This window comes from Chlorocebus sabaeus, chromosome 17, assembly GCF_047675955.1.
Source record: "Chlorocebus sabaeus isolate Y175 chromosome 17, mChlSab1.0.hap1, whole genome shotgun sequence".
Lineage (NCBI taxonomy): Eukaryota > Metazoa > Chordata > Mammalia > Primates > Cercopithecidae > Chlorocebus > Chlorocebus sabaeus.
This window is the reverse complement of record NC_132920.1, coordinates 26648496-26792674: the sequence shown is the minus strand read 5'-3', so window position 1 is coordinate 26792674 and position 144179 is coordinate 26648496. Positions and strand designations below refer to the sequence as shown.

The 144179-nt window shown below is 40.5% G+C and overlaps 15 non-coding genes across 15 annotated transcripts; 6 read left to right on the top strand and 9 right to left on the bottom strand.

Moving 5' to 3' along the window:
- Positions 1-9560: 9560 nt before the first annotated feature.
- On the bottom strand, positions 9561-9654 carry TRNAI-UAU (transfer RNA isoleucine (anticodon UAU)). The gene is made up of 2 exons: positions 9617-9654; positions 9561-9596 (listed from the first exon to the last, which is right to left on the bottom strand). It is a non-coding gene; the product is annotated as a tRNA-Ile (tRNA).
- Positions 9655-38844: 29190 nt separating this feature from the next.
- On the top strand, positions 38845-38917 carry TRNAM-CAU (transfer RNA methionine (anticodon CAU)). Its single transcript has one exon. It is a non-coding gene; the product is annotated as a tRNA-Met (tRNA).
- Positions 38918-41882: 2965 nt separating this feature from the next.
- On the top strand, positions 41883-41955 carry TRNAA-AGC (transfer RNA alanine (anticodon AGC)). Its single transcript has one exon. It is a non-coding gene; the product is annotated as a tRNA-Ala (tRNA).
- Positions 41956-50848: 8893 nt separating this feature from the next.
- Positions 50849-50922, bottom strand: TRNAI-AAU (transfer RNA isoleucine (anticodon AAU)). The gene has a single exon. It is a non-coding gene; the product is annotated as a tRNA-Ile (tRNA).
- A 6661-nt stretch (positions 50923-57583) lies between these two features.
- On the top strand, positions 57584-57656 carry TRNAA-AGC (transfer RNA alanine (anticodon AGC)). The gene has a single exon. It is a non-coding gene; the product is annotated as a tRNA-Ala (tRNA).
- Positions 57657-60063: 2407 nt separating this feature from the next.
- Positions 60064-60136, top strand: TRNAA-AGC (transfer RNA alanine (anticodon AGC)). The gene has a single exon. It is a non-coding gene; the product is annotated as a tRNA-Ala (tRNA).
- A 4423-nt stretch (positions 60137-64559) lies between these two features.
- On the bottom strand, positions 64560-64632 carry TRNAT-CGU (transfer RNA threonine (anticodon CGU)). The gene has a single exon. It is a non-coding gene; the product is annotated as a tRNA-Met (tRNA).
- Positions 64633-69199: 4567 nt separating this feature from the next.
- On the top strand, positions 69200-69272 carry TRNAT-CGU (transfer RNA threonine (anticodon CGU)). Its single transcript has one exon. It is a non-coding gene; the product is annotated as a tRNA-Met (tRNA).
- A 4423-nt stretch (positions 69273-73695) lies between these two features.
- Positions 73696-73768, bottom strand: TRNAA-AGC (transfer RNA alanine (anticodon AGC)). The gene has a single exon. It is a non-coding gene; the product is annotated as a tRNA-Ala (tRNA).
- A 9141-nt stretch (positions 73769-82909) lies between these two features.
- Positions 82910-82983, top strand: TRNAI-AAU (transfer RNA isoleucine (anticodon AAU)). The gene has a single exon. It is a non-coding gene; the product is annotated as a tRNA-Ile (tRNA).
- Positions 82984-91875: 8892 nt separating this feature from the next.
- TRNAA-AGC (transfer RNA alanine (anticodon AGC)) lies at positions 91876-91948 on the bottom strand. Its single transcript has one exon. It is a non-coding gene; the product is annotated as a tRNA-Ala (tRNA).
- A 2982-nt stretch (positions 91949-94930) lies between these two features.
- TRNAM-CAU (transfer RNA methionine (anticodon CAU)) lies at positions 94931-95003 on the bottom strand. Its single transcript has one exon. It is a non-coding gene; the product is annotated as a tRNA-Met (tRNA).
- Positions 95004-111487: 16484 nt separating this feature from the next.
- On the bottom strand, positions 111488-111560 carry TRNAA-AGC (transfer RNA alanine (anticodon AGC)). The gene has a single exon. It is a non-coding gene; the product is annotated as a tRNA-Ala (tRNA).
- A 9701-nt stretch (positions 111561-121261) lies between these two features.
- TRNAA-AGC (transfer RNA alanine (anticodon AGC)) lies at positions 121262-121334 on the bottom strand. Its single transcript has one exon. It is a non-coding gene; the product is annotated as a tRNA-Ala (tRNA).
- Positions 121335-130674: 9340 nt separating this feature from the next.
- On the bottom strand, positions 130675-130747 carry TRNAA-AGC (transfer RNA alanine (anticodon AGC)). The gene has a single exon. It is a non-coding gene; the product is annotated as a tRNA-Ala (tRNA).
- Between the last annotated feature and the right edge of the window lie 13432 nt (positions 130748-144179).

Below are 144179 nucleotides of genomic sequence, written 5' to 3'. Positions count from 1 at the left end.
GAGATGGAAAACACAGCAGCAATCTGAAGTGTGAGAATAAGAGAGTATTGATAAGACGAAAGCATGTAGTCACATCTCAATGCCTGTGGAGAATTCTCCAGAATTGTGAGAAAATAATTTCTGTTGTTTAAGTCACCCAGACTGTGGTACTTTGTTATGGCAACCCTAGTAAACTAATACACTGGCCTTAATAGGATTTCATGATTTTTTTAATTTTAAGTTTTGTTTTTATTTTTTGTATGGTCTACAATACCTTAAGCAAAGAAAATCCTTTTTGAAGCATGAAACTTCAACCCAGGTATTAGAGAATTCCCACAGATATAGTGCAATGGTAGATGCTCACATTCAAAAATTCAAAATACACAAGGAAATAGAGAAGCTGGAGTAAAAGTGAGGAGAAAGAGTGTCAATAGGAAATCCACAAATATTCATATAGTTATACATTTAGAATACAAAATATTTATATTAAATAAGGAAAAGCTGGCCAGGCACGTTGGCTCATGCCTGTAATCCCAGCACTTCGGGAGGCCAAGGCAGGCAGATCACCTGAGGTCAGGAGTTAGAAACCTGCCTGGTCAACACAGTGAAGGCCCATCTCTACTAAAACACAAGAAAATGAGCTGGGTGAGGTGGCAGGCACTTGTGATCCCAGCTACTCGGGAGGCTGAGGCAGAAGAATCGCTTGAGCCCAGGAGGCAGAGATTGCAGTGAGCTGAGATAGCACCACTGCACTCCAGCCTGGGTGACAGAGTGAGACCCCATCTCAAAAAAAAAAAAAGGAAAAGCCACAGAGACCTAATTTAAAAAAAAAACAAACAAAAAAACTACAGGCTAATATTCTTCATGAAGATAAGTGCAGTAACCATCAACTGAACATTAACAAAATCCAGAAATATATAAAAAGTGTTATACACCATGATTAAGTGGAATTTATTCCAGGAATGTAAGGTTGGTTTAATATCTGAAAATCAATTAATATAAAGCACCATATTAATAGAAAGCTAAAAAAAATCACTGATTATCGTAATAGATACAAAGCACTTGACAAAATCCAATCCCTATTCCTTGTAAAAAATCTCATTAAACTTGGAATATAAGGAAATTCTATAGCCTAATAAAGGGCTTCTATGAAAAACCTGAAGTTAATGTCATACTTAATAATAAGAAACTGAATGCTTTCTCCCTAAGATTGAGAACAAATCAAGTATGTCTGCTCTTGCCACTTTTGTTTCCTATTGTACTATATATTCTAGCTTGTACAATCAGGAGAGAAAAAGAAATGAAAGCATACATACTTGAGAGAAAGAAACAAAATCATCTATATTCACAGATGACATGATCATATATGCTAAAAATTTCAGGAAATACACACATACACACACACACTCACACAGGCACACACACACATACATTGAACAAATAAAAGAGTTTTAGCAAAGTTGAAGGATACAAGATCAATATCTAAAAATTAACTGTATTTCTACATTCTATCAATGAACAACCTGAAAATGAAATTAAGAAAACAATTCTATTCACAATAGCATTCAAAAGAATATAATTCTTAAGAACAAACATAACAAAATATGTATAAAGCCCTTTGCTGAAAACTATAAAACATTGCTGAGAGAAATTATAAAAGATCTAAATAAATGAAGAGATAGTCCATGTTCATGGAACATGAACACAGATTAAAAGACTCAGTATGACCCATATTGTTAAGGTGGCAATTCTCCTTAAATTACCCTATAGATTCAATGCAATTCTTATAGAAATCCTGCAAAAACTGGCAAGTATATCTTAAAATTTACTTAAAATTACGAAGGATCTAGAAGAGTAGACGCAACTTGAAAAAAGAAGAACAAAAGCTAAGAACTTATACTTCCAGGTTTTAAAATGGAAGATCATATGCTGAGGGAATCAAGACAGTATAGCCCTGTCATAAAGGTAGATAAATGGAACAGAACTGACAGTCTAGAAGTAAACTCTTACCTTTGTGTTCCATTCATTTTCAACCAAGTTGCCAAGGCAGTTGGGGGGAAAAAAAAAACAGTTGTTTTGTTTTGTTTTGTTTTAACAAATACTGCTGGGATAATTGGATATTCACATGCAACAACAACAACAACAATAACAAAGATAAATTTAGACCCTTAACTCACACCACATAAAACATTAACTCAAAATGGATAGAAGACCTAACTATAAGAGTTAAAACTATGAAACATTTAGAAGAAAGAATAGGAGAAAATCATCATGATTTTAAATTAGGCAAAAAGGTCTAAGATACATACTAAAATCACAATTCACAAAAAAACAAAAATGGATAAATTGGACTTCATCAAAATTAAAATCATTTGCACTTTTAAAAGCACCATTATGAAAATGAAAAGACATGCCACAGACTAAGGGAAAACATTTAAAAATCATATATCTGATAAAGAACTTGCATCCTGAATATATAGAGCTCATAACTCAATAAGAAAAAAACTTAATTTAAAACTGAGTAAAATATTCTAATAGACAGCTCACCAAAGAAGACATATGAATGAGTATTAAGCACATGAAAAAAAAATCTCAACATCATTAGTCATTAGGACAATGCAGTTGACAACCACAATGAGTACCACTTCGTACCCACCTGCATAGCTATTTTTTAAAAAACACAAAACAGACAATAACAAAGTTGGTGAGAATGTGGAAAAGCTGGAACCCTCATCTAGTGCTTGTGGAAATGTAAAACGGAACAGCCTATTTGGAAAGCAGTTCCTTTAAGATAATCATAAATTTATCATATGATTCTGCAATTCTATTCCCAGGTATTCAAGAGAAATGAAAACACGTCACACAAAAATTTGTATACAAATGTTCATAGCAGTATTATTCATATTAGCCAAAATATGGATGGATGCAATCCAAATGTCCATCAACAGGTGAATGGATAGGTAAAAGGGGTATATCCATACAATGAAATACTGCTTAGCAATAAAGAGTAACAAATTACTGATACCTGCTACAACACTGACGAACTTCAAAAACATTATGTTAAGTGAAAGAGTCCAGATGCAAAGGACCACGTATTACTTATTTCATTTACACAAAATTTCCAGAAAATGCAAATTTGTAGAGACAGAAAGTAGATTAGAGATTGCCTGGGGTTGGAGGTAAAATTGACTGTAAATGGGCATGAGGGAGAGATTGGAAATCTCTCTTTTGGGGAGATGTAAGTGTTCTAAACTGATTCATAATGATAATTGCACAACTCTGTAAGTTTACTAAAAGTCATTAAATTGTACAGTTAAAATTAGTGAATTTTATGATATGTAAATTATACCTCAATGAAGCTGTTAACAAAATAAGGAGTAGTCAGTAAAGGCCTGTCTAAAGAGGTGACAGTTGAGCTATGAATCAAATGATTAAAAAATTCTGACATGTTAGCATCACCTTTGTAATAGGATAAGGCTTGAAGGCACAGGGAATACCAACAGTAAAGGGCCTGAGGCAGGAATGAGCGGGGGGGGGGGGGAGGGGGGGGAGGTTAGAAAAACAGAAAGAAGGAATGTATGGTGGTGACAAACTGAGGGAGAAAAGAATGGCAGAAGATAACCTCAGACTGGGCATGGTGTCTCATGCCTGTAATTCCAGTACTTTGAGAGGCTGAGGCAGGAGGATCACTGGAGGCCATGAGTTCAAGACCAGCCTAGGTAACATAGCAATACTCCATCTCTCTGTGGCACAGCGCTGTAGTCCTAGCCATTAGGGAGTCTGAGACTGGAAGATCATGGGAGCCCAGGAGGTGGAGGTTATAGTGAACTATGATTGTGCCCCAGAACTCTAGCCTGGGTGGCAGAGTGAGACCTTGCCTCTGGAAAAACAAAAAACAAAAAACACCAAAAACCTCAGTGAAGAAATTAGGAAAGACAGAATTTAGTGAACAATTGAATGTAAAGGAACTTAGACCTGTGGAAGGTCTAAGTTTCCATCTTCAGTGGTAGGACTGTGGTAATTTACTGAGGAAGTGAATAGTGGAGAAGAGCAGGTTTCAGGGAGAATATTATAGATAAAGTTTAGACATATTAATTTTGAAATACCTGTATTTGATGGTTCATCTTACATTTCAACTTGGCTGGGATATGGTACCCAGACATTTGGTCAAATGCTAGTCTAGATGTTGCTGTGAAGACATGTTTTAGATGAAACTAACATTTGAATTAGTATACTTTAAGTAAAGCAGATTACCTTATATAACACGGGCAGGCTTCATCTAATCAGTTGAAGGCCTTACGAGAAAGAGACTGGAGTTTCCCAAGGAAGAGGGAATTCTGCTTCCAGGATGCCTTCATACTCAAGCTGCAACATGAATGCTTTCCTGAGTCTTCAGTCTGCTGGCCTACCCTGCAGATTTTGTACTTGCCAGATACCACAGTCATGTGAGCCACTATCTTGAATGCCAATTTATCTATTTATCTACCTATCTCTTTATAAGCAAATATAAAATCTCCAGTTGGTTCTGTTTCTCTGGAGAACCCTTAGTGATACCATGTGGAATGCGGAAGTGGAGATACCAAGAAGTAAGTCAGAAATAAGAATTTGGAGCACAGGAAGATGGCTCTTCTGAATATTGGTATAAAATGTAACTTAAACAATGAAGATTATGTAATATAGACTCACGATTCTTCATCTTGTGCAGTGGTTTACATACATAAAAGAAATACACAAAATTTTAGCAAGTTACATATCTCTAAAATTCATCAGTATAGATTTAATTTAGCTTAATATTAAAAAGCAGACCAATGACTGAATCTTGGGGGAAAACTCATATTTACGAAGGAAAGGGGAGAGCTGAAAGAACTGGAGAGTTGGAGATACCAAGGAGTAAAACCTTGCCTACAAAAGATTAGTCAACCATCAAATATTGTTGAGTACAAGTTAGAAAAAAAGTCTAAAACTGTCTTGGTGAGGATGTCATCTCAGTAGCCTTAACAAAGCAGTTTGGTAAAATAGTAGGTGGATGCCAGATTGCGGTGGGTTGAAGACTGGAAGGAAAGGAAAGGTATTCATCTAGGTTTCTCTTTCTGGAAGTACATGTTGAGGGGAAGGAGTAAAAAAGAGCAGTCTCTTGAGAGTAGTCATGTAGATCTTTGGATCATGCAGAGTGTGAGTGTATATGTCCATTTAAAGATGACAGACTGTGTGTTTATACATATTTTAAAGGTTAAGTCATCATGGGGAGTTGGCATTTGGAGGTGCAGATGAAGAGTTTAGTCTTTAAAGAACAGAGAGACATCTCTAAAAAAATCAGGCAAGCAATAAAGCGTAACTGATGCTGATGAATTATAAATGTATGTAAAGAAGAGGGAAATGATGTAAATCAGAGGAGAGTCTAGATTCTTTGTGAAGCAAAAGGTAAGATTATCTGCTAAGAATGAAGCATTATCATGGAGGCTATTAAGGAGAAAGGGGAAATTATGCAAAAACAGTCCTGGATGGATGAGGAAATTATTAGGTCTAAGGTTACCCATAGGCTTTGAGGTTACAGACCACAGTTTTGCAAAGGACATGAAATTTGCTTGCTTCCCTTTTATTCCTCAGAAAGGGTAGGGTAAATATTGATGAGAAAATAAAGTGATATTGGTGTGTTGGAAACTTGATCCCCAGTGGGGCAGTATTGGAAAGTGGGATCTTCAAAAAGTGTTTAAATTATGAGGGTTCTACCCTCATGAGTGGATTAATGCCATTATCTTGGGACTGAGTTTCTTATAAAATGAAGAGTTCTGCCCCTTCTTGTCCTCTCCCCTGCCCCCCACCCCCACCCACTCTTTGACCTTCTGCCATAAGGTGAGGCAACAAGAAGTCTCTTGCCAGATGCTAGTCCCTTGATTTTGAACTTCCCTGCTTCCAAGACCATGAGCCAATAAATTTCTGTTCATTATAAACTTCCCAGTCTTAGGTATTTTGCTATAGCAGCACAAAATGAACTAAAACAGATGCTTTTCATATTCTCTGTTCTATTCCTAATGACTTTGTGATCATGCCTGAATAACTGAATTGTGAACTCCTATTAAGATGTAATAGTTTAACAAAAACAGGGTGAAAGAATCAACAATTACTCCATAACAAACTATCTTCAAAGCTCAAGGTCACATAACAATAAGCATTTATTTCATACAGGCTTACTGGAGAAGTCAGCTGGTCTAGGCTGGGCTCAGCTGGATGGATCTTCTTCAATCTGTAGGCAGCAGAGGCAGCCAGAAAATTTTTCTCTTTGTCTCTCATCCTCTTCTTCAGACCAGTGTGTGATCTGGGGTTTGTTCTTCTTGTGACAATAGCAGAGGTACAAGAAGGCAAGTGGAAATAGGCAAAGCCTTTTAAGGCCTAGGCTGGGAATAAGCACACCATCACTTCTACCCCATTCCATTGGCCAAGGAAGTTGAGTGGCCAAGTCTAAGTCAAGGGACTTTGTTTTTCAGTTATCTATTGCTGTATAACAAACCATCTCAAATGCAGTGGCTTAAAACACTACACTCAAATGTAGTAACTTGAAGCAACCATGATTATCTATTTGCTTATGATTTTACAATTTTGACAGAGAATGACAGAGATAGCTTATCTCTGCACTATGTGGCGTCTGCTAGAGTTGTAAGGTATGAAATGGCTTTTTCACTCACAGGTTTGATGTCTTAGAATAGTTGGAATAGTTGAGGGTTGGCAAGGAATATCTCTCCATGTCTTTCCATGTGGTTAGCTTGAGCCTCTGCACACCATCACAGTCTCTAGGCATTTGAACTTCTTACATGGGAGCTGGCTTCTCCTTAAGGGTAAAAATGTTTTCTTAATGCCTGGGCTGAGAAATCACAAAATGTTATTTTTGCTGCATTCCATTGCTCAAATTAGTTACAAACCCAAACCAAATTCAAGGTGAAGGGAAATAGGCTCTACTTGTAGCTGGGGAGGTGCCAAGGTCACATTGCAGAAGGGACTGAGGGATACTATTTCAGTCATTTTCAGGAATCCAATCTACCACAAGTGAAGACAAACACTCCACCCACAAAAAGGTTGTGGATATACAGAAGCAGCAATGATTTAATCAACTGCGCTCTATAATACAAATGTGTATATTAAAATGATTTTAAATGATTCTAGGGTCAGTCCCTTGCCCTGGTATCACAGTCTGGGGGATTGTCATTTAACATAATAAACAAAATCACACTGCTGAAGTGCCCGCTAAAAGTACTTCAGTTTTCTTTATTTTTGATAAACACCAGAGGCTGTCATAATTAGCATAATGGAATATTGGATACTGGGTTTCTTTGATGAAATTTGTCCTTGTTAATTAGTTAATTAATATATTAGAAACAAAGATCCTATGGGGTGAAGGGAACAAATGTTAGAAATATAGTCTCCCTGGGTAAATTAATGGTTCCCAAAATAAATTAAATATTTAAGAGATACCATTCAAAGGGAATAAAAATTAAATGAGCTCTGTAGCCTTTAACTTGAGGGATGGTGCCCTAGGTTGGAGCTGTCAGTATTCCTGTGTCCTGCTGTGTCCAGAGGTTTTCTTCTTAGAGATGTTTGGCTGAATCCTGATTCTGAAATATTGTTGCATTTGCCTCAAGCAAAGCTTTTATGAAAGGTAGTTTTGGAGTTAGTAAAACAACAATGACAACAACAAAAACAAATGACAAAACCATGGGAACTTCTTTGAGCTTAGAGAACAGGTTTTATGACTGTTTTTTGCTTGCTTTCTAATAAGTGACTATATATGTACAAAATTTTGTTGAAGATCTGCTATCACTATAACTTGTTGGTATCTTATAGCTGACTATCCTTTACTTTATACTATAAAGTAAACTGCCGACAGACATCTACCAAAAGCAACAAAAGTTGTCTATCACAAAATTGGCTTAAGCCAGTTCACAAAAATTCTTTATGGCAAAAGTCAACATTTTTTAAACACTCTCTGCAGATACTCAATAATACCCTCAATTGATCAGGAACAGAGATAAAATAATTGAATTAAGGTGCTAAATCTATTCAGAAAAAAATAAGGCAAAAAAAGATATTAGTACTCTTTCAAAATAATACTAGAGCATTGTCTAACAAGCCCACTGAAAGGGCAAGTAATCCTCTGAGTTAATGCAACTTTTGGAGGTCACTATTTACTATTGATTAGAAAATAGATTACAAGGTTAAATGTCATTATGTAGAAGATTAAGTTTTGAATGATTTTTACCCAGTAAAGATGCAACTAGTTTCTGTCTTTTAGAAAAAAAAAAAATCCCAAAGGCCATAGTTTTCACTGCCCCATAGGACATTAGCTAGTTTTTTACTCAAACTTGCAATCTCATGTGAGCATTATTTTTCCCCCACTGACTATACATTTACCAGCCTTTTCTATTGTTATTGCAATCAGTTTACCATACTCCTCCTTTCCTCATTAGTGACTTAAATAAATATTTGATGATTAGTTACTATATATATATTTGAAGATTATGCTTTGATAGCTTTTAAGGTACTCCAGTGGCTTACCAAGCGCTACAAAGTGAGAAAGTGTTCACTTTATGATCATCTGGTGCGTTCCTGAATGGGATCTCCCTAACCTTTCTCAAGAGATACTCTGTGAGTGGACAATGTCCAGATACATGGAAGACCCATTTAGGAATACAGACCTCAAGAGAGAGTTATCTGTGCTTAGCTTAATTCCACTCACCTCTGTGACATGTCCCAAGTGGGACACATGTGCTTTCAGGTTTGTGGCAATCTTTATAGCTAGGAAAACAACTCCAAATTACTCAATTCCCTCTCTTGGTGAAGAGTTGGGAAGTATACGATAAAAGCTATATCCAGGCAAACCGCAGGTGTCATAGGGAGGGGAAGCATATTTTAAAGTCAAAATCCCTATCTACGTCCTACCCAACTCACAACAATATGCTTATCCTTGTAATGGTGTTCTAAAGATTTCAGGCTTCTGGGTCTATTATCACTCATCCTTTTTCAAGTCCAGGTAGTTGAATGCCTGAGGACACCAGGTGCTGTTTCTCAGTTGATAAAAGCTGCTAGATCGTCCATGACTGTTGATTTTATCAGGGTAAAATCAAGTGGGGGAAAATACTGGAGGGGACACTGTCGTCAGAAATCAGTCCTCCCCCTCCCCTCAATCAGAGCTTTAATCAGACAGGAAACTTTTACTATTTCCCACTTTTGAGTTTCCTTAAATGGAGTTCAATGCTTATCACCTGATGGGAGTTTCTTACCAGTAAGTATGTGCCAGGGGCTTCCCGAGGAACGATGATCGATGATCCTAACAGCAAAGTGGAAAGAAGGATGTAAAGAGATGATGTTCTTTACTTGAGATCGACATGCAGGACAAAGTGGAGACAGAAGGTAGATAACTCACTGCGCCGCAACGGATTTTTTGGTAATTGGCATTGCTTCGTTCTAAAAGGGCTAAGGAAACCAATAACAATAAACTGTGTACACAATTCCAAACACGTTAAAGACGGTGGAGTAGGATTACAGGGGGAAAGGCACTTCAAGTGATGCTATCTTGGGTTGGAAAACAATGCTCCAGGTGAGGCTCGAACTCACAACCTCGGCATCACTCGCACACATACTGCCATATAAGTACCGCGCGCTAACCGATTGCGCCACTGGAGCACACAGCCCCTACTTCCGGTCACTGGTTACACGGCCTACACAGGAACATCCGGCGTGTTTGCTCTGGTCGTCACAGCACAAGTTCCTCGGCCGCGCGCCCTGAGTCCCGGGGCCGCTTCTCCCTCAGACGCGTGCGAAGGCGTACTGGGTTCAGCTGCGGACTCCACGGGAGCCACCGATCCTGAAAGCGCAGAGCATGCTTTGTTTGCGGAAACGAAAGCGAATACTTCTTTCCAAGGAAACCTGGGAAAGGGCGGACGCTCCCATTGCCTCAGGCGTTCCCTGGAGGACCTTCAGTGGCCGCCGTGTGGGCGGGCTAGCGTCCCGCTACTGCGCTGGTTCCGGGGCCCTTCCCTTTGCCTCTCCCAGGGTCCTTCTCCCAGCGTCGGAGGAAGGCCCGCCGTCTGCGCGTGGAGTGCGGGTGGTGGGAATCCCTGGGAGGATTACGAAATCCTTCAAGTGGGATTTACCAAAGCCGTTCTTTCCGCTCGCTTCCGTTCCCGCTTAGCAAACGTGTTGGAAACGGGTTGCTACTGAAAGGAAGTGGTGCTGGGCTGCATTTTCTGCGGCTAGTCAGCGAGAAACAGCCCTGGAATGGGCCTCTATTTCTTCCTTGGAGCATCCCTCCCTGGGACCTGGGAGTTGAAAACTCTCTAGGCTAAAGCAACTGAAGCAGGCCTGGTACTGGGGCTCAACGCTGGGTTAAACTAGTTTTTTCAGAAAGTGTCTTACTAGGCTAAAGACCTTGTGCTTCAGAGTGTTTTAAGGGGAGAGGATGGGGAAAAGGGCTGTCTCTAGAAGGTAAATATGTATTGGAGATGGGGAGTGTGTGTTTACACGGAGTGTCGGGCGTCTTTCTTATGGGTGGACGTTGTGGATGAGAATGAGAGATTAAGGCAGAATTAGCTGGTCTTTTAATCCCAAACAGTGTTCTAAAAATAAAAACTCTATCTTCAAGGTGAACAACATGATGTTTTGATACATGTACACGGTGAAATGATTTCTACAGTCAAGCTAATTAACATAATACATATCTTCACAGTTACTATTTTGTGTAAGTGGTGAGAGCACATGAAATGTACTCTTCACAAGTTTCCAATGCACAATGCAGTATTAACTATAGTTACGCTATGCATTACGCCTCTAGACTTATTCATCCTACAGAATTGCAACTTCGTATCCTTTGACCAACATTTCAACCATTTCCACAGGTCTCCACCCCTGTTAACCACTGTTCTACTCTGCTTCTATGTATTTGACTTTTTTATAATCCACATATGAAATCATGCAGTATTTTTCTTTCTGTGTCTGGCTTGTTTCGCTTAGCATAATGACATCCAGGTTCATCCATGTTGCAAACAGCAGGATCTTCTTTATTAAGGATAAATAATATCCTATTGTGTGTATAAACCATATGTGCTTTATCCATTCGTTGGTGGACACATACTTAGGTTGATTCCATATCTTAGTTATTGTGAATAATGTTTCAATGAACATGGGCATGCAGTTATTGCTTGGAGATCCTGATTTCATTTCCTTTGGGGATGTGAACCGTGAAAATTTGAGACAGGCCTCAGTTAATTTAGAAAGTTAATTTTGCCAAGGTTGAGGACACACCCCCGTGACACAGCCTTAGGAAGTTCTGACTACATGTGCCCAAGGTGGTCGGGGCACAGCTTAGTTTTATACGTTTTAGGGAGACATGAGACATCAATCAATATATGTAAGAAGTACATTGGTTTCTTCCAGAAAGGCGGGGATGAAGCAGGGAGGGGGCTGCCAGGTAGCAGGTAGGGGAGAGACAAATGGTTGCATTCTTTTAAGTTTATGATAAACCTTTCCAAAGGAGGCAATCAGAGTATGCATCTATCTCAGTGAGCGGAGGGATGACTTTGAATAGAATGGGAGGCAAATTTACCCTGAGCACTTTCCAGCTTGAATTTTCCTTTTGTGATTTTGGGGGCACAAGGTATTTTACTTTCACAGTATATACCCAGAAAAGGTACTGCTGGATCATGTGGTAGTTCTATTTGTAATTTTCTGAGGAACAGCTATACTGCTGTTTTCCGTAAAGGCTGTACTAATTTACATTCCCACCCACAATGTAAAAGGGTTCCCTTTTCTCTGCATTGCCAACACTTGCTATTTTTTTATATTTTTAAATTGGTGATTCTAACAGGTGAGAGATGATGTCTCATTGTGGGTTTAATTTGCATTTCTGTGATGATTAGAGATGTTGAGCATTTTTTCTATTGGCCATTTTTATGTCATCCTTGGGAAAATATCTGTTCAGGTTCTTTACCTATTTTTTAATCAGATTTGGTTTTCTTGCTATTGAGCTGTCCAATATGTTTTGGACATACCTTATATGTTTTGGATATTAACTCCTTATCGGATACATCGTTTACAAATATTTTCTGCCAACCAATAGTTGCCTTTTCGTTTTGCCCATTGTTTTCTTCTCTGTGCAGATATTTTGTTTGATGTAGTCTCATTTGTTTACTTTCGCTTTTGTTTCCTGAGCTTTTGGTGTCCTGTCCAAGAAATCATTACAAAGGCCAGTGTCAAGGAGGTTTCCCTTATATTTTCTTCTAGGATTTTTACAATTTCAGGTCTTCTGTTTGTGTCTTTAACCTATTTTGAGTTGAATTTTATGTAAGGTGCAAGATAAGGGTGTAATCTTATTATTTTGTGTATGGGTTCCCAATTTTCCCAACACCATTTATTGAAGAGGCTGTCCTTTGCCCAGTGTGTATTTTTGTCGCCCTTGTCAAAAATCAGTTGACTGTAAATGTGTAGATTTATTTCTGAGCTCTCTATATTGTTCCATCGGTCTATGTGTCTGTTTTCATGTCAGTGCCCTGCTGTTTTGATTGTATAGCTTCGTATAGTATATTCTGAAGTCAGGTAGTGTGATGCCTCCAACTTTGTTTTTCTTTCCCAAGATTGCTTTGGATATTTAAGATCCTTTGTGGTTTTATGCACATTTCAGAATGTTTTTATTTCTGTGGAAAATATTGGAATTTTGATATTGTGTTGAATCTGTATATTGCTTTGAGTATTATGGACATTTTAACAATATTAATTATTTTGATCCAGAAATCTTTTCATTTACTTTGTCTTTTTCAGTTTCGTTCATCAACATTTTATAGTTTTCAGTGTACAAATCTTTTACCTCCTTGGTTAAATTTATTCCTAAGTATTTAAATTTTTGTACCAATCGTAGTAGATATTTTTTAAAATTTCTTTTTAGGTAGATTGTTTGTGTAAAGAAACACAACTGACTTTTGTATGTTAATTTTATATCCTACAGCTTTGTTTAATTATTAATTTTAATAGATTTTTGGGCGGAGTTTTTATCAGTTTCTACATATAGACTCATGCCATGTGCAAACAGTTTTGCTTCTTCTTTTCCAAGTTGGATGCCTTTTATTTCTTTTTCTTGTCTAATTGCTTTTGCTAGAACTTCCAGTGCTATGTTGAATAGAAATGGAGATGGTGGTAATCTATGCCTTGCACCAGATCTTAGAGGAAAAGTTTTGAGTTTTTCCCTATTGATTATTATGTTAATTGTGGGATATTAATAAATGGCCCTCTTGTGTTGAGGTAATTTTCTTCTGTACCTATTTTGTTGAGAGTTTTTATCTTGAGTGGATGTTGAACTTTGTCAAATAATTTTTCTGCATCTATGATGATATGATTTTTATCTTTCACTCTGTTAATGTGATATTTTGCATTGATTGATTTGGGTATTTTAAGCCACCCTTGTATCCCAGGGATAAACCCCACCTGATCACAGTATATAGTCTTTTTGATATGTTGTTGAATTCAGTTTTCTATTATTTTATTGAGGATTTTTGCATCTATGTTCACCCAGAGATATTGGCCTGTAGTTTAGTTTTCTTGTGGAGGCTTTGTCTGGCTTTAATATCAGAGTGATGCTAGCCTCATAAAATGAGTTTGGAAATATTACCTCTACTTCTATTTTTGGAAGGGTTTAAGAAGGATTGGTATTAATTTTTCTTTAAATATATGTCACAATTCAGCTGTGAAGCCATCTGGTCTTGGACTTCTCTTTTTCTGGGAGGTGCTATATGGTTTGTATGTAGTTTGTCCCCAAAAAACTCACACTCAAAGTTAATTGCCAATGTGATAGTGCTAAGAGGTAGGACTTTTAAAAGGCCTTTGGATCATGGAGGGATTAATGCAGTCATGAAGGGTTTAATGCAGTCTCAGTTATCATGAGAGCAGGTTATTGTAAAGTGAGGCTGCCTCTTGTGTTTCATCTCTTTGTATACACTCATTTCCCCTTTGTTCTGCTTTCCACCATTAGCGGAAGCAGCACAAGGCCCTCACCAGATGGGATGCTTGATTTTGGACTTCCCAGTCCACCAAACTGAGCTAAATAAACTTCTTTTTTTTTTTTTTTTTTTTTTTTTTGTCTTAAAATAAGTTACTCATCCTCAATTATTCTGTTACAGCAACACAAAACAGACTATGACAGGAGGTTTTAAAATTATTATTACTTCTGTCTCCGTATTTGTTATTAAAATGTTTAGGCTTTGTATTCTTGATCCAGTCTTGGTAAGCTATTTATTCTAGGAATTCATCCATTCTCTCTAGGTTATTTAATTTGTTGACATATAATTGTTCATAATAATACCTTATGATCTTTTCTGTTTCTGAGGCATCTGTTGTAATGCCCTTTTTCATTTTTTATTTTATTTATGAGTTTCTCTTTTTTTCCTTATCTAGCTAAGGGTTTGTCAATTTTGTTTATATTTTTAAAAACTCTTGGTTTTGTTTATTATTTTTCTATTGTTTTCTAGTCTCTGATTTATTTCTGTACTGATCTTTATTATTTTCTTTCTTCTGCTAACTTTGGGTTTAGTTTGTTCTTCTTTCTAGTCCCTTGAAATCTAGTTTATTTATTTGAGAGCTTTCTTGTTTTGTAATGTGGCATTTGTCACTATAAACTTCCCTCTTAGTATTGCTTTTGCTATATCTGATAAGTTTTGATAAGTTGTATTTTCATTTTTGTTTGTCTGGAGCTTTTTAAAAATTTTGTTTTGATCTCCTACTGAACCCAGTGGTTGTTCAAGATTATGTTATTTAGTTTCTACATGTTCGTGAATTTTCCTGTTTTCTTGCTGTTAATGATTTCTGGCTTCATTCCATTGTGGTTGGAAAAGGCACTTCATATGATTTCTATCTTTTCTAATTTGTTAAGACTTGTTTTGTGACTTAAAATATGATCTATCCTGGAGAATGTTCCATGTGTGCTTCTGAAATATTCTCCTGCTCTTGAGTGAAAAGTTCTAAATATGTCTGTAGGTCTATTTGGCCTATAGCGCTTTTCAAGTTAGCTGTTTATTGATTTTTCTGTCCACATGCCACATGTTCTATCCCTTATTCAAAGTGGGGTATTGAAATCTATTTTGTATTGCTGTCAGTTGGTCAACTTGCTGGTGTCTCATATGTCCCTTAAGCTATGTTGACTCTTTTCCAATTTTTCTTTTTTTCCCTCTGATTGTATCATTTCTAATGACCTGTCTTCAAGTTCACTGATCCTTTTCTTCTGCTAGATCTAGTCTGCTGTTGAACTCTGCTAATTAATTTTTTAGTTCAGTTATTGTATACTTTAGTGCTGTGATTTCTGTTTGTCACTATTTAATTTTTTAATCTCTTTGTTGAAATTCTCGTTCTGGTCATGAATTTATCTCTTGACCCCAGTGAGCATCTTTTTTTGTTTTTTTGGATCGTCCATCATTTTTTATTGTTTCATAAGAGTTTTTCTTTCTTTCTTTTTTATTATACTTTAAGTTCTAGGGTACATATGCACAACGTACAGTCTTGTTACATATGTATACATGTGCCATGTTGGTGTGCTGCATCTATCGACTTGTTGTTTACATTAGGTATTTCTCCTAATGCTATCCCTTCCCCTCCCCAACCCTAGGACAGGCCCTGGTGTGTGATGTTCTCCACCCTGTGTCCAAATGTTTTCATTGTTCAATTCCCACCTATAAGTGAGAACATGTGGTGTTTGGTTTTCTGTCCTTGTGATAGTTTGCTCAGAATGATGACTTCCAGCTTCATCCATGTCCTTACAAAGGACATGAACTCATCCTTTTTTTTAGGCTGCATAGTATTCCATGGTGTATATGTGACACATTTTCTTAATCCAGTCTGTCGTTGATGGACATTTGGGTTGGTTCCAAGTGTTTGCTATTGTGAATAGTGCTGCACTAAACATTTGTGTGCATGTGTCTTTATAGTAGCATGATTTATAATCTTTGGGTATATACCCAGTAATGGGATAGCTGGGTCAAATGGTATTTCTAGTTCTAGATCCTTGAGGAATCGCCACACTGTCTTCCACAATGGCTGAACTAGTTTACAACCCACCAACAGTGTAAAAGTATTCCTATTTCTCCATATCCTCTCCAGCATCTGTTGTTTCCTGACCTTTTAATGATCGCCATTCTAATGTGTGTGAGATGGTATCTCATTGTGGTTTTGATTTGCATTGCTCTGATAGCCAGTGATGATGAGCATTTTTTCATGTGTCTGTTGGCTGCATAAATGCCTTCTTTTGAGAAATGTTTGTTCATATCCTTTGCCCACTTTTTGATGGGGTTGTTTGATTTTTTCTTGTAAATTTAAGTTCTTTGTAGATTCTGGATATTAGCCCTTTGTCAGATGGGTAGATTGTGAAAATTTTTTCCCATTCTGCAGGTTGCCTGTTCACTCTGATGGTAGTTTCTTTTCCTGTGCAGAAGCTCTTTAGTTTAATTAGATCCTATTTGTCTATTTTGGCTTTTGTTGCCATTGTTTTTAGTGTTTTAGTCATGAAGTCCTTGCCCATGCCTATGTCCTGAATGGTATTGCCTAGGCTTTCTTCTAGGGTTTTTATGGTTTTTGTATAAGGTATAAGGAAGGGATCCAGTTTCAGCTTTCTATATATGGCTAGCCAGTTTTCCCAGCACCATTTATTTATTAAATAGGGAATCCTTTCCCCATTTCTTGTTTTTGTCAGGTTTGTCAAAGATCAGATGGTTGTAGATGTGTGGTATTATTTCTGAGTGTTCTGTTCTGTTCCATTGGTCTATATCTCTGTTTTGGTACTAGTACCAAGCTGTTTTGGTTACTGTAGCCTTGTAATATAGTTTGAAGTCAGGTAGCGTGATGCCTCCAGCTTTGTTCTTTTTGCTTGGGATTGTCTTGGCAATGCAGGCTCTTTTTTGGTTCCGTATGAACTTTAAAGTAGTTTTTTCCAATTCTGTGAAGAAAGTCGTTGGTAGCTTGATGGGGATGGCATTGAATCTATAAGTTACCTTGGGCAGTATGGCCATTTTCACGATATTGATTCTTCCTATCCATGAACATGGAATGTTCTTCCATTTGTTTGTGTCCTCTTTTATTTTGTTGAGCAGTGGTTTGTAGTTCTCCTTGAAGAGGTCCTTTACATCCCTTGTAAGTTGGATTCCTAGGCATTTTATTATCTTTGAAGCAATTGTGAATGGGAGTTCAGTCATAATTTTGCTCTCTGTTAGTCTCTTATTGGTGTATAGGAGTGCTTGTGATTTTTGCACATCGATTATGTATCCTGAGACTTTGCTGAAGTTGCTTATCAGTTTAAGGAGATTTTGGGCTGAGACGATGGGGTTTTATAAATATGTAATAATGTCATCTGCAAACAGAGACAATTTGACTTCCTCTTTTCCTATTTGAATACCCATTATTTCTTTCTCTTGCCTGATTGCCCTGGCCAAAACTTTCAACATTATGTTGAATAGGAGAGGGGTTTTTGCCCATGGGGCTTTTTGCATGAGAGATGGGTCTCCTGACTACAGCACACCAATGGGCCCTTACTCTTTATCCAATTTGCCAGTCTGTGTCTTTTGTCTTTTAATTGGAGCATTTAACCCATTTACATTTAAGATTAATATTGTTATGTGTTCATTTGATTCTGTCATTATGATATCAGCTGGTTATTTTGCCCATTAATTTGATGCAGTTTCTTTAAAATGCTGATGGTCCTTACAATTTGGCATGTTTTTGTGGTGGCTGGTACTGGTTGTTTCTTTCCATGTTTAGTGCTTCCTTCAGGAGCTCTTGTAAGACAGGCCTGGTGGTGACAAGGTCTCTCAGCATTTGCTTGTCTGTAAAGGATTTTATTTCTCCTTCACTTATGAAGCTTAGTTTGGCTGGATATGAAATTCTGGGTTGGAAATTCTTTCCTTTAAGAATGTTGAATATTGGCCCCCACTCCTTTCTGGCTTGTAGAGTTTCTGCTGACAGATCTGCTGTTAGTCTGATGGGCTTCCCTTTGTGGGTTACCCGACCTTTCTCTCTGGCTGCTCTTAATATTTTTTTCCCTCATTTCAACCTTGGTGAATCTGCCAATTATGTGTCTTAGGGTTGCTCTTCTCGAGGAGTATCTTTGTGGCATCCTCTGTATTTCCTGAATTTGAATGTTGGCCTGCCTTGCTAGGTTGGGGAGGTTCTCCTGGATAATATCCTGAAGAGTGTTTTCCAACTTGGTTCCATTCTCCCCGTCACTTTCAGGTACACCAATCAGACATAGATTTGGTCTTTTTACATAGTCCCATAATTCTTGGAGGCTTTGTTCATTTCTTTTTACTCTTTTTTCTCTAAATTTCTCTTCTTGCTTCATTTCATTCATTTGATCTTCAGTCACTGACACCCTTTCTTCCACTTGATCGAATCAGCTACTGAAGCTTGTGCATGCATCATGTAGTTTTCATGCCATCGTTTTCAGCTCCATCAGGTCATTTAAGGTCTTCTCTATGCTGTTTATTCTAGTTAGCCACTTGTTTAATCTTTTTTCAAGGTTTTTAGCTTCTTTGCGATGGGTTCGAACATCCTCCTTTAGCCTGAAGAAGTTTGTTATTACCAATCGTCTGAAGCCTTCTTCTCTCAGCTCATCAAAGTCATTCTCTGTCCAGCTTTGTTCCGTTGCTGGCAAGGAGCTGCATTCCTTTGGAGGAGAAGAAGTGCTCTGATATTTAGAATTTTTAGCTTTTCTGCTCTGGTTTCTCCCCGTCTTTGTGATTTTATCTACCTTTGGTCTTTGATGATGGTGATGTACAGATGGGGTTTTGGTGTGGATGTCCTTTCTGTTTGTTAGTTTTCCTTCTAACAGTCAGGACCCTTAGCTGCAGGTCTGTTGGAGTTTGCTGGAGGTCCACTCCAGATTCTGTTTGCCTGGGTATCACCAGCAGAAGCTGCAGAACAGCAAATATTGCAGAACAGCAAATGTTGCTGTCTGATCCTTCCTCTGGAAGCTTTGTCTCAGAGGGGCACCTGGCCGTATGAGGTGTCAGTTGGCCCCTACTGGGTGGTGCCTCCCAGTTAGGCTACTCAGGGGTCAGGGACCCACTTGAGGAGGCAGTCTGTCCATTCTCAGATCTCAAACTCCATGCTGGGATAACCACTGCTCTCTTCAAAGCCATCAGACAGGGATGTTTAAGTCTGCAGAAGTTTCTGCTGCCTTTTGTTCAGCTATGCCCTGCCCCCAGAGGTGGAGTCTACAGAGGCAGGCAGGCCTCCTTGAGCTGTGGTGGGCTCTACCCAGTTCAAGCCTCCCGGCCGTGCTGTTTACCTAGTCAAGCCTCAACAATGGCAGATGCCCCTCTCCCAGCCTCGCTGCTACCTCGCCATTGGATCTCAGACTGCTGTGGTAGCAGTGAACAAGGCTCTGTGGGCGTGGGACCTGCTGAGCCAGGCACAGGATATAATCTCCTAGTGTGCCATTTGCTAAGGCCATTGGAAGAGCGCAGTATTAGAGCGGGAGTGTCCTGATTTTCCAGCTACCATCTGTCACAGCTTCCCTTGGCTAGGAAAGGGAATTCCCCGACCTCTTGCGCTTCCCCGGGTGAGGTGATGCCTAGCCCTGCTTCAACTCAAACTCCATGGGCTGCACCCACTGTCCAACAACTCCCAGTGAGATGAACCTGGTACCTCAGGTGGAAATGCAGAAATCACCCATCTTCTGCGTCGCTCACACTGGGAGCTGTAGACTGGAACTGTTCCTATTCGGCCATCTTGAAACAAAGAATTTTTTTTTTTTTGAGACAGAGTCTCGCTCTGTTGCCCAGGCTGGAGCACAGCAGTGTGATCTCAGCTCACTGCAAGCTCCACCTCCTGGGTTCAAGCGATTCTCGTGCCTCAGCCTCCCAAGTAACTGGGATTGCAGGTGTGTGCCACAACACCTAGCTAATTTTTTTTGTATTTTTGGTAGAGACAGGGGTTTTACAACATGTGGTCGGCTGGTATTGAGCTCCTGACCTCAGGTGATCCACCTGCCTCAGCTTCCCAAAGTGTTAGGATTACAGGCATGAGCCAATGCACCCGGCCAGTGAGCATCTTTATGACCATTATTTTGAATTCTCCATGTGGTAAATCATTTATCTCCATTTCATTAGGGTCATTCTCTGGAGATTTGTCTTTTTCTTTTGTTTAGGACATATTTTTTTATTTCTTTACTTTTCTTGACTGTGTATTGGTTTCTGCACATTAAACAACCACCTCTCCCAGTCTTCACAGACTGGCCTAATATAGAAGAAACTCACCAGTCAGTCCAGCCAGAGGTACTGGATGCCTCTCAAATCTTTTTTTTTTTTTTTTTTTTTTTTTTTTGGAGATGGAGTCTTGCTATGTTTCTCAGGCTGGAGTGCACTGGCGCAATCTCAGCTCATTGCAACCTCTGCCTCCTGGGTTCAAGCAATTCTCCTGACTCAGCCTCCCCAGTAGATAGGACTACAGGTGCACGCCACCACACCCGGCTAATTTTTTTTGTATTTTAGTAGAGACAGGGTTTCACTGTGTTACCCAGGCTGGTCTCGAAATCCTGAGCTCAGGCAATCTGCCTGCCTCAGCCTCCCAAGCCTCTCAAATCTTTATTGTCATACAGACCATCATCTTTGTTCTTACTGACCCCCAGAAGACTAGAGTATGCCAAGTCCCATTAGTGTCCTGAAACAGTCATGACAGGAGCCAGTCCCTCCTGTAGCAGCTGGAAAAGTTGGGATGTTAGGTATGTAATCCAATCCTTTCTCTCCTCAAGTAGAAGCTGTGAACTGGAGTTTATCATCATTTGCTCAGCGCTGAGCCAGGAAGGGTAGCTGGGGCAAATACCTGCACTCTCAAACTGCACACTTTTCAAACCATTTCTTTGCTGTCTGTCACCTGCAGGGGCCTAGCAAATGCTGGCTGATAACTCTGAGAGACAAGCAGTTTAACTGGAGGCTTGTTTCTGTCTCTGGAGTGAGCCCTGGAAAGGAGCTGCAGGAGGTGCCCACACACCTATTCAGGCTCCCAGAAGACTACTAATTGTCTGCTCTCTCACCTCCTAGATGCAGGGTGGTTAAAAGTTAGACGCTCCGGCAGCAGCTGGAAAAGTCTGGATGTTAGATGTGTAGTCTAACTCTTTCCATGGATATACTGGCAGCTGGGCATTATTGCCTGTTCTGTCTGCACTGAGCCAGAGGGAATAGCCTGTGGAAATATTCCTGTACCCATTTAAAACCACCTTTTTGTTTTCTGTGGTCCCTGGGGACTTGAGAATAGTAAGCCTCATCATCTCTCAGAGCTAGGTGATTTAGGAGCTAGCCCCTCAGGTGCTAACTGTAAAAGTTAGGGGAGTAGATGTGTAGTCCAAATTCTTTGCTCTTTATGGAGAAGTTGGGAGTTGGGGGTTCCCCACCAATTACAAGGCACTGTGCCCAGGGTTAGATTTATGGCACTAGTGTGTCTCAGCTGCAATGTGGTTATTATCTCAGTTGCCCACTAGGTAGGAGTCTCTCAACTAGTTTCTGGATTTCTCTCAAAGGGAATTAATTCATGTCTAGGTGTTTATTCTGTGTTTGTGGGATTAAGGAAACTTAGGAGCTTCCTATTCCACTGTCTTGCTGATGTCCTCTTTGTTTTGTTTTCTAATTACCATTTGCCATGTATATGTGAGTATGATGTGTCAAAAAAATAACGTGTTGGTTGGGCATGGTGGCTCATGCCTATAATCCCACCACTTTGGGAGGCTGAGGCGGGCAGATCACTTGTGGACAGGAGTTCGAGACCAGCCTGGCCAACATGGCAAAACCTCGTCTCTACTAAAAATACAAAATTAGCTGGGCATGGTGGAGTGCGTCTGTAATCCCAGCGACTCGGGGGGCTAAGGCAGGAGAATTGCTTGAACCTGGGAGGCGGAGGTTGCAGTGAGCTGGAGATCATACCATCGCATTCCAGCCTGGGTGATGGAGCAAGACTCCATCTTGAAAAAAAAAAGAAAGTGGACTTGGATTGATTGTAAATATTTGTTGCAAACACAAGAATAATCACCAAAAAGGTTTAAAAAGAGATATATAATTGATATATTAAGAAAGGATAAAAATGGAATCTTACAAAATAAAACCAGAAAAGAGAGGAAAAAGTGGAAGACAAAAAAAAAAAAAGAAGAAGAAGAAACTAAGGACAAGGACAATGAATAGAAAACAGTAACAAATATGGTAGATATCAATCCAGCTATATAAATAATCACTTTAAATGTCAATAGTTTGAATATATCAATTAAAATATAGAGACTTAGCTGGGCATGGTGGCACATGCCTAAAGGCCCAGCAACTTAGGCAAGGCAGGGAGGGACTGAGGCAGGAGGATCTCCTGAGCGAGCCCAAGAGATTGAGGCTGCAGTGAGCCATGGCACTCACCCTGGGTGACAGAGTGAGACCGTGTCTAAAAAACAAAAACAGGAAAAGAGAATCAGTAAACAAGATCCAACTACCTATATGTTATCTCCTAAAAATCCGCTTTAAATTTAAGACACATATAGATTAAAAGTAAAGTGATGGAGAAATATATACCATGTTAACACTAACCAAAAGAAGCTGCAGTAGCTAAATTGATATTAGATAAAGTCAACTTCAGATCAAGGATAAAGAGGAGCATTACATTACATTCTAGCATTATAATGATGGAAGTATCAGTTCTCCCAGAAGACATACAAACCTTAATGTGTATGCACCTAACAAGAGAGCGTCAAAATATGAGGCTAAAGCCAATAGAACTGCAGTGAAAAATAGTGTATTAGAGATGGAGACTTCAACACCCATCTAACAGTAATTGACAGATCCAGCAGGCAGAAAATCAGTACGGATATAGCAGAACTGAACAGCACCATCATTCCACTGGATCTAACTGACATTTATTAACTATTTCATTCGAAACAAAATTCCATTGTCAAGCTCACATAAAATATTCATCAAAATAGACCACATTCTGGATCATAAAACACAATTTAACAAATTATAAGACTAGAAATCATACAAAATATGCTATCAGACCACAATAGAATTAAATGAGAAATCAATAACAGAAGGAAAGCTAGAAAACTTCAAAATACTTGCAGAATAAACAATACACTTCTAAATAACATATAGGTCAGAGAAGAATTTTTAAGAGAAATTTAAAATTTCAAAATAGCTCAAACTAAATAAAAATTAAGATACAGCTTATAAATTTGTAGGATGCGGTGAAATCAGTGCTTAGAGGGAAATTTATAGTACTGAATGCATATATCAGAAAAGAAAAATATAAAATCAGTAATTTAAGCTTCCAGTTAGAAAACTAAAAAAGAAGAATATGTTTCAACCCAAAGTAAGCAGAAGAAAAAAAATAAAAATTAGAGCAAATGCCAATGAAATTGAAAAGAAGAAATAGAGAAAAATCAACAAAACCAAAAGCTGATTCTTTGAGAAGATCAAAAAACTTGATAAAACTCTAGCCAGGTTAACTAAGAGAAAAAGAAGACACAAATTACTGATATCAGAAATGGAAGAGGCATCATCACTATTTATTCCATGGATATTAAAGGGATAGTGGAGAAATATGAGCAACTGTGCTCACAAATTGATAACCTAGATGAAATGATCTAATTCTATGAAAGACGCAATCTATCAAAACTCACACAAGGAGAAATAGGCCTATGTCTATTTAAAAATGGAATTAATAATATCTTAGGCAATTAGAACAGGCCTGTATCTATTTAAAAGTGGAATTAATAATATCTTGCCCAAAGAGAAAAACCAGGCCCTGATGGATTCACTGGTGAATTCTACCAAACATTTAAGGAAAAAATTACACCAATTATCTATATTCTCTTCCAGAAAATAGATGCACAGTAAATATTTCCTAATTCATTCTAGAAAGCCAACATTGCCCTAATACCAAAACCAGACACAGATGTTACAAGAAAGGAAAACAACAGATCAATGTCTTTCATAACACAGATGCAAAAATTCTGAACAAAATATTAGCAAATTGAATCCAACAATATATAAAAAAATTATACACTATGACCAAGTGGAATTTATTCCAGGTATATAAGGTTGATTCCACATCCAGAATCAATATATCACACCAATAGACTAAAGAAGAAAAATTATGTAATCATATTAGTGGATACAGAATAGTATTTGACAAATTTAAGATAATTATAGTCTCTCACATTTTTTAATTTTTAGTATTATTATTATTTTTGAGACAGAGTGTCATGCTGTCACCCAGATTGCGATCTTGGCTTACTACAGCCTTCGGCTCCTGGTTCAGGTGATTCACGTGCTTCAGCCTCCCGAGTACCTGGGATTACAGGCATGCACCACCCATGCCCGGCTAATTTTTGTATTTTTAGTATGGATCGGATTTCATTATGTTGGCCAGGCTGGTCTGAAACTCCTGGCCTCAAGTGATCCACTGGCCTTGGTCTTCCAAAGTATTGGGATTACAGGCGTGAGCCACTGTGCCCGGCCTGATTTTGTCTTTTTTTTTTTTTTTTTTTTTTTTTTGAGACGGAGTCTTGCACTGTCGCCCAGGCTGGTGTGCAGTGGCGCGATCTCAGCTCACTGCAAGCTCCGCCTCCTGGGTTTACGCCATTCTCCTGCCTCAGCCTCCCAAGTAGCTGGGACTACAGGCGCCCACCACCTCGCCCGGCTAGTTTTTTGTATTTTTTAGTAGAGACGGGGTTTCACCATGTTAGCCAGGATGGTCTCGGTCTTCTGACCTCGTGATCCGCCCGTCTCGGCCTCCCAAAGTGCTGGGATTACAGGCTTGAGCCACCGCGCCCGGCCCTAATTTTGTCTTAATCTTGGTAAAAAATTTTAATTTTTCTAGCAATGTAGACGAAATGTAACTGTGATTTATTATACATGATTTACACAAGTGAATGAGCCGTGTGTTTTTTTCTTTTTCAAATTTTTATCCTTTCGTCACTCTGCATATACATCCCAGGATGCCTGTCCTCTCAGTGCTGTTTATGTCATCAGTGTTTGCCAGAAGAGAGTGTCTTAGGTAAGGGTATCCAATCATTGTTTTTATCAGGCTAACTATCCTGAAGAACTGTTGTTCTATTGTTTGTGTTTTCTTGCTATGAATTTATACTGATCATTTTATTTACATTTGACTTTGTTGGTGGATAACATAGAAAGAGAATGAACTCTTGATCTGCTTTACAGTTTTATTTTGCTATAAATTAACAAAATACCATTCTTATTACAATTTGACTTTCAGTGCCGCTTCCCTGTGAGCAAAGAATGTACAGACCTGCAACTTTAGTGTTGCGAACCCCTTGACAATTTTATTTCACATTGAAAATTTATGGATTTGTAATCTACTTAGTATCTATGTGGTTGGTTAATGTACTCCTGAGAGACAGCCTCACTCAGTTTGTTGATAAAATCATATATCAGAGCTTATGAGAGAGAACCAAAGTGACTTCACTAAGGAAACTGCCTATGCAGCCATTACCCTTCTCCAGGAGGCATCACCTCTGTCTCATTGAGCAACACCTGGAAATTTCTATCTCAAGAGAGTACTACAAGGCATAAATGAGATGATTTATATCAAATGCCTGGAATAATACTTATTAAACAACATATTATTATTATTATTCATTATTTCCTTCCTTGTAAGCTAGCCATCTAAGCCTATCATAGATTGTGTATTGAGCACAAAATGATAGCAAGGGGAGTCCCATAATTCGTGGCACTAGGTTTCAATAATGGAAAACATCAATTCCTAGAAAGAGATCTTCATGCAAGTAATACATGATTTTATTTCCATAATCTGAGAAATTCAGTCTGTTGGCAGTCATCTGTCTGTCTTACTTAGAATTTTGTCTATTGGGAAGACAAAATTGTCTCTTCAGGTTAAACATTTTATGTTTGTTTTGATACATTTTGTGTTGACTGTATATTCTCGGGGAAAAATATTTTTCCAAGGTTTTGTTTTTCCTATGTCTTGCCTAGGAAACTTTGGTGCATCCTTTGCTTATGAAATGAAATTTGTTTCTTATTGAATGTCTTGAAAGTTCCTTAAATGTACTATTTGGATAACTTTAGAAAATATTTGAATCAAAAATGGATTTGTATCATTGGTCAGCTGTAGTGCAGTTGACTTTGAAATATTCTGAATCTGGGCAATAAATATAGTTTCAAATATATATACAATGATAACTCATCCTAGCCTATGTGCAGCTAGTTTTAAAATTAGGGTAAGAATAGAAACTTAGTGTATAAATTTTTACATTTTCCTAAGTGATTCTTTTAAAAACTCATTCTAGTTAGAATGAGACAAGAGGAATCTCCATAGAGTGATGCTTAATATCCAATTTTGGTGTGATGTTTAAAAATAAGGCAAAGGATTTAAATTTCCAATAATAATAATAATGAAGAAGCATTTATATGGAGCCTCATTTTTAAAAATACTTTTACATTTGTTTTCTAAACATAGTTTCATAGCAATTCTATAGGGGTAGGTTTTATTTTTGTTAAAATAATACATAGTCAAACAACAGTCTTTGATCACTTATGTGACTAATAAAATGAATATACATAAACAAAACAGCCTCTTGCAGAGTTTGTATCTGAGAGACCTGGAAAAGTTATACCATCTAAAATGAAACATATCAGTGAGCACAACTGAATGTAATAGAGAGCAGGTAACATTTTCAATCTGGTGAGCAGCGTTTTTAAGAGAAAGAGAAATTAGCTTTTAGCCCTTTGGGTGACTGAGATGTCAAATTTATATTTTTTAAACTTCTTATGATGGAAAATTTTAAACACGAAAATTGATATAATTAGTTAACAGACTTCCCGGTACTCAGTTTTGCCAATCCTGTTTTCTCTGTTTCCCCATCACATTTTTTGTGGAGAGAGGGTGAGGTGGAGGGAGTGTTTTAAAGTGAAATCCAGACATAACATTTCACTTTAAATTTCTCAGTTTGTATGTCTTAGACATAAGGACTCTTTTATTTTATTTATATAGGCACATACTATTATCACATTCAGCAAATTTAGCAGTAATCCCTTACTACAGGAAGTGACTTGGTCAAATAGTAAGTGGAAAACTAGGATTTGAATACAGGTTTTCTGGTTCCAACTTTTGCTCTTTGATTCTTTTATATACCATTTTAAGCAAAGAACAATTTTCTCACTTTAAAAGAGTATATGCTTTAAAGGGAGTATGGATTGAAGAGTTATGATTTTAATATATTGATTCAGACTTCATATATAAGGGAAAGAGTAGGTGACTGCTGTAGGCAGTGAACAGTTTGCTTGCTAAATATATTTATAATTTTCCTTTATTTCTCTTCTGACATCAGTAAAAATATATTTGCCCATCATCTTTGTTTTCCTGGGTCAATTCATAGCTCAGGAGCAAATAGGCACTCTTCTCAATGGGGTCCCCACCAACCTTGAGATTTAAAGATATTACCTTATAATATCTGTTCTTTGTAAGTCTCAGGGATGAGTTTCCATGAGCACATTATTGGCAGAAGCAATCTTTACCTAGCTGAATTACTTCTGACTTTCTGCTGTAAATATCCCTTCTCTCCCTCAGCCAATGGCATTAGTATGCTACCCTCTTTCATCAGCCAGTGTCCAACATAGTTTCAGATATGTATACAATGATAACTCATCCTAGCCTGTGTGCTGCTAGTTTCAAAATTTGGTTAAGAATACAAACTATTTGGTGTATAAATTTTTACATTGTCCTAAGTGATTTTTGTAAACACTCATTCTAGTTAGTTTTTAAAATTTAATGAGACATGTATTGCTGTTGTACACTCTAAATCCTAGTTAATCCTATATATATATTAGCATAATACATATCCAACACAAACAGTCAACCAGGGGAAACTGGCAGATATGCCAACCTTCTCTTCTGACAATGAGCCTTTTGTTCCTGGATCAGTCATTCATTCATTACACAAATATGTATATAGCACTTGTCTTGTGCCGGACAGTATTTTAGATGCTCAGAACACATAAGTGAATAAAATAGACAAAAATCAGCCGGGTGTTGTGGCTCACGCCTGTAATCCCAGCACTTTGGGAGGCTGAGGCAGGGGGATCAGGAGGTCAAGAGATCAAGACCATCCTGGCCAACATGGTCAAACTCTGTCTCTACTAAAAATACGAAAAATTAGCTGGGCGTGGTGGTGTGTGCCTGTAGTCCCAGTTACTCAGGAGGCTAAGCCAGGAGGATCGCTTGAACCTGGGAGGTGGAGGTTGCAGTGGGCCGAGATAATACCACTAAAAATCATCCCAGTTTCCTGGAGCTTACATTTGGTAAACTTCAACGGAGGATTTTAGCAATGGTCTGCTTTTTCAGCTTATGTTCATTTACCCACTTATTTGCTAATTCCTTCATCGGCATTACATATCTTAACATCATTCTAGTAGAATGCAAAGGATGTAGTATATCCCATTGTTCTTTAACACATAATTGGTTTCCATTTACATCTTCCCAGATATTGCCCAGATTATTCTATATTCTCTCTCAAGTGTCCTTCATTCTTGTATAGGAATACAGTATTCCTACCCAGTCAGTATTAGAAGTTAGAACTAAGGGCACAGTAGTTTTGGGGGCATGCAAGTGCCAAGAGAAACAGAGCCATGCTGGATTGAAGAGTATGGGAGGTGTTTTAAAAAACAAGGAGAGCAAGGTAGGATCTCACGCTTGAGGGGCAGAGTTCACATACTTATGATGTCACTAAATTTCCTGCCAATAGAGAGACAGGAAGGGATCACAGGGTTCTACTCTTGAGGAGAAGGCTAGGATAGGCCTCAGTGTGAAAAGGCGCTATCGAAAACAGAGCGTAACCAAACGATGAAAGCTGAAGGAGAACACTCCTGGCAGGCAGAAACAGAAAGAAGGTTAAGAGAAGAAATAAAAGAGAAGGTAAGCTGGGAACATAAGCAGTAGAAGTGAAAAAAAGGCTGTGATTTGAGGGGAGAAGTCAGGAGGGGAATGTTGAGTATACAGAGCACCAGAAAAAAATTTTACTTCTCTTGACATCACCAAGGAATGTATTTGGCATGTGGTGTGGCTTTTTATTTTTCCTTGCTGTTAACAGATACTCACTGAGATTCTGCTACATGTAAAGAAAGCACTGTGATAAATGTGGTGGGAAATGAAGAATTCAGGATAATTGTCCTCTAGGGACTTTTAATCTAGATGGAGAGACAAGATATATGCTCAGGAAAAGCTTAGTAACAATACAAGGCTGTGTATGTATGATTGTGCGCAAGTAAGTGATTCACATAAAAAGTTGAGATTAAAGAGAAAGATCTCAGTTCTTGCTGGTGAGGGACAGAGGGTCAGTCTGTGGCCCCAAGAGGATTTGGTTGGGGTATAAGAAGGAGGGAGAGTCCTAGAAACTACATAGGAGTCAAGACAAGGAGGCTGGCCTTGATGGGTGTTTAAGAATGGGAAGAAATCCCAAAGGGACTGAGGAAATCTAATTCATTTGACTCCTTTTCCTTTTTTCACTCAGTGCTTGTTTGTGTGAAACCTGGGATAATTAGACTATATGGCATTCTAATCCTCATCTGCACTCTCACTGGTTCTGCCCCTCTGTGGTTGGCCTTCAACCTCTTGACCTGGGTGAATATGGAAATCCCAGGCAGTTCCCAAGTCTGCTTAGTGTTCTCTTTGCAGTCTGCAGTGGTGAGGTCACGTGTTGGATTGCGCTATCAAAAACAAGTAAGTTCTGTTCTTGAAAGGGAGGGTCCAGCTCCAATCCAGTCCCTTCCAGAAATTGTCAGCCTCTTTTTCTGCCCTAGTTTACCTGAAGGAAACATTTGTACCAGTAATAGGAACTCATTTCAAAGCATATCTTATCCAGGGGCCCTCTAGGAATACAGCTCAGGTAGACTCATGATTCTAGATATTTTTGCAGCGTTCTTCTCCCTCTACCCCTACGCTTCCCCTGAGCTGCCATTCATTCCTGCTTCAAAGTCCCTGAACTGCATCTTTTAGTTGTCTGGGCACTCAGACTCAGGAAGGAAGCCCTAGAGAGCTGTTAGCCTTTCTTCTCTCTCCTTCATGAATTCAGACTACTTCATATTTGGTTGAATTTTCATGATCGGCACCCTTCTTCTCTCCCTGAGCTTCATACTCCTGGCCTTTCCTCATTTCTTTCATGATACCTGGAAATGCACCTTATCTGCGCAATCACCTTCATCATTATAGGTAAGGAATAGGAGGAAGGAGATTCCCTCAATAGTCCTGATTCTGGGTGGGGTGGCGTTCCATTAGATATAGTCTCTTGGAAACTGCTCAGGGACTGCTAAGGAAAAGGAGGATTCAGGGAAAAAGGAAAAAAAGAAACCAGAGTAGGGGGAGCTAAAATGATGACTTAAGGTTCTGGGAATTAGCCCTTAGGCAGTAGACTAAGCTAACTAGGTGATGGGTCATCACCTTTTTTTCTTTTTTTGAGTAACAGGTATCTGTGTGTTCCTTGCATTACTGCTGCACTCTTTGTAGGCTTTGAAAGTAAATAAGTTATACAAGAAAGTGAAAATCACCCCTCTCTTCCCGCCTTTCATCCTTTGATGCAGTGCTGCACTATTTTTCTTATCTGGTAAGTGTTCTTGGGCCTTTGCGATTGGAAATTGGGGTAGGTCCTGAATCTATGACTATCATATCTATCAGTTTCAACTGTTTCCCTTGCTAGTTTCTAGGCATTATTTGGTACAATGGCTTCTCATTTGCTCGTCACGGCTGTTCTTACTCTGTTAGAATTCTGCCTTCATAGAAGGCAAAGAATCTATTTCTCTTATAAATTCTGATAGAACCAAGTCTTGGAGATAAGAGAATTTGTAAAATAAATTGTAGTAGGGCAAGGGCTGGGATAAAGAAATGGGATTAATAGAGTAACCTATACTTATTTTTTAACTTTTTAATTTTTATTTTTTCCTGATCTCCTACCACCAGCATAACCTGTACTTTACCTAAACAACATTCTCATTTGTTAAACCTGTTTAAAAACTGTAATTTTTAAATAAAAATCAAATGTTGTAGTCATTTTCATCTATATCATCATTTCTTTCCTTAGGAATTCTCTGCTTCTTCAGCTTTCTACCTTGTTGGCTTCTATGTGCTTTACTGCAACCAATCCAAGTGCAACCCATGCAAATATTGGTAACCAATGTGAATCCAATATCAAACAGAGAGGAAACTGGGTAGAGATGGGTAGGCTAACTTTGGCATTGGTGACAAGGGTAACTTCTGAAAGTTCATATCTAGCCTGTCGTTCAAGACTTCACAGTCACACACACACCCTAGTTTAATAACTGTGTAAGACTGAAAGAGTTGGCCTTTCACTGATCATTGTTCAAATATGGATTAGGAGTCTAGGAACCTGGGTTTTCACAGGAGAGAAGACACAGTTGGGTGGGAGAAGATGAATGCATCTTTGGTTCTTGGAGACTGATAATGAAAAACTTTCTCCTCACCTTGTAGACTCCCTAGGCCCATCCCACCCCCTCACTGTTATTTGTGGTCCCTGGCAGGAGTTTCTAATAGTGACAAAGCTTTTTCTTCACCTATGAAGCCTGAGTTTTGATAAAAATTCTCTGCCTTCTGGGAGTTTCATGACTGGGATCTTTTCACAATGTGAGAGAAAATCTACTGGAGATCATATAGGACAAGTTTTCCTCAACAAGAGATACAAGGAAGAGGTCGATTTGTTTGTTTTTCTGAAATTTATCATGAGACTGTGAGAGTTTGAGGCACTGCAGGAAAACCAGCCAAAACATGAGACCTATATGTTGAGAGTAACAGAGTGCAAAGTTAAAAAAACTCAAAATATTTAAAGATTTATCATGGGTCTTGATGATTTATCATGGGTCTTGATGACATGATGGAACCTTTCTCCTCTCTGGACTTACTAGGTGTGGTAATAAATCTACTTTGTTTAAGCCAGTTGAGTGGTTTTAATGTTGTAGAGCTGTTGCTGAGAGTTTCCTGAGTTTTTTCTAGTAATGTAGAGATCTTTGTGCTAAATATTTCATAAACAAGTTTGGTGGGTATTATGTTCTAAATCCTAATCACTAGCATTAACTCAAACCAGCCACATAAACGGTATGAAAAATGTCTGTCTGGTGTGCACTTGGTTCACAAAGCTTTTGCTTTCCTATCAATAAATTAGACATTCTCTTCACTTAGGAGGCCAACTTCCCAGCCACTGGCTCCGACCTAGTCCTATGGTCTGTCAGTGGCTAGGTTTAATTGACACATGCCCAGCGCCAACTCTCTCCTACCTTAAGGATATAAGAACCACTGTGAGCCTCAAAGTTATTATATCCAAGAAACCCAGAAAACCACTTTTGTATATAGCAGTCCACTGTTTTTTCATTTAAACGTGTTGGTTGGAATAGTACAGGATCATACACCTGTGAGCCTACCTGTTTTAAGAGTTAAACCTTTTTCCTGATGCTTGCAATCATTTTTCTCACTCAAACCTTCATGCATGTGTGCAGACTTTTAATGTAAAATTACTTTTTGTAGACACCGAATGTGCTGCCCTCAAGGAATATTACAATGGAGTAGGGAAGACAGTTGAGGAAACACCTGTTTACAATTGTAATAAAAGTCACAATTGAGAAGCGTACTCTGCACACTAGAAGTACAGAAAGGAACACCACTCTCAAGAATTAGTAGCCTGATTGTGTTTACCAGTGTTTCTGTTATTTCATTTGTTTATACTGGTCCCTGACACCTGGTTTCCTTTTCCAACAACAAAATCCTAAAATCTCCATCATCTGCTGCTTTCAGGTTCCTCACCACTGAGGTCAAGGACCTGAGGCTGGCAGGAAATGAACTAACGATGCTTCAAGTAGACCGTGAATCTTTACATTTTTTCAGCTGGAAAGCTGACAGTGGACAAATGGGAGGGAGGCCAAGTGCTATCAACCACATTTAGAAATTTTATTTAATCTGCACATCTTTATTTGGTAGAAAGTTTTACAAATAAAATTTAACACAATACGATTTTTTTGAAAAACTATGTTGACTTAATTAAGCAGGGCCAATGACACAATGCATCATGTATCAGAAGATTCCCAATTCAACTGCTAGCTTGAAGTTGCCCCCTCCTTGTGTTCTGGAAAGATGTGGGTGTTATTTCTCATCCACATATCAAAAATTAAACAGAAAACAAAATTTCTGAAAACTTTTCTTTATGAGGAGGTCTTCATAAAACTTACATTATTACTCTTTTTGGATCATCACACACCTGAGAAAGATTGGGTGGGGGAAGGTGAAGAAGGCTGGAAAAGATTTACAACAGAATAAAACAAGAATCTGGTACAAATTGACTAATAGTATCTTCTGCATCAGCCCATTTCAAGTGAAAAGTCCCCCGTTTTAGAACTTTTGGCTCTTTATTTTAATGCTCCCTCCTGAGAATCAACAAAAATTTTGATTACTCTGGGCACACTACCTGGTTAGCCCTGCTCCGCAAAGAGCAGTAATATATATTAAATATATATATTGCATGTATAATATATATTACATGTATAATATAATATATATGTTATATATATATATTTTTTACACACGCGCACACACACACACATTTTTCGGGGAATCCTGCCTAATTTCTTCCGAAGTTCAGCTGTCCCAGTTCACACCAAAACAAGTTACACAATTTCATAACGGATAGAGGACAGAAGCTTAAGGAGGGAGGGCCGAACGCACCGGGATCCCCAGTCAAGTGTAAGAAATCATCACGAGCGAGGCGAAGCAGGTCGTGGGCGACGAGATCTTCACTCAGGAACGGGGACGATGTGAATCGTGTTTCTATCGAGTGGCTGGGGGACCGGGTTGGGATCAGCTGGGAGGAGGTACCGCACAAGACTTAGCTGGGTCTCCCGCGCAGACGTCTGCTGGACAGCGACCCAGCGCCGCGCAGGCGCTCACGGCCCGACTCCAGAGCTCCGAGTGGCGAGTCCCTGACGCCGCCCGGCGCTCGCCGTGGGGGAAGGACCGACGCCGCGCGACGGACGCAGACGCACCAGCGGGCCGGTCAGTTCGCAGAAGAGAAGCAGGAGACAAACCCCAGGCAGTGAACGGTCGGGTTTTTCCATCCTGTTCGAATGAGCGAGACGCTGAAAGCGTGCGGGAGGCGGCTGAAATAATTCCGGCGACAGAAAACAGAAAAGGAGTCGGAGACAGGGAGGGCGACCCGGGTTCTCTGAACAGGGCCCTATCTCCTGGCTCTGTCGTGGCCTTGTAGGTTAATAGAGCTCAAGTGTTCTTTTTAAACGTTTAGAAGGTGAGATACGCTCCAGGGGTCAAAAGACAGACGCCACTAATACCATCGCCCAGGTTGCCCTGTCACTGACAACCATTTTCAGTAGCACTGTGTGGCCTGTGCAGGAGAAAAGTGTTTATGAATTTGCTTTCGCATTCTCTTCCTGCTTGCAAACTCATTGGTACCAGATCTTCTGTTATAGTTATGCTTCACTTTGTCTTGGGATTTCTAACAAGGTAATATTACTCCCCAGGCGCTGATGACAGCACATGCTAACCAACTGAACTACAAGAATACTAACAGCTTTGATCAGGTCTCTAAGGCGTTTCCCTGAATGGTCAATAATAATACGTACTTCAGAGTTACTTTTTGCCTCCTCAGGTTCATTACTAAGACAAAAGTTTATCCTCTCCTCTTTATTGCTAACCCGAAATTTTGGTCACTGTGAAACTCTGCAGTGGGAAACTTCAGATGTCATCTCCTTTGTGTGATGATCCTTGTCATAATACAACGTACCTACTACCCCTATAGCCTGGTCTATCTCTAGACCTTCTTCCTGCTTTGTCTCCATAGTACCTTGATGATCCTCAGAGGCTGACTGAAGATAAAATTTCTTCCTTTTCCCAACCTGTCAAGTTGAGCAAAGTTGCAAGGGTGCAAAGGCAAAGAAACACACATTCAGCCTCTCTGCTCCTGGGTTCTCTCCCAATCTCCTCTTTCAACTCTACCCATTTTTCTGAAAGGGAAATATTTTGATTCTCCTGAAATTTGCACCAACTTCTTGTTGCAGACTCAACCTGCTTTTGTAAAAGGAATTATGGAAGTGCAGATGCTCCATGATTTACAATGGAGTTACATTCCAATAAATGCATCATACATTGAAAATGCATTTAATACATCTAGTCAAACATCATAGCTTAGCCTAGCCTACCTTAAGTGTGTCCAGGACACTTTAGCTTACATCTGGGCAAAATCATCTGGCAACACATTACACTGTAGCGTATCAGTTTTTTACCTTTATGATCATGTGGCTGACTGGAAGCTGTTACTTACTGCCGCTGCCCAGCATCAAAAGAGAGGATCATACCACATATCACTAGTCCAAGAAAATATTAAAATGTAAAATTTGAAGTAGGGTTCCTACTGAGTGCATATCACATTTGCACCATTGTAACATTGAAAAATTGTAAGTTGAACCATCCTAAATTAGGGACTGTATATGTTTGCTTAACATCCGTGTTGATTGGATTCATATTCTTGTTGATCAGGTAAGTGAATTGACATTTTATGCACAGAATAATGAACTTGCTTTAAACCCCCACACCAGGATCTTCAGATTAAGAAAGGAAAGTTCTACCAATTCCCCCAATCAATCAACAGATAAGGTTGTCATATTCAACTTCAAAACTTAGGCGTAATATCTCCTCCCATGTACCAATACTGTTTTACAGAATATGTTTCTCCATGTAGAGAAACAGTGGTTCCTTGAAATCTCCCCATATAATTCCACATGAGATTAAATTTTGAAAGAGTCTCATATTCGTGACCCATGGGTCAATGCCATCTAGCAACCATTCAGTGGCTGAATCCTCAGGCACTCAGCGTCCCCAGAGCCTAGGGGCATGCCTTATGCCCCCACATAAAGATTTGTTGAATAAATGCAGGTGTCTCACTCCATTACCGTGCCGTATTAAAGATGTATACTTTCTCTGCCTAGACCGTTACGGTAATGCCCTGACCTTCCTCATGATCTTTGCACTCAACTCTCAACTCTGTGCCCTATTGGAATGATACTGAAATGCAAATTCAGTTACAGTCTGTCCTAAATTCATTTACCAGCAAACTTTGCTTATAGTGCTTAAACATTTTATCCTGACATTCAAAGCCCTTCGTAAAAACCTGGCCTGTCTTCCAGCTTTACTCCTGGAATTCAATCCTATGCACACTCTCACAAAACAAAGTAATTGTTAATTCAGCTTCAAAACCTGTTGTTTTATTCTTCTGAGACTTTGCCAATACCTTTGAGCAAGGCATCTTGATAGCTCCTCATTTTTAAATGTAACTGTGGATACTGCCTTGAGTGGAGACAGAGAGAAAAGGGAAGCTGAAGGATAATGGATTGTAAAAATCCATGCTTTATCATTCTTATCTGGTTTGATAATCAGTGCCTAGAAAGGAGTCAAAGAAGGTTTTCTTTCTACATCTTCTAAATAACACAAAACCTAGCTCCGCATTAAAGCCTTAGAATCAGTTTCTGGGATTGAAAAAAAAACAAAGCAGTAGATTTCAGACTGTCATATTCAGATTCCCACAGATGTGGCAGCCACAATGCAGAATACTAACCACTATATGATCATGGCAGGCCACTGGGAAAAGCAATGACTTCTATTTATTACAAATTTTTCATGCCAATTGCCTTTTCCTCAAACCAGCAAGAGCTCAAAAGGGCATCCTTTATGATTACAAAGTAGAAATAACTGCGAAATCTTCATGGGTAGATCGATCTTGCTTCTTTTCACCTGTGGCCAATTATCTTGCTCATTCCAGAAAAGCTCACAGCTTGCCATCTTATCTTGGTTTAAGAATTCTTTTTGAACTTACCCTATGAAAGAAAACACACAGAAGAAAGCTTTCCCTCTGCATGTCATTGATTTCTGAACAGGAAAATACAAGAAAGTATCATCATAACTGCAGACACTGGGCATAAACTCAGAGATCTAGATTGTCAGCTTTTCAAGAAGCTTATATTCCAGGGGAGAGATCGAAAATAAAACAATAATTTAATATGCTTTCCAATTTATTAAAAATTGTATTTAAAAGATGGAGAGAGAGGCAGGACACTGATTCAGTCAGAGAGGTCAAAGAAGGACTCTCTGAGACAGTGACATTTGAGTTGTGGCCTCAGTGATTAAAATGAGTCCACTGTTCTGGGTCTGGAGCAAGACTGGTAGAGTGCAGAGGCCTACAGCAGGGGTCTGGGCCTCTGTGGGCAGCCAGAAGACAAGCCAATGGAGGACTCCAGTTACCAGACTGACAGCAGAGCCAAATATGAAAATGTTCCTTTTTCTCAGGCCTCGAGACTACACACCAAAGTCCCGAGCAATCAAGGTCACTCCATTTCCAGACGACCCTTGTATCAGAGCTCCATCTCAGTTCCTTGCAGACTTTTCCTGAGGTGAAATGCAGGGACGGTCCCTCTGCTCAGCTCAATGTGGATCATGACCTTCCTGACCTTCCCCTTTAGCTCACCCTCACCAGATTCTGAGGATTGATGAGGAGGGAATTGCTTTACAGCATTTTCTGCTGAGCATTTACTGCAAGATTAGGTCGATGTTCAGCTCATTGCCCACTTAGAGAAAAAAAAAAAATCTACCAGGTTTCATGTGTGACCCTGAAAAATGTCCTCATTTGTTCTGTTTGTAATATAGGAGGTTATCCAGAGGAATTTTCCCTGGATGTTATTACATTAAATAGTAGACAGGGTACTGCAATGGTGAGGCCCAAGGCAGATGGAAAGAACCACAGTTCACTGCCTGCTGCCACATACACCCTATTCCTGATCTGCCTGTGGGACTTTTTTCTAAGAATTGAGTTTGTGCCAAATCCTTCATTCCCTGACTCTGGCTTTCTGTCTGACAAATTCAAAAGAGATGTGCAAGAATAATTTTCAGTATTTGGCAAATCATTGAATGTGGTGTTTGAAGGAGGACAATGAGTCAAAGATGACTTGGAAGTCTAGGCCCAGGAGGAGGTTGAGAATTTGCTGTATGCATGAATGGACTACTGTGGACTACTGTGGAGAAAAACAGGCAGAGAGATAATGAACAGGAGCAGAGAAAAGACTCCCATTTTGGAATCTAAAATAAATCTACTTCTCAGTTCAGGGTTTGCCACCTAGCATCTGTGGCACCTTAGAAACAATAATTATCTGAGAATCCACTACATCTAGAAAGTGCACGTTAGGGCACATCGTTTCGTTAGCGAAATTCAATTGGACCACGTAAACGTAGTAAATGTCGTAGTATAATTAATAGCACACAGGAAAAAACAAAGGGGTAAGAAACAAGGAGGTTACTATTATAAGCGGTTTGTGCTTTTTGTAGCGGCAATGTCTTCAGTCGTGTAGATGCAAGTGGAGATATGAGGGAAGACAGTAGTATGGTCAAGAGACATGTTTGATGACCATTTCTTCATTCACTTATCCAGGTGGTCAGTGAACTATCATGAACTGAGAACCTCGTGTCTTTTTTCAACAGAGGAGACCATGGAAAGTGTAAGAGTGACTAAGATCTCTGAGGGAAGGAAAAGCCGTATCACTGGGCTGCAAGAGGGAAAAAGAGTAGCAAAAGACAGGTACAATTGATCCTGGTAACGCAGAACCCAGACGGTCCTATGAAATACTGGAAAGGCGTAGACCCCTCTGGTCTTGGGTGTGGAATCTTCCTAGTGCCTCATGGGTTGATACAGAGTAACTTTCAAGTAGAATTGATTGTGGTTTTTAAAAGCTGAAACTGTAAAGCAGGTGGGAAATGAACTTTGATAAATTGGATGTTATGGAAATGTGCAGATGAGCCCTCTTAGCGCAGCTGGCAGCGCGTCAGTCTCATAATCTGAAGGTCCTGAGTTCAAGCCTCAGAGAGGGCATTGATTTTAGTATATTAGTTCCATACACTAAATATCGGAACATAAATGCTGTACCAGATAAGGATTTGAAGACTGACCCGATATTCGTAGAAAATGGAAAGAGTATATAAGTTTTCTTGTTTCTTCGACTTTCCACTGCTTGGAGTAAAATGAGTGGTGAAAACAGAAGAGTAGATTACACCAGAAACTACAAGCTATGTCATAGCATTGGTCTTTCTAGCTGACACAGGAAGCAGGGGAAATTTCTCTTCCAACTTCCCGCTCTCAGGTTCATCTAACAGTAATTATTGGGTGGATTGGTGAAGTCATTTATTCTTTTCATCATCCAACAAATATTTCTTGAACACGTATCTTGTTAAGAGGCTGTTTTGGGTCAAGAGTGAATACAACGCAAACATTCCCACCTTTGTGAAACTATGTCCTAGTTGAGAGGAGTGGGGAGAAAGTGTATACAACACAAATAGTCCTACCATTGTGAACCTACATCCCACCTGGGAGGAGTGGGGAGAAACAGACAGGAAACAACACAAAATATGTAAGAAGTGATTTGACGATGTCTACTGTGAGGGAATCGCTAGGCAGTAAAGTGGTTGGGAATGTGGAGGTGGCACATTCAACTTTCAGGAGGACAATCAGGGACTCTGTCACCTTGACAACTTTAGCCTCGCCTTCTACTGGTCATCTTGCCGGAACACCTGTGCCCATGTTTTTCTAACACTGTCATCAGAGTACTTTTACCATCAAGGCAACCGGGGGTTAGGAGAGCTTTTTGCACAGAAGGCTACTTGGCTTCGTTGGAAAACTGATGATACATGAGGACTGGGGTGGTCAATCCCTCGCATGCTTCTTCATATGAAAAATGAGGACTGTGGGATTCTCTGGCTGGTTCTCAGCACCTAGAGGTGGATCTGGGCAGTAGGAACTGCTCAGCAAGTGTTAGCTACTGCTTTTGTTGCTTTCTCCCTGTGGAAAACTGGCCTCTCCCACTGAATTTGTATCATAGGCATTCATGGGGGCCTTGACTGTATCAATATCTGAAGAGAGATTTTAGTGAAGTTCTGTTGTCATGGCTGATTTGCTCATTTGGTAGCTGGCATCCAGCTTCTTCTGAACATTAAAATAAAATAAAATAAAATAAAATAAAATAAACTATGGAGGAATAGAATACAGATATATAGTAAGGTATTATTTTCCAGACAAAAAGGATTTGGATAAAAGAATCTAAGAATTTGTGCATGGTTCTTTTAAAATTTCTTTGATTTTTTTTTTTTTTTTTTTTTTTTTTTTGCCTGTTTTTCAAGTCTCCAATTTTCGTCACCCTTCACCCATCAGGTCCGAGAGATAGCCAACGGTCAGAAGGAATCTGCCAGCAACTACCATAGCGCTTTCGCCTGCCTGAAGATGCCTCTTTATATTCAGCCTTCATGGGAAGTAGCAGCACCATCCCTTCTCAGAGAGTAACCTCTGGAGTAGCTGAGCTAACCCCAGTTGTTAATCTGAGCTAATCCCAGTTACCCCAGCAGATTTACAGATTGAGGTTAGAACCCAGTAGGGTTCTCTTCCTGAAAAGAATAGGCTTCCCTCTAAGGTTTCACATAGATACTGGGTGAGGAAGAGCCCTAAATGGCTTGAAAAATTGAATGCTCTTTGGGCAAAGCAGGAAGCCCTGCTATGGAAGAGCGTCATTTGAACATAAATCAGGGTCTCAGTACAAACAGAGTGCTCAGGAGGTCAAGATGGTTAAGCAGACAGTCTGACCAGAACATCCATGGTGAAGAGAAACAATCTTGTTGGAAGAAGGATGACGATAATGGGGGACATAGAATAAAGGCTAAAAATGATTCAAAGAGAATGCAAAAAGAATCAGGCACAAATCCTTTACTATATTCTGTGGTGCAAATCTCACCTTACTATGTGTTTGTATTCTATTCCTCTGCAATCTTTATTTTATCTTTATGTTCACAGAGACTTGTTGGTGCCAATTAAATGAGCACAACAGCCAGTGACAACAGAGCTGCACTAAAATAGTCCCTCATCAGCTCTTGAGAGCAGGTTCCTTAAAGGTGAACAGGCTTTTCAATCACTGCTTCCCTCCATGTGTATTTCTCACACACACACACACACACACACACAAACACACTCCACTTAAATCGAACAGATTTATTTCTTCCCACAGGAATTCCTAAAAACAGCCCGGTTTTCTCCAACATATGTCCACTCCTTCGCTGCATAGCTCAATTTTGATTATTACACTCTGATATTATACGTATTCTTACACTCTGATATGATCTTGTCTCTTATTCTTTATGGCTCTGCTCTGTAATTTTGTTGTTGTTGTTCTGACATATAGTTGGACACGTAACTGGTACATGACACACTTGAGCAAGGAGGTAACCCATATCTCAGATGTAAGTGAAAGAAGCACTCTTCAGGGGTTTCCTAGGGGAGTGGTCAGCACACTAGCCTCATTTGTGAAAGGGCCTAGTTATGAAAACAGCAGGAGCTTTTTGCCTTCCAGAAATGCGTACCATCTCACAACCCCCAGACAGTCTCAGCTACAAGGAACAAGTGATAATGCCATCCCACTTTTACACACACACACACACACACACACAAAATCATTTAATCATTTTTAATCATTTAATCCTTTTTTAAAAATCTGTGACGCCTTAGCTGGGCAGGTCTAGGCAAGTCCTCCTTTGCTGGAATGTGCCTTTTTCTAAGTTTAGGATATTCCTGGAATATCCTAAACTTAGCATTTTGGAAGCACGAGTTTTCCCTCTGTGACTTTCTCCTTCTTCCCTTTTCTCCTCCTTCTTTGCAGAGAATGAGTAGCCACCGGGCCTTGCCCTGGGCCATCAATGAGAAGATCTGCTCTTAGTAGAGTCCTGCTTTTGCGCTGAAGTCCCTGAAATCACCTGTGTTCCATGCCACCCACTAAGGATAAATAAAGCTCCCCTGATGTGGGGAGTTAGCTCAAGTGGTAGAGCGCTTGCTTAGCATGCAAGAGGTAGTGGGATCGATGCCCACATTCTCCAAGCTTTATTATTCGGACCTTGGGTCTCCAAAAACTCAGATCTCCAAACCCAAGTTAGTGTCTGAGAGGAGGATGCTGCTTTGGTTCAAGACATAGGAGCAGCAACAATACAGGGCTGGTGACGGCTCCCTCCTGGCATTCAGTGTAGTGTAGATCTACTGTGTAATTCATTTTCTGTTTCTTCAAGGAGCTGTGAAGCCAAGGGACATATACACCTGTTCTTTTCTCCCTGTTTCTGCCTGCAGTTTGGTCCTAAATGCGAGACAATTGTGAAAAGTGCAGGGCAGCGCCACCTGGGTAAATACAGCCCCGGCTTTCTGGTCAGGGGACTGAAACCAGGATGTGTCAAGTAACTAGAATGTACCTGGACAGATACTGTAGAAAGCAAACCCATAAAGTTGTTCATGAGCTTGTGGACGCACCTGCCAGCTGTGAATAAGTGGCTCTAATCCCAAACAACTTACCAAAAATGAGCCTGAGAGCTGAACTGCTCAATGGCCAACTTTCCAGTCCTCACTGACCACTGGGTGGCACACATTCCGGAGATCTCGGAACAGCAGTGCAAAGGCTTTGCAAATAGAGTTATCTTTGAAACAACAACACGTGGAAGGCTGGTTGGTACTTGGAACTTGAATACAAGGCAATTTTTGTGTCTGCAAAAACAAAAATAGCAATATTATTCTTAAGATTTCAACAAAACACAGCGTCTCATCACATAATCCAAAGAAGTCCAGGTTACAAGCCCCAAAATATTCAGCATTATGAAAAATCAGGGAGATCTTAATTCATTCACATGGCAAAGAGACTCCTCGAATAACAATACTGAGAGGACACAGATGTCAAAATCATCTGACGCATACATTAGAGCAGTCATGATAACAATGCTCCTAGAATTAGGGGATAACATTCGTGAAGTGAATGGAAAGTTGGAAAGTGTCAGCAAATATCTGGAATATATAAAACCAATTTTAAACTTAATAATTAAAAAAATGTATTAACCAAAACTCTTAGGGGAAATAAAAAGCTTAACTGGATGATCTCAATAACAGAATGCAGATGCTAAGAAAAAGCCAACGAACTTGAAAACAGAACAAGAATACCTACATAATCTGAACGATAGAGAGAAAGGAGGATTTTTGTAAATGAACAGAGCCTCAGGGACAAATAAAAACAACAAATCTAACATTCACATTATTGTAATCTGAAAAGAAGAGGACAAAGAGGACTCTGTGGGATAGAAGTTTGAAGAATTAATGGCTGAAAAGGTATCCAATTTGTCAAAAGATATAAACCGGGTTTTTAAAGTTCGGCAAAGGTCAAGCAGGGCAAACCCAAAGAAACCCATTGCAAAACATATCATAATCAAACTGCTGAAAACGGGGAAAGCACAAAACAATCTTGAAAGCGGTCAAAGGAAAATGGAAAAGAAACTACCATGTGAATGAGTGTAGATTTCTCTTCAGGAACCACAGGGGCCAGAAAAAAAATGTCATAGTATTTAGTAAGTAACAAAAGAAAAAGACCTATCAACCCAGAATACTATGTGGAGCAAAAGTATCTTTCAGACACAAAGGCAAATAAATGCATTCTCATTGGAAGGTGAGTAAATCCATTCTCATTCTTAGTGAGAATGCTAGAAAATAATTAGCAAAGATTTGAGATGAGAAAAGTGATACCAGAAGGAAACTTAGAACGTCATCAATGAAGGAACAAAAGCAGAAATAGAAAATGTCTAGGTAGACATAACAGACTCTTATTCTTCTTTTGAGTTCCTTAAGGTATGTTTGGTGATTGAAAGCGAAAATTGTAACTCTATCAGAAACAGTTGTCATTGTATCTAGACGTACTACATAAATAAGATAAAAGGGTAAGTGTAATGGGCCTAACTCTTGATGAAGTTTCTATATTCAACTTGAATTGTAAAATATTGCTTCTAAGTATATTGTGAAAAGTTATATATGTGTATGGTAATCCCTAGACCACTTACTAACCAGATTTAAATAAACCAAAACAAGACAGAAAGGGGAACATAGAAGAATTAAAACGGATGGAACGAAGGTTAATAAATTATTAAATAGCAGATCTATCTAAAAACTTATCTATAATAGCATTACATGTAAATGATCTAAGTACTTAATTAAAAACTAGAGATCATCAGAATGTATTAAAAATAAATATGCTGACTATAAGAAAGCCACCTGCAGTACACTTATATATAAGAATAAAAGTTATATAGCAGATTGAAGGAAAAGAGTGGAAAAGATACCTCATGCAAGCATTAATCAAAGACAGCTGTGGTATATACATTAAAATCAGGCAAAGTAGATTTGAAAGCCGAGAAACTTTTCAGGAATAATGAGGCCTGCTAAATAACTACGATTGTCCATTCTCCGGGTAATACTGTTCCAAATGTATATGAGGACACAGATTTTCAAAATACATAAACAAAATTAGATAAGCCAGGTAAAAACAGAAACATCCAATTAAAGTTGAAGATGCTAAAACTCCTCTCTCAGTAATTGGTAGACTTAGTAGACAACAAATCGACAAACATGTTGGAGAACTGAACCACACCATCCACCAATGGATCTAATCAACTTCATAACGCAAAATAAAAATTTAGCCAGAAAGCAAAGACAATAATTAAAAGAAAAGTAAGATCATGTTATAACCAGGAAATTAAGAGTGGTCCAGCATACAGAAGGGTGCTATTACTGAAAGAGTTTGAAATAGTGACTTAGTTATTTTGAAACAGTTTTGAAGGTGTTATTTAGCTGGAAATGACAGAAAGACTGACTATGGTGAATCTGGAGGTGGATCTTCCGTTGTCTACATTTATCTTGTCTTCTTTTGAGGTCTGGGGTGTCTATACTTCCTCTGAATTACCTGACCCTACTACAGTGTCTGGCACAGAGCATCTCCCCACTGAAGATGTGTTAAATGAGTGGATAGTGATTGATAGATTCAAAAGAGTTGTGCAAGAATAATGTCCATTATTTGTCAAATCATCGAATGTGGTGTTTGAAGGAAGACAATGAATCAAGGTTGACTAGAAAGGTAAGCCCAAGGCCAGACGTGGTGGCTCATTACTGTAATCCCGGCCCTTTGGGAGGCCGAGATGGGCGGATCCCTTGACGCCAGGAGTTTGAGACCAGCCTGGGCAACACAGTGAAACCCTGTCTCTACAAAAAAAATACAAAAATCAGCCGGGTGTGGTGGTATGCATCTGTAGTTCCAGCTACTCAGGAGGCTGAGGTGGGAGGATCGCTTGAACCCGGGAGGCGGAGGTTGCAGTGAACAGAGATCGCACCGGTGTCCTGGCAATAAAGTGAGACCCTGTCTTAAAATAAAATAAAATAAAATGTAAAAGTTAAGCCCCGGCCGGGCGCGGTGGCTCACACCTGTAATCCCAGCACTTTGGGAGCCCAACGCAGGCGGATCACCTGAGGTCAGGAGTTTGAGACCAGCCTGGCCAACATGGTGGAACCCCATCTCTACTAAAAATACAAAAATTAGCCAGGCACCTGTACTCGTAGCAACTCGGAAGGCTGAGGCAGGAGAATCACTTGAACCCGGGAGGCAGAGGTTGCAGTGCGCCAAGATTGCGCCATTATGGCGATCCCTAGACCCCTGGGATGGTGATCCCTAGACCACTTACCAACCAGATTTAAATAAACCGAAATAAACTAGGAACAAGAACATACAAGAGTTGAGACAAGGGGAACAAATGATTAATAGATCGTTAAAAAGTAGATCTATCGGCTGGGCGCGGTGGCTCACGCCTGTAATAACAGCACTTTGGGAGGCCGAGGCAGGTGCATCACCTGAGGTCAGGAGATTGAGACCAGCCTGGCCAACATGGTGAAACCCCGTCTCTACTAAGAATACAAAAAATTAGCCAGGGATGGGGCCGGGTGCCTGTAATCCCAACTACTCGGGAGGCTGAGACAGGAGAATCACTTGAACCTGGGATGCGGAGGTTGCAGTGAGGGGAGATTGTGCCGTTGCACTCCAGCCTGGGTGACAAGAGCAAGACTCCACCTCAAAAAGAAAAACAGTGGATCTATCTAAAAACTTATGTATAAAAACACTAAATGTAAATGATCTAAACCCATGAGTTGAAAACCAGAAATTGTCAGAATGTATTATAAACGAATATGCTGACTATAGGAAAGTCACTAGTAATATGCTTATATATGACATTAAAAGTGACATAGCATATTGAAAGTAAAGAATGCGAAAAGACATGTCATTTAGGCATTACTCAAAGAAAGCTGTGGTGGATATATTCAAATCAGACAGACCAGATTTTAAATTGTAGAAAACTTCCAGGGATAAAGCTGTTACATAATTAGAGGTGTCAACACACCAGAGAAATAATGTCCCAAATGCATATAAGGACACAGGGCTTCAAAACTCGTAAGCAAAATTGGATAATCCAGATAAAAACAGAAAAATCCAATTACGTTTGCAGACCTTAACACTCCTCTCTCAGTAATTGATAGATCCAGCAGATAATAAATCAGTAAACACATTTGAGAACTGAACAACGCTCATCCAGCAATGGGTCTAATCAATCAACTTTTTAAAGCAAAATCACAATTTGGGTAGAAAGAAGAGAAAAAAAAATCAAAGAAAAGCAGGATCATGTTATAACTAGGAAATCAGGAATGTTCAGAGTGCAAAAGAGTGATATATTGAAACTGACATTTTTGAAAGCGTTATTTAGCTGTAAATGACACGGAGACTGAAATGGTATCTTCCCTTGTCCATATTTATCCTGCCTTCTCTTGAGGACTGGGCTGCTTGAATCTTTAGAATCTCCTGAACTTACAACAGCGTCTGGCACAGAGCATCTTCCCTGTGAATGTGTACTGAATCAACGGAAAGGAATTGACAGATTCAAAAATGTTTTGCAGGAATAATGTTTACTCTTTGACAAATCACTGAATGTGGTGTTTGAAGGAGAAAAATGTGTCAAAAGTTGACTTGGAAACGAAGCCCAAAAGGTAAGTAAAGGGGACTTGGGGGATGAGATATTATTTGGTGTGTGAATGAATGGGGTGCTGTGGAGAGGAGTAGGCAGTAAGATTGTGAACTGGAGCAGAGAAAGAATCACGTTTTAAAATCTAAAACATCTTCTCCGTTCAAGCTTTGATGCTTAGCAGCTCTGGCACCTTAGAAACGAAACTTATCTGAGGTTCCATTACTTCTAGAAAGTGCAGATTAGGACACATAGTTTTGTTGGTGAAGTTCCATTGGACTATATGAAGTAAACTCAATAAATCTCTCAGTATAATGAATGGCATACATGATTTGCTTTATGCTTTTTGTAGCAGGATTGTCTCCAGTCATGTAGATGCAAGTGGAGATAGAGAGTAAGACAAAGTAGTATGGATAGGAGATACCTTTAAAGACTATTTTTTCGTTCCTTCATTCATTCAGTTGGTCAGTCAGTGAACTATTATGGACTGAACATGTCCTGTGTGTCTTTTCAAAAAAGGGGACCATGGGAGGTGTAAGAGTGACTAAGATCTCTGAAGGAGGGAGAAGCCAGATGACTGGGCCACAAGAGGGAAAAAGTCAGCAAAACAGGTGCAATTGTTCCTGGCCTCTTGCCTCAAGATGGTTGTATTGTCAGGTGAATACTAGAAATGGGTAGATTCCGCCTGTCCTGAGGATAAAATTCTTTGGTTGCAGGATTGGCTTGGCTGATAAAGAGTGATTTCCAACACAAAGAAAGATTGTGTTCTTTGAAAGTTAGGAACTGATAAAGCAGCAGTGCTTGGGAAATAACATGTGGGATGTCAACTCTTAGGCGAGAACTGCCTTCTTTCTGCAGCAGGCCACACATCAATCTCAAAATCTAAAGGTTTTGAGTTTGAACATCAGAGAGGATACAGTTTTTGCTGCTATTTTGGTTGAGGGAAACAAAATGGGTGCACTAAATAATGAAATGCAAATGCTGTGAGATAGCAATTTGAAGACTGGGACTGACTCAATGTTAGCTTAGAATGGAAAAGTGATTTAGGTTTTCTTTGCTTTTTTGGTTTTTTTTTTTTTTTTTTTTTTTGGTTTGTCAGTGGTTTGAGTAAAATGAGTGGTAAAGGGATACAGATGACACAAGAAACTGCAAGCTATATCATATAATTGGTCTTTCTCGCTAGCTGATGGAAGAAACGGGAAATTTTTCATCCAAATTCCTGCTCTCAAGGTTACCTAATTGTAATTATGAGGTGAGTGGGTGAAGTCATTTATTCTCTTAACCTACATGTATTTCTCGAGCACATATCTTGTTAAGAGACTGTTTGGGGTACAGCCGTTTAACAGTGAAAAAACATATATTCCCACCTTTGTGAAACTACCTTCTAGTGGATAGGAGTGAGGAGAAACAGATCAGAAGCAAACAAGAAAAATACACAAGATGTTATGTGACAATGTCTACTGGGAAGGAATCCGTAGGCGGTAAGGGACTTGGGAGTGTGGAGGTGACCCATTCAGAAGGCTTTTAGGAGCGGAATCTGAGAAGTTGTCACCTTGAAGACATCCTTTACCCACTCCCCATCCCCTTCCCCACTCCCCACTCCTGCTCCTTCCTTCAATCATCTTTCTTCACATGGGAAATGAGGACTCTGGGATTCACTGGCTGGATCGCAGCACCTAGAGATGGATCTGATCAGTAAGAACTGCTCAGTAAGCATTAGCTACTGCTTTGGTTGCCTTCCCCCTGTGGAGTGCTGGCCTCTTGGATTGAGCTTGCATCATAGGTGTTCAGTAGGAGCTTGCTTAGTGGACTTACAGGTTGAGGTTAGAACCCACCAGGATTCTTCTCCTGGGAAGAACAGGTTTCCCTCTAAGGCTTCACACAGACGGTGGGTGAGGAAAGAGCCCTAAATTGCTTGAAAAATTGATTGCTCTTTGGGCAAAGCAAGAAACCCTCCTACGGAAGGGCATCATTTGGGCATATATCGGGGTCTCAGTACAAAGATGAGTGCTCAAGAGGTCAAGATGCTCAAGCAGAGAATCTGACCAGAATGTTCGTGGTACAGAGAAGCAATCCTGTTGGGAGAAGGAAGACAATTGACGCCTTGGAATATAAGCTGAAGAAGCTTCAAAGGGAATACTAAAAAGATTCAGGCACAAATCCTTTACTACATTCTTTTGTACAAATCAATTTTTGCCTAGAAAATCATACCTTACTATACATCCCTATTGTGTTCCTCCACCGTCTATTTTATTTTTTTAAGCGTTATTTCATTTTTATGTTCACAGAAGCTTGTTGCTACAACTAAATGAGCAAAACAGCCAGTAGCAACAGAATTGCGTTAATCTCTCTCCTCAGACCTTGAAAGCATTTTCCTTAAAGTTGGACAATATTCCACATACAAGGACTTTTACAGCACTCCGTGCCAGAAATTATACTGAATGGTTATTAATTTTTACGTAAGTCGGTCAATACAGTTTTTCAGCTTCTCCAAGTATTATTACTCCAGTGTTATAAATGACACTGAAGTAAAGGACATATCGCTCTCTTTATTCTGTGTATGTGTGTCTGCTTACAGCTAAGGACTTCCCAAATTATAGTTTTGTAAACATTAGTTCTAAATCATGCCGATCACTTGAATTTTGAAAACGTCAAAGCCAATCACATTACTGTAGTAGAAAATACGGGTTTGCGGTGCATTGGCTCACTGTTTTATTCGCTATGGATCAGTGGAGTAGAAATTCCCAACGCGGAAGGGGGTTCATTCCTGTCTCTCAGCCTCAGCAAAGTTAAAACATTTCAGACCTTTCCTGACTTTGGATCTATTGTGCATGTTCTGTCCTTTACCACTATCCAATCCTAGGGGCATACAGAGCCACTCAGAGCCTTAGAAGTACATTCAGCGAAATGGAACCAATCACCATATGGTGTAGCCTATTGTTTTTCAGACCAAAATGCACCATGTTGAGATAGCATGAATTCTACAGACCCGTGAAGCCCATTTGGACCACAAGACACTCTTTCCATCATGCCTGCACACATATCCCTCACTCTTCATTGATTCACGCAGACTTTTTAAAGTGTTTAGCAATAAGCATCCTACCCCCAAGAAGCTTATGATCTCATGGAGAAGATGGCCAAGCAACAGACAATCACAACGTGGTGAATGCCACAAAACAAATTGTACCTGGATCTCCGTGAGTGCTAGGAGGAAGGCAACCCAAACTCAGAAAACTAGGAGAGGTGTCAGGGAAGACATTTCCCAGAAGATGGTGTTGTGTCTAACAAAGCCGTGAGACCAGCAAAGAGGAGGTGAAAGTCTCAGCGTTCTGTGGGACATTTCCTTAAGTCCAGTATCTCTAGAGTTGAGTGTGGGAAGCTAAAAGAGCGGAAATAGAAGTGAAAAATGGGAGTTCTTGAGAGGCTTTATTTACCCCGCACAAGCCAAGGACTGGTCTGCGGGAAGTAAGCAGATGCACAGTTAAGAAAGCCCATATCAGGAGTTAGTCATGATAGAGAAGGATTTGTACACTTTGGAAATCGTAAAAGAATGAAAAGCCCAGGACTTTATTTCCGTGTTTTCGCCTCTGTTTTTCAGGTTCCTCCCGGATTTCAATTTCCTTCTGGAATCTCAGCTCTCTTCATCATCTGCTCTTGCAGGAACACTAAACTGCAAACGCAACCGTACGATTCAGGGAACTACGTCCCATCAAGATATACATTTCCTTTCTTGTTCTCCTGCGACTTTCTATACCACTGCACACAATTGTTACCGTGAAATAAGCATGAAGAGTCTGCGTAGACTACTGGGTAATCTGCGTAGATAACATTTACTTTCTTGTTCTCTCGTGACTTTTGATATCACTGCGCACAATTGTTACCGTGAAATAGTCTTTAAAAGGATTGCGTGTGGCCCGTACGGGGATCGAACCCGCGACCTTGGCGTTATTAGCACCACGCTCTAACCAACTGAGCTAACCGGCCCCGCTGACGGAGGCGCACCCTACGTCTTATGAGAGGCTTAAAGGCGAACGTTATTCCAGTCACCAAAGGAAGTTTCCTAAAAGTTCTCGGAGCTGGAAAGAACCTACGGTCTTTGCTAACTTCTTTACGATCCTCGGCAAATTTCTTCGAACCCTGCAATTTCAGTTAAAACACAAATCGGCGGAAGGAAAGTTCAAATGTCACCTGCTTCAGTGTTTCACGACAAGGGGTTTTAGTGACCACCCTTTTAAATGCAACGCCATCACCTTCCGCTGGTACTGTAGCCCGACCCTATCACTCCTTTCTACTATGCTTCCGTAGCTTCTGAGCGACCCTTGAAGAAATTGACGGAAAACGGGAGGAATTACCGCCAGTTCCTCTCCACGGGCGATCAAGGCCAATATGAGTCTCCACCCAGGCTCCTCTGCTCGTAACTTCTAGCACAGTTCCCACTGTGTTCGCCCATGTTTCCCAAAAGTGAATATTTGATCCCTACCCCACCCCATTTTTAGCAAACTCAGGAAAACGCTCTCGTTTTTCTACCTGAAAAGGGCACTTTAGAGAAATACGTCCCGTTACAGTCTTTGTGTTCGCATTTTATTCCATCTCGATGAAACAGGTATAAGTTCATTGGTATTTTATGCACAACACAACTTTGAAGCCCGACTCATGGCCTTTAGATTAGGAAACATTCTCCAGGAGTTCTGCTGATCGCTAGGTCTTACGAGGTTGATGCCTTCTGTCCCAAAGAGAACTATTTCTCTGCGTGTTTCCGCCTGGCTGCCCACTTCTCCAGTAGAGAAACGGCTGTTCCTCGGGATTCATTTTTAGAAGTGCTTTGGGTCCTGGGTAATGGGGCCGCATCCTGCGGCATCGACAAGGTGGTTGAATACGCAGGAGCACCCACAGTACCCAGGGACTAATAAATAGCTCAGTAGACACGTTTCGAATAATTGAATAAAGGAAGTCTCAACCAACCCCCTTGCTGTATTACAGATGGTCCACCTCTCTGCCTAGACTATTGATTGTGCTGACGTCCTGTTCCTTCTCCTGGCTTTCGAACTAGATTCTCACCTCTCTCCAATCCATCTTTCGCGGGGCTGGCCTGTCTTTCCGCCTCACTTCTGAAATTCTATCCATTGCCGCCTCTATGCAAACCGACTCTGGTTAATACTTCACTCGGTATGGCTCCCCTCTTCCTTCCGCACTTTGCACTGCGAGAAATGCCCTTCCTTGAGGCAGTTGGAGGCCTCCTTCTGCTGAGAGCTTAGTTGTGGACACAGCCTGGAGTAGAGGCGAAAAGGAAAGAAGGCCGGGAGATAATCGGGGAAACACACACACCTTTCGTGTGGTTTGAAAGCTGGCGCCCGAAAAGGGGAGCGAAAGAAACAAGAAAAACACACGCTCCGGAAGTGTCTGAGATTGCTGCGGCCATAAAGCAGAGAGCACTAACCGCGGTACGGATACCGGAGGGGAGGAGGGCTCCACCCCCGGGCCTGTGCCCGGCTCCACCCCCGGGCCTGTGCCCACGGACCTAGGTGAGGACGGGCACTCCTGCCTCCGCGCCCAAATGTTGCATTTCCCAAGACCACCCTGGCCCGCCACGACCCCATCCCGTGCCTATAAAACCCCCCGAGACCCTAGCGGGCACAGACACAAGCGGCTGGATGTGAAGAGGAACACACCGGCGGGAGAACACAGAACACCCACCCTCTCTTTTAGTCACCCTGGAGGCGTCGGAGAAGGCGGTTTCAGGGATCCGTGAAGAGACCCTGAGTCTTTTACATCCCAGAGAATGACGAGAGAGAGAGCACCTAGGCGACGTTTACTTTCTGGGATTTCGGGAGATGCGGTTTTCTACACGCCAGGGGCCAAGCCTGAGAGATAGGTAGACGGCAGGGATAGGAGCTCTCTCCGCGCCCCAAACGCCCCTGTTCATACCTGGGTTCCTTGATTTCCCTGCCTATATAACCGAGCCTCCCATGGCCGGGCTCTGAGCTCTCATTCTGCGAACTGGGACAAAGAGGTTAACTGTGATGCGCTTTGTATAACCCCAGGATTCTGCACTTGCCCAAGGGCGAGGCGCAAATCCAAAACCAGGCACAACTGAACACCGAGATCAGCTGAGCCCTGAGTGTCTCACGACATAAAATCCCTACGATTTTAACAAGGGCTGTATTTGTGCTAGTACTGTTACTGACAAACGCATGTCAGATCCCATCTGTCTTTAGCTCAATGTGTGACGTTAGACATGTCGTTTTGCTCCTCAACTTTCTTATTTGTAAAAAGAAAAAAAAAAAAAAGTGTTCTGGATTTGCAGAGGGCCTCTTCAGAGCTAAGTTCCAGTAGCTGTACTGTAAATTGATCTCTTGGGCAGTCCTGTTGGTGAGGAAAGAGGACAAATTGAGAAATGAACAAACAGAGAAGCTGCGAAAGTCTTGTGACTTACAGCACAGGACAAGTCTACAAACCATGCCAGGCCGCACTAAGCTCTAATTGTTTTAACACCAGCTTACTCAGACCGGGTGATCCAAGATAAGACCAAAGCCAAACTGATCCTGCAACTCTGCACAGATCTTCATGTTCCGGCAGCTAAGTTCCGCTGAATAAACCTATGATTTGCCTAGTTTAGAAATTCTGTCCAGTCCCTCCTGAGAAGGACCTTGCTAACTTTCCCCCTAAAACTGTCCTATACCTCCAGTCCCCAAACCCTGTAAATTCTGGTCTCTGACTCGCCCTTGTTTTAGGCAGTACTGGGACTCCACAGAGGTGAGGCTCTTTGCTCAGCAAGTTTAATAAATCCAAGGTAGTAGAATCGATTTGTTTTCTTGGTCGTCTTTTTTTTGGGAGTGGGTCTTCTAAATGTTGATTCTGATCCCCGCCTATGGATACTTATAAATAAATAGATATTTGCACTCCATCATCATGTGGAGCTAAAAGTGTTAAATTTAACTATCTAATTACCTCTAAAATAACCACTAAATTCAACGATCTGAAACTTATCTAATGAGTTCCACATTCTGGAATGAAGCGATATAATAGGTAATAACAGGTCTGAGTCCCGAATGGAGAAATAATCACACAGACACCAGGTGAAAGATGAGTAAAGTGGAAAGCAATAGGCAGAACAATAATTTGCTTTATGCTACGATTTTTGGAGTGAAGCAAGAAAATTAACCAAGGAAACAAAGAAGAAATCCAAGACGTAGTAGTGTTGGAGTTGCGTTTTTGTCATATGACACTACTTCGATTCTACGGGATTCACTTGGTCACCATCTGACCTTCTCAGAGTAGACTGCTCTTCCCCAATCACTCCTGCAATTACCCTAGGAGATTTGTGATCCTAAAGTAAGGGGGAGTTTAAAATTTACTCCTAAGTACACCTGCATGATGCCATTACTCAGGACAGGGTAGCTGAACAAACTCAGCTCTGAATCCTTTAAGCAGAGGCAATAATTACTGACACTCTATTTAATCAGATTCTGAACATGATGTGCCACTTTTCCTTTTGGGTCTGAAGTGACACCAGCCATTTTCACAGTTTCTTCCACTAGGAGGTCCTGGGAGAAAAGTGATAAAGGTAGATTCAAGAATGGTTAGTTTGAGAAGAGAAATAAAAAGGCAAGTGTATTTTTCACTCAGTTCACCTTGGTTCTAAGAGTGGGTCTATATAAAGAAATGGAACATGCTTCTGCTAATTAATATTCAGGCAGAAAAAGTCATGAATTTCACTACAAACCCATGTCCCTTCTTCCACACGACAAATTGATGAGGGTATTCTTTCTTCTGTCGGTAAAACGAAGTCTGGGATATAGATTGCAATATTAGCAGTGCCATAGTGCAGAATTTCTCATAATTAACACTTTTTACTTACATACATAAGAAAACAGAATTGGAATGTAAAGTTAATAAATTAATCAGGTTATAAACAATATGAACATAGAAGCAACAATTGCATGGTCTTTGGCATGCAGTCTTTGATTTGGGGAATGCATTCTTTTCTATTTCTATCAGGAAGGAGGAAGAGAAACAGTTCATATTCACATGGAATAGAAAAAAGTATGCATTTATGCTCTTGCTCCAGAGGTATATCAAGTCCCCCAATTTTTCATAATCTAGTCCAAAGAGAATTGAACCGTCTGGACCATCAGCAAAACATTGGTACACTGTACTGATAGTATCATTTAAATCTTCAGTGAGCAAGAAGTGTCAAGTAAGGTATAGATTTTGTTAAGCCCTGCATGTTCCAGAGGGTGGGAGAGAAACACAGAAACCATTCATCGACCTGGTCCGTGACTGAAAGTTTTTAGGATCTGTGAAATTCTCAGACATTTCCTCCAAGGTAAAGACTCATTGTTGCATCTCGAAGTTCCCATCACTTAGAAGGGAGCACTGTGCTCACCATGTTTCTTTGGGCTGTGAAAGCGGCATGTCCCGCACTTGGAGACCCTTCTCTGACACACTTACCAACAGATACTGAATTAGAATATTAACAAATTGAATACAGCATTATCTATAAAGCATAATGCACCATGAGTTAAGGGAGATTGCCTCGGGAATAAAAAATTAGTCAAGCATTGAAAAGTCAATTAAATGTAATATACTACATTAACAAAACAAAAAAAAACATGTAATCATCTCACTAGATGCAGAAGAAATATTGGACCAAATTTGCCATTCATTCGTGGTTTTTAAAAATTATCTCAGTAAACTAAGAACGGAAGGAAAATTCCTCAGATGAATAATGGGCATTTAAGAAATTCCTACAACTAGCAACAGAGTTAATAGTGGAAGAACAAATATGGACCCTTTAATATTGGAGAAAAGTGCAAAATATCTGTTCTTATTTCTTCTACATGTTACAGAAAGTCGTAGCTAGTGCCAGAAAGTAAGGAACGCATGAATGAAGAATAAATGGCATACTCATTTTAGAAGAAGAAAAATATATTCATTTGTAAACAACATAATCAGATACACAAAAAATCCTAATGCATCTACAAAAATAAGCATTATAAGTAAATATAGCTATGTCACAGATTACAATATACAAAAATTAATTGTATTTATATGTACTAGCATCAACAAAAATGGAAAATTAAGTTACCATTTTCAATAGGATTAAAACAAATGAAATATTTAGAGATAAACTTGTCAATGTGCACAAGACTTGTACATAGAAATCTACAAAAGATTGCTGAGAAAAACTCAGGAAAATCTAAATAGTTGGTGTTTTTGCCATATTTACAGATTGAAAAATTTAATATTATTAAGACATCATTTTTTTTTTCTCTGAGTTGATCTATAGATTTACTACAATCCCAACAAATATCCCAGCAGGACTTTTGTTTTGCTTTGTTTTGTTTGTTTGTCTCTACAGAAATTGACAAGCTTATTCTGAAGGACCTAGAGTGACCAAAATAATTAGGAAAAGAAAAACAAAGATACAGGACTTACACCAAGTGATTTCAAGACTTACTATAAAGCTAAGGTAATCAAAATAATGTGGTATTGTCTCAGGGATATTTACACAGATTGATGAAATAGAATAGATAGTCCAGAAATAGATCAACGTTTGTGGTCAACTGATTTATGACACAGGTAAAATGTTATTTAATGAGCTTTTTAAACAAATGGTCCCAGGCAACTGAGTATGGAAAAAATGATTCCCTACCCTTACCTCACATCCTATACAACAATTAAATCAAAATGGTTTATATACATGAAGTTTAATGTTAAAGATATCAAACTTGTAGAAGAAAAGAAGAAAAGAAGTCTGCACATATTTGATGTAGGCAAAGCTTTTTCAGAAGAGACCAGGAAAGCATGAGCCCTTACAAAAAAAGATACATTGGATTTCATAAAATATTAAAATGCTTTTTCTTTGAAAGACAATACTAAGAAATTGAAAAGGCAAGACATAGGCTTGAAAAGAAATTTAATATATGTTATATGCACACACAGTTGTTATACATCATATGTGTTATACATACACATATAACAAAGGACTTTTATGGAGAATATAAAACACATTTTAGAACTCAGTGATACAAACACTCAGTAAGGATAAGGGCAAAAAACTCGAGCAGGCATTTCACAAAATAAGATGCTTATATGGTCAATAGACACACTAAAAGATGTTGCAACAACATTAATCAGTACAAACATGCAAATTAAATCTATCAAAGATTAACAGGAAACAACAGATCTCAAATCCCCTAAATGGAGAAACAATTAGTAACACAGATATTAGATAAAGATAAGTTACTTGAAGGATCAATCGATAAAAAGACACTTGGGTTTATTTCCAGGTTTGTGTTATCAAAAAGTGATGCATTCAACAGAGCATTTGAGGTAACTGCTAATTAGGGACGGTACTTCCTTTTCTTTCATCTAATGGGAGAGTGAAATCGGATTAGAACTAGAGCTTTCCTAATGAGATCTTTTCTCTCTTTGTCAGGATCCCGACTCAGATTGAAAAAGCAGAGGATGGTCACTGCCTTCCAGGTCTGAGGCCATCTCCCAGAAGCTTCACTCCTGGCTTCGCCCTGGTAGGGAAGTTTCCGGAGGTGTTTGAAAACCTGGACACTTAAGTGGGACATGGAACCATATTTGTACTTGTGTCCCGGTTATAAGAACAGGCAGAAAAGACAAGTGTACCGTGGGGGAATTAGCTCAGGTGGTAGAGCGCTTGCTTAGCATGCAAGAGGTAGCAGGATCAACGCCTGCATTCTCCAGCTTCTTTTAATCCCTAGTCTACCAACGGTGTCTGATAAATACTTTCAGCGGATTTACCGCTCTTTATTCAATTCAGTGTCATCCTGTTATGTACATCTTTTTCTTTTTAAGGAAATGATACATAGTATTACATGGAAAAGCAAAAAAGGGAAGAGATTAGTCACAAATGAGTTTTGCAAATACAGGTTTTGGGGCTTCAGCTCGAAGTTAATAAAACGTATTTTCGTGGGGAAACCAAACCTTAGCCTTTTGGGTACAAAATATGAGAAACAGCCTAGAAATAGTGTCCCGAGGCAAGAGCAGGAGATTTGAATGTGCCAGTCCTTTGCTTTTAATTACATTGACAACACATGGTCAGGTAGAGGATGAAAACGTGTCTTCTATCAGATTATCTGAGAGTTGGCCAGGTATTTAGAAGAGAGACACGCAGGAGAGAGGTAAGGAAGGAGTATAAGTGAAGGTGGGAACTAGCATATTAACTCTAGTGGTCGGATACACTCACTAAGAAAAGTGACATTCAATCCTTCTATTCAACTCTCTGAAAGCTCGTTCTGACAAAATGTGCTCAAAATAAATTGGGACCTAGGTCTTCCTCTAATTTCCAACACGAACCACAGTGTAAAAAATAAATAAATAAATAAATAAATAAATAAATAAATAAAATGTATTTTTGAAATTGCAACACTATCCTCTATTTAAAGAAACCACATGAGGCTCTGTATTAACAACACATAGGTTGACTTTAGCTCAGCTGGCCAAAGCAGAGCTCAAAAGGCTGAAGAGAGTGGTCTTTGTGTAGGTGACTCCAGGAAGTTCTCGTAGGTCCCTGGGACATGCCACTCTTTCCATCCTTCTTTCTTTCCCATCACTCAGATCTCTCTCTGACCCCATTTGACTTCTCAGCATTGCCCTTTGTCAATTGTAATAGAAAGACCATGTTATTGATTACATGTTTTTCTATCTTATTTCCCTATTCATAAATGAACTCAAAAATGAATGTCAGAAATAATGAACATGTTGTTGAATTTTTGTCCCATAGGAGCAGCCTCTTGCATTCTCAGGATGTGCCCTCCTAATAAACTGGGACCATGAAGGAGGGACCTGAAGCTGCCCCAAACCACCTGCAGCTCCATGAAGGTCATGCCTCCACCCACTAATCACTCTGGAAGTAGCGCCCCTCCACTCTTCCCCAACCACATTTCCTTTTCAGGCAAAAACGTTTCTACGGGTTTGTTAGACCCTAGCTTCTAATCCTTTCTTCAGTCTTTACTGATCTGAAGCCACTCTCTCCTTTGCGGCTTCTAAATTATCTGTATAGCCTTTCTCCATTCAGCAAATTTTCATCAGGCAAAATCCTACTTGATGCTACTTATACTCAGAGAAAAATGACTATGTTACTGTCTTAAATGAGAATTCTTCATAGGTGGAAAGCAGATTTGGAATCCACTACAACTCCAAGGCAGTGGAGCTAATGTAGCTTCCCCTGGGCTACAGGGGAAGTCTTCTTCGGTGGGCCTGGGAATTGAAGAACTAGACAGGCATAAGAAGGACAAGTGTGGTGCCCAATGCAGCAAGAGAAGTGGGGAGGAAGCTGACAGGGAAGGAGAATGGCAAGGGAAGCACCTAAATAGCAGACACTGTATAGCCTGCATCTGTTTTTCCTTTTGCCTGAGAGATCCCTGAGCTCTGTGGTGACAAATTTCCATAATTTTTCCGTATAAAAAACGAAGATTAGAAACTATTCCTAGGCGTTTTACCTGCATTAATATTAGTATGTGTACAGCATCCAAAATAGGGCCTAGACGACAATTGCACAGTACTACTACTTGTTGTTGTGGCAGTTTCTATGTGGATCATTGGCCTCATCCACTGTGCCTGGTGCTGAAGAAGTGCTTCAGGAATGACTCCACAGATTGAGATTAAAATTCTCAAGTTTTCTCTTTCTCAGCTCCTCCAAGGTTCTCCATCGCTTTCTGAGTCCTACAGGAGGAAAGTGCTATTGAAGATGCGGCGCGTGTGGCGTAAGGCTCTGGGGCTGGGAGAAGGTGCCCCACCACTTCCGGGCGGCCTTGCCTGCAAGGAGCATGTGACGATCACAACTCTAGAGCAGGCTGCAAGAGCTATGCCCGCAAGCCAGGCAGTTCCGGGTGGTGCTTCTCCGTCTGGAATGTGCTCTCTACTTCCGAGAGATGAGGAAGGCGAAACTGGGAAGTGAGGAGAGAGATCTCCCTCATGACGTTCTTTGGAAATCCCTGTTCTTCACACTGTCAGGCTCATAGAACTTTGCTCAAGGCAGTATCTGAGGAGCTCCGCCCTCAATCTTGTCCTACCAGCGGTTTGGCGGCCCAGAGTCCCGGCAGGCTCTTAATAACCAGGAAAATGGGTGGGGCGCGGTGTTCCCGCGGTGGGGAATTAGCTCAGGCGGTAGAGCGCTCGCTTAGCATGCGAGAGGTAGCGGGATCGACGCCCGCATTCTCCAGCTTCTTGTCTGGTTTATGTCTGTTGGTCTGCGTACCACGTTCTTTCTCCTGTTGACGACATCGGTGCTTGTTACCTGGGAGAAGATCAGAGGAACCCGCCGCCTCCCCTGGGGCCCGTGTTTCACTGCTCCCCATACGAGAGTCTTTCTTGTTGCCCCTGCTTCCAGCCTGCCTTCTTTTCCACTCCTGCCTCAGGTTTGGCACTTCTAGGTACTCAGGTCTCAAGGCAAATTTCCCGTCTTTCGGCAAGTACAGCTAAAAGTGATGCCACACGATCTCTCAGTTCCTGCTATATCTTCACAAATATCGTCTCCTCCGGAAAGTATGTCTTTAAGTTATTCGTTTGTTTTTCTCTCCCCTAGATTGGGAGCTTCCTGAGTACCAAAACACTATGTAGTCTGTGTAGACTGTGCTCAACTCGCTTCATCCCCAAGTGTAGAGTTAAGGTTCTATAAAATACAGTTACTACCTTGAACAGATGAGGTGGGTGGTATAAGGAAACAGGGAGATAAAACACAAAGCAATACTTAAAAACATTATCCTGCCACATTTCTCAAATCTTAATAATAGCATTCACTAATGTATTTTGGTTTTTCTTTGTGCTTTCTCCATATCCATTTATTTATTTCTTTATTTTTTTTTTACATTTGACTGGCAATTTTACATTTTTTTTTTTTTTGAATGATCAATCAGATTTTGCTATTTTCTAGTTAATTCCTGTGTTTCCTTCACCATTCTATTTTCTGGTTTTCTATCAGGCTGCTGATCTTCTTCTTCTTCTTTTTCTTTTCTTTTTCTCCTTTTTCTTACTTCTTATATTTAATGCACTGATTTCTTCTAATGTTTTGTAACTTGGGTATTTAAAGGTATAATTTAAAATTAGAAAGCAGTTTCTACAGAATCCTTAGAAATATGTCATTATAAGTCCCCATTTTCATTATATTCTAAGGAGCTTGAAGATATACTTTTGATTCGTTTCTAAACTGTGCATTTGAGAATCTCTTCATGTTTACTTTTATGTTCATTCTTTCAATGTTATTTTCTAATTTTTGTGTATCATTTCCTTTATCAACACATAAATATGTATATTCACATAAATATATGAGTTATATATACATGTATTTATGAATGGCAGCGGAACCACACATTAGTGCTAATATTGGTGTATTAATAATTATTGGTTTACCAATTGTAGCAAATGCACCACAATGATGCAAGATGTTAATAATAGGGGAAATTGTAAGAGAGGGAGAGTGATGGAGTTTACGGAAATTCTATGTATTCTGATCAATTTTTCTTTAAACCCAGAACTTCTCTAAAACATAATGTCTATCAATTTTAGAAACTAATATCAATAAAAGAAAGACCAGGGACCTTTTATGGATGAAAAGAGTCTTAAAAAACATAAAAATCTGTAGATTTTAGTTTATTATTTATAATCAGCCATTAAGAGAAATTTTTTTTGTATGGGTGACAATCAGAAAAAAAGTTAATATTAGATCATATTTATGATCTATTACCAATTTGTTAAGTACTTACTTAACACACATACAAACATGGCCCTAAAATTTCCTAGTTCTCTCAAGCGTTGATTTCATCCTTATCTCCACTGCCGAGTTCAAGAAAGCGAAATGTGTAATGGGTATCCCTCCTTTCCAACCTTCCTTCCAGTTCACAACCTAGTGCAGTCTACTTGCATGGGATGTTTCTTTTCCATCACAATGCTCTGAGATAACTAAGTCAAGGGAAGTTTGAGCAGCCCTCCAGACCCTCCAGATTTCAAAGGAAAGCCCACTGCTGCTGGTGTGGGGGAGCTGATGGCCTATTCATGGATGAGATGGACTAAGGACAGTGGGAAGCATAATGGACCAACAGTGTTGTTGGAGGGGACTGGGTGAGGAAGCAGGAGCCTAAACAATACTCTCCAGACACTGCCTGAACACTGTCTCCAGACCGGTCTTGTAGCATCAAAAATTACAGCTAAATGTTGATTTCTTTCTGGTAATTATTTTGTTCAGCAACCTGGAAAAACGGACAAAAAATTTTCTCATTCCCTTTCCTATCTAAAGTCTGAAATATTTCATTAAAATTTTAAAACTTAAAAAAAGTGCTTATTAGGCCAGGCTCGGTGGGAAGCCGAGGTGGGGGCGTGGCGGGGTGGGGGGTGGGAATCACTTGAGGCCAGGAGTTTGAGACCAGCCTGGCCAACATGGGGAAACCCTGTCTGTACTAAAAATACAAAATTAGCTGGGCGTGGTAGTGCTCGTCTGTAATCGCAGTTACTCTGGAGGCTGAGGCAGGAGAACCTCTTGAACCTGGAAGGCGGAGGTGACAGTGAACCGAGATCGCACCACCGCACTCTCAAAAAAAAAAAAAAAAAAAAAAAAAAGTGCTTATTGAAATGTTTAAACTTAAAAGTGCTCTGACATATAAATAAATCATTTTCTCTATATACATGGTTTTCGCACTTATACATGTCTAGACACCCTAGGAATGGTGGTGCCGTGGTGTGAACGTGGAGCCTGGAATGGACAGCCCCAAAACCTCCTCCTCCTCAACTGTTGACTCATCAACAGTCAGTCCGTAATCATAACTTCCTTAAAATACAAGAGCTGCAGAACATTCTGGGATATCTGTGCTAATTAATCTGGCAGTTCCCGCTGTGGCTTGCCCCAGGTGTGACGTGCTCTCTTTCGTGAAATTAGTAACTACGAACTGTAACGGGAACAAGGCAATTGATTGCCTCTGCACTCTTGCCCAAAGCGTTCTCTGAGATGTTTGGTGGTTATTTGGGTCCTTACTTGACCTTCGTGGCCTTAAAACTAAGGGAACATGGTATTTGCGAATCTGAAAGACTTGTGATAATTTTCTCATTTCCTCCAGGCTGTGTGCATCACTTTGAGTTTGCGGAGGGAACAGCCCTTTCTCAGGGCCCCCTCATGTCCTGAGTATCATCCTCAGAATGTGGAGCTTGGGCTCAATTTGAAGAGGGTGTGAAGGCGAGCCAAAATGCAGGGATTGTCCCACAATGCAGTCCTGCTCTGTAAATCCCTTCCTCTGACTAGCTTGATTTTAGGCTCTGAGAATGGATGGGGTGGGATTGCTCTTCAGTACTTTCTGCTGAGACATTTTTGTATATTCATTTCTATCTCAAGGAGCCTCTATAACAAAGGAGAAAAAACTGTCTCGGGTTCTGTGTGTGGCACATGAGTTTGAAGGATTTCTGAGACTATTGTTCAGGACTGGCGTTACAGATGAAACGCCAGTTAGATTCAGGACCAGTGATGATGGGATCCCTGGCAGGCGGATATAACACCTCGTTGAGGACAGACTGCCCACCACTCTCCTTCTTTCTCTCTTTCCGAATTTATTTTCTATAAATTCCACTGGGTATCAGAACCTTCCTTCGGCTGACTGGCACTTTGCAATTTCCTCTCCAAGCCCGGATCTGTTCCCCCAAATTCTCTCGTTCCCGCTTCTAGCTTCTCTTTTTAGCTTCTCTAGGTTCGCGTCATCGGCTTTCCTTGTTTCCCAGGTTGAATCCCCAGTTCCAAGCAGCGGAGAGGTCTTCTTGTCATAAAATTAACTTCCCTCGGCTCCTGTAACCCTCACACCCGCCGTGTAGCACTCTGCATCTCTGAGAAGAAAGTGACCACCCCAGCCCAGCACAGATTTTCTTCGTCTTTGAGCACCTGCTCGGAGTTCCCGCCCCTGGTCGCTCCTCGGTTTTCCCTCATCGCACACATACAGTCTGTTGGATGTCGGTCAAAGATATTGCCAGCCCCTGCCATGGGAACCATTTGGGGGAAAACAGATCCGATTTATTATACTTCAAAGATGCCCAGTGATTCCCTGTCGTCTGTGTACCATAAAAATAAAAACATAAAAATAAGAAGATCAATGTATTCGACATCTGCACCCAGGCGTACAGCTCTGAGGTGATCAACTGGGAAGCGACGGTTGCCCACCCAGAGGGAAGAAAGGAGCAAAGCCGGAGAATGCGGACGCGGACGCTGCAGGCCGCTGCCTCCCAAGTGAGCTGGTTACAAATTTCGCTATCCCCAGCCCCCAACCCGCTATTGGCTATTTGAGGCGTGCGGGAGTTTTTTCCGGACTAGAAGTCTTGCGTTCCACCTGGTTTTTCGGGGCCACTCAACATTCCTGAGCTCCACCCCTGCCAAGGTGGAGCCAGCACAGGACTGCAGGCGGAGTCTCCAGACTCATCCAGAAACAGCCACTGCGCGGAGCCGGGAGCGCGTGTCAAACGAGCACCCATAGACAGCCACTGTGGGAAAGCTCTGGGTCCGACGCAATTCCACTTGCTTGATATTTTAGAAAAGAAGCAATTATACCCCAGCTGTAAAGGGGGTGGGAATCACAGCTACAACAGGTACCACGGAAGTAAGCTTTCCTTGCAAAAGCTGCCCTCTCTGAGGCTCGAACTCAGGACCTTCAGATTATGAGACTGACGCGCTGCCCACTGCGCTAAGAGGGCGACGAAATGTGGGGCCCCGCCAGATTCTACAGGAATGTCCTAATTTCTTTCCCCAGGCGGGTAATTTTGGGGCTTCAGTTTTCTTCGCCCGGGGTCCCTAGTTCTCCAAGATTCTTTCCAATAGGCACGCGTAGGTTCCTTTTTAGCCCGTCGGAAGAACCTCACACTCGGAAGCCATAGTGCACTGAGCAATTATGCCTGACCTCATTTTCTATTGATCTGGATCTTTGTCCCCTCAGATGTATTAGGCAATATTTACTGTCCACAGTTTCCTTAGCTGGGATAGCGGGCTCTCACTAAATCGTAGTTGAATGAATGAAAAGTTCCCAGACACGCCTGTAGTTTACACTTAACCTGTCTTAATTTAAATTTGCATTTCCACTTATGTCACCTGAGATATTCCCCTCAAAATACACCAACTGATTTTATGATGAGTCTTCATGTTTTCTTCACCGCTATGTTCCAAAAACCCTATTGAAGATTTTATTCCCATAATTTCGTTGAGTCCAGTTTATTGCCATAAGTCTATACATCATTATTCCCATCTTACTGATGAAACTGAGGCTCAGCAGAACTAAATCCACAGCTGATAAGGGGCAAAACCAGACCTTGAAAGCAGATTTTGTTTCCAAAAAGTGCGTTGTGCTCTTTCTCCCTCTAGATCATGTAATCTCCCCTTTTCTTCTCCACACCACCACGCTCATTCGTTAAGCAAATAGTTACAGAATTTTAGATTCGTTGGTCCATTCAACAAACGTTAATTCACCATCTGCCGTGTACCCGGCGTTTATGTTACTGCATACATAATACATACATACACATAAATGCATGCCACACACACGTATTTTTACACGTTCATGAGTGTATGCATGTGTGTGCACACATGTATGTGTGTGTACGTGTTTGTATGTACGTATAGGTGTATGTATACATGTGCACAGACGTCTGCATGAATGTGTGGGTACACATGTGTATTTGTGTGTATGTGCGGATGCATACATGCATGTACACGTGAGTAAATACACACATATAGCTATACATTCCACGTGTGTATATACACACATATAGCTACGTGTGCACAACCATTTACATACATGTATGCATATGCATATGCATATGCAGTGTGTATGTGTCCATGTATGTGTGTATGTGTGTATACGTGTATGTGTAGATGTGTATGTATACGTGTATGTGTAGATGCCTACGTGTAGGTACACACGTGTACAAATGTGTAGATGCGTGTTTACTTGAGTATAGGTGTACGTATACATGTGCACAGGTGAATGTATACATGTGCACGTGTGTGCATGTGTGAGTGTGTAAAGATGTGTAGACATGTATGTGCAAATGCATGTGGGTGTGTGTGCATGGATGTATGTGTATCCATGCATTTTGTACACAGTATGTATGCATGCATGGATGTGTGTACACACTATGTATGCAGGTATGTGTGTAGATATACGTGCAGATAGACATGTGCACACACATCTGCATGCATGTGCGTACATGTGTATGTGTTTACCCACGTACGTGTGTATGCATCCATGTATGTGTGTATGCATGTGTGTACGCATGCATGCACACGTGTGTATGCATACATATATGCATTGTGCACACACGTATTTATGTGTGAATACATGTCACACACACGTATTTATGTGTGAATCACTATCCCGGCCCGCGGGATCGTCGAAGCAGGCCCTGGAGGAGGGAGTGGGAATTTGGGGAACAAGAGACACGAGAAATGAAGACAAGACAGTGCTCTGATCAAGTCTCGTTTAATGGCGGTAATGCAGTGCCTTATATACACTTGGAGAGGAAGGGGTTGGGCCAAGGCGGAAATGATCTCATTTCAGAGGGCGCGGCCAGGCAGGTTTCGGTTTCAACGGTCTGTCGTCATGTTGCGCCTGCGCTAGGAAGTAACAATTTTGCTACGAAGTAACAATTTTCGCGCGCGCGGGAAAGATGGGTGAAGAAGAAGCAGGAAGAGCGCCATCTTGTGCGAGGTATTTAATACAGGGAAAAGACAAATCTGGGAAGGAGGTGAGAGGTGGAAATGAATAGAGCTCAGGCGTCTAATCGTCAATAATTACTCGCTATGGCCGGGGCGCGCAGCTCCGGACAAATCACGTTTGTATACATGTACCTAAACATGCATGCGAGCATTCGTGCATGTATGTACATGAGGATGCATACGTGTATGCATACATGTATGTACACATACAAGTGCATGCATCTACACGTGTGCGTGCACAGCTGTGTGCGCATGTATGTACACATGTATGTGCACGTGCATATGTGCATTAAGAAAGAAACAATTCACCCAAACAAGGAGGAAAAGATGAATATCTCAAGTGCCTATGAGCATTTTTACATGCAGACCCCTTACTGACATTGGCCAAGACAGATGACAAGAGATCATCAAGGAGAGAGTTCATTAGAAAAAGATACTCCTAACATTAGAGAAACATAGCATCAATCACCCATGGCATGGATGCTGTTGAGCTTCCACCTGAAAAACAAACAAACAAACAACAACAACAAACTTGGCAGGTGGAAATAGGAACAGGTTTAGCATTACATTCCTCCCTCCTTTTCCTGGGACCTGCATTGGGTCCCATAAGCTTGGCATGAACCTGAGCGAATAAGACAGCAAAGGACTGAAGTTTACCATGACCTTCAGAATTAGGACTCAGAGCCAGGAATTTCTTTAGACTACATAATCGGTCTATGCATATGTGAGGTTTTGGACTGTAGTTCACACTGGCTGCGCTTCCTTATGGAAACAATGACTACTAGATGGAGGATATTAATGAAAAATATCACACGTCCACACTAAATGTCATAACAGCAAAAACCATGAGATAGTTACTGACAACGAGTCATGCATTTCAGAGGGAAAAACTAGTGTGCTACATTCCTCTATGCTACATTACTTCAAATAAGAGTGAAAGAATCAAGAATGGGCCTTGAAGAATGGAGATGAGGAGAAATAATGGGGGTGTGGACCGGGCATTGGAGTGGGAATTCCTAGATAAGGAAAGGTATGTGGTCTGTTTAATTAAGGGACTTTAAAATACTTGTTAAAAAAAAACAAAAAACAAAAAACAAAACAAAAAAAAAAACAGGTAGTGCTTTCCAGTAACAAAGTCTACTGCAAATTTGAAGGTGAAAATGTAAACAATTTTGAGCATGTTTTGGTAGAATTGTGTCCCGCCCCACCCGTCACCAAATTCGTGTTGAAACCGTAACTCCCAATAGGCGTTCTTATAAGAAAAGGAGGAAATATGTGTATAGAGAGAGAGCATGCGAGAATACAGCGAGAAGGTAAGTGACCATCTGCGAGCCAAGGAGCGAGGCCTCAGGAGAAACCAAAGCTAACAACCCTTCTAGCCTCCAGAACCGAAAAAATTTTCTGTGGGTTAAGCCACTCGGTCTGTGATATTTATTACGGCAGCCCTAGCAAACTAGTACAGAGCAGAAGAGTTACAGTATCAAAATAAAATATTTAGGAGTAAGCATTTATAAAAATCCGGAAGTTTGAGAGTATAGGAACTGGACCGGACAGGACAGTTTGTCCTGTCAGCTCCTGAGGTCAGGGATGGCTCAATTTCCTCTGAATCCTCAAAGCCTTCAGGTAGCACAGTACCTGAAATGGAATGTGTCCTCAAGAATTATGTGGTGGGTCTGGGCACTGCACTTTGAGAACTAATGATTCAAGGTGTTTGTAGGGAAGTGAGGGATAAAGGGCCAAGGATGCCTTGGAAATCTAGAACATAAACGCCGGGTACACGGCAGATGGTGAATTAACGTTTGTTGAATGGACCAACGAATCTAAAATTCTGTAACTATTTGCTTAACGAATGAGCGTGGTGGTGTGGAGAAGAAAAGGGGAGATTACATGATCTAGAGGGAGAAAGAGCACAACGCACTTTTTGGAAACAAAATCTGCTTTCAAGGTCTGGTTTTGCCCCTTATCAGCTGTGGATTTAGTTCTGCTGAGCCTCAGTTTCATCAGTAAGATGGGAATAATGATGTATAGACTTATGGCAATAAACTGGACTCAACGAAATTATGGGAATAAAATCTTCAATAGGGTTTTTGGAACATAGCGGTGAAGAAAACATGAAGACTCATCATAAAATCAGTTGGTGTATTTTGAGGGGAATATCTCAGGTGACATAAGTGGAAATGCAAATTTAAATTAAGACAGGTTAAGTGTAAACTACAGGCGTGTCTGGGAACTTTTCATTCATTCAACTACGATTTAGTGAGAGCCCGCTATCCCAGCTAAGGAAACTGTGGACAGTAAATATTGCCTAATACATCTGAGGGGACAAAGATCCAGATCAATAGAAAATGAGGTCAGGCATAATTGCTCAGTGCACTATGGCTTCCGAGTGTGAGGTTCTTCCGACGGGCTAAAAAGGAACCTACGCGTGCCTATTGGAAAGAATCTTGGAGAACTAGGGACCCCGGGCGAAGAAAACTGAAGCCCCAAAATTACCCGCCTGGGGAAAGAAATTAGGACATTCCTGTAGAATCTGGCGGGGCCCCACATTTCGTCGCCCTCTTAGCGCAGTGGGCAGCGCGTCAGTCTCATAATCTGAAGGTCCTGAGTTCGAGCCTCAGAGAGGGCAGCTTTTGCAAGGAAAGCTTACTTCCGTGGTACCTGTTGTAGCTGTGATTCCCACCCCCTTTACAGCTGGGGTATAATTGCTTCTTTTCTAAAATATCAAGCAAGTGGAATTGCGTCGGACCCAGAGCTTTCCCACAGTGGCTGTCTATGGGTGCTCGTTTGACACGCGCTCCCGGCTCCGCGCAGTGGCTGTTTCTGGATGAGTCTGGAGACTCCGCCTGCAGTCCTGTGCTGGCTCCACCTTGGCAGGGGTGGAGCTCAGGAATGTTGAGTGGCCCCGAAAAACCAGGTGGAACGCAAGACTTCTAGTCCGGAAAAAACTCCCGCACGCCTCAAATAGCCAATAGCGGGTTGGGGGCTGGGGATAGCGAAATTTGTAACCAGCTCACTTGGGAGGCAGCGGCCTGCAGCGTCCGCGTCCGCATTCTCCGGCTTTGCTCCTTTCTTCCCTCTGGGTGGGCAACCGTCGCTTCCCAGTTGATCACCTCAGAGCTGTACGCCTGGGTGCAGATGTCGAATACATTGATCTTCTTATTTTTATGTTTTTATTTTTATGGTACACAGACGACAGGGAATCACTGGGCATCTTTGAAGTATAATAAATCGGATCTGTTTTCCCCCAAATGGTTCCCATGGCAGGGGCTGGCAATATCTTTGACCGACATCCAACAGACTGTATGTGTGCGATGAGGGAAAACCGAGGAGCGACCAGGGGCGGGAACTCCGAGCAGGTGCTCAAAGACGAAGAAAATCTGTGCTGGGCTGGGGTGGTCACTTTCTTCTCAGAGATGCAGAGTGCTACACGGCGGGTGTGAGGGTTACAGGAGCCGAGGGAAGTTAATTTTATGACAAGAAGACCTCTCCGCTGCTTGGAACTGGGGATTCAACCTGGGAAACAAGGAAAGCCGATGACGCGAACCTAGAGAAGCTAAAAAGAGAAGCTAGAAGCGGGAACGAGAGAATTTGGGGGAACAGATCCGGGCTTGGAGAGGAAATTGCAAAGTGCCAGTCAGCCGAAGGAAGGTTCTGATACCCAGTGGAATTTATAGAAAATAAATTCGGAAAGAGAGAAAGAAGGAGAGTGGTGGGCAGTCTGTCCTCAACGAGGTGTTATATCCGCCTGCCAGGGATCCCATCATCACTGGTCCTGAATCTAACTGGCGTTTCATCTGTAACGCCAGTCCTGAACAATAGTCTCAGAAATCCTTCAAACTCATGTGCCACACACAGAACCCGAGACAGTTTTTTCTCCTTTGTTATAGAGGCTCCTTGAGATAGAAATGAATATACAAAAATGTCTCAGCAGAAAGTACTGAAGAGCAATCCCACCCCATCCATTCTCAGAGCCTAAAATCAAGCTAGTCAGAGGAAGGGATTTACAGAGCAGGACTGCATTGTGGGACAATCCCTGCATTTTGGCTCGCCTTCACACCCTCTTCAAATTGAGCCCAAGCTCCACATTCTGAGGATGATACTCAGGACATGAGGGGGCCCTGAGAAAGGGCTGTTCCCTCCGCAAACTCAAAGTGATGCACACAGCCTGGAGGAAATGAGAAAATTATCACAAGTCTTTCAGATTCGCAAATACCATGTTCCCTTAGTTTTAAGGCCACGAAGGTCAAGTAAGGACCCAAATAACCACCAAACATCTCAGAGAACGCTTTGGGCAAGAGTGCAGAGGCAATCAATTGCCTTGTTCCCGTTACAGTTCGTAGTTACTAATTTCACGAAAGAGAGCACGTCACACCTGGGGCAAGCCACAGCGGGAACTGCCAGATTAATTAGCACAGATATCCCAGAATGTTCTGCAGCTCTTGTATTTTAAGGAAGTTATGATTACGGACTGACTGTTGATGAGTCAACAGTTGAGGAGGAGGAGGTTTTGGGGCTGTCCATTCCAGGCTCCACGTTCACACCACGGCACCACCATTCCTAGGGTGTCTAGACATGTATAAGTGCGAAAACCATGTATATAGAGAAAATGATTTATTTATATGTCAGAGCACTTTTAAGTTTAAACATTTCAATAAGCACTTTTTTTTTTTTTTTTTTTTTTTTTTGAGAGTGCGGTGGTGCGATCTCGGTTCACTGTCACCTCCGCCTTCCAGGTTCAAGAGGTTCTCCTGCCTCAGCCTCCAGAGTAACTGCGATTACAGACGAGCACTACCACGCCCAGCTAATTTTGTATTTTTAGTACAGACAGGGTTTCCCCATGTTGGCCAGGCTGGTCTCAAACTCCTGGCCTCAAGTGATTCCCACCCCCCACCCCGCCACGCCCCCACCTCGGCTTCCCACCGAGCCTGGCCTAATAAGCACTTTTTTTAAGTTTTAAAATTTTAATGAAATATTTCAGACTTTAGATAGGAAAGGGAATGAGAAAATTTTTTGTCCGTTTTTCCAGGTTGCTGAACAAAATAATTACCAGAAAGAAATCAACATTTAGCTGTAATTTTTGATGCTACAAGACCGGTCTGGAGACAGTGTTCAGGCAGTGTCTGGAGAGTATTGTTTAGGCTCCTGCTTCCTCACCCAGTCCCCTCCAACAACACTGTTGGTCCATTATGCTTCCCACTGTCCTTAGTCCATCTCATCCATGAATAGGCCATCAGCTCCCCCACACCAGCAGCAGTGGGCTTTCCTTTGAAATCTGGAGGGTCTGGAGGGCTGCTCAAACTTCCCTTGACTTAGTTATCTCAGAGCATTGTGATGGAAAAGAAACATCCCATGCAAGTAGACTGCACTAGGTTGTGAACTGGAAGGAAGGTTGGAAAGGAGGGATACCCATTACACATTTCGCTTTCTTGAACTCGGCAGTGGAGATAAGGATGAAATCAACGCTTGAGAGAACTAGGAAATTTTAGGGCCATGTTTGTATGTGTGTTAAGTAAGTACTTAACAAATTGGTAATAGATCATAAATATGATCTAATATTAACTTTTTTTCTGATTGTCACCCATACAAAAAAAATTTCTCTTAATGGCTGATTATAAATAATAAACTAAAATCTACAGATTTTTATGTTTTTTAAGACTCTTTTCATCCATAAAAGGTCCCTGGTCTTTCTTTTATTGATATTAGTTTCTAAAATTGATAGACATTATGTTTTAGAGAAGTTCTGGGTTTAAAGAAAAATTGATCAGAATACATAGAATTTCCGTAAACTCCATCACTCTCCCTCTCTTACAATTTCCCCTATTATTAACATCTTGCATCATTGTGGTGCATTTGCTACAATTGGTAAACCAATAATTATTAATACACCAATATTAGCACTAATGTGTGGTTCCGCTGCCATTCATAAATACATGTATATATAACTCATATATTTATGTGAATATACATATTTATGTGTTGATAAAGGAAATGATACACAAAAATTAGAAAATAACATTGAAAGAATGAACATAAAAGTAAACATGAAGAGATTCTCAAATGCACAGTTTAGAAACGAATCAAAAGTATATCTTCAAGCTCCTTAGAATATAATGAAAATGGGGACTTATAATGACATATTTCTAAGGATTCTGTAGAAACTGCTTTCTAATTTTAAATTATACCTTTAAATACCCAAGTTACAAAACATTAGAAGAAATCAGTGCATTAAATATAAGAAGTAAGAAAAAGGAGAAAAAGAAAAGAAAAAGAAGAAGAAGAAGATCAGCAGCCTGATAGAAAACCAGAAAATAGAATGGTGAAGGAAACACAGGAATTAACTAGAAAATAGCAAAATCTGATTGATCATTCAAAAAAAAAAAAAATGTAAAATTGCCAGTCAAATGTAAAAAAAAAATAAAGAAATAAATAAATGGATATGGAGAAAGCACAAAGAAAAACCAAAATACATTAGTGAATGCTATTATTAAGATTTGAGAAATGTGGCAGGATAATGTTTTTAAGTATTGCTTTGTGTTTTATCTCCCTGTTTCCTTATACCACCCACCTCATCTGTTCAAGGTAGTAACTGTATTTTATAGAACCTTAACTCTACACTTGGGGATGAAGCGAGTTGAGCACAGTCTACACAGACTACATAGTGTTTTGGTACTCAGGAAGCTCCCAATCTAGGGGAGAGAAAAACAAACGAATAACTTAAAGACATACTTTCCGGAGGAGACGATATTTGTGAAGATATAGCAGGAACTGAGAGATCGTGTGGCATCACTTTTAGCTGTACTTGCCGAAAGACGGGAAATTTGCCTTGAGACCTGAGTACCTAGAAGTGCCAAACCTGAGGCAGGAGTGGAAAAGAAGGCAGGCTGGAAGCAGGGGCAACAAGAAAGACTCTCGTATGGGGAGCAGTGAAACACGGGCCCCAGGGGAGGCGGCGGGTTCCTCTGATCTTCTCCCAGGTAACAAGCACCGATGTCGTCAACAGGAGAAAGAACGTGGTACGCAGACCAACAGACATAAACCAGACAAGAAGCTGGAGAATGCGGGCGTCGATCCCGCTACCTCTCGCATGCTAAGCGAGCGCTCTACCGCCTGAGCTAATTCCCCACCGCGGGAACACCGCGCCCCACCCATTTTCCTGGTTATTAAGAGCCTGCCGGGACTCTGGGCCGCCAAACCGCTGGTAGGACAAGATTGAGGGCGGAGCTCCTCAGATACTGCCTTGAGCAAAGTTCTATGAGCCTGACAGTGTGAAGAACAGGGATTTCCAAAGAACGTCATGAGGGAGATCTCTCTCCTCACTTCCCAGTTTCGCCTTCCTCATCTCTCGGAAGTAGAGAGCACATTCCAGACGGAGAAGCACCACCCGGAACTGCCTGGCTTGCGGGCATAGCTCTTGCAGCCTGCTCTAGAGTTGTGATCGTCACATGCTCCTTGCAGGCAAGGCCGCCCGGAAGTGGTGGGGCACCTTCTCCCAGCCCCAGAGCCTTACGCCACACGCGCCGCATCTTCAATAGCACTTTCCTCCTGTAGGACTCAGAAAGCGATGGAGAACCTTGGAGGAGCTGAGAAAGAGAAAACTTGAGAATTTTAATCTCAATCTGTGGAGTCATTCCTGAAGCACTTCTTCAGCACCAGGCACAGTGGATGAGGCCAATGATCCACATAGAAACTGCCACAACAACAAGTAGTAGTACTGTGCAATTGTCGTCTAGGCCCTATTTTGGATGCTGTACACATACTAATATTAATGCAGGTAAAACGCCTAGGAATAGTTTCTAATCTTCGTTTTTTATACGGAAAAATTATGGAAATTTGTCACCACAGAGCTCAGGGATCTCTCAGGCAAAAGGAAAAACAGATGCAGGCTATACAGTGTCTGCTATTTAGGTGCTTCCCTTGCCATTCTCCTTCCCTGTCAGCTTCCTCCCCACTTCTCTTGCTGCATTGGGCACCACACTTGTCCTTCTTATGCCTGTCTAGTTCTTCAATTCCCAGGCCCACCGAAGAAGACTTCCCCTGTAGCCCAGGGGAAGCTACATTAGCTCCACTGCCTTGGAGTTGTAGTGGATTCCAAATCTGCTTTCCACCTATGAAGAATTCTCATTTAAGACAGTAACATAGTCATTTTTCTCTGAGTATAAGTAGCATCAAGTAGGATTTTGCCTGATGAAAATTTGCTGAATGGAGAAAGGCTATACAGATAATTTAGAAGCCGCAAAGGAGAGAGTGGCTTCAGATCAGTAAAGACTGAAGAAAGGATTAGAAGCTAGGGTCTAACAAACCCGTAGAAACGTTTTTGCCTGAAAAGGAAATGTGGTTGGGGAAGAGTGGAGGGGCGCTACTTCCAGAGTGATTAGTGGGTGGAGGCATGACCTTCATGGAGCTGCAGGTGGTTTGGGGCAGCTTCAGGTCCCTCCTTCATGGTCCCAGTTTATTAGGAGGGCACATCCTGAGAATGCAAGAGGCTGCTCCTATGGGACAAAAATTCAACAACATGTTCATTATTTCTGACATTCATTTTTGAGTTCATTTATGAATAGGGAAATAAGATAGAAAAACATGTAATCAATAACATGGTCTTTCTATTACAATTGACAAAGGGCAATGCTGAGAAGTCAAATGGGGTCAGAGAGAGATCTGAGTGATGGGAAAGAAAGAAGGATGGAAAGAGTGGCATGTCCCAGGGACCTACGAGAACTTCCTGGAGTCACCTACACAAAGACCACTCTCTTCAGCCTTTTGAGCTCTGCTTTGGCCAGCTGAGCTAAAGTCAACCTATGTGTTGTTAATACAGAGCCTCATGTGGTTTCTTTAAATAGAGGATAGTGTTGCAATTTCAAAAATACATTTTATTTATTTATTTATTTATTTATTTATTTATTTATTTTTTACACTGTGGTTCGTGTTGGAAATTAGAGGAAGACCTAGGTCCCAATTTATTTTGAGCACATTTTGTCAGAACGAGCTTTCAGAGAGTTGAATAGAAGGATTGAATGTCACTTTTCTTAGTGAGTGTATCCGACCACTAGAGTTAATATGCTAGTTCCCACCTTCACTTATACTCCTTCCTTACCTCTCTCCTGCGTGTCTCTCTTCTAAATACCTGGCCAACTCTCAGATAATCTGATAGAAGACACGTTTTCATCCTCTACCTGACCATGTGTTGTCAATGTAATTAAAAGCAAAGGACTGGCACATTCAAATCTCCTGCTCTTGCCTCGGGACACTATTTCTAGGCTGTTTCTCATATTTTGTACCCAAAAGGCTAAGGTTTGGTTTCCCCACGAAAATACGTTTTATTAACTTCGAGCTGAAGCCCCAAAACCTGTATTTGCAAAACTCATTTGTGACTAATCTCTTCCCTTTTTTGCTTTTCCATGTAATACTATGTATCATTTCCTTAAAAAGAAAAAGATGTACATAACAGGATGACACTGAATTGAATAAAGAGCGGTAAATCCGCTGAAAGTATTTATCAGACACCGTTGGTAGACTAGGGATTAAAAGAAGCTGGAGAATGCAGGCGTTGATCCTGCTACCTCTTGCATGCTAAGCAAGCGCTCTACCACCTGAGCTAATTCCCCCACGGTACACTTGTCTTTTCTGCCTGTTCTTATAACCGGGACACAAGTACAAATATGGTTCCATGTCCCACTTAAGTGTCCAGGTTTTCAAACACCTCCGGAAACTTCCCTACCAGGGCGAAGCCAGGAGTGAAGCTTCTGGGAGATGGCCTCAGACCTGGAAGGCAGTGACCATCCTCTGCTTTTTCAATCTGAGTCGGGATCCTGACAAAGAGAGAAAAGATCTCATTAGGAAAGCTCTAGTTCTAATCCGATTTCACTCTCCCATTAGATGAAAGAAAAGGAAGTACCGTCCCTAATTAGCAGTTACCTCAAATGCTCTGTTGAATGCATCACTTTTTGATAACACAAACCTGGAAATAAACCCAAGTGTCTTTTTATCGATTGATCCTTCAAGTAACTTATCTTTATCTAATATCTGTGTTACTAATTGTTTCTCCATTTAGGGGATTTGAGATCTGTTGTTTCCTGTTAATCTTTGATAGATTTAATTTGCATGTTTGTACTGATTAATGTTGTTGCAACATCTTTTAGTGTGTCTATTGACCATATAAGCATCTTATTTTGTGAAATGCCTGCTCGAGTTTTTTGCCCTTATCCTTACTGAGTGTTTGTATCACTGAGTTCTAAAATGTGTTTTATATTCTCCATAAAAGTCCTTTGTTATATGTGTATGTATAACACATATGATGTATAACAACTGTGTGTGCATATAACATATATTAAATTTCTTTTCAAGCCTATGTCTTGCCTTTTCAATTTCTTAGTATTGTCTTTCAAAGAAAAAGCATTTTAATATTTTATGAAATCCAATGTATCTTTTTTTGTAAGGGCTCATGCTTTCCTGGTCTCTTCTGAAAAAGCTTTGCCTACATCAAATATGTGCAGACTTCTTTTCTTCTTTTCTTCTACAAGTTTGATATCTTTAACATTAAACTTCATGTATATAAACCATTTTGATTTAATTGTTGTATAGGATGTGAGGTAAGGGTAGGGAATCATTTTTTCCATACTCAGTTGCCTGGGACCATTTGTTTAAAAAGCTCATTAAATAACATTTTACCTGTGTCATAAATCAGTTGACCACAAACGTTGATCTATTTCTGGACTATCTATTCTATTTCATCAATCTGTGTAAATATCCCTGAGACAATACCACATTATTTTGATTACCTTAGCTTTATAGTAAGTCTTGAAATCACTTGGTGTAAGTCCTGTATCTTTGTTTTTCTTTTCCTAATTATTTTGGTCACTCTAGGTCCTTCAGAATAAGCTTGTCAATTTCTGTAGAGACAAACAAACAAAACAAAGCAAAACAAAAGTCCTGCTGGGATATTTGTTGGGATTGTAGTAAATCTATAGATCAACTCAGAGAAAAAAAAAATGATGTCTTAATAATATTAAATTTTTCAATCTGTAAATATGGCAAAAACACCAACTATTTAGATTTTCCTGAGTTTTTCTCAGCAATCTTTTGTAGATTTCTATGTACAAGTCTTGTGCACATTGACAAGTTTATCTCTAAATATTTCATTTGTTTTAATCCTATTGAAAATGGTAACTTAATTTTCCATTTTTGTTGATGCTAGTACATATAAATACAATTAATTTTTGTATATTGTAATCTGTGACATAGCTATATTTACTTATAATGCTTATTTTTGTAGATGCATTAGGATTTTTTGTGTATCTGATTATGTTGTTTACAAATGAATATATTTTTCTTCTTCTAAAATGAGTATGCCATTTATTCTTCATTCATGCGTTCCTTACTTTCTGGCACTAGCTACGACTTTCTGTAACATGTAGAAGAAATAAGAACAGATATTTTGCACTTTTCTCCAATATTAAAGGGTCCATATTTGTTCTTCCACTATTAACTCTGTTGCTAGTTGTAGGAATTTCTTAAATGCCCATTATTCATCTGAGGAATTTTCCTTCCGTTCTTAGTTTACTGAGATAATTTTTAAAAACCACGAATGAATGGCAAATTTGGTCCAATATTTCTTCTGCATCTAGTGAGATGATTACATGTTTTTTTTTGTTTTGTTAATGTAGTATATTACATTTAATTGACTTTTCAATGCTTGACTAATTTTTTATTCCCGAGGCAATCTCCCTTAACTCATGGTGCATTATGCTTTATAGATAATGCTGTATTCAATTTGTTAATATTCTAATTCAGTATCTGTTGGTAAGTGTGTCAGAGAAGGGTCTCCAAGTGCGGGACATGCCGCTTTCACAGCCCAAAGAAACATGGTGAGCACAGTGCTCCCTTCTAAGTGATGGGAACTTCGAGATGCAACAATGAGTCTTTACCTTGGAGGAAATGTCTGAGAATTTCACAGATCCTAAAAACTTTCAGTCACGGACCAGGTCGATGAATGGTTTCTGTGTTTCTCTCCCACCCTCTGGAACATGCAGGGCTTAACAAAATCTATACCTTACTTGACACTTCTTGCTCACTGAAGATTTAAATGATACTATCAGTACAGTGTACCAATGTTTTGCTGATGGTCCAGACGGTTCAATTCTCTTTGGACTAGATTATGAAAAATTGGGGGACTTGATATACCTCTGGAGCAAGAGCATAAATGCATACTTTTTTCTATTCCATGTGAATATGAACTGTTTCTCTTCCTCCTTCCTGATAGAAATAGAAAAGAATGCATTCCCCAAATCAAAGACTGCATGCCAAAGACCATGCAATTGTTGCTTCTATGTTCATATTGTTTATAACCTGATTAATTTATTAACTTTACATTCCAATTCTGTTTTCTTATGTATGTAAGTAAAAAGTGTTAATTATGAGAAATTCTGCACTATGGCACTGCTAATATTGCAATCTATATCCCAGACTTCGTTTTACCGACAGAAGAAAGAATACCCTCATCAATTTGTCGTGTGGAAGAAGGGACATGGGTTTGTAGTGAAATTCATGACTTTTTCTGCCTGAATATTAATTAGCAGAAGCATGTTCCATTTCTTTATATAGACCCACTCTTAGAACCAAGGTGAACTGAGTGAAAAATACACTTGCCTTTTTATTTCTCTTCTCAAACTAACCATTCTTGAATCTACCTTTATCACTTTTCTCCCAGGACCTCCTAGTGGAAGAAACTGTGAAAATGGCTGGTGTCACTTCAGACCCAAAAGGAAAAGTGGCACATCATGTTCAGAATCTGATTAAATAGAGTGTCAGTAATTATTGCCTCTGCTTAAAGGATTCAGAGCTGAGTTTGTTCAGCTACCCTGTCCTGAGTAATGGCATCATGCAGGTGTACTTAGGAGTAAATTTTAAACTCCCCCTTACTTTAGGATCACAAATCTCCTAGGGTAATTGCAGGAGTGATTGGGGAAGAGCAGTCTACTCTGAGAAGGTCAGATGGTGACCAAGTGAATCCCGTAGAATCGAAGTAGTGTCATATGACAAAAACGCAACTCCAACACTACTACGTCTTGGATTTCTTCTTTGTTTCCTTGGTTAATTTTCTTGCTTCACTCCAAAAATCGTAGCATAAAGCAAATTATTGTTCTGCCTATTGCTTTCCACTTTACTCATCTTTCACCTGGTGTCTGTGTGATTATTTCTCCATTCGGGACTCAGACCTGTTATTACCTATTATATCGCTTCATTCCAGAATGTGGAACTCATTAGATAAGTTTCAGATCGTTGAATTTAGTGGTTATTTTAGAGGTAATTAGATAGTTAAATTTAACACTTTTAGCTCCACATGATGATGGAGTGCAAATATCTATTTATTTATAAGTATCCATAGGCGGGGATCAGAATCAACATTTAGAAGACCCACTCCCAAAAAAAAGACGACCAAGAAAACAAATCGATTCTACTACCTTGGATTTATTAAACTTGCTGAGCAAAGAGCCTCACCTCTGTGGAGTCCCAGTACTGCCTAAAACAAGGGCGAGTCAGAGACCAGAATTTACAGGGTTTGGGGACTGGAGGTATAGGACAGTTTTAGGGGGAAAGTTAGCAAGGTCCTTCTCAGGAGGGACTGGACAGAATTTCTAAACTAGGCAAATCATAGGTTTATTCAGCGGAACTTAGCTGCCGGAACATGAAGATCTGTGCAGAGTTGCAGGATCAGTTTGGCTTTGGTCTTATCTTGGATCACCCGGTCTGAGTAAGCTGGTGTTAAAACAATTAGAGCTTAGTGCGGCCTGGCATGGTTTGTAGACTTGTCCTGTGCTGTAAGTCACAAGACTTTCGCAGCTTCTCTGTTTGTTCATTTCTCAATTTGTCCTCTTTCCTCACCAACAGGACTGCCCAAGAGATCAATTTACAGTACAGCTACTGGAACTTAGCTCTGAAGAGGCCCTCTGCAAATCCAGAACACTTTTTTTTTTTTTTCTTTTTACAAATAAGAAAGTTGAGGAGCAAAACGACATGTCTAACGTCACACATTGAGCTAAAGACAGATGGGATCTGACATGCGTTTGTCAGTAACAGTACTAGCACAAATACAGCCCTTGTTAAAATCGTAGGGATTTTATGTCGTGAGACACTCAGGGCTCAGCTGATCTCGGTGTTCAGTTGTGCCTGGTTTTGGATTTGCGCCTCGCCCTTGGGCAAGTGCAGAATCCTGGGGTTATACAAAGCGCATCACAGTTAACCTCTTTGTCCCAGTTCGCAGAATGAGAGCTCAGAGCCCGGCCATGGGAGGCTCGGTTATATAGGCAGGGAAATCAAGGAACCCAGGTATGAACAGGGGCGTTTGGGGCGCGGAGAGAGCTCCTATCCCTGCCGTCTACCTATCTCTCAGGCTTGGCCCCTGGCGTGTAGAAAACCGCATCTCCCGAAATCCCAGAAAGTAAACGTCGCCTAGGTGCTCTCTCTCTCGTCATTCTCTGGGATGTAAAAGACTCAGGGTCTCTTCACGGATCCCTGAAACCGCCTTCTCCGACGCCTCCAGGGTGACTAAAAGAGAGGGTGGGTGTTCTGTGTTCTCCCGCCGGTGTGTTCCTCTTCACATCCAGCCGCTTGTGTCTGTGCCCGCTAGGGTCTCGGGGGGTTTTATAGGCACGGGATGGGGTCGTGGCGGGCCAGGGTGGTCTTGGGAAATGCAACATTTGGGCGCGGAGGCAGGAGTGCCCGTCCTCACCTAGGTCCGTGGGCACAGGCCCGGGGGTGGAGCCGGGCACAGGCCCGGGGGTGGAGCCCTCCTCCCCTCCGGTATCCGTACCGCGGTTAGTGCTCTCTGCTTTATGGCCGCAGCAATCTCAGACACTTCCGGAGCGTGTGTTTTTCTTGTTTCTTTCGCTCCCCTTTTCGGGCGCCAGCTTTCAAACCACACGAAAGGTGTGTGTGTTTCCCCGATTATCTCCCGGCCTTCTTTCCTTTTCGCCTCTACTCCAGGCTGTGTCCACAACTAAGCTCTCAGCAGAAGGAGGCCTCCAACTGCCTCAAGGAAGGGCATTTCTCGCAGTGCAAAGTGCGGAAGGAAGAGGGGAGCCATACCGAGTGAAGTATTAACCAGAGTCGGTTTGCATAGAGGCGGCAATGGATAGAATTTCAGAAGTGAGGCGGAAAGACAGGCCAGCCCCGCGAAAGATGGATTGGAGAGAGGTGAGAATCTAGTTCGAAAGCCAGGAGAAGGAACAGGACGTCAGCACAATCAATAGTCTAGGCAGAGAGGTGGACCATCTGTAATACAGCAAGGGGGTTGGTTGAGACTTCCTTTATTCAATTATTCGAAACGTGTCTACTGAGCTATTTATTAGTCCCTGGGTACTGTGGGTGCTCCTGCGTATTCAACCACCTTGTCGATGCCGCAGGATGCGGCCCCATTACCCAGGACCCAAAGCACTTCTAAAAATGAATCCCGAGGAACAGCCGTTTCTCTACTGGAGAAGTGGGCAGCCAGGCGGAAACACGCAGAGAAATAGTTCTCTTTGGGACAGAAGGCATCAACCTCGTAAGACCTAGCGATCAGCAGAACTCCTGGAGAATGTTTCCTAATCTAAAGGCCATGAGTCGGGCTTCAAAGTTGTGTTGTGCATAAAATACCAATGAACTTATACCTGTTTCATCGAGATGGAATAAAATGCGAACACAAAGACTGTAACGGGACGTATTTCTCTAAAGTGCCCTTTTCAGGTAGAAAAACGAGAGCGTTTTCCTGAGTTTGCTAAAAATGGGGTGGGGTAGGGATCAAATATTCACTTTTGGGAAACATGGGCGAACACAGTGGGAACTGTGCTAGAAGTTACGAGCAGAGGAGCCTGGGTGGAGACTCATATTGGCCTTGATCGCCCGTGGAGAGGAACTGGCGGTAATTCCTCCCGTTTTCCGTCAATTTCTTCAAGGGTCGCTCAGAAGCTACGGAAGCATAGTAGAAAGGAGTGATAGGGTCGGGCTACAGTACCAGCGGAAGGTGATGGCGTTGCATTTAAAAGGGTGGTCACTAAAACCCCTTGTCGTGAAACACTGAAGCAGGTGACATTTGAACTTTCCTTCCGCCGATTTGTGTTTTAACTGAAATTGCAGGGTTCGAAGAAATTTGCCGAGGATCGTAAAGAAGTTAGCAAAGACCGTAGGTTCTTTCCAGCTCCGAGAACTTTTAGGAAACTTCCTTTGGTGACTGGAATAACGTTCGCCTTTAAGCCTCTCATAAGACGTAGGGTGCGCCTCCGTCAGCGGGGCCGGTTAGCTCAGTTGGTTAGAGCGTGGTGCTAATAACGCCAAGGTCGCGGGTTCGATCCCCGTACGGGCCACACGCAATCCTTTTAAAGACTATTTCACGGTAACAATTGTGCGCAGTGATATCAAAAGTCACGAGAGAACAAGAAAGTAAATGTTATCTACGCAGATTACCCAGTAGTCTACGCAGACTCTTCATGCTTATTTCACGGTAACAATTGTGTGCAGTGGTATAGAAAGTCGCAGGAGAACAAGAAAGGAAATGTATATCTTGATGGGACGTAGTTCCCTGAATCGTACGGTTGCGTTTGCAGTTTAGTGTTCCTGCAAGAGCAGATGATGAAGAGAGCTGAGATTCCAGAAGGAAATTGAAATCCGGGAGGAACCTGAAAAACAGAGGCGAAAACACGGAAATAAAGTCCTGGGCTTTTCATTCTTTTACGATTTCCAAAGTGTACAAATCCTTCTCTATCATGACTAACTCCTGATATGGGCTTTCTTAACTGTGCATCTGCTTACTTCCCGCAGACCAGTCCTTGGCTTGTGCGGGGTAAATAAAGCCTCTCAAGAACTCCCATTTTTCACTTCTATTTCCGCTCTTTTAGCTTCCCACACTCAACTCTAGAGATACTGGACTTAAGGAAATGTCCCACAGAACGCTGAGACTTTCACCTCCTCTTTGCTGGTCTCACGGCTTTGTTAGACACAACACCATCTTCTGGGAAATGTCTTCCCTGACACCTCTCCTAGTTTTCTGAGTTTGGGTTGCCTTCCTCCTAGCACTCACGGAGATCCAGGTACAATTTGTTTTGTGGCATTCACCACGTTGTGATTGTCTGTTGCTTGGCCATCTTCTCCATGAGATCATAAGCTTCTTGGGGGTAGGATGCTTATTGCTAAACACTTTAAAAAGTCTGCGTGAATCAATGAAGAGTGAGGGATATGTGTGCAGGCATGATGGAAAGAGTGTCTTGTGGTCCAAATGGGCTTCACGGGTCTGTAGAATTCATGCTATCTCAACATGGTGCATTTTGGTCTGAAAAACAATAGGCTACACCATATGGTGATTGGTTCCATTTCGCTGAATGTACTTCTAAGGCTCTGAGTGGCTCTGTATGCCCCTAGGATTGGATAGTGGTAAAGGACAGAACATGCACAATAGATCCAAAGTCAGGAAAGGTCTGAAATGTTTTAACTTTGCTGAGGCTGAGAGACAGGAATGAACCCCCTTCCGCGTTGGGAATTTCTACTCCACTGATCCATAGCGAATAAAACAGTGAGCCAATGCACCGCAAACCCGTATTTTCTACTACAGTAATGTGATTGGCTTTGACGTTTTCAAAATTCAAGTGATCGGCATGATTTAGAACTAATGTTTACAAAACTATAATTTGGGAAGTCCTTAGCTGTAAGCAGACACACATACACAGAATAAAGAGAGCGATATGTCCTTTACTTCAGTGTCATTTATAACACTGGAGTAATAATACTTGGAGAAGCTGAAAAACTGTATTGACCGACTTACGTAAAAATTAATAACCATTCAGTATAATTTCTGGCACGGAGTGCTGTAAAAGTCCTTGTATGTGGAATATTGTCCAACTTTAAGGAAAATGCTTTCAAGGTCTGAGGAGAGAGATTAACGCAATTCTGTTGCTACTGGCTGTTTTGCTCATTTAGTTGTAGCAACAAGCTTCTGTGAACATAAAAATGAAATAACGCTTAAAAAAATAAAATAGACGGTGGAGGAACACAATAGGGATGTATAGTAAGGTATGATTTTCTAGGCAAAAATTGATTTGTACAAAAGAATGTAGTAAAGGATTTGTGCCTGAATCTTTTTAGTATTCCCTTTGAAGCTTCTTCAGCTTATATTCCAAGGCGTCAATTGTCTTCCTTCTCCCAACAGGATTGCTTCTCTGTACCACGAACATTCTGGTCAGATTCTCTGCTTGAGCATCTTGACCTCTTGAGCACTCATCTTTGTACTGAGACCCCGATATATGCCCAAATGATGCCCTTCCGTAGGAGGGTTTCTTGCTTTGCCCAAAGAGCAATCAATTTTTCAAGCAATTTAGGGCTCTTTCCTCACCCACCGTCTGTGTGAAGCCTTAGAGGGAAACCTGTTCTTCCCAGGAGAAGAATCCTGGTGGGTTCTAACCTCAACCTGTAAGTCCACTAAGCAAGCTCCTACTGAACACCTATGATGCAAGCTCAATCCAAGAGGCCAGCACTCCACAGGGGGAAGGCAACCAAAGCAGTAGCTAATGCTTACTGAGCAGTTCTTACTGATCAGATCCATCTCTAGGTGCTGCGATCCAGCCAGTGAATCCCAGAGTCCTCATTTCCCATGTGAAGAAAGATGATTGAAGGAAGGAGCAGGAGTGGGGAGTGGGGAAGGGGATGGGGAGTGGGTAAAGGATGTCTTCAAGGTGACAACTTCTCAGATTCCGCTCCTAAAAGCCTTCTGAATGGGTCACCTCCACACTCCCAAGTCCCTTACCGCCTACGGATTCCTTCCCAGTAGACATTGTCACATAACATCTTGTGTATTTTTCTTGTTTGCTTCTGATCTGTTTCTCCTCACTCCTATCCACTAGAAGGTAGTTTCACAAAGGTGGGAATATATGTTTTTTCACTGTTAAACGGCTGTACCCCAAACAGTCTCTTAACAAGATATGTGCTCGAGAAATACATGTAGGTTAAGAGAATAAATGACTTCACCCACTCACCTCATAATTACAATTAGGTAACCTTGAGAGCAGGAATTTGGATGAAAAATTTCCCGTTTCTTCCATCAGCTAGCGAGAAAGACCAATTATATGATATAGCTTGCAGTTTCTTGTGTCATCTGTATCCCTTTACCACTCATTTTACTCAAACCACTGACAAACCAAAAAAAAAAAAAAAAAAAAAACCAAAAAAGCAAAGAAAACCTAAATCACTTTTCCATTCTAAGCTAACATTGAGTCAGTCCCAGTCTTCAAATTGCTATCTCACAGCATTTGCATTTCATTATTTAGTGCACCCATTTTGTTTCCCTCAACCAAAATAGCAGCAAAAACTGTATCCTCTCTGATGTTCAAACTCAAAACCTTTAGATTTTGAGATTGATGTGTGGCCTGCTGCAGAAAGAAGGCAGTTCTCGCCTAAGAGTTGACATCCCACATGTTATTTCCCAAGCACTGCTGCTTTATCAGTTCCTAACTTTCAAAGAACACAATCTTTCTTTGTGTTGGAAATCACTCTTTATCAGCCAAGCCAATCCTGCAACCAAAGAATTTTATCCTCAGGACAGGCGGAATCTACCCATTTCTAGTATTCACCTGACAATACAACCATCTTGAGGCAAGAGGCCAGGAACAATTGCACCTGTTTTGCTGACTTTTTCCCTCTTGTGGCCCAGTCATCTGGCTTCTCCCTCCTTCAGAGATCTTAGTCACTCTTACACCTCCCATGGTCCCCTTTTTTGAAAAGACACACAGGACATGTTCAGTCCATAATAGTTCACTGACTGACCAACTGAATGAATGAAGGAACGAAAAAATAGTCTTTAAAGGTATCTCCTATCCATACTACTTTGTCTTACTCTCTATCTCCACTTGCATCTACATGACTGGAGACAATCCTGCTACAAAAAGCATAAAGCAAATCATGTATGCCATTCATTATACTGAGAGATTTATTGAGTTTACTTCATATAGTCCAATGGAACTTCACCAACAAAACTATGTGTCCTAATCTGCACTTTCTAGAAGTAATGGAACCTCAGATAAGTTTCGTTTCTAAGGTGCCAGAGCTGCTAAGCATCAAAGCTTGAACGGAGAAGATGTTTTAGATTTTAAAACGTGATTCTTTCTCTGCTCCAGTTCACAATCTTACTGCCTACTCCTCTCCACAGCACCCCATTCATTCACACACCAAATAATATCTCATCCCCCAAGTCCCCTTTACTTACCTTTTGGGCTTCGTTTCCAAGTCAACTTTTGACACATTTTTCTCCTTCAAACACCACATTCAGTGATTTGTCAAAGAGTAAACATTATTCCTGCAAAACATTTTTGAATCTGTCAATTCCTTTCCGTTGATTCAGTACACATTCACAGGGAAGATGCTCTGTGCCAGACGCTGTTGTAAGTTCAGGAGATTCTAAAGATTCAAGCAGCCCAGTCCTCAAGAGAAGGCAGGATAAATATGGACAAGGGAAGATACCATTTCAGTCTCCGTGTCATTTACAGCTAAATAACGCTTTCAAAAATGTCAGTTTCAATATATCACTCTTTTGCACTCTGAACATTCCTGATTTCCTAGTTATAACATGATCCTGCTTTTCTTTGATTTTTTTTTCTCTTCTTTCTACCCAAATTGTGATTTTGCTTTAAAAAGTTGATTGATTAGACCCATTGCTGGATGAGCGTTGTTCAGTTCTCAAATGTGTTTACTGATTTATTATCTGCTGGATCTATCAATTACTGAGAGAGGAGTGTTAAGGTCTGCAAACGTAATTGGATTTTTCTGTTTTTATCTGGATTATCCAATTTTGCTTACGAGTTTTGAAGCCCTGTGTCCTTATATGCATTTGGGACATTATTTCTCTGGTGTGTTGACACCTCTAATTATGTAACAGCTTTATCCCTGGAAGTTTTCTACAATTTAAAATCTGGTCTGTCTGATTTGAATATATCCACCACAGCTTTCTTTGAGTAATGCCTAAATGACATGTCTTTTCGCATTCTTTACTTTCAATATGCTATGTCACTTTTAATGTCATATATAAGCATATTACTAGTGACTTTCCTATAGTCAGCATATTCGTTTATAATACATTCTGACAATTTCTGGTTTTCAACTCATGGGTTTAGATCATTTACATTTAGTGTTTTTATACATAAGTTTTTAGATAGATCCACTGTTTTTCTTTTTGAGGTGGAGTCTTGCTCTTGTCACCCAGGCTGGAGTGCAACGGCACAATCTCCCCTCACTGCAACCTCCGCATCCCAGGTTCAAGTGATTCTCCTGTCTCAGCCTCCCGAGTAGTTGGGATTACAGGCACCCGGCCCCATCCCTGGCTAATTTTTTGTATTCTTAGTAGAGACGGGGTTTCACCATGTTGGCCAGGCTGGTCTCAATCTCCTGACCTCAGGTGATGCACCTGCCTCGGCCTCCCAAAGTGCTGTTATTACAGGCGTGAGCCACCGCGCCCAGCCGATAGATCTACTTTTTAACGATCTATTAATCATTTGTTCCCCTTGTCTCAACTCTTGTATGTTCTTGTTCCTAGTTTATTTCGGTTTATTTAAATCTGGTTGGTAAGTGGTCTAGGGATCACCATCCCAGGGGTCTAGGGATCGCCATAATGGCGCAATCTTGGCGCACTGCAACCTCTGCCTCCCGGGTTCAAGTGATTCTCCTGCCTCAGCCTTCCGAGTTGCTACGAGTACAGGTGCCTGGCTAATTTTTGTATTTTTAGTAGAGATGGGGTTCCACCATGTTGGCCAGGCTGGTCTCAAACTCCTGACCTCAGGTGATCCGCCTGCGTTGGGCTCCCAAAGTGCTGGGATTACAGGTGTGAGCCACCGCGCCCGGCCGGGGCTTAACTTTTACATTTTATTTTATTTTATTTTAAGACAGGGTCTCACTTTATTGCCAGGACACCGGTGCGATCTCTGTTCACTGCAACCTCCGCCTCCCGGGTTCAAGCGATCCTCCCACCTCAGCCTCCTGAGTAGCTGGAACTACAGATGCATACCACCACACCCGGCTGATTTTTGTATTTTTTTTGTAGAGACAGGGTTTCACTGTGTTGCCCAGGCTGGTCTCAAACTCCTGGCGTCAAGGGATCCGCCCATCTCGGCCTCCCAAAGGGCCGGGATTACAGTAATGAGCCACCACGTCTGGCCTTGGGCTTACCTTTCTAGTCAACCTTGATTCATTGTCTTCCTTCAAACACCACATTCGATGATTTGACAAATAATGGACATTATTCTTGCACAACTCTTTTGAATCTATCAATCACTATCCACTCATTTAACACATCTTCAGTGGGGAGATGCTCTGTGCCAGACACTGTAGTAGGGTCAGGTAATTCAGAGGAAGTATAGACACCCCAGACCTCAAAAGAAGACAAGATAAATGTAGACAACGGAAGATCCACCTCCAGATTCACCATAGTCAGTCTTTCTGTCATTTCCAGCTAAATAACACCTTCAAAACTGTTTCAAAATAACTAAGTCACTATTTCAAACTCTTTCAGTAATAGCACCCTTCTGTATGCTGGACCACTCTTAATTTCCTGGTTATAACATGATCTTACTTTTCTTTTAATTATTGTCTTTGCTTTCTGGCTAAATTTTTATTTTGCGTTATGAAGTTGATTAGATCCATTGGTGGATGGTGTGGTTCAGTTCTCCAACATGTTTGTCGATTTGTTGTCTACTAAGTCTACCAATTACTGAGAGAGGAGTTTTAGCGTCTTCAACTTTAATTGGATGTTTCTGTTTTTACCTGGCTTATCTAATTTTGTTTATGTATTTTGAAAATCTGTGTCCTCATATACATTTGGAACAGTATTACCCGGAGAATGGACAATCGTAGTTATTTAGCAGGCCTCATTATTCCTGAAAAGTTTCTCGGCTTTCAAATCTACTTTGCCTGATTTTAATGTATATACCACAGCTGTCTTTGATTAATGCTTGCATGAGGTATCTTTTCCACTCTTTTCCTTCAATCTGCTATATAACTTTTATTCTTATATATAAGTGTACTGCAGGTGGCTTTCTTATAGTCAGCATATTTATTTTTAATACATTCTGATGATCTCTAGTTTTTAATTAAGTACTTAGATCATTTACATGTAATGCTATTATAGATAAGTTTTTAGATAGATCTGCTATTTAATAATTTATTAACCTTCGTTCCATCCGTTTTAATTCTTCTATGTTCCCCTTTCTGTCTTGTTTTGGTTTATTTAAATCTGGTTAGTAAGTGGTCTAGGGATTACCATACACATATATAACTTTTCACAATATACTTAGAAGCAATATTTTACAATTCAAGTTGAATATAGAAACTTCATCAAGAGTTAGGCCCATTACACTTACCCTTTTATCTTATTTATGTAGTACGTCTAGATACAATGACAACTGTTTCTGATAGAGTTACAATTTTCGCTTTCAATCACCAAACATACCTTAAGGAACTCAAAAGAAGAATAAGAGTCTGTTATGTCTACCTAGACATTTTCTATTTCTGCTTTTGTTCCTTCATTGATGACGTTCTAAGTTTCCTTCTGGTATCACTTTTCTCATCTCAAATCTTTGCTAATTATTTTCTAGCATTCTCACTAAGAATGAGAATGGATTTACTCACCTTCCAATGAGAATGCATTTATTTGCCTTTATGTCTGAAAGATACTTTTGCTCCACATAGTATTCTGGGTTGATAGGTCTTTTTCTTTTGTTACTTACTAAATACTATGACATTTTTTTTCTGGCCCCTGTGGTTCCTGAAGAGAAATCTACACTCATTCACATGGTAGTTTCTTTTCCATTTTCCTTTGACCGCTTTCAAGATTGTTTTGTGCTTTCCCCGTTTTCAGCAGTTTGATTATGATATGTTTTGCAATGGGTTTCTTTGGGTTTGCCCTGCTTGACCTTTGCCGAACTTTAAAAACCCGGTTTATATCTTTTGACAAATTGGATACCTTTTCAGCCATTAATTCTTCAAACTTCTATCCCACAGAGTCCTCTTTGTCCTCTTCTTTTCAGATTACAATAATGTGAATGTTAGATTTGTTGTTTTTATTTGTCCCTGAGGCTCTGTTCATTTACAAAAATCCTCCTTTCTCTCTATCGTTCAGATTATGTAGGTATTCTTGTTCTGTTTTCAAGTTCGTTGGCTTTTTCTTAGCATCTGCATTCTGTTATTGAGATCATCCAGTTAAGCTTTTTATTTCCCCTAAGAGTTTTGGTTAATACATTTTTTTAATTATTAAGTTTAAAATTGGTTTTATATATTCCAGATATTTGCTGACACTTTCCAACTTTCCATTCACTTCACGAATGTTATCCCCTAATTCTAGGAGCATTGTTATCATGACTGCTCTAATGTATGCGTCAAATGATTTTGACATCTGTGTCCTCTCAGTATTGTTATTCGAGGAGTCTCTTTGCCATGTGAATGAATTAAGATCTCCCTGATTTTTCATAATGCTGAATATTTTGGGGCTTGTAACCTGGACTTCTTTGGATTATGTGATGAGACGCTGTGTTTTGTTGAAATCTTAAGAATAATATTGCTATTTTTGTTTTTGCAGACACAAAAATTGCCTTGTATTCAAGTTCAAAGTACCAACCAGCCTTCCACGTGTTGTTGTTTCAAAGATAACTCTATTTGCAAAGCCTTTGCACTGCTGTTCCGAGATCTCCGGAATGTGTGCAACCCAGTGGTCAGTGAGGACTGGAAAGTTGGCCATTGAGCAGTTCAGCTCTCAGGCTCATTTTTGGTAAGTTGTTTGGGATTAGAGCCACTTATTCACAGCTGGCAGGTGCGTCCACAAGCTCATGAACAACTTTATGGGTTTGCTTTCTACAGTATCTGTCCAGGTACATTCTAGTTACTTGACACATCCTGGTTTCAGTCCCCTGACCAGAAAGCCGGGGCTGTATTTACCCAGGTGGCGCTGCCCTGCACTTTTCACAATTGTCTCACATTTAGGACCAAACTGCAGGCAGAAACAGGGAGAAAAGAACAGGTGTATATGTCCCTTGGCTTCACAGCTCCTTGAAGAAACAGAAAATGAATTACACAGTAGATCTACACTACACTGAATGCCAGGAGGGAGCCGTCACCAGCCCTGTATTGTTGCTGCTCCTATGTCTTGAACCAAAGCAGCATCCTCCTCTCAGACACTAACTTGGGTTTGGAGATCTGAGTTTTTGGAGACCCAAGGTCCGAATAATAAAGCTTGGAGAATGTGGGCATCGATCCCACTACCTCTTGCATGCTAAGCAAGCGCTCTACCACTTGAGCTAACTCCCCACATCAGGGGAGCTTTATTTATCCTTAGTGGGTGGCATGGAACACAGGTGATTTCAGGGACTTCAGCGCAAAAGCAGGACTCTACTAAGAGCAGATCTTCTCATTGATGGCCCAGGGCAAGGCCCGGTGGCTACTCATTCTCTGCAAAGAAGGAGGAGAAAAGGGAAGAAGGAGAAAGTCACAGAGGGAAAACTCGTGCTTCCAAAATGCTAAGTTTAGGATATTCCAGGAATATCCTAAACTTAGAAAAAGGCACATTCCAGCAAAGGAGGACTTGCCTAGACCTGCCCAGCTAAGGCGTCACAGATTTTTAAAAAAGGATTAAATGATTAAAAATGATTAAATGATTTTGTGTGTGTGTGTGTGTGTGTGTGTGTGTGTGTGTGTAAAAGTGGGATGGCATTATCACTTGTTCCTTGTAGCTGAGACTGTCTGGGGGTTGTGAGATGGTACGCATTTCTGGAAGGCAAAAAGCTCCTGCTGTTTTCATAACTAGGCCCTTTCACAAATGAGGCTAGTGTGCTGACCACTCCCCTAGGAAACCCCTGAAGAGTGCTTCTTTCACTTACATCTGAGATATGGGTTACCTCCTTGCTAAAGTGTGTCATGTACCAGTTACGTGTCCAACTATATGTCAGAACAACAACAACAAAATTACAGAGCAGAGCCATAAAGAATAAGAGACAAGATCATATCAGAGTGTAAGAATACGTATAATATCAGAGTGTAATAATCAAAATTGAGCTATGCAGCGAAGGAGTGGACATATGTTGGAGAAAACCGGGCTGTTTTTAGGAATTCCTGTGGGAAGAAATAAATCTGTTCGATTTAAGTGGAGTGTGTTTGTGTGTGTGTGTGTGTGTGTGTGTGTGAAATACACATGGAGGGAAGCAGTGATTGAAAAGCCTGTTCACCTTTAAGGAACCTGCTCTCAAGAGCTGATGAGGGACTATTTTAGTGCAGCTCTGTTGTCACTGGCTGTTGTGCTCATTTAGTTGGCACCAGCAAGTCTCTGTGAACATAAAGATAAAATAAAGATTGCAGAGGAATAGAATACAAACACATAGTAAGGTGAGATTTGCACCACAGAATATAGTAAAGGATTTGTGCCTGATTCTTTTTGCATTCTCTTTGAATCATTTTTAGCCTTTATTCTATGTCCCCCATTATCGTCATCCTTCTTCCAACAAGATTGTTTCTCTTCACCATGGATGTTCTGGTCAGACTGTGTGCTTAACCATCTTGACCTCCTGAGCACTCTGTTTGTACTGAGACCCTGATTTATGTTCAAATGACGCTCTTCCATAGCAGGGCTTCCTGCTTTGCCCAAAGAGCATTCAATTTTTCAAGCCATTTAGGGCTCTTCCTCACCCAGTATCTATGTGAAACCTTAGAGGGAAGCCTATTCTTTTCAGGAAGAGAACCCTACTGGGTTCTAACCTCAATCTGTAAATCTGCTGGGGTAACTGGGATTAGCTCAGATTAACAACTGGGGTTAGCTCAGCTACTCCAGAGGTTACTCTCTGAGAAGGGATGGTGCTGCTACTTCCCATGAAGGCTGAATATAAAGAGGCATCTTCAGGCAGGCGAAAGTGCTATGGTAGTTGCTGGCAGATTCCTTCTGACCGTTGGCTATCTCTCGGACCTGATGGGTGAAGGGTGACGAAAATTGGAGACTTGAAAAACAGGCAAAAAAAAAAAAAAAAAAAAAAATCAAAGAAATTTTAAAAGAACCATGCACAAATTCTTAGATTCTTTTATCCAAATCCTTTTTGTCTGGAAAACAATACCTTACTATATATCTGTATTCTATTCCTCCATAGTTTATTTTATTTTATTTTATTTTATTTTATTTTATTTTATTTCAATGTTCAGAAGAAGCTGGATGCCAGCTACCAAATGAGCAAATCAGCCATGACAACAGAACTTCACTAAAATCTCTCATCAGATATTGATACAGTCAAGGCCCCCATGAATGTCTATGATACAAATTCAGTGGGAGAGGCCAGTTTTCCACAGGGAGAAAGCAACAAAAGCAGTAGCTAACACTTGCTGAGCAGTTCCTACTGCCCAGATCCACCTCTAGGTGCTGAGAACCAGCCAGAGAATCCCACAGTCCTCATTTTTCATATGAAGAAGCATGCGAGGGATTGACCACCCCAGTCCTCATGTATCATCAGTTTTCCAACGAAGCCAAGTAGCCTTCTGTGCAAAAAGCTCTCCTAACCCCCGGTTGCCTTGATGGTAAAAGTACTCTGATGACAGTGTTAGAAAAACATGGGCACAGGTGTTCCGGCAAGATGACCAGTAGAAGGCGAGGCTAAAGTTGTCAAGGTGACAGAGTCCCTGATTGTCCTCCTGAAAGTTGAATGTGCCACCTCCACATTCCCAACCACTTTACTGCCTAGCGATTCCCTCACAGTAGACATCGTCAAATCACTTCTTACATATTTTGTGTTGTTTCCTGTCTGTTTCTCCCCACTCCTCCCAGGTGGGATGTAGGTTCACAATGGTAGGACTATTTGTGTTGTATACACTTTCTCCCCACTCCTCTCAACTAGGACATAGTTTCACAAAGGTGGGAATGTTTGCGTTGTATTCACTCTTGACCCAAAACAGCCTCTTAACAAGATACGTGTTCAAGAAATATTTGTTGGATGATGAAAAGAATAAATGACTTCACCAATCCACCCAATAATTACTGTTAGATGAACCTGAGAGCGGGAAGTTGGAAGAGAAATTTCCCCTGCTTCCTGTGTCAGCTAGAAAGACCAATGCTATGACATAGCTTGTAGTTTCTGGTGTAATCTACTCTTCTGTTTTCACCACTCATTTTACTCCAAGCAGTGGAAAGTCGAAGAAACAAGAAAACTTATATACTCTTTCCATTTTCTACGAATATCGGGTCAGTCTTCAAATCCTTATCTGGTACAGCATTTATGTTCCGATATTTAGTGTATGGAACTAATATACTAAAATCAATGCCCTCTCTGAGGCTTGAACTCAGGACCTTCAGATTATGAGACTGACGCGCTGCCAGCTGCGCTAAGAGGGCTCATCTGCACATTTCCATAACATCCAATTTATCAAAGTTCATTTCCCACCTGCTTTACAGTTTCAGCTTTTAAAAACCACAATCAATTCTACTTGAAAGTTACTCTGTATCAACCCATGAGGCACTAGGAAGATTCCACACCCAAGACCAGAGGGGTCTACGCCTTTCCAGTATTTCATAGGACCGTCTGGGTTCTGCGTTACCAGGATCAATTGTACCTGTCTTTTGCTACTCTTTTTCCCTCTTGCAGCCCAGTGATACGGCTTTTCCTTCCCTCAGAGATCTTAGTCACTCTTACACTTTCCATGGTCTCCTCTGTTGAAAAAAGACACGAGGTTCTCAGTTCATGATAGTTCACTGACCACCTGGATAAGTGAATGAAGAAATGGTCATCAAACATGTCTCTTGACCATACTACTGTCTTCCCTCATATCTCCACTTGCATCTACACGACTGAAGACATTGCCGCTACAAAAAGCACAAACCGCTTATAATAGTAACCTCCTTGTTTCTTACCCCTTTGTTTTTTCCTGTGTGCTATTAATTATACTACGACATTTACTACGTTTACGTGGTCCAATTGAATTTCGCTAACGAAACGATGTGCCCTAACGTGCACTTTCTAGATGTAGTGGATTCTCAGATAATTATTGTTTCTAAGGTGCCACAGATGCTAGGTGGCAAACCCTGAACTGAGAAGTAGATTTATTTTAGATTCCAAAATGGGAGTCTTTTCTCTGCTCCTGTTCATTATCTCTCTGCCTGTTTTTCTCCACAGTAGTCCACAGTAGTCCATTCATGCATACAGCAAATTCTCAACCTCCTCCTGGGCCTAGACTTCCAAGTCATCTTTGACTCATTGTCCTCCTTCAAACACCACATTCAATGATTTGCCAAATACTGAAAATTATTCTTGCACATCTCTTTTGAATTTGTCAGACAGAAAGCCAGAGTCAGGGAATGAAGGATTTGGCACAAACTCAATTCTTAGAAAAAAGTCCCACAGGCAGATCAGGAATAGGGTGTATGTGGCAGCAGGCAGTGAACTGTGGTTCTTTCCATCTGCCTTGGGCCTCACCATTGCAGTACCCTGTCTACTATTTAATGTAATAACATCCAGGGAAAATTCCTCTGGATAACCTCCTATATTACAAACAGAACAAATGAGGACATTTTTCAGGGTCACACATGAAACCTGGTAGATTTTTTTTTTTTCTCTAAGTGGGCAATGAGCTGAACATCGACCTAATCTTGCAGTAAATGCTCAGCAGAAAATGCTGTAAAGCAATTCCCTCCTCATCAATCCTCAGAATCTGGTGAGGGTGAGCTAAAGGGGAAGGTCAGGAAGGTCATGATCCACATTGAGCTGAGCAGAGGGACCGTCCCTGCATTTCACCTCAGGAAAAGTCTGCAAGGAACTGAGATGGAGCTCTGATACAAGGGTCGTCTGGAAATGGAGTGACCTTGATTGCTCGGGACTTTGGTGTGTAGTCTCGAGGCCTGAGAAAAAGGAACATTTTCATATTTGGCTCTGCTGTCAGTCTGGTAACTGGAGTCCTCCATTGGCTTGTCTTCTGGCTGCCCACAGAGGCCCAGACCCCTGCTGTAGGCCTCTGCACTCTACCAGTCTTGCTCCAGACCCAGAACAGTGGACTCATTTTAATCACTGAGGCCACAACTCAAATGTCACTGTCTCAGAGAGTCCTTCTTTGACCTCTCTGACTGAATCAGTGTCCTGCCTCTCTCTCCATCTTTTAAATACAATTTTTAATAAATTGGAAAGCATATTAAATTATTGTTTTATTTTCGATCTCTCCCCTGGAATATAAGCTTCTTGAAAAGCTGACAATCTAGATCTCTGAGTTTATGCCCAGTGTCTACAGTTATGATGATACTTTCTTGTATTTTCCTGTTCGGAAATCAATGACATGCAGAGGGAAAGCTTTCTTCTGTGTGTTTTCTTTCATAGGGTAAGTTCAAAAAGAATTCTTAAACCAAGATAAGATGGCAAGCTGTGAGCTTTTCTGGAATGAGCAAGATAATTGGCCACAGGTGAAAAGAAGCAAGATCGATCTACCCATGAAGATTTCGCAGTTATTTCTACTTTGTAATCATAAAGGATGCCCTTTTGAGCTCTTGCTGGTTTGAGGAAAAGGCAATTGGCATGACAAATTTGTAATAAATAGAAGTCATCGCTTTTCCCAGTGGCCTGCCATGATCATATAGTGGTTAGTATTCTGCATTGTGGCTGCCACATCTGTGGGAATCTGAATATGACAGTCTGAAATCTACTGCTTTGTTTTTTTTTCAATCCCAGAAACTGATTCTAAGGCTTTAATGCGGAGCTAGGTTTTGTGTTATTTAGAAGATGTAGAAAGAAAACCTTCTTTGACTCCTTTCTAGGCACTGATTATCAAACCAGATAAGAATGATAAAGCATGGATTTTTTCAATCCATTATCCTTCAGCTTCCCTTTTCTCTCTGTCTCCACTCAAGGCAGTATCCACAGTTACATTTAAAAATGAGGAGCTATCAAGATGCCTTGCTCAAAGGTATTGGCAAAGTCTCAGAAGAATAAAACAACAGGTTTTGAAGCTGAATTAACAATTACTTTGTTTTGTGAGAGTGTGCATAGGATTGAATTCCAGGAGTAAAGCTGGAAGACAGGCCAGGTTTTTACGAAGGTCTTTGAATGTCAGGATAAAATGTTTAAGCACTATATGCAAAGTTTGCTGGTAAATGAATTTAGGACAGACTGTAACTGAATTTGCATTTCAGTATCATTCCAATAGGTCACAGAGTTGAGAGTTGAGTGCAAAGATCATGAGGAAGGTCAGGGCATTACCGTAACGGTCTAGGCAGAGAAAGTATACATCTTTAATATGGCAGGGTAATGGAGTGAGACACCTGCATTTATTCAACAAATCTTTATGTGGGGGTATAAGGCATGCCCCTAGGCTCTGGGGACGCTGTGTGCCTGAGGATTCAGCCACTGAATGGTTGCTAGATGGCATTGACCCATGGGTCACAAATATGAGACTCTTTCAAAATTTAGTCTCATGTGAAATTATATGGGGAGATTCCAAGGAACCACTGTTTCTCTACATGGAGAAATAACATTCTGTAAAACAGTATTTGGTACATGGGAGGAGATGTTAGGTCTAAGTTTTGAAGTTGAATGTGACAACCTTATCTGTTGATTGATTGGGGGAATTGGTAGAACTTTCCTTTCTTAATCTGAAGATCCTGGTGTGGGGGTTTAAAGCAAGTTCATTATTCTGTGCATAAAATGTCAATTCACTTACCTGATCAACAAGAATATGAATCCAATCAACACGGATGTTAAGCAAACATATACAGTCCCTAATTTAGGATGGTTCAACTTACAATTTTTCAGTGTTACAGTGGTGCAAATATGATATGTACTCAGTAGAAACCCTACTTCAAATTTTACATTTTAATATTTTCTTGGACTAATGATATGTGGTATGATCCTCTCTTTTGATGCTGGGCAGCGGCAGTAAGTCACAGCTTCCAGTCAGCCACGTGATCATAAAGGTAAAAAACTGATACGCTACAGTGTAATGTGTTGCCAGATGATTTTGCCCAGATGTAAGCTAAAGTGTTCTGGACACACTTAAGGTAGGCTAGGCTAAGCTATGATGTTTGACTAGATGTATTAAATGCATTTTCAATGTATGATGCATTTATTGGAGTGTAACTCCATTGTAAATCATGGAGCATCTGTACTTTCATAATTCCTTTTACAAAAGCAGGTTGAGTCTGCAACAAGAAGTTGGTGCAAATTCCAGGAGAATCAAAATATTTCCCTTTCAGAAAAATGGGTAGAGTTGAAAGAGGAGATTGGGAGAGAACCCAGGAGCAGAGAGGCTGAATGTGTGTTTCTTTGCCTTTGCACCCTTGCAACTTTGCTCAACTTGACAGGTTGGGAAAAGGAAGAAATTTTATCTTCAGTCAGCCTCTGAGGATCATCAAGGTACTATGGAGACAAAGCAGGAAGAAGGTCTAGAGAAAGACCAGCCTATGGGGGTAGTAGGGTACGTTGTATTATGACAAGGGTCATCACACTAAGCAGATGACATCTGAAGTTTCCCACTGCAGAGTTTCATAGTGACCAAAATTTCGGGTTGGCAATAAAGAGGAGAGGATAAACTTTTGTCTTAGTAATGAACCTGAGGAGGCAAAATGTAACTCTGAAGTACGTATTATTATTGACCATTCAGGGAAACGCCTTAGAGACCTGATCAAAGCTGTTAGTATTCTTGTAGTTCAGTTGGTTACCATGTGCTGTCATCAGCGCCTGGGGAGTAATATTACCTTGTTAGAAATCCCAAGACAAAGTGAAGCGTAACTATAACAGAAAATCTGGTACCAATGAGTTTGCAAGCAGGAAGAGAATGCGAAAGCAAATTCATAAACACTTTTCTCCTGCGCGCACCCACAGTGCTACTGAAAGTGGTTGTCAGTGACGTGGCAACCTGGGAGGTGGTATTAGTGGCGTCTGTCTTTTGACCCCTGGAGCGTATCTCACTTTCTAAACGTTTAAACAGAACACTTGAGCTCTATTAACCTACAAGGCCACGACAGAGCCAGGAGATAGGGCCCTGTTCAGAGAACCCGGGTCGCCCTCCCTGTCTCCGACTCCTTTTCTGTTTTCTGTCGCCGGAATTATTTCAGCCGCCTCCCGCACGCTTTCACCGTCTCCCTCATTCGAACAGGATAGAAAAACCCGACCATTCACTGCCTGGGGTTTGTCTCCTGCTTCTCTTCTGCGAACAGACTGGCCCGCAGGGGTGTCTGCGTCCGTCGCGCGGCGTCGGTCCTTCCCCGAGGGCGAGCGCCGGGCGGCGGCAGGGACTCGCCACCTGCAGCCCTGGAGTCGGGCCGTGAGCGCCTGCGCGGCGCTGGGTCGCTGTCCAGCAGACGTCTGCGCGGGAGACCCAGCTAAGTCTTGTGCGGCTACCTCCTCCCAGCTGATCCCAACCCGGTCCCCCAGCCACTCGATAGAAACACGATTCACATCGTCCCCGTTCCTGAGTGAAGATCTCGTCGCCCACGACCTGCTTCGCCTCGCTCGTGATGATTTCTTACACTTGACTGGGGATCCCGGTGCGTTCGGCCCTCCCTCCTTAAGCTTCTGTCTTCTATCCGTTATGAAATTGTGTAACTTGTTTTGGTGTGAACTGGTACCGCTGAACTTCGGAAGAAGTTAGGCAGGATTCCCTGAAAAATGTGTGTGTATGTGTGTGTGTGTGTGATATATATATCCGCCCCTTGCGGAGCAGGGCTAACCAGGTAGTGTGCCCAGAGTAATCAAAATTTTTGTTGATTCTTAGGAGGGAGCATTAAAACAAACAGCCAAAAGTTCTAAAACGGGGAACTTTTCACTCGAAATGGGCTGATGCAGAAGACACTATTAGTCAATTTGTACCAGATTCCTGTTTTATTCTGTTGTAAATATTTTCCAGCCTTCTTTACCTTCCCCCACCCAATGTTTCTCAGGTATGTGATGATCCAAAAAGAGTAATAATGTAAGTTCTATGAAGACCTCCTCATAAAGAAAAGTTTTCAGAAATATTGTTTTCTGATTACTTTTTGATATGTGGATGAGAAACAACACCCTATCTTTCCAGAACACAAGGAGGGGGCAACTTCAAGCTAGCAGTTGAATTGGGAATCTTCTGATACATGATGCATTGCATCATTGGCCCTACTTAAGTCAACATTGTTTTTCAAAAAAATTGTTTTGTGTTAAATTTTATCTGTAAAACTTTCTACCAAATAAAGATGTGCGGATTAAATAAAATTTCTAAATGTGGTTGATAACACTTGGCCTCCCTCCATTTGTCCTCTTTCAGCTTTCCAGCTGAAAAAAATGTAAAGATTCACGGTCTACTTGAAGTGTCATTAGTTCGTTTCCTGCCAGCCTCAGGTCCTTGACCTCAGTGGTGAGGAACCTGAAAGCAGCAGATGATGGAGATTTTAGGATTTTGTTGTTGGAAAAGGAAACCAGGTGTCAGGGACCGGTATAAACAAACGAAATAACAGAAACACTGGCAAATCCTATCAGGCTACTCATCCTCGAGAGTAGTATTCCTTTCAGTACTTCTAGTGTGTAGAGTACGCATCTCAATGGTGACTTCTATCAGAATTGTAAACAGCTGTTTTCTCAACTGTCTTCCCTACTCCATTGTAGTATTCCTTGGGGGCAGCACATTCAGTGTCTACAAAAAATAATTTTACCTTAAAACTCTGCACACATGCATGAAGGGTTGAGTGAGGAAAAAAATGATTGCAAGCATCAGGAAAAAGGTTTAACTTGTAAAACAGGTAGGCTCACAGGTGTATGATCCTATGCTATTCCAACCCACGTGTTTAAATGAAAAATCCGTGGACTGCTATACACATAAGTGGTTTTCTGGGTTTCTTGAATACAATAACTTTGAGGCTCACAGCGGCACTTATATCCTTAAGGTAGGAGAGAGTTGGGGCTGGGCATGTCTCAGTTAAACCTAAAGCCGCTGACAGATCATAGGGCTAGGCTGGAGCCAGTGGCTGAGAAGTTGGCCTCCCAAGGGAAGAGAATGTCTAATTTATTGACAGGAAAGCAAAAGCTTAGTGAACGAAGTGCATGCCAGACAGACATTTTTTATACCGTTTATATGGCTGGTTTGAGTTAATGCTAGTGATTTGGATTTAGAACACAATATCCACCAAATCCGTTTATGAAATATTTAGCACAAAGATCTCTACGTTACTAGAAAAAACTCAGGAAACTCTCAGCAATAGCTCCACAACATTAAAAACACTCAACTGGCTTAAACAAAGTAGGTTTATTACCACACATAGTAAGTCCAGAGAGCAGAGAGATTCCATCATGACATCAAGACCCATGATAAATCTTTAAATATTTTGAGTTTCTTGAACTTTATACTCTGTCATTCTCAACATATGGGTCTCATACTTTGGCTGGTTCCTCTGTGGTGCCTCAAACTCTGTCCCCTGAGCAGAAAACCAGGGCTGTATTTACCCAGGTGGCTTTGCCCTGCACTTTTCACAATTGTCTCACATTTAGGATGAAGCTTCAGGTAGAAACAAGGAGAAAAGAGCAGTTGTGTATGTCCCTTGGTTTCACAGCTCCTCAAAGAAACAGAAAATAATTTACACGATAGATCTACACTATACTGAATGCCAAGAGGGAGCCATCACCAGTCCTCTATTATTGCTGCACTTATGTATTGAACCAAAGCAGCATCCTGCTCTCAGACACCAACTTGGGTTTGGAGATCTGAGTGTTTGGAGACACCATGTCTAAATAATAAAGCTTGGAGAACGTGGGCATCAATCCCACTACCTCTTGTATGCTAAGCAAGTGCTCTACCACTTGAGCTAATCCCCCACATCAGGGGAGCTTTATTTATCCTTAGTGGGTGGCCTGGAATGCAGCTTTTAGTGTGAAAGCAGGGCTCCACTAAGAGCAGATCTTCTCAGTGATGGCCCAGGGAAACAGCACAGTGGCTACCCATTCTCTGCAAAGAAGAAGGAGAAAAGGGAACAAGGAGGAAGTCACAAAGGGAAAACTCGTGCTGCCAAAATGTCAAGTTTAGGTTATTCCGGAACAGAAAAAGGCACATCCCAGCAAAGGAGGACCTGTCTAGATCTGCCCAGCTAAGGCATCACAGATTTTTAAAAAATGGTTAAATAAATATAAATGATTAAATGATTTTATGTGCGTGTGTGTGTTTGTGTGTATAAAAGTTGGATGGCATTATCACTTGTTCCTTGTAGCTGAGACTGGGGGTTGTGAGATGGCACACATTTCTGGAAGGCAAAAAGCTCCTGCGGTTTTCATAATTAGGCCCTTTCATGAATGAGGCCAGTGTGCTGACCATTCCCCTAGGAAACCCCTGAAGAGTGCTTCTTTCACTTACATCTGAGATATGGGTTGCCTCCTTGGTAAGGTGTGTCATGTACACGTTACACGTCCAACTATATGTCAGAACAACAACAACAAAATTACAGAGCAGAGCCATAAAGAATAAGAGACAAGATCATATCAGAGTGTAAGAATATGTAAAATATCAGAGTGTAAGAATCAAAATTGAGCTATGCAGGGAAGGAGTGGACATATGTTGGAGAAAACCGGGCTGTTTGTAGGAATTCCTGTGTGAATAAATAAACCTGTTCAATTTAAGTGGTGTGTGTGTGTGTGTGTGTGTGTGTGTGTGAAATACACATGGAGGGAAGCAGTGATTGAAAAGCCTGGTCCCTTAGAAATATGTTGGGAGAGTTTTATGAAAAGATAAATTGAAAAAATCCCAGGCAAAATGCTTAAATAATTAAAGCAACATGTTAGAGAAAGGTGTTTAGTTTTGAATTTCAGAGCTTGAACATGAGAAAACAGGAACTGGGGAGAAAGGGAAAGAAGTCATAAAGATACTAAAGGATTGAGGTTTACCCACATTTATCGTGTCAGCTCCTGAGGTGGACAGCAGGAATCTTTCCACAGCGCCAGTGCCCATCACACTCCACGCTTCAGAAACATCCTGCATAAATAGTATAGTATGGATGATGACAGAGGTGAATGAAAAGGAAGAAAAAGATTCTGGAGAGGTTATACAGGAAGGATCTACAGTATTTGTCAAGACGTTGGGTGGAGAGATTTGAGGGAGAGGAGACCAAGACACTGGGAAGTCTTTAGCCTAGTGTTGTAGACACAAAAGAGATTCTGAATTAATACCTGATTAATGAATCCACTTATTTATTTGCATTTGATATGTGAATGAATGTTACAGGAATGACCTGGTGTGGAGAAAACAGATGGTGAGACTATGTGCTAGGGTAAAGCAAGAGCTCAAGGGTTTTTTGTTTGTTTGTTTGTTTTCTAATTTGGAAAGAAATCTGCTTTTCTTATCTGGTTTTCCTATTTAAAGCTATGTGATTTGAGGAAAATGGTTTAACTCCTCCAAGCTTTAGTGTCATCTACAAAATTTGGATAATGATACCGAGGGAAGCTGAAAAGTCATATCAACCAACTTACATAAAAAATAATAAACATTCACTTCCATTTCCAATGCGTGGTGCTGAAAAAAGTCCTTATATTTGGAATATTGTTCACCTTTAAGGAATCTGCTCTCAAGAACTGATGAGGGACTATTTTAGTGCAGTTCTGTTGTCACTGGCTGTTGTGCTCATTTAGTTGCCACCAACACGTCTATGGGAACATAAAAATAAAATAAAATAAAGATTGTGGAGGAATAGAACACAAACACATAATAAGGTGAGATTTGTACCACAGAATATAGTAAAGGATTTGTGCCTGATTCTTTTTGCATTCTCTTGGAATCATTTTTAGCCTTCATTCTAAGTCCCCAATTACTGTCATCCTTCTTCCAACAAGATTGTTTCTCTCCACCACAGATACTCTGGTCAGCCTCTCTGGTTGACCATCTTGACCTCCTGAGCACTCTGTTTGTACTGAGACCCTGATTTATGTTCAAATGATGCTCTTCCATAGCAGGGCTTCCTGCTTTGCCCAAAGAGCATTCAATTTTTCGAGCCATTTAGGGCTCTTTCCTCACCCAGTATCTATGTGAAACCGTAGAGCGAAGCCTATTCTTTTCAGGAAGATAATCCTGCTGGGTTCTAACCTCAATCTGTAAATCCACTGGGGTAACTGGGAAAGAAGTCCTAATGATATTAAAGGATTGAGGTTTATCCACATTTACTGTGTCAGCTACTGAGGTGAACAGCATGAGTCTTTCTGCAGCTTCAACCCCCATCACACTCCATGTGTGAAGAAAACATCCTCCATAAACACTGTAGCATGGAGAATAGAAGAAAAATATTCTGGAGAGGTATTGCAGGAAGTATCTACAGTATTTGTCAAGACTTGGAGGGGAGAGATTTGAGGGAGAGGAGACAAAGGCACTGGGAAGTCTTGAGCCCAGTGTGGCAGACACAGAAGAGATTTTGAATTAGTATCTGATAAATGCAAGAATAAAACCACTCATTTATTTGTATTTGGTAAATGAATGAATGTTACATGAGTGAGCTGGTGTGAAGAAAACAGATGATAAGACTATCTGCTAAGTGAAAGCAAGAGCTTGTGATATTTTCATTGAGAAAGAAATCTGCTTCTGATATCTGGTTTCCCTCTTTAAAGTTACGTGATCTGAGGAAAATAGTTTAACTCCTCTGAGCTTCAGTGTCATGTATAACACTGGGGTAATAATACTTGGGTAAGCTGGGAAACTATCGACCAACTTACATAAAAATTAATAAATAGTCAGTATAATTTCTAGCACATAGTGCTGAAAAAGTCCTTGAACATGCAGTATTGTTCACCTTTAAGGAAAAGGCTCTCAAGGTCTAAGGAGAGATATCAGTGCAGTTTTGTTGCCATTGGCTGATTTGCTCATTTATTTTGTAGCAACAAGCTTCTGTGATGATAAAAATGAAATAAAGTTTAAAAAGTAAAATAGAGGGTGGAGAAACACAATAGGGATGCATAGCAAGGTATGATTTTCTAGGCAAAATGGATTTGTACAAAGGAATGTAGTAGTAAAGGATTTGTGCCTGATTCTTGTTGTATTATTTTTGAATCTCATTTACCCTGTGTTCTAATTCTCCAATTGTGGTAATCCTTCTCCCAACAAGATTATTTGTTTGCACCATGAACATTCTGGTCAGATTCTCTGCTTAACCATCTTGACCTCCTGAGCACTCATCTTTGTACTGAGACCCTGATATATGCCCAAATCATGCCCTTCCATAGGAGGGCGTCTTGCTTTGCCCAGGGAGCATTCAATTTTTCAAGCCATTTAGGGCTCTTTCCTCACCCAGGGTCTATATGAAACCTTAGAGGGAAGCCTGTTCTTTCCAGGAAGAGAATCCTGGTGGGTTCTAACCTCAACCTGTAAATCCACTAAGCAAGCTCCTACTGAACACTGATGATGCATGCTCAATCCAACAAGCCAGCAGTCCACAGGGGGAAGGCAACCAAAGAAGTAGCTAATGCTTACTGAGCAGTTCTTATTGATCAGATCCATCTCTAGGTGCTGTGATCCACCCCAAAAATCCCACAGTCCTTATTTCCCATGTAAAGAAAGAAGAATGGAAGAAGGGAAGCTAAATGAGAGCTTCAAAATGACAACTTCCCTGATTCTTCCCCTGAAAACTGAGTGTGTCACCTTCACACTGCGAAATCCTTTACTGTCTAATGATTCTCTCCCAGTAGATATCATCACATGACTTCTTATTTATTTTTCTTATTTGCTTCCTGTCTGTTTCTCCCCTCTCCTTCCAACTATGAGGTAGTACCACAAAGGTGAGAATACCTGCGTTTTATTCACTGTGAACTGATGTACCCAAAACAGTCTCTTAACAAGGTATGTGCTTGAGAAATGTTTGTTGGATGATTAAAAAAATAAGCGTTCACCCACCCCACTCCATAATTATGGTTGGATGACATTCAGAGCAGACAATTGGAAGAGAACTTTCCCCTGCTTCCCCTGTCAGCTAGAGAGGTAGACATATGACATAGCTTGCAGTTTCTCGTGTAATTTATATCTCTTCACCACCCCTTGTACTCAAACCACTGAGAAGTCAAAAGAAGGAAAAAGTGAAAGAGAGAGAAAAGAAAAGAAAGAAAGAAAGAAAGAAAGAAAGAAAGAAAGAAAGAAAGAAAGAAAGAAAGAAAGAAAGAAAGAAAGAAAGATCTCACTTTTAAATTTTAAGCTAATATTCGGTCTGTCTTGAAATCATTATCTCATAGCATTTGTGTTCCATTATTTATCACACTTATTTTGTTTCCTTTAAAGGAAATAATGGCAAAAGCTGTATCTTGTCTGATGTTCAAACTCAGGACCTTCAGAATATGAGACTGACAGGTGGCCTGCTACTCTAAGAGAGCAACTGTTCCCAAGAGCTGACATCCAGATTATCACATCTCATTTCCCACACACTGCTGCTTTATCAATTCCTAGCTTTTAAAGAACACAGTCAATGCTACTTGGAAATCACTCCTTATCAACCAATGCTGCACTGGAAGACTTCCCCACTCAGGACAGGTGGAGTCCACCTGTTTCCAGTATTCTCAAAATGATAGGACCTTCTGGCCTGGGGGACCAGAAACAATTGTACCTCTTACTGCCTTTTTTCCCTCTTGTGGCCCAATGATCTAGCTTTTCCCTTCTTCAGAGATCTTATTCACTCTTCTTTTCCATAGTCTCCTTTGTTGATAAGAAACAGAGGTAGTGCTCAATTCATGATAGTTCATTGAGTGACTATCATGAGAGTTCATTGAATGAATGAAGGAAGAAATAGCGTTCCAAGGTGTCTCCCGTTCACACTACTCTTACTGTGTGTCTCCACTTGCATCTATATGACTGGAGACATTCACTCAACAAAAAACACAAGCTGAAATTATAATCATATCCTCCCTTTTTTGACCCCAATTTTTTGTGCCATGAATTATACTAGGAGACTTAGGGAGTTTACTGGATGTAGTCTGACTGAATTCTGCCAAAAGAGCTATGTCTTAGTCTGCACTTTATGCACTTTTTAGAAGTAATAGAGGCTGAGATAAGTTAACTGTTGTTTCTAAGGTGCCAAAGTTGCTAAGTGTGAAAGCCCGAATTGAGAAGCAAATATTTTTACATTTTAAATGTGATTTTTTTTTCCCGCTGTACCAGCTCAGTTATTCTGCCCATTCTTTTGCACTTTAGCCCATTCTTTTGCATTTTAGCCCATTCATTCATACACCAAATATCTAATTCCAGACCTCTACTTACTTTTTGGCTTAACTTTTTGTTTTGTTTAGTTTTGTTTTGCTTTTTGTTTTTTGACAGAGTGTCACTCTGTCACCCAGGCTGTAGTGCAATGGTAAGACCTTGGCTCACTGCAACCTCTGCCTCCCGGGTTCTAGTAATTCTCCTGTCTCAGCCTTCTGAGTAGCTGGGACTACAGGTGCCTGTCACGATGCCTGGCTAATTTTTGTATTTTTAGTAGAGACAGGGTTTCACCATGTTAGCCAGGCTAGTCTCAAACTCCTGACCTCAGGTGATCGGCCCACCTTGGCCTCTCAAAATGATAGGATTACAGGCATGAGCCACCCCTCCTGGCCTGGGTTTTAATTTCATTTTATTTTAATTTAATTTAATTTTATTTTACTTTTTTTTTTTTTATTTTGTGACAGGGTCTCACTTTGCTGTCCAGGCACTACTGGCAGGATCTCCATTCACTGTAACTTCCGCCTCCCGAGTTCAAGTGATCCTCCCACCTCAGACTCCTGAGTAGCTGTGAATACAGATGTATACCACCACACTCATTTTTGTATTTTTTGGAGAGACAGGGTATCACTGTGTTGTCCAATCTGGTCTCAAACTCCTGACGTCAATGGATCCGCCCATCTCAGCCTCCCAAAGTGCTGGGATTACAGAAATGAGCCACCACATCTGGCCTTGGGCTTATCTTTCAAGTCAACTTTGGTTCATTGTCTTCCTTCAAACACCACATTCAGGGATTTGTCAAATAATGAACACTATTCTTCCACAACTCTTTTGAATCTATCAATTACTTTCCACTCTTTTAGTACATATTCACTGGGGAGATGCTCTGTGCCAGACACTGTAGTAGGATCAGGTAATTCGGAGGAAGTATAGACACCCCACACCTCAAAAGAAGACAATATAATGGACGATGGAAGATCCACTTCAAGATTCACCGTTTTCAGTCTTTCTGTCATTTTTAACTAGATAACTCCTTCAAAAATATCTTAAAATAACTAAATAACTCCTTCAATAATAGCACTCTTCCATATGCTGGACTACTCTTAATTTTCTGGTCATAACATGATCTTATTTTCTTTTAATTTTTTTCTTTGCTTTCTGCCTAAATTTTTATTTTGCATTATGAAGTTGATAGGTCCATTACTGGATGGTGTGGTTCAGTTCTCCAATATGCTTGCTGATTTGTTTTCTACTAAGTCTACCAATTACTGAGAGAGGAGTGTTAATGACAGCAACTATAATTGGATTTTTCTGTTTTTACTTGGCATATCCAATTTTGTTTATGAGTTTTGAAGCTCTGCGTTCTCGTATACATTTGGGACAGTATTCCTCTGGAAAACTGACAATCATTTGGCAGACCTCATTATTCCTGAAAAGTTTCTCTACTTTCAAATCTACTTTGTCTGATTTTTTATATATACATCACAGCTGTCTTTGATTAATGGTTGCATGAGGTATCTTTTCCCACTCTTTTCTTTCAATCTGCTATATAACTTCTATTCTTATACATAAGTGTATTGCAGGTGGCTTTCTTTAGTGAGCATATTTATTTTTAACACATTCTGATGATCTCTAGTTTTTAGTTAACGCATTTAGATAATTTACATGCAATGTTATAGATACATTTTTAGATAGGTCTATTATTTAATAATTTATTAACCTTTTTTCCCTTTGTTTTAACTCATCTATGTTCCTCTTTCTATCTTGTTTTGGTTTATTCAAATCTTGTTAGTAAGTGGTCTAGGGTCTACCATATACATATATAACCTTTCGCAGTATAGTTAGAATCAATATTTTACCATTCAAATTGATTATAGAAACTTCATCAAGATTTAGGCCTATTACACTTACCCTTTTATCTTATGTATGTAGTACATCTAGATACAATGACAACTGTTTCAGATAAAGTTACAATTTTTGCTTTCAATTATCAAGCATACCTTAAGGATATCAAGGGAAGAATAACAGTCTGTTAGGTCTACCCAGACGTTTTCTATTTCTGCTTTTGTGTCTTCATTGATGATGTTCTAAGTTTCCTTCTGGTATCACTTTTCTTATCGCAAATCTTTGCTAATTCTTTTCCAGCAGTCTTGCTAGGATTGAGAATGTATTTATTTACCTTCCAATGATAATGCATTTATTTGCCTTTATGCCTGGAAGATACTTTTGCTCCACACAGCATGTCTTTTTCTTTTGGTGCTTACTGAATGTTATGACATTTTTTCTGGCTCCTGGGGTTCCTGATGAGAAATCTATAATCATTCATACAGTAGTTTCTCTTTCATTTCACTTTGGCTGCTTTCAAATTGTTTTATATTTTCTTAGTTTTCAGCAGTTTGATTATGATATGTCTTGCTATAGGTTTCTTTGGGTTTATCGTGCTTGACATTTACTGAACTTTAAAAATCTGGTTTATATCTTTCGATAAATTTGATACATTTTCAGCCATTAATTCTTCAAAGTTTTATCCCACAAAGACCTCTTTGTCCTCTTCTTTCCAGATTATAATAATGTGAATGTTAGATGTGTTATTTTTAATTTTTCCCTGAGCCTCTGTTCAGGGACGAATAAAATCCTCCTTTCTCTCTGTAGTTCAGATTATGTATGTATCCTTGTTCTGTTTTCAAGTTCACTGACTTTTTCCTTAGTCTTCTGCATTCTGTTATTCAGATCATCCAATTAAGCTTTTTATTTCCCCTAATAGTTTTGGTTAATACATTTTTTAATTCTTAAGTTAAAATTGGTGTTTATATATTCCAAATATTTGGTGAGACTTTCCAACTTTCGACTCACTTCACGAATGCTATCCTGTAATTCTAGGAGCATTGGTATAATAACTGCTTTAATGTATGTGTCAGATGATTTTGACACTTGTGTCCTCTCAGTATTGTTATTTGAGGGTTCTCTTTGCCTTGTGAATTAAGATCTCCCTGTTTTTTCAAATGCTGAATATTTTGGGGTTGTAACCTCCTGGGCTTCTTTGGATTATGTGATGAGACACTGTATCTTGTTGAAATCTTAAGGATAATATTGCTGGTTTTGTTTTTGCAGGCACACAATGGCCTTGTATTTAAGTTCCAAGTACCAACTAGCCTTCCATGTGTTGTTCTTTCAAAGATAACTCTATTTGAAAGCCTTGACACTACTGTTCAGAGATCTCTGGAATGTGTGCCACCCAGTGGTCAGTGAGGACTGGAAAGTGGGCCATTGCTCAGTTCAGCTCTCAGGCTCTTTTTTGGTAAGATGTTTGGGATTAGAGCCACTTATTCACAGCTAACAGGTGCATCTACAAGTTCACAAACAACTTTATGGGTTTGCTTTCTACAGTATCTGTCCAGGCACATTCTAGTGACTTGAAATATCCTGGTTTCAGTCCTCTCACCAGAAAGCCGGGGCTGTACTTACCCAAGTGGCTTTGCCCTGCCCTTTTCACAATTGTCTCACATTCAAGCTGCAAGCAGAAACAGGGAGAAAAGAGCAATTGCACACGTCCCTTGGTTTCACAGCTCCTCGAAGAAACAAAAAATTAATTACACAGTAGATCTACGCTATACTGAATACCAAGAATGAGCTGTCACCAGCACTGTGTTGTTGCCGCTCCTACAACTCGAACCAAAGCAGCATCCTGCTCTCAGACACTAACTTGGGTTTGGAGACCTAAATAATAAAGTTTGGAGAATGTGGGCATCGATCCCACTACCTCTTGCATGCTAAGCAAGCGCTCTACCACTTGAGCTAACTCCCCCATATCAGGGGAGCTTTATTTATCCTTAGTGGGTGACCTGGAACACAGGTGATTTCAGGGCCTTCACTGCAAGGCCAGGGCTTTACTAAGAGCAGATCTTCTCATTGATGGTCCAGGGCAAGAGCGCAGTGGCTACTCATTCTCTGCAAAGAAGGAGGAGAAAATGGAACAAGGAGAAAGTCACAAAAGGAAAACTTGTGCTGCCAAAATGTCAAATTTAGGGTATTCCAGGACAGAAAAAGGCATGTCCTGGCAAAGGAGGAGGTGCCTACACCTGCCCAGCTAAAGTGTCACTGATTTTTAAAAAATGATTAGGCCGGGCGCGGTGGCTCACGCCTGTAATCCCAGCACTTTGGGAGGCTGAGGCGGGCGGATCACGAGGTCAGGAGATCGAGACCATCCTGGCTAACACGGTGAAACCCCGTCTCTACTAAAAATACAAATAGCCGGGCGTGGCGGCGGGCGCCTGTAGTCCCAGCTACTCGGGAGGCTGAGGTAGGAGAATGGCGGGAACCCGGGAGGTGGAGCTTGCAGTGAGCCGAGATCACACCACCGCGCTCCAGCCTGGGTGACAGAGCGAGGCTCCGTCTCAAAAAAAAAAAAAAAAAAAAAAAAAAAAGGTTAAATAATTGAAACTGATTAAATAATTTTGTGTGTGTGTGTTGTGCGTGTGTGTGTTTATAAAAGTGGGATTGCATTATCACTTCTTCCTTGTAGCTGAGAGTTGTGAGATGGTACACATTTCTGGAAGGCAAAAAACTGCTGTTGTTTTCATAAGGAGGCCCTTTCACGAATGAGGCCAGCGTGCTGACCACTCCCCTAGGATATTCCTGGAGATGGCTTCTTTCACTTACATCTGAGATATGGGTTGCCTCCTTGCTAAGGGGTGTCATGTACTAGTTACATGTCCAAGTATATGTCAGAACAACAACAACAAAATTACAGAGCAGAGCCATAAATAGTAAGAGACAAGATCATATCAGAGTGTAAGAATATGTAAAATATCAGAGTGTAAGAATCAAAATTGAGCTATGCAGAGAAGGAGTGGACATACGTTGGAGAAAACCGGGCTGTTTGTAGGAATTTCTGTGTGAATAAATAAACCTGTTAAATTTAAGTGGAGAGAGAGAGAGAAAGAGAGAGAGTGTGTGTGTGTGTGTGTGTGTGTGTGTGTGTGTGTGTCTGTGAAATACACATGGAGGGAAGCAGTGATTGAAAAGCTTGGTCTCTTAGAGATATGTTGGGAGAGTATTATGAAAACTTAAGATAAATTGAGAAAATCCCAGGCAAAATGCTTAAATAATTAAAACAACATGTTATAAAAAGTGTTTAGTTTTGAATGTCAGAGCTTAAACGAAGAAAACAAGAATTGGATTTAAAGGGAAAGAAGTCATAAAGATATTAAAGGATTGAAGTTTACCCACATTTATTGTGTCAGCTCCTGAGGTGGACAGCAGGAGTCTTTCTGCAGTGCCCATCACACTTCATGCTGAAGAATACATCTTTCATAAACACCGTAGCATGGATGACAGCAGAGGTGAGTGAAAAGGAAGAAAAACATTCTAGAGATGTTGTACAGGAAGGATTTACAGTATTTGTCAAGACATAGGGTGGAGAGATTTGAGGGAGAGGAGACAAAGACACTGGGAAGTCTTGAGCCTAGTGTTGTAGATGCAAAAGAGATTCTGAATTAATATCTGATTAATGAATCCACTCATTCATTTGTGTTCAAAATGTGAGTGAATGTTACAGGAATGACTTGGTGGGGAGAAAACAGATGGCGAGACTATGTGCTAGCGTAAAGCAAGAGCTCAAGTTTTTTTTTTTTTTTAAATTTAGAAAGAAATCTGCTTTTCATATCTGGTTTTCCTATTTAAAGCTATATGATTTGAGGAAAATGGTTTAACTCCTCTGAGCTTTAGTGTCATCTACAAAATTTGGATAATGTTGCTGAGGAAAGCTAAAGAGCCCTATTAACCAACTTATATAAAAAATAATAAGCATTTGCTTCCATTTCTAATGCGTGGTGCTGAAAAGTCTTTGTATGTGGAATATTGTTCACCTTTAAGGAATCTGCTCTCAAGAACTGATGAGGGACTATTTTAGTGCAGTTCTGTTGTCACTGGCTGTTGTGCTCATTTAGTTGCCACCAACACGTCTATGTGAACATAAAAATAAAATAAAATAAAATAAAGATTGTGGAGGAATAGAACACAAACACATAATAAGGTGAGATTTGCACCACAGAATATAGTAAAGGATTTGTGCCTGATTCTTTTTGCATTCTCTTGGAATCATTTTTAGCCTTCATTCTAAGTCCCCAATTACTGTCATCCTTCTCCCGACAAGATTGTTTCTCTCCGCCACAGATATTCTGGTCAGGCTCTCTGGTTAACCATCTTGACCTCCTGAGCACTCTGTTTGTACTGAGACCCTGACTTATGTTAAAATGATGTTCTTCCATAGCAGGGCTTCCTGCTTTGCTCAAAGAGCATTCAATTTTTCGAGCCATTTAGGGCTCTTTCCTCACCCAGTATCTATGTGAAACCTTAGAGCGAAGCCTATTCTTTCCAGGAAGGTAATCCTGCTGGGTTCTAATCTTAATCTGTATATCCTCTGGGGTAACTGGGAAAGAAGGATTGAAGTTTATCCACATTTACTGTGTCAGCTACTGAGGTGAACAGCATGAGTCTTTCTGCAGCTTCAGCCCCCATCACAGTACCTATGTGAAGAAAACGTCCTCCGTAAACACTGTAGCATGGAGAACAGAAGAAAAAGATTCTGGAGAAGTTATGCGAGAAGGATCTAGAGTATTTGTCAAGACACTGGGTGGAGAGATTTGAGGGAGAGGAGACAAAGGCACTGGGAAGTTTTGAGCCCAGTGTGGCAGACACAGAAGAGATTTTGAATTAGTATCTGATGAATGCAAGAATAAATCCACTCATTTATCTGTGTTTGGTAAATGAATGAATGTTACATGAAAGAGCTGGTGTGAAGAAAACAGATGATGAGACTATATGCTAGATTAAAGCAAGAGTTGGTGACATTTTCACTGAGAAAGAAATTTGCTTCTCATATCTGGTTTCCCTCTTTAAAGTTATGTGATCTGAGGAAAATGGTTTAACTCCTCTGAGCTTCAGTGTCATCTATAACACTGGGGTAATAATACTTGGGGAAGCTGGGAAACTATATCGACCAACTTACATAAAAATTAATAAATAGTCAGTATAATTTGTAGCACATAGTGCTGAAAAAGTCCTTGAACATGCAGTATTGTTCACCTTTAAGGAAAAGGCTCTCAAGGTCTAAGGAGAGGTATCAGTACAGTTTTGTTGCCATTGGCTGATTTGCTCATTTATTTTGTAGCAACAAGCTTCTGTGATGATAAAAATGAAATAAAGTTTAAAAAGCAAAATACATGGTGGAGAAACACAATAGGGATGCATAGCAAGGTATGATTGTCGAGGCAAATTGAGTTTGTACAAAAGAATGTAGTAGTAAAGGATTTGTGCCTGATTCTTGTTGTATTATTTTTGAATCTCATTTACCCTGTGTTCTAATTCTCCAATTGTGGTAATCCTTCTCCCAACAAGATTATTTGTTTGCACCATGAACATTCTGGTCAGATTCTCTGCTTAACCATCTTGACCTCCTGAGCACTCATCTTTGTACTGAAACCCTGATATATGCCCAAATCATGCCTTTCCATAGGAGGGCGTCTTGCTTTGCCCAGGGAACATTCAATTTTTCAAGCCATTTAGGGCTCTTTCCTCACCCAGGGTCTATATGAAACCTTAGAGGGAAGCCTGTTCTTTCCAGGAAGAGAATCCTGGTGGGTTCTAACCTCAACCTGTAAATCCACTAAGCAAGCTCCTACTGAACACTGATGATGCATGCTCAATCCAACAAGCCAGCAGTCCACAGGAGGAAGGCAACCAAAGAAGTAGCTAATGCTTACTGAGCAGTTCTTATTGATCAGATCCATCTCTAGGTGCTGTGATCCACCCAAAGAATCCCACAGTCCTTATTTCCCATGTAAAGAAAGAAGATTGGAAGAAAGGAAAGTTAAATGATAGCTTCAAAATGACAACTTCCCCGATTCCTCTCCTGAAAACTGAATGTGTCACCTCCACACTGCTGAGTCCTTTACTGTCTAATGATTCTCTCCCAGTAGATATCATCACATGACTTCTTATTTATTTTTCTTATTTGCTTCCTGTCTGTTTCTCCCCTCTCCTTCCAACTATGAGGTAGTACCACAAAGGTGAGAATACCTGCGTTTTATTTACTGTGAATTGATGTACCCAAAACAGTCTCTTAACAAGGTATGTGCTTGAGAAATATTTGTCGGATGATTAAAAGAATAAAAGAGTTCATTCACCCCACCCCATAATTGTGGTTGGATGACCTTCAGAGAAGGAAGAGAAGGAAGGAAGGAAGAGAACTTTCCCCTGCTTCCCCTGTCAGCTAGAGAGGTAGACATATGACACAGCTTGCAGTTTCTTGTGTAATTTATATCTCTTCACCACTCCTTGTACCAAACCACTGAGACGTCAAAAGGAAAGAAAGAAAGAAAGAAAGAAAGAAAGAAAGAAAGAAAGAAAGAAAGAAAGAAAGAAAGAAAGAAAGAAAGAAAGAAAGAGAGAGAGAGAGAGAGAGAAAGAAAGAGAGAGAAAGAAAGAGAGAGAGAAAGAAAGAAATCTCACTTTTAAATTTTAAGCTAATATTCAGTCTGTCTTGAAATCATTATCTCATAGCATTTGTGTTCCATTATTTATCACACCTATTTTGTTTCCCTTAAAGGAAATAGTGGCAAAAGGTGTACCTTGTCTGACGTTCAAACTCAGGACCTTCAGAATATGAGGTTGACAGGCGGTCTCCTGCTCTAAGAGAGCAACTGTTCCCAAGAGCTGACATTCAGATTATCACATCTCATTTCCCACACACTGCTGCTTTATCAATTCCTAGCTTTTAAAGAACACAATCAATCCTACTTGGAAATCACTCCTTATCAACCAATGCTGCACTGGAAGACTTCCCCACTCAGGACAGGTGGAGTCCACCTGTTTCCAGTATTCTCATAATGATAGGACCTTCTGGCCTGGTGGACCAGAAACAATTGTACCTCTTGCTGCCTTTTTTCCCTCTTGTGACCAATGATGTAGCTTTTCCCTTCTTCAGAGATCTTAGTCACTCTTCCTTTCCGTAGTCTCCTTTGTTGATAAGAAACAGAAGTAGTGCTCAATTCATGATAGTTCATTGAGTGACCAATTGAATGAATGAGGAAGTAACCTTCCAAGGTGTCTCCCATTCACACAACTCTTACTGTGTATCTCCACTTGCATCTATATAACTGAAGACATTCACTCAACAAAAAACACAAACTGAACTTACAATCATATCCTCCCTGTTTTTTCCCCAATTTTTTGTGCTATTAATTATACTAGGAGACTTAGGGAGTTTACTCGATGTAGTCTGACTGAATTTTGCCAACAAAACCATGTCTTAGTCTGCACTTACCCACTTTTTAGAAGTAATAGAGGCTCAGATAAGTTAATTGTTGTTTCTATGGTGCCAAAGCCGCTAAGTGGGAAAGCCCGAATTGAGAAGCAGATATTTTCACATTTTAAATGTGATTTTTTTTTTTCTGGCCGGGCGCGGTGGCTCACGCCTGTAATCCCAACACTTTGGGAGGCCGAGGCGGGCGGATCACGAGGTCAGGAGATCGAGACCATCCTAGCTAACATGGTGAAACCCTGTCTCTGCTAAAAAAAAAAAAATACCAAAAATTAGCCAGGCATGGTGCCAGGCGCCTGTGGTCCCAGCTATTCGGAAGGCTGAGGCAGGAGAACGGCGTGAACCCAGGAGGCGGAGCTTGCAGTGAGCCGAGATCTGGCCAGTGCACCTCCAGCCTGGGCGGCACTGGAGGTGCCGTCTCAAAAACAAAAAACAAAAAACAAAACAAAACAAAACAAAAAAAACAGTAATTTTTTTCCCCCCTCTGTACCAGCTCAGTTATTCTGCCGGTTCTTTTGCACTTTAGTCCATTCATTCATACACCAAATATCTAATTCCAGATCTCTTCTTTACTTGCTTTTTGGGCTTAACATTTTTTTTTTTTCCCCAGGATGTCACTCTGTTGCCCAGGCTGCAGTGCAATGATAAGATTTTGGCTCACTGCAACCTCTGCCTCCCGGGTTCTAGTAATTCTCCTGTCTCAGCCTCTTGAGTAGCTGGGACTACAGGTGCCTGCCACGACGCCCAGCCAATTTTTGTATTTTTAGTAGAGACGGGTTTTCATCATGCTGGCCAGGCTGGTCTCAAACTCCTGACCTCAGGTGATCCGCCTGCCCACCTTGACCTCCCAAAGTGATAGGATTACAGGCGTGAGCCACCCCTCCCGGCCTGGGTTTAACTTTTTTGTTTTGTTTTGTTTTATTTATTTTATTTTATTTTATGACAGGGTCTCACTTTGTTGTGCAGGCACTGGCAGGATCTCTGTTCACGGCAACCTCTGCCTCCCTGGTTCAAGTGATCCTTCCCCCTCAGCCTCCTGAGTAGCTGGGAATACAGATGTATACCACCACATCTGGCTAATTTTTGTATTTTTTGTAGAGACAGGTTTTCGTTGTGTTGTCCAGGCTGGTCTCAAACTCCTGGTGTCAAGGGATCCGCCCATCTCAGACTCCCAAAGTGCTGGGATTATAGAAATGACCCACCACATCTGGCCTTGGGCTTGCCTTTCAAGTCAACTTTGATTCACTGTCTTCCTTCAAACACCACATTCAATGATTTGTCAAATAATTAACATTATTCTTGCATAACTCTTTTGAATCTATCAATTACTTTCTACTCATTTAGTACATATTCACTGGGGAGATGCTCTGTGCCAGACACTATAGTAGGATCAGGTAATTCAGAGGAAGTATAGACACCCTAGACCTCAAAAGAAGACAAGGTAAATATGGACGAGGGAAGATCCACCTCCAGATTCACCATTTTCAGTCTTTCTGTCATTTCCAGCTAAACAACTGCTTCAAAAATGTCTCAAAATAACTGAATAACTCTTTCAAACTCTTTCAATAATAGCACTCTTCTATATGCTGGATTACCCTTAATTTTCTGCTTATAACATAATCTTACTTTTCTTTTAATTTTTGTCTTTGCTTTCTGCCTAAATTTTTATTTTGCATTATGAAGTTGATAGGTCCATTACTGGATGGTGTGGTTCAATTCTCCAATATCTCTGCTGATTTGTTTTCTACTAAGTCCATCAATTACTAATAGAGGAGTGTTAATGACTGCAACTACGGTTGGATTTTGTTTATGACTTTTGAAGATCTGTGTCCTCATATACATTTGGAACAGTATCCCCCTGGAAAATTGACAATCATAATTATTTAGCAGCCCTCATTATTCCTGAAACGTTTCTCTGCTTTCAAATCTACTTTGTCTGATTATATATATATATACACCACAGCAGTCTTTGATTAATGGTTGCATGAGGTATCTTTTCCCACTCTTTTCTTTCAATCTGTTGTATAACTTTTATTCTTATATATAAGTGTATTGCGGGTGGCTTTTAGTCAGCACATTTATTTTTAACACATTCTGATGATCTCTAGTTTTTACTTAATGCAGTTAGATCATTTACATGTAATGTTATTATAAATAAGTTTTTAGATAGATCTACTATTTAATAATTTGTTAACCTTTGTTCCCTTTGTTTTAATTCTTCTATGTTCCTCTTTCTATCTTGTTTTGGTTTATTTAAATCTGGTTAGTAACTAGTCTAGGGATTACCATATACATATACAACCTTTTCCAGTATATGTAGAATCAATATTTTACCATTCAAATTGAATATACAAACTTCATGAAGAGTTAAGCCCATTAAACTTACCTTTTTATCTTACATATGTAGTATGTCTAGATACAATGACAACTGCATCAGATAAAGTTACAATTTTTGCTTTCAATCATGAAACATAACTTAAGGAACTCAACAGAAGAATAAGAGTCTGTTAGGTCTACCCAGACATTTTCTATTTCTGCTTTTGTTCCTTCATTGATGATGTTCTAAGTTTCCTTCTGGTATCACTTTTCTTATCGCAAATCTTTGCTAATTCTTTTCCAGCAGTCTTGCTAGGATTGAGAATGTATTTATTTACCTTCCGATGATAATGCATTTATTTGCCTTTATGCCTGGAAGATACTTTTGCTCCACATAGCATGTCTTTTTCTTTTGGTACTTACTGAATGTTATGACATTTTTTTCTGGCTCCTGGGTTCCTGATGAGAAATCTACACTCATTCATACGGTATTTTCTCTTTCATTTCCCTTTGGCTGCTTTCAAAATTGTTTTGTATTTTCTTAGTTTTCAGCAGTTTGATTATGATATGTCTTGCTATTTGTTTCTTTGAGTTTATCGTGCTTGACATTTACTGAACTTTAAAAATCTGGTTTATATCTTTTGACAAATTTGATACATTTTCAGCCATTAATTCTTCAAAGTTTTATACCACAAAAATCTTTGTCCTCTTCTTTACAGATTACAATAATGTGAATGTTAGATGTGTTATTTTTAATTTTTCCCTGAGCCTCTGTTCAGGGACAAATAAAATCCTCCTTTTTCTCTGTAGTTCAGCTTATGTAGGTATTCTTGTTCTGTTTTCCAGTTCACTGACTTTTTCCTTAGTCTTCTGCATTCTGTTATTGTGATCATCCAATTAAGCTTTTTATTTCCCCTAAGAGTTTTGGTTAATACATTTTTTTAATTCTTAAGCTTAAATTGGTGTTTATATATTCCAAATATTTGGTGAGACTTTCCATTCACTTCATAAATGTTATCCCATAATTCTAGGAGCATTGTTACAATAACTGCTTTAATGTATGTGTCAGATGATTTTGATACCTGTGTCCCCAGTATTGTTACTCAAAGATTCTCTGTGCCATGTGAATTAAGATCTCCCTGTTTTTTCATATGCTGAATATTTTGGGGTTGTAAACTGGACTTCTTTGGATTATGTGATGAGACACTGTGTCTTGTTGAAATCTTAAGGATAATATTGCTATTTTTGTTTTTGCAGGCACACAATAGCCTTGTGTTCAAGTTCCAAGTACCAACCAGCCTTCCATGTGTTGTTCTTTTGAAGATAATTCTACTTGAAAGCCTTGACACTACTGTTCAGAGATGTCTGGAATGTGTCCAACCCAGTGGTCAGTGAGGACTGGAAAGTTGGCCATTGCTCAGTTCAGCTCTCAGGCTCTTTTTAGGTGAGTTGTTTGGGATTAGAGCCACTTATTCACAGCTGGCAGGTGCGTCCACAAGCTCATGAACAACTTTATGGGTTTGCTTTCTACAGTATCTGTCCAGGCACATTCTAGTTACCTGACACATCCTGGTTTCAGTCCTCTCACCAGAAAGCCGGGGCTGTACTTACCCAGGTGGCACTTTTCACAATTGTCTCACATTCAAGATGCAGGCAGAAACAGGGAGAAAAGAGCAATTGCATACGTCCCTTGGTTTCACAGCTCCTCGAAGAAACAGAAAATTAATTACAAGGTAGACCTACGCTACACTGAATGCCAGGAGGGAGCCATCACCAGCCCTGTATTGTTGCTGCTCCTATATCTTGAACCAAAGCAGTATCCTGCCCTCAGACACTGACTCGGGTTTGGAGACCTAAATAATAAAGCATGGAGAATGTGGGCATCGATCCCACTACCTCTTGCATGCTAAGCAAGCGCTCTACCACTTGAGCTAATTCCCCCCACATCAGGGGAGCTTTATTTATCCTTAGTGGGTGGCCTGGAACACAGGTGATTTCAGGGACTTCAGCGCAAAAGCAGGGCTCTACTAAGAGCAGATCTTTTCATTGATCTGGGCAACAGTGCAGTGTCTACTCATTCTCTGCAAAGAAGGAGGAGAAAAGCGAAGAAGGATAAAGTCACAAAGGGAAAACTTGTGCTGCCAAAATGTCAAGTTTAGGGTATTCCAGGACAGAAAGAGGCATGTCCCAGCAAAGGAGGACCTGCCTAGACCTGCCCAGCTAAAGTGTCACAGATTTTAAAAAATAACTAAATGATTTTGTGTGTGTATGTGTATTGTGTGTGTGTGTGAGTGTTTATAACAGTGGTATGGCATTATCACTTGTTCCTTGTAGCTGAGACTGTCTGGGGGTTGTGAGATGGTACAGATTTCTGAAAGGCAAAAGCTCCTGATGTTTTCATAGCTAGGCCCTTTCAGGAATGAGGCCAGCAGGCTGACCACTCCCCTAGGAAACCCCAAGAGAGTGCTTCTTTCACTTACATCTGAGATATGGGTTGCCTCCTTGCTAAGGGGTGTCATGTACAAGTTACGTGTCCAACTATATGTCAGAGGAACAACAAAATTACAGAGCAGAGCCATAAAGAATAAGAGACAAGATCATATCAGAGTGTAAGAATATGTAAAATATCAGAGTGTAAGAATCAAAATTGAGCTATGCAGAGAAGGAGTTGGAGAAAGCCGGGCTGTTTGTAGGAATTCCTGTGTGAACAAATAAACCTGTTCAATTTAAGTGGAGTGTGTGTGTGCGTGTGTGTGCGTGTGTGTGTCAAATACACATTGAGGGAAGCAGTGATTGAAAAGCCTGGTCACTTAGAGATATGTTGGGAGAGTTTCATGAAAACTTAAGAGAAATTGAAAAATCCTAGGCAAAAGACTTAAATAATTAAAGCAACATGTTAGAGAAAGGTGTTTAGTTTTGAATGTCAGAGCTTGAACTAAGAAAACAGGAATTGGATTTAAAGGGAAAGAAGTCATAAAGATATTAAAGGATTGAGGTTTACCCACATTTATTGTGTCAGCCCCTGAGGTGGATAGCAGGAGTCTTTCCGCAGCACCAGTGCCCATCACACTTCATGGCGCAGAATACATCCTCCTTAAACACCATAGCATGGATAACAACAGAGGTGAGTGAAAAGGAAGACAATGATTCTGGCGATATGCAGGAAGGATCTACAGTATTTGTCAAGACACTGGGTGGAGAGATTTGAGGCAGAGGAGACGAAGACACTGGAAAGTCTTGAGCCTAGTGTTGTAGACACAAAAGAGCTTCTCAGTTAATATTTGATGAATGAATCCACTCATTCATTTGTATTTGTTATGTGAATGAATGTGACAGGAATGCCCTGGTGTGGAGAAAACAGATGGTGAGACTATGTGCCAGAGTAAAGCAAGAGCTCATTGTTTTTGTTTGTTTGTTTGTTTGTTTTAATTTAGAAAGAAATCTGCTTTTCATATCTGGTTTTCCTATTTAAAGCTATGTGATTTGAGGAAAATGGTTTAACTCCTCTGAGCTTTAGTGTCATCTAAAAAATTCGTATAATGCTACTGAGGGAAGCTGAAAAGTCATATAAACCAACTTATATAAAATATAATACATCACACACCGGGGCCTATCATGGGGAGGGGGGAGGGGTGAGGGATTGCATTGGGAGTTATACCTGATGTAAATGACGAGTTGATGGGTGCAGCACACCAACATGGCACAAGTATACATATGTAGCAAACCTGCATGTTGTGCACATGTACCCTACAACTTGAAGTTTAATAATAATAAATAAAAAAATATATATATATATATATAAAATAAACATTCACTTCTATTTCTAATGCTTGGTGCCGAAAAAGTCCTTGTATGTGGAATATTGTTCACCTTTGAGGAATCTGCTCTCAAGAGCTGATGGGGGACTATTTTAGTGCAGTCTGTTGTCACTGGCTATTGTGCTCATTTAGTTGGCACCAACACGTCTATGTGAACATAAAAATAAAATAAAATAAAGATTTGGAGGAATAGAATACAAACACATAGTAAGGTGAGATTTGCACCACAGAATATAGTAAAGGATTTGTGCCTGATTCTTTTTGCAATCTCTTGGAATCATTTTTAGCCTTTATTCTAAGTCCCCAATTATTTTCATCCTTCTCCCAACAAGATTGTTTCTCTCCACCACAGATACTCTGGTCAGGCTCTCTGGTTAACCATCTTGACCTCCTGAGCACTCTGTTTGTACTGAGACCCTGACTTATGTTAAAATGGTGCTCCTCCAGAGCAGGGCTTCCTGCTTTGCCCAAAGAGCATTCAATTTTTCGAGCCATTTAGGGCTCTTTCCTCACCCAGTATCTATGTGAAACCTTAGAGGGAAGTCTATTCTTTCCAGGAAGGTAATCCTGCTGGGTTCTAATCTCAATATGTAAATCCACTGGGGTAACTGGGAAAGAAATCATAAAGATATTAGAGGTTTGAGGTGTATCCACATTTACTGTGTCAGCTCCTGAGGTGAACAGCATGAGTCTTTCTGCAGCTTCAGCCCCCATCACACTTCATAGGAGAAGAAAACGTCCTCCATAAACACTGTAGCATGGATAACAGAAGAAAAAGATTCTGGAGAGGTTATGCGAGAAAGATCTACTGTATTTGTCAAGACACTGGGTGGAGAGATTTGAGGGAGAGGAGACAAAGGCATTGGGAAGTCTTGAGCCCAGTGTGGCAGACACAGAAGAGATTTTGAATTAGTATCTGATAAATGCAAGAACAAATCCACTCATTTATCTATATTTGGTAAATGAATGAATGTTACATGAGTGAGCTGGTGTGAAGAAAACAGATGATGAGACTACGTGCTAAGTGAAAGCAAGAGCTTATGACTTTTTCACTGAGAAAGAAATCTGCTTCTGATATCTGGTTTCCCTCTTTAAAGTTATGTGATCTGAGGAAAATGGTTTAACTCCTCTGAGCTTCAGTGTCATCTATAACACTGGGGTAATAATACTTGGGTAAGCTGGGAAACTATATCGACCAACTTACATAAAAATTAATAAACAGTCAGTATAATTTCTAGCACATAGTGCTGAAAAAGTCCTTGAACATGCAGTATTGTTCACCTTTAAGGAAAAGGCTCTCAAGGTCTAAGGAGAGATATCAGTGCAGTTTTGTTGCCATTGGCTGATTTGCTCATTTATTTTGTAGCAACAAGCTTCTGTGATGATAAAAATGAAATAAAGTTTAAAAAGCAAAATAGACGGTGGAGAAACACAATAGGGATGCATAGCAAGGTATTATTTTCTAGGCAAATTAGATTTGTACAAAAGAATGTAGCAGTAAAGGACTTGTGCCTGATTCTTGTTGTATTATTTTTGAATCTCATTTACCCTATATTGTAATTCCCCAATTGTGGTAATCCTTCTCCCAACAAGATTATTGCTTTGTACTATGAACATTCTGGTCAGATTCTCTGCTTAACCATCTTGACCTCCTGAGCACTCATCTTTGTACTGAGACCCTGATATATGCCCAAATCATGCCTTTCCATAGGAGGGCGTCTTGCTTTGCCCAGGGAACATTCAATTTTTCAAGCCATTTAGGGCTCTTTCCTCACCCAGGGTCTATATGAAACCTTAGAGGGAAGCCTGTTCTTTCCAGGAAGAGAATCCTGGTGGGTTCTAACCTCAACCTGTAAATCCACTAAGCAAGCTCCTACTGAACACCGCTGATGCAAGCTCAATCCCAGAGTCCAGCAGTCCACAGGAGGAAAGCAACCAAAGCAGTAGCTAATGCTTACTGAGCAGTTCCTATTGCTCAGATCCATCTCTAGGTGCTGTGATCCACCCAAAGAATCCCACAGTCTTTATTTCCCATGTAAAGAAAGAAGATTGGAAGAAAGGGAAGTTAAATGATAGCTTCAAAATGACAACTTCCCCGATTCCTCTCCTGAAAACTGAATGTGTCACCTCCACACTGCTGAGTCCTTTACTGCCTAATGATTCTCTCCCAGTAGATATCATCACATGACTTCTTACTTATTTTTCTTATTTGTTTCCTGTCTGTTTCTCCCCTCTCCTTCCAACTATGAGGTAGTACCACAAAGGTGAGAATACCTGCGTTTTATTCACTGTGAATTGATGTACCCAAAACAGTCTCTTAACAAGGTATATGCTTGAGAAATATTTGTCGGATGATTAAAAGAATAAAAGAGTTCATTCACCCCACCCCATAATTGTGGTTGGATGACCTTCAGAGAAGGAAGAGAAGGAAGGAAGGAAGAGAACTTTCCCCTGCTTCCCCTTTCAGCTAGAGAGGTAGACATATGACACAGCTTGTAGTTTCTTGTGTAATTTATTTATCTTCACCATCCCTTGTACTCAAAGCACTGAGAAGCCAAAAGAAGGAAAAAATGAAAGAGAGAAAAAGGAAGGAAGGAAGGAAGGAAGGAAGGAAGGAAGGAAGGAAGGAAGGAAGGAAGGAAGGAAAGAAAAAGAAAAGAAGAAAGAAAGAAAGAAAGAAAGAAAGAAAGAAAGAAAGAAAGAAAGAAAAGAGAGAGAAAGAAAGAGAGAAAGAAAGAGAGAAAGAAAGAAAGAAATCTCACTTTTAAATTTTAAGCTAATATTTGGTCTGTCTTGAAATCATTATCTCATAGCATTTGTGTTCCATTATTTATCACACCTATTTTGTTTCCCTTAAAGGAAATAGTGGCAAAAGCTCTACCTTGTCTGACGTTCAAACTCAGGACCTTCAGAATATGAGATTGACAGGCGGTCTCCTGCTCTAAGAGAGCAACTGTTCCCAAGAGCTGACATCCAGATTATCACATCTCATTTCCCACACACTGCTGCTTTATCAATTCCCAGCTTTTAAAGAACACAATCAATGCTACTTGGAAATCACTCCTTATCAACCAATGCTGCACTGGAAGACTTCCCCACTCAGGACAGGTGGAGTCCACCTGTTTCCAGTATATTTCACAATGATAGGACCTTGTGACTTGAGGGACCAGAAACAATTGTACCTCTTGCTACTTTTTTCCCTCTTGTGGCCCAGTGATCTAGCTTTTCCCTTCTTCAGAGATCTTAGTCACTCTTCCTTTCCGTAGTCTCCTTTGTTGATAAGAAACAGAGGTAGTGCTCAATTCATGATAGTTCATTGAGTGACCAACTGAATGAATGAAGAAATAACCTTCCAAGGTGTCTCCCGTTCATACTACTCTTACTGTGTGTCTCCACTTGCATCTATATGACTAGAGACATTCACTCAACAGAAAACACAAGCTGAACTTATGATCATATCCTCCCTGTTTTTTCCCCAATTTTTTGTGCCATGAATTATACTAGGAGGGGAGTTGACTTGATGTAGTCTGACTGAATTTTGCCAAAAAAACTATGTCTTAGTCTGTACTTATGCACTTTTTAGAAATAATAGATGCTTAGATAAGTTAAGTATTTTTTCTAAGGCACCAAAGCTGCTATGTGGGAAAGCCCGAATTGAGAAGCAGATATTTTTACATTTTAAATGTGATTTTTTTACCTCTGTACTAGCTCAGTTATTCTGCCCGTTCTTTTGCACTTTAGCCCATTCATTCGTACACCACATATCTAATTCCAAACCTCCTCTTTACTTACTTTTTGGGCTAAAGTTTTTCTTTTGTTTTTTTGGGTTTTTTTGTTTTAGACAATGTCACTCTGTCGCCCAGGCTGCAGTGCACTGGTGAGATCTTGGCTCACTGCAACCTCTGCCTCCTGAGTTCAAGTCATTCTCCTGTCTCAGCCTCCCGTGTATCTGGGACTACAGGTGCCTGCAACCATGCCCGGCTAATTTTTGTATTTTTAGGAGAGACGGAGTTTCACCATGTTGGCCAGGCTGGTCTCAAATTCCTGACCTCAGGTCATCCACCCACCTCAGCCTCCCAAAGTGCTGTGATTACAGGTTTGAGCTACCCCTCCCGGCCTGGGTTTAACTACTTTATTTTATTTTATTTTATTTTATTTTATTTTATTTTATTTTATTTTATTTTATTTTATGACAGGGTCTCACTTTGCTGTCCAGGCACCAGTGCGATCTCTGTTCACTGCAACTTCGGTCTCCCAGGTTTCATTGATCCTCCCACCTCAGCCTCCTGAGTAGCTGGAACTACATATGCATACCACCACACCTGACTAATTTTTTATTTTGTGTAGAGAAGCGGTTTCACTGTGTTGTGCAAGCTGGTCTCAAACTCCTGGTGTGAAGGGATCTGCCCATCTTGACCTCCCAAAGTGCTGGGATTACAGAAATAAGTCTGGCCTTGGGCATACCTTTCAAGTCAACTTTGACTCATTGTCTTCCTTCAAACACCACATTTGATGATTTGTCAAATAATTAACATTATTCTTGCACAGCTCTTTTAAATCTATCAATTACTATCCACTCATTTGGTACATATTCACTGGGGAGATGCTCTGTGCCAGACACTGTAGTAGGATCAGGTAATTTAGAGAAAGTATAGACACCCTAGACCTCAAAAGAAGACAACATAAATATGGATGAGGGAAGATCCACCTCCAGATTCACCATTTTCAGCCTTTCTGTCATTTCCAGCTAAATAACTCCTTCAAAAAAAGTCTCAAAATAACTAAGTAACTCTTTCAAACTATTTCAATAATAGCACTCTTCTATATGCTGGACTACTCTTAATTTCCTGGTTATAACATGATCTTACTTTTCTTTTAATCTTTGTCTTTGCCTTCTACCTAAATTTTTATTTTGCGTTATAAAGTTGATAGGTCCATTACTGGATGGTGTGGTTCAATTCTCCAATATGTCTGCTGATTTGTTTTCTCTAAGTCTACCAATTACTGAGAGAGGAGTGTTAGTGTCTGCAACTATAATTAGATTTTTCTGTTTTTACCTTGTGTATCCAAATTTGTTTATGAGTTTTGAAGCTCTGTGTTCTCATATACATTTGGGACAGTATCCCCCTGGAAAATTGACAATCATAATTATTTAGCAGCCCTCATTATTCCTGAAACGTTTCTCTGCTTTCAAATCTACTTTGTCTGATTTTATGTATATATACACCACAGCAGTCTTTGATTAATGGTTGCATGAGGTATCTTTTCCCACTCTTTTCTTTCAATCTGCTATATGACTTTGATTCTTATATATAAGTGTATTGCAGGTGGCTTTCTTTAGTGAGCATATTTATTTTTAACACATTCTGATGATCTCTAGTTTTTAATTAATGGATTTAGATTATTTACATGTAATGTTATTACAGATAAGTTTTTAGATAGGTGCATTATTTAATAATTTATTAACCTTTTTTCCCTTTGTTTTAACTCATCTATGTTCCTCTTTCTACCTTGTTTTGGTTTATTTAAGTCTTGTTAGTAAGTGGTCTAGGGTTTACCATATACATATATAACCTTTTACAATATACTTAGAATCAATTTTTCACCGTTCAAATTGAATATAGAAACTTCACTAAGAGTTAGATCCATTACACTTACCCTTTTATCTTATGTATGTAGTACATCTAGATACAATGACAACTGCAACAGAGAAATTTACAATTTTTGTTTTCAATCATCAAACATACCTTAATGATCTCAAGGGAAGAATAACAGTCTGTTAGGTCTATGCAGACATTTTCTATTTCTGCTTTTGTTCCTTCATTGATGATGTTCTAAGTTTCCTTCTGGTATCACTTTTCTTATCTCAAATCTTTGCTAATTCTTTTCCAGCAGTCTTGCTAGGATTGAGAATGTATTTATTTACCTTCCAATGATAATGCATTTATTTGCCTTTATGCCTGGAAGATACTTTTGCTCCACATAGCATTCTGGGTTGATATGTCTTTTTCTTTTGGTACTTACTGAATGTTATGACATTTTTTCTGGCCCCTGTGGTTCCTGATGAGAAATCTACACTCATTCATACGGTATTTTCTCTTTCATTTCCCTTTGGCTGCTTTCAAAATTGTTTTGTATTTTCTTAGTTTTCAGCAGTTTATGGTATGTCTTGCTATGGGTTTCTTTGGGTTTATCGTGCTTGACATTTACTGAACTTTAAAAATCTGGTTTATATCTTTTGACAAATTTGATACATTTTCAGCCATTAATTCTTCAAAGTTTTATCCCACAAAGACCTCTTTGTCCTCTTCTTTCCAATTACAATAATGTGAATATTGGATTTGTTATTTTTAATTTTTCCCTGAGCCTCTGTTCAGGGACAAATAAAATCCTCCTTTCTCTCTATAGTTCAGATTGTGTAGGTATTCTTGTTCCGTTTTTAAGTTCACTGACTTTTTCCTTAGTCTTCTGCATTCTGTTATTGAGATCATCCAATTAAGCTTTTTATTTCCCCTAAGAGTTTTGTTTAATACATTTTTTTAATTCTTCAGTTAAAATTGGTGTTTATATATTCCAAATATTTGCTGAGACTTTCCATTCACTTCACGAATGCTATCCCATAATTCTAGGAGCATTGTTAAAATAACTGCTTAATATATGTGTCAGATGATTTAACACCTGTGTCCTCTCAGTATTGTCAAGGATTCCCTTTGCCATGTGAATTAAGATCTCCCTGTTTTTTCATATGCTGAATATTTTGGGGTTGTAACCTGGACTTCTTTGGATTATGTGATGAGACACTGTGTCCTGTTGAAATCTTAAGGATAATATTGCCATTTTTGTTTTTGCAGGCACACAATAGCCTTGTGTTCAAGTTCCAAGTACCAACCAGCCTTCCCTGTGTTGCTGTTTCAAAGATAACTCTGTTTACAAAGCCTTGACACTACTGTTCAGAGATCTCTGGAGTGTGTGCAGCGCAATGGTCAGTGAGGACTGGGAAGTGTGTCATTGCTCAGTTCAGCTCTCAGGCTCTTTTTTGGTAAGTTGTTTGGGATTAGAGCCACTTTTTCACAGCTGGCAGGTGCTTCCACAAGCTCATGAACAACTTTATGGGTTTGCTTTCTACAGTATCTGTCCAGGCACATTCTAGTTACCTGACACATCCTGGTTTCAGTCCCCTGACCAGAAAGCCGGGGCTGTATGTACCCAAGCGGCACTTTTCACAATTGTCTCACATTCAAGATGCAGGCAGAAACAGGGAGAAAAGAGCAATTGTATATGTCCCTTGGTTTCACAGCTCCTCAAAGAAACAGAAAATTAATTACACGGTAGATCTACACTGTACTGAATACCAGGAGGGAGCCGTCACCAGTCCTGTATTGTTGCTGCTCCTATGTCTTGAACTAAAGCAGTATCCTGCCCTCAGACACTGACTCGGGTTTGGAGACCTAAATAATAAAGCTTGGAGAATGTGGGCATCGATCCCACTACCTCTTGCATGCTAAGCAAGCGCTCTACCACTTGAGCTAATTCCCCCCCACATCAGGGGAGCTTTATTTATCCTTAGTGGGTGGCCTGGAACACAGGTGATTTCAGGGACTTCAGCGCAAAAGCAGGGCTCTACTAAGAGCAGATCTTTTCATTGATCTGGGCAACAGTGCAGTGTCTACTTATTCTCTGCAAAGAAGGAGGAGAAAAGGGAAGAAGGATAAAGTCACAAAGGGAAAACTCGTGCTACTACAATATCAAGTTTAGGGTATTCCAGGACAGAAAAAGGCATGTCCCAGCAAAGGAGGACCTGCCTAGACCTGCCCAGCTAAAGTGTCACTGATTGTTAAAAAATGATTAAATAATTTAAAATAATTAAATGATTTTGTATGAGTGTGTGTGTTGTGTGTGTGGTTATAAAGGTGGGATGGCATTATCACTTGTTCCTTGTAGCTGAGACTGTCGGGGGTTGTGAGATGGTATAGATTTCTGGAAGGCAAAAAGCTCCTGTTGTTTTCATAACTAGGCCCTTTCAGGAATGAGGCCAGTGTGCTGACCACTCCCCTAGGAAACCCCAGAAGAGTGCTTCTTTCACTTACATCTGAGATATGGGTTGCCTCCTTGGTAAGGTGTGTCATGTACACGTTACACGTCCAACTATATGTCAGAACAACAACAACAAAATTACAGAGCAGAGCCATAAAGAATAAGAGACAAGATCATATCAGAGTGTAAGAATATGTAAAATATCAGAGTGTAAGAATCAAAATTGAGCTATGCAGAGAAGGAGTAGACATACGTTGGAGAAAACCGGGCTGTTTATAGGAATTCCTGTGTGAATAAATAAACCTGTTCAATTTAAGTGGAGTGTGTGTGTGTGTGTGTGTGTGTGTGTGTGTGTCAAATACACATTGAGGGAAGCAGTGATTGAAAAGTCTGGTCACTTAGAGATATGTTGGGAGAGTGGGAAAGTTTTATGAAAACTTAAGAGAAATTGAAAAAATCCCAGGCAAAAGGCTTAAATAATTAAAGCAACATGTTAGAGAAAGGTGTTTAGTTTTGAATGTCAGAGCTTGAACTAAGAAAACAGGAATAGATTTAAGGGGAAAGAAGTCACAAAGATATTAAAGTCACAAAGATATTAAAGATATTTACCCTCATTTATTGTGTCAGCTCCTGAGGTGGATAGCAGGAGTCTTTCTGCATCGCCAGTGCCCATCACATTTCATGGCGCAGAATACATCCTCCTTAAACACCGTAGCATGGATGACAACAGAGGTGAGTGAAAAGGAAGAAAATAATTCTGGAGACTTTGTGCAGGAGGGATCTACAGGATTTGTCAAGACGTTGGGTGGGGAGATTTGAGGGAGAGGAGACAAAGACACTTGGAAGGCTTGAGCCTAGTGTTGTAGACACAAAAGAGATTCTGAATTAACATCTGATGAATGAATCCACTCATTTATTTGTGTTCGTTATGTGAGTAAATGTTACATGAATGACCTGGTGTGGAGAAAACAGATGGCGAGACTATGTGCTAAGGTAAAGCAAGAGTTCATGGGTTTTTTATTTTTTATTTTTTTAATTTAGAAAGAAATCTGCTTTTCATATCTGGTTTTCCCATTTAAAGCTATTTGATTTGAGGAAAATTGTTTAACTCCTCTGAGCTTTAGTGTTATCTACAAAATTTGGATAATGATACTGAGGGAAGCTGAAAAGTCATATCAACCAACTTACATAAAGAATAATAAACATTCATTTCCATTTCTAATGTTTGGTGCTGAAAAAGTCCTTGTATGTGGAATATTGTTAGCCTTTAAGGAACCTGCTTTCAAGAGCTGATGAGGGACTTTTTCTTAGTGCATTTCTGTTGTCACTAGCTGTGTTGTTCATTTAATTGGCACCACAAGTCTCTTTGAACATCAAAATAAAATAAAGATTGTGGAGGAATAGAATACAATCACATAGTAAGGTGAGATTTGCACCACAGAATATAGTAAAGGATTTATGCCTTATTCTTTTTGCAGTTTCTTTGAATCATTTTCAGCCTTTATTCTAAGTCTCCCATTATTGTCATCTTTCTCCCAACAAGATTGTTTCTCTCCACCACGGACATTCTGGTCAGGCTCTCTGCTTAAGCATCTTGACCTCCTGAACACTCTGTTTGTACTGATAACCTGATTTATGTTCAAATGATGCTCCTCCATAGCAGGGCTTCCTGCTTTGCCCAAAGAGCATTCAATTTTTCAAGCCATTTAGGGCCCTTTCTTCACCCAGGGTCTATGTGAAACCTTAGAGGGAAGGCTGTCCTTTCCAGGAAGAGAACCCTGCTAGGTTTTAACCTCAATCTGTAAATCCACTGGGGTAACTGGGATTATCTTAGATTAGCAACTGGGGTTAGCTCAGTTATTCCAGAGCTTGCTCTCTGAGAACTGGATGGTGCTGCTACTTCCCATAATGGCTGAATAAAAAGATGTATCTGCAGGCAGGAGAAAGTGCTATGGTCATTGCTGGAAGATTCCTTCTGACCATTGGCTATCTCTCTGACCTGATTGATGTGAGAAGGGTGACAAAAATCGGAGACTTGAAAAACAGGCCAAAAAAAAAAAAAGGACTCAAAGGAATTTTAAAAGAATCATGCACAAATTCTTAACTAGATTCTTTTATCCAAATCCATTTTGTCTGGAAAATAATACCTTAGTATGTATCTGTATTCTTTTCCTTCATAATCTATTTTATTTCATTATAATGTTCACAAGAAGCTGGATGCTATCTACCAAATGAGCAAATCAGCACGACAACAGAACTGCACTAAAATCCGTCATCAGATATTGATACAGTCAAGCCCCTCATGAGTGCCTATGAGACAAATTCAATGTAAGAGGCCAGTTTTCCACAGGGAGAAGGCAACCAAAGCAGTAGCTAATTCTTGCTGAGCAGCTCCTATTGCCCAGATCCACCTCTAGGTGCTGAGATCCAGCCAGAGAATCCCACAGTCCTCATTTTTCATATGAAGAAACCTGTGAGGGATTGACCACCCCAGTCCTCATGTATCATCAGTTTTCCAACGAAGCCAAGTAGCCTTCTGTGCAAAAAGCTCTCCTAACCCCCAGATGCCTTGATGGTAAAAGTACTCTGATGACAGTGTTAGGAAAACATGGGCACAGGTGTTCCGGCAAGATGACTAGAAGAAGGCGAGGCTAAAGTTGTCAGGGTGACAGAGTCCCTGATTGTCCTCCTGAAAGCTGAATGTGCCACCTCATGTGTATATGTGTATGTGTGGATGCATATGTGTATGTCTGTGTGTACACACATGTATACATGTATCTACAAATGCATGTGTGTATGCATGCATGTGTGTACACGTGTATGCACACATGTATCTGTATACATGTATTGTATGCACAGTATGCAGGGGTACATGCATGTGTGGGTCCGTGCATGTGTAGATGTATATGCGCATGTATACATGCATGTACATATGCATCTGCATGTATGTCTAAATGTATGTACACGTGCATGCATATGTGCACTATACATGTGTGTGCATGTATGTGCATGTATCATGCTTGTAGACATGTATCTACACATGCATAATGCTCGTATGTACATGTAAACACATATGTGCATTTTACATGTGTGTGCACATGTGTGCACGTGCATCTACACATATGTGTATGTACACGTGTGTGCACCCATGTGCACGTGCATCTGCGTGTATGCATGTGTGTATACGTGTGTCTGCATATGCATGTCTGCGGGCACACATGCATGTGTGTGTGTGCATGCATGCATGTGTGTCCATGTATGTGTGCACAGAATTTTTGCATGTTTGTGTGTAGGTATTCGTGTATATATAAATGTGCACATGCATGTTTGCATGTATGTGTTTAAACATGTATACATGTGTGCACACAGGTGTGTATACACATGTACGATTGTGTGCATGTGTATGCACATATACATATGCGTACATGTATGCATTGTGGTCATGTGTGCCTACATGTATGTACATATGTATACGTGCATTGTGTGTATGGACGTATGTATGTGCACGTGTGTGTGCATGTGTGTACGTGCATCTAAGCACACACATGTTATTTATGTGTGTGTACATGCATGTATTTGCACACATATTTGTGTGTGTATTTGCATGCATGTGTGTAGGCGTGTGTGTGCACGTGCACATGTATGTATGGACATGTGTATTCCTGCATGCCAGTGTACATGTATGTGTGCACACATGCATGTGTAGGGGTGTGTGTACACTGTATATGTGTATGTATGTATGCATGTATGTATGTACACAAAATCTGTTTGTATGTACACCTAGATCTGTATTAGTCAGGGTTCTCTAGATGGACAGAACTAACAGGATAGATGTGTATATGAAGGGGAGTTCATTAAGAAGTATTGACTCACACAGTCGGAAGTTGAAGTCCCACAATAGGCCGTCTGCAAGCTGAAGAGCAGGGAAGCCAGTCCAAGTGCCAAAACCTCAAAAGCAGGGAAGCCGACAGTGGAGCCTTTAGTCTGTGGCCAAAGGCTCAAGAGCCCCTGACAAACCACTGGTGTAAATCCAAGAGTCCAAAAACTGAAGAACTTGAAGTTCAACGTTTGAGGGCAGGGAGCATCCAGCATGGGAGAAAGATGAAGGCCAGAAGACTCAGCAAGTCTTCTTTTTCCAAACTCTTTTGTATGTATGTATGTATACATACATGTTTTCAATATTTATACACATGGAATCATGTAGGATATTATTAGGTCTGGCTTCTTTTATATCAACTTTTCATTATGTTTTTAAATTCCATCTATGTTGTTGGATGACCACTTGCCTGATATTGTTCATTGCAATACAGACTTCCATGTATGAACATATCACAGTGTGTATAACCATATTGCCATTGATAGCTATTATATTGTATCTATCCTTCAGTTATTACAAATGATGCCACTCTAAACATTCCTGAATGTGTATCCTGGTACACATAAGCATGCATTTTCTATACAAAAATGGGCGGAATTGAAACCATCTTTGCAAAAATTATGACTGTGAGAAAAATCTAACATAGCTGACTATCTTGCTTCTAACTTCACAAACTGTTCTTGTTCATTTCTGGGCATAGGCCAAGCTAACTATGGAGGAATTCATAGTTTAATTTTAAAACAAAGATGATAACAGCTGCTTCCCAAAAGTAACCCCTCCCTGCTAAGGGACTGAAACTACCTTTGTAAAACTAACAAATTAGGCATAAGGTTAAAATTATGGTTCAGGAATAATGTACCTGGAAGTCACAAGATTTGTAGCCTCCTCAGTTGCTCCTATAGATAATATCACTACTGTAAAGCCTAAGATTGGTGTTTGGCGTATTTTTTAGACCCGGTATTTTGAGGGACCAGCTGATGTCACCTGGACAGGTAACCCATTAAAAAACAAACAAGCAAACAAAAAAATACCGCCTGCCTGACCAACATGGGGAACCCCATCTCTACTAAAAATATAAAAATTAGCCAGGCATGGTAGTGTGTGCCTGTAATCCCAGCTACTCAGGAGGCCGAGGCAGGAGAATCGCTTGAACCCAGGAGGTGGAGGTTGCAGTGAGCCGAGATTGCACCATTGTACTCCAGCCTGGGTGACAGAGCGAGACTCTGTCTCAAAAACAAAAACAAAAACAAAAAACAAAACTGGCTCAATGGGTCTCATGAACCCCTGATCCAGGAACTGACTCAGTGCAAGAAGATAGTTCCAACCCCCTATGATTTCATCCCTTACCCAACAAATTAGCATTTCCCAGTCCCTACCCCCTGTCTACCAAACTATCCTTGAAAAACTCTGGCCTCCAAATTCTCAGGGAGGTGGATTTGAGCATTATCTTTCATCCTTCCACTTGGCTGGCCCTGCAATTATTAAACTCTTTCTTTGCTGCAAAACCTGCTGTTCTCACTGCATTGGCTTTTCTGGGCAGCAGACAAGAAGAACCTGTCAAATGATTACAGAATTACTGGTAAGAAAAGTATATTCAACTAGATACTGCCATACTCTTTTCCAAATTTACTGCATTAACTTGCACTCACAGTAGCTGTATATTAGTGTTTTTGTTGCTCCACTTAGTTGAAGTCACTGTAATGTTTCTCATTGTGATTACTATGCAGGTTCTCAAACCATTTCCCTGTTTATTTCATTTTAATCTGTTGATCGTATTTTAATGTATACACTGTATTGTAGCCTCTGAAGTTATCTTAAAAACACAATTTTCTTTCTGTGGTGCCACTGTTTACAACCCTTCAAGCATTCCTAATGTTGTCTTAAAAGTCAAAACTTGTTAGGCTTTAATGTTGGGTCTGTTATGGTTTGGCTGTGTCCCCACCCAAATCTCATCTTGAACTGTAGTTCCCATAACACCCCCATGTCTCAGGAGGGATCCTGTGGGAGGTAATTTAATCATGGGGGTCAGTTAACCTCATGTTGTTCTCATGATAGTGAGTTCTCACTAAATCTGATGGTTTTATAAGGGGCTTTTTCTCCTTTTGCTTGACACTTCTCCTTGCTGCCACCATGTGAAGAAGGGCATGGTTGCTTCCCCTTCTGCCATGATTCTAACTTTCCTGATGCCTCCCTAGCCATCCTGAACTGTGAGTCAATTCAACCTCTTTCCTTTATAAATTACCCAGTCTCAGGTATGTCTTTATTAGCAGCATGAGAATAGACTTACACAGGTCCCATGCTTAACTCTCAAATTTTATATCCCTCTCCTCCTACACTTGAACTCATACTAAACTATTTTTAACTTCCCCCTAAAAATGAAATGTGTATGTCTCAGTTTAATCACAGTCCTGTGAATTAATGACTCCAATCCTCTCTCCCTCTTTTCCCTTAACTTTTGCAAGGATAATTATTACATATTCTTCAGAAAACTATTTATGACATCCATTGTCTATAAAGCTCTCCCCAGCCTGAAGCCTATGTTAGATTTTCTTACTATGAGGTCCATACAACTGTCCATAGCACTTTCCAGGCTGTATTGCAGTGTTTCTACATGGAAATTCCTTCCTGGCATTTCTTGGGAAATTTATAATTTTCCAAATCGTGACAAAAATCAGTCAAGAAAATAGGAAAATGGGGAAAGTGTAATTAAAATTCTGCATAGGCAGAATAATGCCCCCTTCCAAGATATTCATATTTTAATCCTCAGAACCTGTGAATATATTACTTTGCATGAAAACAATGACTTTGCAGATGTCATTAAAGTTAGGAATCTGAGATAGAGTAGCCTGGATTATCCAGGTGAGCCTAATTTAATCACATGAATCCTTAAAAGTAAACAAACTTTCTCTGCTGTTTCAGAGAGCAATTGAATGACAGAGGATTAGAGCAAAGTGACATGAGAAGGAACTGATCTTTCATTGCTTGTTTTGAAGACAAAAGAAGAGGGTTATAAGCCAAGGAATGTAGAAAGCCTAGAAACTGGAAAGAGCAAGGAAACAGATTCTCCAGAAAGGGACACATGCTGCCAACACAGTGAAACCCAGGTTAAACTTCTGACTTACAGAACTTTAAGATAATACATTTATTAATACATTGTTTAATACACTAAGTTGTGGTAATTTGTTTTGGCAACAACAAAAAAACTAACTCACATTCCTCTTAAGGCAGAGGTCCCCAACCCCCAGGGTGCAGACTAGTAACGATATGTGGCCTGCCATAGCAGGTGATGAGTGGCAGGTAACCGAGCATTACTACCTGAGCTACGCCTCCTGTCAGATCAGATTCTCATAGGAACGCAAACCCTATTATGAACTGCTCATGCGAGGGATCTAGGTGGTGTGCTCCTTATGAGAACCTAATGCCTGATGATCTGAGGTGGAACAGTTTCATCCCAAAACCACCTTGCCCCACCAGTCTGTGGAATAGTTGTCTTAAATGAAACCAGTCCCTGGCCCCAAAAAGGTTGGGGACTGCTGTTTTAGGGTATACAGAGTCATATCTGTCTTGAGAACTGCTGCTTCTCTCTTCCAAAGCAATCTGGGGGCATGATTTCCCACACATACGAAGCCCTTTGATGAGAGTCTGCTACTCACAAAATGAATAAATTAAAACTGCCCCAATTGTGTTCATGAATGTGTACCTAGATTTTTGGCTAGCTTGAGGTTGAGGTACTACATGATTGTTCTCTAAAAGAAGAATCACCGGTGTCTTACAAAACAATTCCATTGAACCAGAAGTTATTTCTTGACTGTTTTACCTGCTTTTTATTTTTATTTTCTACTTTTTTCCTTCAGTTGCAAAAGTTTCTCCCATTTGTTTTGAGGGCTCCCGTTATCTTACACACATCAGCAAACAGTTGTTGATTGATAAACTGACGATATGCTTTCTGTTAACTGAAAGATATTGTTCTTCAGCTGCAGAAGAGGAGGGACTATAAGGGGCTATACAAGGTTTTACTTGCTCATCTGAGCTGACAATGAATCTTTTGAAAAACAACCTTCTTGTCTAAATCGAAACCTGAGTCTACATGACTCACTGGGCAGGATTTACAGAAAATGTCATACTAACTAAGATACAGAGCCGATGAGTATAAAAGGTACAGCACAATGAGGCTTACAGGTGTAACTCAAACACTCAGGTGCTGTCACTACCACTGTGGGCAATCTTAGAAAGATTCAGTCTATTCAGGGAATATGCTTTAGGTTCACCTAAACTTTCTTATAGTTTACCTTCCTCAGATTATGTTAGTCCCCTTAAGGCTAGTCCTCCAAGTATATCTGGTTGAGGATGGATTGAATGAAAGGAATCCTAGGAAACAGAAATAGAAAAAGAGAAATCTGAATGTAAATGAAAAATAAAGATATGATAAAACCAAGAGACAGAGACAAAGACAAAAAAAAAAAAAAAGACTCAGAAAGAAAACAGTCTTAAATTTTTTTGCACTTATTTGGCATCTAAGGGCTTAGAAAACTTTGGATCCAGAAAGAAACAGAGAGCATGGTGCCCCTTAGAGCAGCAGTTCCCAACCTTTTTGGCACCAGGGACCAGTTTTGTAGAAGACGAATTTTCCACAGACGGTGGAGGGGGACGGTTTTGGGATAATTCAAGCACATTATATTCATTGTGCTTTTTACTTCTATTATTATTACATTGTAATATCTAATTAAATAATTATAGAACTCACTATAATGTAAGATCAGTGGGAGCCCTGAGCTTGTCTTTGTGCAACTAGACTAGATTCACTGGGCATGATTTACATAAAATGTCTCATTAACTTAGATACAGAGTCTATGAGTATAAAAGGTGCAGCACAGCGAGGCTTAGAGACGTAATTCAAATACTCATCTGGGGGTGATGGGAGACAGTGACAGATCATCAGACATTAGATTCCCATGAGGAGCACGTAATCTAGATGTCTCTCATCTTCAGTTCACGACAAGGTTCGCGGTCCTATGAGAATCTAATGCCGCTGCTGATCTGACAGGAGGTGGACCTCAAGAGGTAAGGCGGGTGATGGGGAGCAGCTGTAAATACAGATGGAAGCTTCACTCGCTTGCCCGTCACTCACCTCCTACTGTATAGCCCAGTTCTGAATAAGCAACTAACTTGTATGTGGCCCAGGGGCTGAGGACCCCTGCTTTAAAGACTTTTTTTCTTTTTTTGAGACAGGGTCTTACTCTGTCACCCAGGCTGAAATGTAGTGGCACAATCTCAGCTCACTGCAGCCTCAACTTGCCAGAGGACTTCAGGGATCCTCCCACCTCAACCTCCTGAGTTGCTGGGACCACAAGTGTGTGCCACTACATTTGACTAATTTTTGTATTTTAGGTGAAGACAGGGTTTCACCACATTGCCTAAGCTGGTCTTGAGTTGGTCTCAAACTCCTGAGCTCAAGCAATCCACCACCTTGGCCTCCCAAAGTGCTGGGATTACGGGTGTGAGCCACCATGCCAGACCTAGAACTAATATTTTAATGAGTACCTATTAAAAGCCGAGTCACTATGATGGTCACTTTGCATTAATTACTACATTTCATTCTTACCCCAGCTCAAGGAGGGAGGTATTGTCTTATGAACTTGTAACAGTCAAGATGGAAAGACAAAGTAGAGCATTGTAAAACAGATAAGCTGGAGAGCTGGACAGAAAACACAAAAAGGCGACCAGGCATTATTCAGGAGAAGGAATAATGGTGAATAGCCAGATAGATTCAATGTATGAGAGAAAAGGTAAATTAAGAAGAGATGGGCCGGACGCGGTGGCTCATACCTGTGATCCCAGCACTTGGAGAGGCCGAGGCGGGCAGACCACCTAAGGTCGGGTGTTTAAGACCAGCTTGACCAACATGGTGAAAACCTCTGTCTACTAAAAATACAAAAATTAGCCAGGCGTGGTGGTACATGCCTGTGGTCGCAGCTACTCGGGAGCCTGAGGCAGAAGAATCGCTCAAACTCAGGAGGTGGAGGTTGCAGTGAGTTGAGGTTGCACCACTGCACTCCAGCCTGGGCGACAGAGCAAGACTCCATCTCAAAAAAAAAAAAAAAAAAAAAAAAAAAAAAAGTCCAGGCGCCGTGGCTCACGCCTGTAATCCCAACACTTTGGGAGGCTGAGGCAGGCGGATCTCTTGAGGTCCAGAGTTCGAGACCAGCCTGGCCAACATGGTGAAACCCCAACTCTACTAAAATACAAAAATTAGCTGGGCTTGGTGGCATGTGTCTGTAATCCCAGCTACTTGGGAGGCTGAGGCAGGAGAACTGCTTGAACGTGGGAGGCGGAGGTTGCAGTGAGCTGAGATCATGCCACTGCACTCCAGCCTGGGCAACAGAGTGAGACTCCATCTCAAAAAGAAAAAAAAAAAAAAAAAAGGAAGAAGAAAAGGAAAAAAAGAGGAGATGACATGGATTGAAGACCTTTTCTGTACTAAGTTAAAATCTGGTTGGATTAACAGGTATGGAACAATCACCAGAATTCTCAGAAACAAGCTGGAGCATATGAGGACAAACTGGGGGCACTAACAGTTGATTCTGGGTCTGACTCCTGTAAATCTGCAACAGTGCATGCATCAGGATCCCAAAAATCGCAAATATGCCTGCCATGGAGACACAGAAGAGGCCTTTCTCCTCTTCAGAGATCCTTGCTGGAAACATTCAGCTTAGATTTGGGCAGGAAAAATTCTAACATGGCCAAAACCTGCCATAGTATTCTTTAGCCCTCCTCTGGCCCCAGTTGTTTCCTTAAGTATCTTAGGAATTTCCACTTAAATCTTGATTATGTCCTATCCTTCAGGTCATCTGTCTGTCCTTTATTGCATGGTCTAAAGTCTTCCTTTTTAGTGTGTAAATCACTTTGGAAGATGATTTAGAAAAATAAAAAGACTGCATGATGTCTAAAAAGAATTACAAAGGCTTTCAAATGGAATTCCAATGTATCTACACCTTCCAAAAAAAAACTCCTCAGTCTCAAATCCATTGATCACTTTCCTCTACAACTCATCAACTCCCCATACTTTATCCAACCCCAACTCATACCCTCCATGCCTCTGACTTGCTTGCCTCATCATGTTCATCCAACCAATGTTAATTGATCATATAAGTAACCTATTTGATGTCACTTTCTACTCAAATTTACCTTTCCATTTCAATATGGTTCATACACTAAACCTATGCTGTCCCCTGATCCTGCTCCTTTCCCCTGGATCTCCAATCTCTTATCTTTCTACTTGACATTAGTCCTAAACTTATATTTCTTCTTTCCCAAATCACCACGTCCTTATTCCTACCAAATATTTGACCAAGCTAAAGATATAACTCAATCTCTCTCTCCCATAATCAGATCTTATCACATTAGTTCAGTCACTCACATGATCTAACCCTCTAAAGTGAAGTCTCTTTATTCTCCCAAAAGGAGAAATCCTACGAAACTGCAATTTGCTGCCTCATCTTATCACAAATTCTACCCCTTATAAACGAACTGCTTCCACAGAATATCTGTTTCCATACAAAGGCTACTTATATGGTTGCCAGATACAATACAGGATGCCCAGTTACATTTAAATTTCAGATAAACAATGAACCATTTTTTTAGTGTATGTCCCACGGGAAAAAAAAAAATCCCTAAAAACTTTGTTTTAATCTATTGTTTATCTAAAATTCAAATGTAACTGAGTTTTCTGTACTTTTTTCTTTCTAAATTTGGCAACTCTAGATATATACACTCTCCATAGGACCAATCTACTTTCCAGTGGATAATCTCAGAAAAAAGTTTCAGACCTACTGGCTTCTAGGAAACAAGATACTGAAATGCACCTTTCCAGGGACTGCAGTTCACAATTTCCCACTTGCTCAACTCTAGCCACAATAGTCTTTCCCTACCCTTCATCTCTATCCTCAAAGCCAGATCCTCTTCTGAGCCACAAGTATGTTACCCAAGCTTGCTCTTGAACTCCTGGGCTCAAGTGATTTCCCCCACCTATGCCAACCAAGTAGCTAGGGCTACAGGCATGTGCCACAATGCCTGGTCAAAAAACTCTTCACTCAAACTCTCCTCCCTTGGTTGTCATAATCCACTTTTGTTTTCCTCATAATTTGCTGGCTGCTCCTTCTTATTCTTTATCTCTATACTTAAAACTAAAAATAATCTTTCTAAAGATTTTAAGTTTGGGGATAATTGTGCTATTTCCACAGCTTGAAATTCCAAGAATTGCTTCCTATTTCATATAAGATAAATTCCACTAACTGAAATCACATTCAAATGTCTCTGTACTTATTTTCCATCTTTCATTTCAGGTTCATCTTCGGCCAACTCCCTGCTTCTATTCCTTCGAGTCTCACCTTATGTCTCATATTCTACAGAGTCTTTTCTGACTCTTTCTCAAAGTTCCTACAAAGTGATTCACTTCTATGCCCCCAGATTACCTTATATAACTTCTGCCTCTACCACACCACTTAAAACCCTTGCCGTCTCCATACCAGACTGTGAGCCATTAAAGGAATGGTACTGAGTCTCACTGGCCTTTAAATCTTTAAATTCCTAATACACAGCATAGTGTCCTGTTTTTTTTTTTTTTTTTTTTTTTTAAAGACAGAGTTTCACTCTTGTTGCCCAGGCTGGAGTGCAGTAGCGCGATCTTGGCTCACCGTAACCTTCACCTCCCAGGTTCAAGCGATTGTCCTGTCTCAGCCTCCCGAGTAGCTGGGATTACAGGCATGTGCCACCATGCCTGGCTAATTTTGTATTTTTAGTAGAGACAGGGTTTCACCATGTTGGTCAGGCTGGTCTCAAACTCCCGACCTCAGGTGATCCACCCCCCTCAGCCTTCCAAAGTGCCGGGATTACAGGCGTGAGCCACCGCGCCCGGCCTATAGTGTCCTGTTAATTGGAGGTGCTCAATAAATGTTTAACTGAATAAAAACAGTACTTTGGGCCAATGTCTCCTGGAAGAAAAGGTTGAACAGTTCAATTCTACACATATTCAGACCTTGTTATACGCAGTGTAGAGAT